This window comes from Pecten maximus, chromosome 5 (genome assembly GCF_902652985.1).
Source record: "Pecten maximus chromosome 5, xPecMax1.1, whole genome shotgun sequence".
Taxonomy (NCBI): domain Eukaryota; kingdom Metazoa; phylum Mollusca; class Bivalvia; order Pectinida; family Pectinidae; genus Pecten; species Pecten maximus.
The window spans coordinates 16,478,452-16,607,047 of NC_047019.1; the positions used below are offsets into that span (position 1 = coordinate 16,478,452).

A 128,596-nucleotide genomic window follows, 5' to 3' on the forward strand; every position below is an offset into this window, starting at 1 on the left:
GGAGGTTTGATATCAATCAAGCCTTCAAGGAATTGGTTGCGATTGTCTAATCTAAGTTACCACAATGTTTGCCTTTCCAACAGAATATTTTGTTTCTTTTTACCACATGTCGAAAACAACGCTTGCTTATTGTTCATTGTATGCATTCCTTGCACAGCTTACCCGCTGAACTGCTCGACCTGGACATGAGTTTTTCAGATTGCGGTTCATGTTCGGTTTGGTTTTGAGACTTCATTGCTCTCGCTAAAGACCATAGTCTATTTTGGTGAGCATTGTCTATTTGTCAGATCTTAGATTCGGGGACATACAGTCTGCACCTCCGGGCTCTATCAGATCTAGACAGAAACTGATGATAGAATGGAATGATCATCTTGGATACAGAGCTGAGTAGCTACATAGTTTAGATTGGAATCGAAAGTTGTCATCCATGTTTCTTATATACACCGCTGCGCGTCTAATCGTGCAATCGTTATATTTCTTGTAAGAGTTGTGTCCCTTGTGCCATGTGACAAGTGCTGTGTCAGCCTCAGCAGCCATACGAGTTGTCGCGCCACACGTGCTCATTGTAGCCAGAAGCTGTCTATGTGGGTCTCATATATTGCAATTTGTCTACGTCACGTTACCATGGCAACCAACGTGCTTTACTAACTACCAGTGGCGCACAGGCTATTGTGTGTTGTACGAGGCCCGTCCGTCGCTACTACTCGTATACATATACCACACACTGGTACAGCACGGCCACCGTATACCGGCTGATCGATCTCTCCACACGACTGCCAATGTAAATCCCCGTAAAATATCATGTAATTTTACACCTATTAATACGACACTGTGTCAGATCGCGGGGTTGTGGATCGGTGTGACTGGCGAGATGTGAGACGAAGGACCAGAGCCGTTATTGCGAAGGAACGTCGTCTAAACGTGTGCGATGAATAGTGAGAACGCGTGTGTGATAGATACTCCCCGTCATCATTACTATCATCGTCATCTTCATTACAAAGCATTGGCGGCAGTGTATTAAAGTGTCGTATGGATTTTCCAGCATCGCTACCAACACCACCGGCTGTATCCATGATTGTATGTCGTCTGAAGAGGAAACATTGGGTGTTTGTGAGAGATAGGTTATATAATGCAAGCTAGCACACCAGGCGAGCCACAATCAGCCGATATAACAAGGGTGTCATCTTCTTTATATCGCCATAGCAGCAGCGAAAGCGGCACCAGTAGCGAAGGGGTCAAATGCATCCCTTTTAACCCTGTCACGAGGGAAAGCATCAGTGGCGTATCTATAACCATGAAAACCCAGCCCCGGAAAGACGGCTTCGACCCCGACCACAAAACAACGACCAGGATAGATTTTGGGGATTTCTTTCCTGACGGCGGTTGGGGCTGGGTGGTGACAGGGGCCGCAACTCTAGTAAACATTTTGTGCAATGGATTCCATTACGCCTTCGGGACACTGTACCTCTGTATACTGGAACAAAAGGAACTGAAACATCGAGCAGACGCCATTAACACGGGTGAGGCTATTGTTTAACAACATCTTAGTAAACTATATCAAAGATATATCTATAAATGCATGCATGACCCTATAGCACATAGATAACGACGTGTATATAACTTTGACCCCATTTATAAAGACAAAATCACCGTGACACCAGGTGGAGCTTAAAGTGACTTTAGTATATGTACCTGGTGTCACAGCGACAAACATCTATACCTTGTGACACATTGACAAACACGTGTCTAAAGTGACATACACGTACATCTGCTGTCACAATGACACATGTTTATACATTGTGTGCAAATCCACGTGTGTATACCCCTTTGAACCGGTGAAATTCAAGTGTGTATGCCTTGTGTAATGCAGTGACATACACGTGTGCATACTTTTGTGACAATGACATACACGTGTATATACCTTGTGTGACAGTGACATACACATGTGCATACCTTGTGTGACAGTGACATATACGTGTGTATACCTTGTGTGACAAACCACGTGTGTTTACCTTGTGTGACAGTGACATACATGTATGTATACGTTGTGCGGCAGGCCACGTGTTTATGCCTCTTCTGGCAGTAACATACACGTGTGAATACCTTATGTGACTGTGACAGACATGTCTACATGTGTAAACTTTGCTTGGCAGTCCACGTTTGCATAATGCATACCTTGTGTAAAAGAGACATACACGTGTGTATACATTGTGTAAAAGAGACATACACGTGTGTATACCTTGTGTAACAGTGACATACACGTGTGTATACCTTGTGTGACAGTGACATACACGTGTGTATACCTTGTGTAAAAGAGACATACACGTGTGTATACATTGTGTAAAAGAGACATACACGTGTGTATACCTTGTGTAGCAATGACACACACGTGTGTATACCTTGTGTGACAGTGACATACACGTGTGTATACCTTGTGTGACAGTGACATACACGTGTGTATACCTTGTGTGACAGTGACATACACGTGTGTATACCTTGTGTAACAGTGACATACACGTGTGCATACCTTGTATAACAGTGACATACACGTGTGTATACCTTGTGTAACAGTGACATACACGTGTGTATACCTTGTGTGACAGTGACATACACGTGTGTATACCTTGTAAAAACAGTGACACACACGTGTGTATACCTTGTGTGACAGTGACATACACGTGTGTATACCTTGTGTGACAGTGACATACACGTTTGTATACCTTGTATAACAGTGATATAAACGTGTGTATACATTGTATAACAGTGACATACACGTGTGTATACCTTGTGTGACAGTGACATACACGTTTGTATACCTTGTATAACAGTGACATACACGTGTGTATACCTTGTGTAACGGTGACATATACGTTTGTATACCTTGTATAACAGTGACATACACGTTTGTAAACCTTGTATAACAGTGACATACACGTGTGTTTACATTGTGTAAAAGAGACATACACGTGTGTATACCTTGTGTGACAGTGACATACACGTGTGTATACCTTGTAAAAACAGTGACACAAACGTGTGTATACCTTGTGTGACAGTGACATACACGTGTGTATACCTTGTGTAACAGTGACATACATGTGTGTATACCTTGTGTGACAGTGACATACACGTGTGTATACCTTGTGTGACAGTGACATATACGTGTGCATACCTTATGTAACAGTGACATACACGTTTGTATACCTTGTGTAACAGTGACATACACGTGTGTATACCTTGTGTGACAGTGACATACACGTGTGTATACATTTTGTGATAGTGACACACACGTGTGTATACCTTGTGTGACAGTGACATACACGTGTGTATACCTTGTATAACAGTGACATACACGTGTGTAAACCTTGTATAACAGTGACATACACGTGTGTAAACCTTGTATAACAGTGGTATAAACGTGTGTATACATTGTGTGACAGTGACATACACGTGTGTATACCTTGTGTGACAGTGACATACACGTGTGTATACCTTGTATAACAGTGACATACACGTGTGCATACCTTGTATAACAGTGACATACACGTGTGTTTACCTTGTGTAACAGTGACATACACGTGTGTATACCTTGTGTGACAGTGACACACACGTGTGTATACCTTGTGTGACAGTGACATATACGTGTGCATACCTTATGTAACAGTGACATACACGTTTGTATACCTTGTGTGACAGTGACATACACGTGTGTATACCTTGTGTAACAATGACATATACGTGTGTATACCTTGTGTGACAGTGACATACACGTGTGTATACCTTGTATAACAGTGACATACACGTGTGTATACATTGTGTGACAGTGACACACACGTGTGTATACATTGTGTAACAGTGACATACACGTTTGTACACCTTGTGTAACAAGTGACATACACGTGTGTATACCATATGTGACAGTGACATACACGTGTATATACCTTTTGTAACAGTGACATACACGTTTGTACACCTTGTGTAACAAGTGACATACACGTGTGTATACCATATGTGACAGTGACACACACGTGTGTATACCTTGTATAACAGTGACATACACGTTTGTACACCTTGTGTAACAAGTGACATACACGTGTGTATACCTTGTGTGACAGTGACATACACGTGTGTATACCTTGTGTGACAGTGACATACACGTGTGTATACATTGTGTAACAGTGACATACACGTTTGTACACCTTGTGTAACAAGTGACATACACGTGTGTATACCATATGTGACAGTGACATACACGTGTGTATACCTTGTGTGACAGTGACATATACGTGTGTATACCTTGTTTGACAGTGACATACACGTGTATATACCTTTTGTAACAGTGACATACATGTCTGCATACCTTGTTTGTCAGTGACATACACTTCTGTCATGTTTCCTGGAGTGTTTCCTTAATTTTCATTGGCCAATTTCCTGTTGTCCTCACAAGGACCTATCAGTGAGTAGACCTATTCGTGCTTAAAATAGCTCAGCTGGGAAATTCCCCAGGCATTGCGGACCTTTTCGTCGTATTTATGACACGAACAGGTCGGCAATATTTGCCTCCAATCAGGCATGTTACTTTGGACAGCAGCCAATCAGAATGCTGGAAACAAACGGTTGTTCCGGCCATATCTAAGTTCCAAAGTTCAGTCTGCATGCCGACTTTGAAAACTTCAGTCAAAATGATTTGGATAGAAGCCTTAGGTTTTTTTTTATTCATTTGTTTTAGTTGGCCATATTACATAACCGTTATTGCCTTTTGTGTTCGGTGTAGACGAGATTATACGAACCTGGTCAAGAGCTCTTAACCAGGTTCGTATAGTCTCGTGTACACCTCCACAAAGGTCAATAATTGTATACTGTATACCTTGTGTAACAGTGACACCCGTCTGCATACCTTATGTGACAATGCCATGCACATGAATGTACCTTTTGTGTCACACACACGTTTGTAAACCTTGTGTGGCAACCCACGTGTGTACAACTTAGACATGTTGTTTTGGACGGAAAATAAAATTATCATCTTTCAGGAATATCGACAGACTTGTTCCTCAAATATGCAGCTAAGAACTGCAGATGACTAGTAGATTATCGATATTTTCCACAAGTACATATGTACCAGTTTCTCCAACCCAACCCTTCAGTCTATATACAAACAGACAGAATCCACAGAAAGACTATCTCATATTGTTAATGAAGTCGTCGCCAACGGTAAACTGCTGAAGCTACTTGTTAAGCCCACGTTTAGATCATTGATAAAAAAATAGATTACATGTTTAAAGATAATCTTAGGCTGGTTTGGTAAAGTTGTGCAATGGAACGTTAGACTGTGTGGTCTAGGGTGACCTTAGATTGTGGGGTCAAATATGACCTTAGACTTTGTGTTCTAGGGTGACATTATATTGTGGGGTCAAGGATGACCTTAGAGTGTGTGGTCTAGAGTGACCTGAGATTGTGTGGTCTAGGGTGACATTAGACTGTGTGGTCTAGGGCGACCTTAGACTGTGTGGTCTAGGGCGACCTTAGACTGTGTGGTTTAGAGTGACATTAGACTGTGTGGTCTAGGGTGACCTTAGACTGTGTGGTCTAGAGTGACCTGAGATTGTGTGGTCTAGGGTGACATTAGACTGTGTGGTCTAGGGCGACCTTAGACTGTGTGGTCTAGGGCGACCTTAGACTGTGTGGTTTAGAGTGACCTTAGACTGTGTGGTTTAGGGTGACCTTAGACTGTGTGGTTTAGGGTGACCTTAGACTGTGTGGTCTAGGGTGACCTTAGAGTGTGTGGTCTAGGGTGACCTTAGACTGTGTGGTCTAGGGCGACCTTAGAGTGTGTGGTCTAGGGTGACCTTAGACTGTGTGGTTTAGAGTGACATTAGACTGTGTGGTCTAGGGTGACCTTAGAGTGTGTGGTCTAGAGTGACCTGCGATTGTGTGGTCTAGGGTGACATTAGACTGTGTGGTCTAGGGCGACCTTAGACTGTGTGGTCTAGGGCGACCTTAGACTGTGTGGTTTAGAGTGACCTTAGACTGTGTGGTTTAGGGTGACCTTAGACTGGGTGGTTTAGGGTGACCTTAGACTATATGGTCTAGGGTGACCTTAGACTGTGTGGTCTATGGCGAGCTTAGACTTTGTGGTCTAGAGTGACCTGAGATTGTGTGGTCTAGGGTGACATTAGACTGTATGGTCTAGGGTGACCTTAGACTGTGTGGTTTAGGGTGACATTAGACTGTGTGGTCTAGGGTGACATTATATTGTGTGGTCTAGGGTGACCTTAGACAGTATGGTCTAGGGTGACCTGAGATTGTGTGGTCTAGGGTGACCTTAGACTGTGTGGTCTAGAGTGACCTGAGATTGTGTGGTCTAGGGTGACCTTAGACTGTATGGTCTAGGGTGACCTTAGACTGTGTGGTCTAGGGTGACATTAGACTGTGTGGTTTAGGGTGACCTTAGATTGTATGGTCTAGGGTGACCTTAGACTGTGTGGTTTAGGGTGACCTTAGACTGTGTGGTCTAGGGTGACCTTAGATTGTGTGGTCTAGGGTGACCTTAGATTGTGTGGTTTAGGGTGACCTTAGATTGTGTGGTCTAGGGTGACCTTAGATTGTGTGGTCTAGGGTAACATTAGACTGTGTGGTTTAGGGTGACCTTAGATTGTATGGTCTAGGGTGACCTTAGACTGTGTGGTTTAGGGTGACCTTAGACTGTGTGGTCTAGGGTGACCTTAGATTGTGTGGTCTAGGGTGACCTTAGATTGTATGGTTTAGGGTGACCTTAGACTGTGTGGTCTAGGGTGACCTTAGACTGTGTGGTCTAGGGTGACCTTAGATTGTATGGTCTAGGGTGACCTTAGACTGTGTGGTTTAGGGTGACCTTAGACTGTGTGGTCTAGGGTGACCATAGACTGTGTGGTTTAGGGTGACATTAGACTGTGTGGTCTAGGGTGACTTTAGATTGTATGGTCTAGGGTGACCTTAGACTGTGTGGTTTAGAGTGACCTTAGACTGTGTGGTTTAGGGTGACCTTAGACTGTGTGGTTTAGGGTGACATTAGACTGTGTGGTTTAGGGTGACCTTAGACTGTCTGGTCTAGGGTGACCTTAGACTGGGTGGTCTAGGGCGACCTTAGAGTGTGTGGTCTAGAGTGACCTGAGATTGTGTGGTCTAGGGTGACATTAGACTGTGTGGTCTAGGGCGACCTTAGACTGTGTGGTCTAGGGCGACCTTAGACTGTGTGGTTTAGAGTGACCTTAGACTGTGTGGTTTAGGGTGACCTTAGACTGGGTGGTTTAGGGTGACCTTAGACTGTGTGGTCTAGGGTGACCTTAGAGTGTGTGGTCTAGGGTGACCTTAGACTGTGTGGTCTAGGGCGACCTTAGAGTGTGTGGTCTAGGGTGACCTTAGACTGTGTGGTTTAGAGTGACATTAGACTGTGTGGTCTAGGGTGACCTTAGAGTGTGTGGTCTAGAGTGACCTGAGATTGTGTGGTCTAGGGTGACATTAGACTGTGTGGTCTAGGGCGACCTTAGACTGTGTGGTCTAGGGCGACCTTAGACTGTGTGGTTTAGAGTGACCTTAGACTGTGTGGTTTAGGGTGACCTTAGACTGGGTGGTTTAGGGTGACCTTAGACTATATGGTCTAGGGTGACCTTAGACTGTGTGGTCTATGGCGAGCTTAGACTTTGTGGTCTAGAGTGACCTGAGATTGTGTGGTCTAGGGTGACATTAGACTGTATGGTCTAGGGTGACCTTAGACTGTGTGGTTTAGGGTGACATTAGACTGTGTGGTCTAGGGTGACATTATATTGTGTGGTCTAGGGTGACCTTAGACTGTATGGTCTAGGGTGACCTGAGATTGTGTGGTCTAGGGTGACCTTAGACTGTGTGGTCTAGAGTGACCTGAGATTGTGTGGTCTAGGGTGACCTTAGACTGTATGGTCTAGGGTGACCTTAGACTGTGTGGTCTAGGGTGACATTAGACTGTGTGGTTTAGGGTGACCTTAGATTGTATGGTCTAGGGTGACCTTAGACTGTGTGGTTTAGGGTGACCTTAGACTGTGTGGTCTAGGGTGACCTTAGATTGTGTGGTCTAGGGTGACCTTAGATTGTGTGGTTTAGGGTGACCTTAGACTGTGTGGTCTAGGGTGACCTTAGATTGTGTGGTCTAGGGTAACATTAGACTGTGTGGTTTAGGGTGACCTTAGATTGTATGGTCTAGGGTGACCTTAGACTGTGTGGTTTAGGGTGACCTTAGACTGTGTGGTCTAGGGTGACCTTAGATTGTGTGGTCTAGGGTGACCTTAGATTGTATGGTTTAGGGTGACCTTAGACTGTGTGGTCTAGGGTGACCTTAGACTGTGTGGTCTAGGGTGACCTTAGATTGTATGGTCTAGGGTGACCTTAGACTGTGTGGTTTAGGGTGACCTTAGACTGTGTGGTCTAGGGTGACCATAGACTGTGTGGTTTAGGGTGACATTAGACTGTGTGGTCTAGGGTGACTTTAGATTGTATGGTCTAGGGTGACCTTAGACTGTGTGGTTTAGGGTGACCTTAGACTGTGTGGTTTAGGGTGACCTTAGACTGTGTGGTTTAGGGTGACATTAGACTGTGTGGTTTAGGGTGACCTTAGACTGTCTGGTCTAGGGTGACCTTAGACTGGGTGGTCTAGGGCGACCTTAGATTGTGTGGTCTAGGGCGACCTTAGACTGTGTGGTCTAGGGCGACCTTAGACTGTGAGGTCTAGGGTGACATTAGACTGTGTGGTTTAGGGTGACATTATATTGTGTAGTCTAGGGTGACATTATACTGTGTGGTCTAGGGTGACCTTAGACTGTGTGGTTTAGGGTGACCTTAGACTGTGTGGTCTAGGGTGACATTAGACTGTGTGGTCTAGGATGACCTTAGACTGTGTGGTCTAGGGTGACATTAGACTGTGGTCTAGGGCGACCTTAGATTGTGTGGGCTAGGGTGACATTAGACTGTGTGGTCTAGGGTGACCTTAGACTGTATGGTCTAGGGTGACCTTAGACTGTGTGGTCTAGGGTGACATTAGACTGTGTGGTCTAGGGTGACCTTAGACTGTATGGTCTAGGACTGTGTGGTCACTAGGGTGACCTTAGACTGTGTGGTCTAGGGTGACATTAGACTGTGTGGTCTAGGGTGACCTTAGACTGTGTGGTCTAGGGTGACATTAGACTGTGTGGTCTAGGGTGACATTATATTGTGTGGTCTAGGGTGACATTATATTGTGTGGTCTAGGGTAACCTTTGATTTTGTGGTCAACGGTAACATTAGTCTATGTAGTCTAGGGTAGAGATTTTGTATGATTTTAGTTGTAATTTGTTGGCCAAGCTAAAGTTTATTTTGATGGCCTTTGAGAGAGACAAGTTTTTGTATTTGGTTGGAATTTTCATTCTGTATTGACATTCGAATGCTGTTTTTTTTTTTTTTTTTTTTGCATGCGAAATTCATGTTTTTTACTAATTTTCTCTCAGTGACTTTCATCGTTTGAATGCCAAACAAGACGATACTATACATTAAGTAACGTTTAGTTATTACATACACAAATAAATACAATGTGTATAAATGTCTTTTATATGCAGACCGTCAGATCTCTCTGGTTTTTCCACCTTCGGCCGTACCGAGAAATGAAAGCGTCCCAACTGTCGGCGTATCACTCATTAAGTGAGAATAAAGAATGTTATTTAAATTTAACAATATAGATTTCTAATATGGTCCGTTTGTAACACAAGTTTTGATTGGATACCGTTTATTTCCCCATAGTTCAATCGTGTGAAATGCCACCATCACACTTAAACCACGCACATTTACATATAGAAAAAAGATAATGAAATTAAAAAACATACACAATCACTATGCTGTGTTGAACTTATATATATGCTTCAGTAACACGTGCGCGTATGGTGGACAGTGTAGTTTACTAGGAAAATGGATGACGATTTGAGTATGTTGGCTAAAATCTAAACGTTTTCGTAAATCTAAGACCACAGATGAAACATTTCGCAACAATAGACATGTATGGTGGCTCTTTAGGGCCAAGTATCAAATCTCGCACTCTCGCTTCCTCGCACATATATATATATATATAACCAACGTAATGTATATCCCTATGTATGTTCCTTACGCGAGGGAGCGAGAGTGCGAGGGCGAACGTTAAGGCATAATCTCGGATTCTCGCACTCTCCACCTTAGGTTGAAAACGCGAGAATGCAAAAATTCAACGGCGAGGGAGCGAAATTGCGATGGCGAGAGTGCGAGATTAATCTCGCGTTTTCGCCTTCGCGTTTTCGCATTCTCGCGTTTTCGCTCCCTCGCCGTCGCGTTTTCGCATTCTCGCGTTTTCGACGTAAGGTCGAGAGTGCGAGAATGTGAGATTTGATACTTGGCCCTAACGAGCCACCATAGACATGGCATGTGGATTTTACTTTTGTTAGAATCAATGATGTTGTCGCGTTTTGTCGAATGAAACTGTCGATATGAGGGGAGTGACGAGGCGGAACCCTCCTGTACCAAGTACGGTTTTATTTTGGATGCGCAAATGGCGGATTTAAGACGATTGTGTAGTCTACATTTATGATATAATGGATTCAGCGGAAACGATAAGTTTGATGACAATACGTCGTAGGTGAAAATGATGTATTCCAGGGATAAATAAATCAATACATTGTAAATATAAAAAAAAGTCAAAAGAGCTAATAAGAACACCAAGTCGCAAAATTAAATATTTCAGATGTCATTCCTTAATCCTCTCAGAAAGTGTTTTTCTAGAAGGACAGTCTATCCTGTATTATCAGGACGATATTAACATTTATTTGGAGATATCAATGGGGCAAAAGAGGAATTCTACAGAGATGATACAAACATCTCGGCTTAATTACTCTATACAGAACTTGTATTTCAATGGATCAAGTGGTTTGTGGTTTCGTATTTGTGTCGTTTTACGACCCATCGATAGTTGTTGGAGTCATTTGGGACCAATAGAACTAGTGGACACTATCCATATTTTAAGTCCAAGAGTTACATTCTGGAAAAGTTATCTCCCCTTCATAACAGAGATCGTACGCGCTCCATATCCTGGAACTCTCTCCGGATGTTGGGTCAGCAGGGGTGCTCAGACCCTACTCTCCGAAGATTGGCTTCCGGTTAAGAAACAACATATTCCGACTAGTATTGTTCCGTATGAAAAATAACGATAGGTTTGAATTAGTGTTCGGTTCAGTTTTATTGGTTTTTAACAACATTGATTTTAATGTCACTGTAAAGACGTTTTTCTGTTTATATTAAAATATTTTACGTTATAAGTGCTTTAAACATAATCAGGCTAGTGGTACAGCTTTTAACGGACTATATCTGGGTTATCTAAATGTTTGCTTTCTACGATAATATTCGAGGCGCCTGTCAAAATGACGCCGACCCACAATGAACCTCTGTAGATCCTACATATATGTAGATATATCAACTCGTGCAGCAGAAACAAATGATTATAAATTCGCCAGTCTGGCATTGCTAATGTGTTGTCAATCCCATTTTTAAAAAATGCGTCATTTAATGTACCAAAGTAATTCAATTGGCAATAAAGTTATTTGTAGTTTAGCTTTTAAAAACACATTTATTGCCTAGTAACAAAGGGATTGGAGTGAGGTGATTGAACTTGCGTATAAATAAGATAAGAGTAGGATACTGGATTGCTAAAAACAGAATAGAATTTATTTCTGATCTATATGTAGGACAATGGGGTCTACTTAATCGGAGCTTGCCCTGTACTCAGTAAGTGAACTGCCATACTCCTTACTCCTTTCAAAGCGTTCATTGGAATTCTTAATAAAATCGAATTGCAGTGACAAGCAAAATTAAGAGACAAGTTGTCTGTAATCCAATTTAATGTGCGTTCATGTGCAGCAATAGTGTAGATCGTTGTTAGGTCGTTGCCCTCCGCCGTTGAGCAAAGGAATCGCTGCACTGCAAACTTTGCACACTGAAATGTTTATCCTAAATAACCCTTCCTCTGTAATGGTGGGTATATTGAGAAATAAATGCCTTGTAAATGTGTTGCTGTTATAGGAACGTTGAACGAAGTAAATACAGTGTATTAGACTGGGTTGTCTGTCGTAGATTTTCTACTCTCTGCTTGACTTTCGCAACAAGTGAAGCCTATCGGAAAGAAATGGTACTAAGGCCACCAAGTTATTGTCTTGTGAGATGCAATGCAACTTTGGAGCCGGTGAACATGTCGCTAACATTAATGTTATAGTAAGGTGTGATTGAGTTTGTAAACTCGATCTGTTGGCCGTTTCCGATATATCCCTGTGTACCCGTTACAGGCCTGTATTTATTTGTGTCTGAATTTAAGCCCCATTCCCAATAGTACGTTGTTTATTTTTCCTAACGATGCCATAACATCCCAAAATCTTTAAATCTTGTCTTTATGTGAGGATACAAATCCAGCTAACTATGTTCTCCATTCCCCCGACCCCAATGACTTGACGCTTTGTTCAGATCATTCCACATCTCCACCAGGGCCCAGTTCATATTATGCTAATCACATTTTAACAACATTTTTTAAATCCTGATAAAATAATTTTCTGGTCGAACTAGCTTGACAAAACTTCATGAAATTCTGTAATTCTTAATTCTCTTCCAACTGGCATAATTTAAAGATGATATACTCACGGGTTTTGCAACAAATGAGAAATGAACTTTTCACTAATCAAGTGATTAAGCTAATTATACTCCTTTGAACAACTTGGCCCAGGTAACCACTTTTCGAAGAATACAGGAAAATACTGCGTTATGTGTGTTTGGTCTTGACTTATATCAAAATGTGTTAAATGCTTTGGTGTTTCAGTAAATGCCTACAACACCATACAAAACAAAATGTTGCGACCAATAGTCAGCCATCATGTAATTTCGAACTGCAGCTCTATGAAGATTGCCTCACATTTATTGACTTACTAACGACTCTGCTCCCTTCGTTGAAGGCGACCAGTGAACGTCAAGTATTGTAACACAAAAATGGCATTAGACCGACCAATGGGAGTGATGAAGGCGTCCACTAAGGAAACTTTCAGCGCTGTTTGTGAATCTGATTTAGCCTGTTCACGAAGTCGCAGTCTTCATTTTAACTTTTTTTTCTGTTACGAAGGCGAAATTCACTAAAACCAAACCGAATGTTTACAGTTGCAAACAGAAAACTATGTAGAGTGGCCACAAGTACAAGAACATACTACACAAGAACATTCTACAACAAACTACAGACAAGGACATTCTACAACAAACTACAGACAAGGACATTCTACAACAAACTACAGACAAGGACATTCTACAACAAACTACAGACAAGGACATTCTACAACAAACTACAGACAAGGACATTCTACAACAAACTACAGACAAGGACATTCTACAACAAACTACAGACAAGAACATTCTACAACAAACTACAGACAAGGACATACTACAACAAACTACAGACAAGGACATACTACAACAAACTACAGACAAGGACATACTACAACAAACTACAGACAAGGACATACTACAACAAACTACAGACAAGGACATACTACAACAAACTACAGACAAGGACATTCTACAACAAACTACAGACAAGAACATTCTACAACAAACTACAGACAAGGACATTCTACAACAAACTACAGACAAGAACATTCTACAACAAACTACAGACAAGGACATTCTACAACAAACTACAGACAAGAACATTCTACAACAAACTACAGACAAGAACATTCTACAACAAACTACAGACAAGGACATTCTACAACAAACTACAGACAGGACATTCTAAAAACAAACTACAGACAAAGACATTCTACCACCAACTACAGACAAGGACATTCTACAACAAACTACAGACAAGGACATTCTACAACAAACTACAGACAAGGACATTCTACAACAAACTACAGACAAGGACATTCTACAACAAACTACAGACAAGAACATTCTACAACAAACTACAGACAAGAACATTCTACAACAAACTACAGACAAGAACATTCTACAACAAACTACAGACAAGAACATTCTACAACAAACTACAGACAAGGACAACATTCAAAACCACAACAATATACAACCCGGGCAACCTGCAACACCACAAATTACAACAATCTGAAAACAGGACAACATACAACACAACAACAATCTACAGCCAGGACAACCTTTAATAGCACAACAATATACAACCAGGATAATTCAAAACAATCAACAACCTGGGCCACTCACGATACCACAAAAATCTGCAACCAGGACAACATACAACATTAAAACAGTCAACAACCTGGACCACTCACGGCACCACAAAAATCTACAACCAGGACAACATTCAACATCAAAACAATCAACAACCTGAGCAACTCAAGGCACCACAAAAAACCTACAACATCAAAACAGTCAACAACCTGGAGCCACTTACGGCACCACAAAAACTACAACCCGGACAGCCTACAACGCCAGCAAACTGCAATGAAAACTGGAAGGCGTAAATCGAATGAAATACTTTAAAATTGTGGTACCAATAATTCAGCGCTATCGTTGTTGTGGCCATTGGCTGATTTGATATGGCATTAAATTATGTTTAATTACCTTGCTGTTGTGGTATTGATTAAGGCGTTTAGTATTACATTGGAATCGCTGAAAGCTTCAGTCACAACTATATAGCATCCCTCTGTTGATCCAAACGTGCCTTTGTCTAGCAGTATATGTGATATACATATAATTCGTATTCATGTACATAGCGGTCCATGTACAGACGATTCATATGCAAAATGGAACAAATTTCATATATTTGGCCCATATGCATCCATTGTATTACTTTGCGATTTACGATGTGATAAGCTGGATTGGTATGAAGACTAATGTACTAAATCAGGTACTATTGAAATAGTCTGAGGAATTTTAACTTAATCCTAAATTACATGGATATAAAACTTATTCTCATGGATGCGAGGACATCCGAGTTGTTTTGTGCTGGTTGATGAAGTGGAAGACGCTTACTCTCACGAAATACCTGGTCTTATGATCCTCGTACTGTTTCTCATTTTTGTCTTTCATTTTGAGTTACTTTAGTATATGTCCGAATTTGTTTATCTGTCAGTATTCTATTTGTCATCAATAACAAAATTTGCAAAAGCCTAACACACGCGCGCGCACACACCTATCACACACACACATATATATTGTTGTACTTGATGTGAACGACCCTACATAGTTCTTATGGCCGCACTGTTTACACAGTTCACGTTGTTCCTTTCTCGGTGTTATTGAAGATCATGACAGGATTGCTCTTGAGAAATAAGAGAGCCGTCGGCGTCCAGTAGAACGCGTTGTCACTTGTAATTAATTGGTGCCGATTCTTGGCACTGTCGTACGTTCCTTTGATAACATTGGTTCATCGCCCTTAGTTGTTTACACGCGGATCACCAGATTTTGCCTGATGCAGCTTTATCGAGAAGTGTCGTCAAGGCTGCTTCCAAGATATCTATTTTCAAACAATATACGAGTCTTTCTAGGTTCATAAAAAGGCAATTCAGACAAAAGTGATATCAAATTCATACTAATGCCTATTTCAAGGTAAATTTCAATAATTATCTTCGACTAGCCTTTTTACTGCTGAAATGATTCGGGCTGTAAAGTCAGATCCTTTGTGGTATAGTATCATGTTGCATTCCTTAGCGCTGACGATCCAAGTTTCAACTTAATGCACTTCTTTGGTACAGGTCAATATACGCTTGCACGATAAATCAATGGTTTTGCTGCATATTTGATATGGCCCTTTTTATCTCATAATTTCAGTACGTCACTTGGTTGCAGGGGATCTTTACTGTTATCTCTCCTTTATCAACTCTGTCATTCTGTTCTTTGTTTCTTACTTTAGCTGTCTTCTCGACACCTGTCATCATATGACCCTAGCTGTTGCGAGGTCGTTAAACTACTTTTGGCTGATATGGAATCCGGTTTATCGTTGCTGCTTGATAGTCTTGTAAGCTGTCAACGCCATGCTTTGTTTACCAATGCCGGCTTGGAAGACGAAACTCCATGTAAATAACTCTCGTTCTCGTTTAACACGAATTCTGTAAAAGGTGTAACAGAAAGTGCCCGAATTGTTTATTATTATTATTTTTCATTTTTCAATGGTTGTTTGAAGTTTTTAAAATGATATGTCATTTGGATAATCTAAACCCTTATGTCAACAATAACAATTAATTACGATGATGGAATTTCTCCATATTTACATATAATGTAACTAATTTTGTCCTATTGTTAATTTAAAGGCGGTACGAATTTGCCTAAATATCTATGTGGCAATGATGAAGATTTGATAAGACAGTCACGGTCGGTAGCCATGCCGAGTGTACGTCGCTTGGTGCTTCAGAACTCACGGATCAATATTGTTGTGACACCATGGAATGACGTCATTGATGTGACTTACTCCCTTGTTTATACACGAGAGATCATACGCTTACTTAGTAAATAATCCTGAGTACGTGTCTCTACAGCAACTACGATTTTGATATATTTCATCAAAATAAGACAAACACGATTGTTAGGTCATGTGACCCGAAGGGTCAGGATTAACTATAGCCATCGTGCTTCAAACACGATGTTGATAAATATGTCTCATTAAAATAACGTAAAACACGTTTTTCACTGATATAGTGTATCTGTGGGTAAATGATACTCCATGTAAATATGACGTCACTATTTTTGTTGTTCATTTTTGTGTCGCCTGCACAAAGCTGGCGACTTGCAGGTATCACTATGTCGGTGTCGGCGGCGTCCTCACAACAGAGGTCACTATGTCGGTGTCGGCGGCGTCCTCACAACAGAGGTTTCCGTGCGACAACAAGTTCCCTTTGGCCGATCAAACGTAATGCAGATCTTTCTTATCAAAAGTGTTTGTTTGGGATTGCTTTTAAGGTCCGAAGGTCAAAGGTCAAGGTCACTGTTACAAAAAAATTGAAAATTCGTTTCCATGCTGTAAATTCAAGTTCCCTTCGGGCGATCAAACTCAATCAAACTTCATGAAGGCATTTCCTACCAAAAGTAAGTGCTTGGGATTGCTTTTCATATCCAAAGGTAAAGGTCAAGGTCACTGTTACTAGAAATAGAAAATTTGTTACTTTGTGATAACGCGTGTTCCTTTGTGCCCATCAAACTTAATTTTCATGCAGTTTTTTCTTACGACAAATGCTTCCATGTGATTGTTTTTTACTAATCCAAAGGTCAAGGTCACTGTTACTATGAATAGAAAATCTGTTTCCATGCAATAACTCCAGTTCTCTTGGGCCAATCAAGCTCAAACTGCTTGATGTGCTTATTTACCGAAAGTTCCTGCTCTATATTGCTGAATTTCGAGCTTAATTGAGCGATGCTGGTTTTTCCTTTAACATTATTTCTTAAAGTGAATATTTCTTCGTAATCACCAGACTTGCTGCGTAGATGGCATATCCATTTCTGAGGAATTCTTGTTTGAAAGGTTATACGATATTACCCGGGCCTCTTGGTTTATAAGTTATCTGACCCAAAGGGTCAGGATGACCTATAATCATCGCGCTTTGTCCTTCGTCGTCCGCCGTGCGCCGCGCGTAAACTGTTCACATTTCAAACTTCTTCTCAAGTTTCACTTGTGGGATTCAGCTTTAACTTACCTGAAATGATCCTGAGATGGTCCGGACCAAGTGTTGTTATTTTTCAGGTCGGTTCGAAATTCAAGATGGCCGCCATGACAGCCATTTTTAAAACCATATTTCAAACTTCTTCTGCAGTTCCATTGGTGCCATTGTGCTGGAAATTTATGAGGATTTTATGGAAGGAGATTCAACAAAGTGTTGTTATTTTTCGGCCTCGTAAAAACATTGACGCAGCCACATCGGCCATTTTGTAACATGGTTGCACAATCATGGTTTTCCTGAACACCTATTTCAAACTTCAAGTTCACCTAGTGGGATTCAGCTCTAATTTACCAGGAATGATCCTGAGATGGTCCTGATGATCTTGTTTTTTTTCGTCGAAAATGAGGATTTATTACAATGCCAGTTGTAAACATATAAATAATCTTTTATCTTCAATTACAGATTTGAAGCATCTCATGCATTCCAAACAACACATCAATCCAGACATTACAATACATGAATACTTATTTACATATGACCAGCTACAATAAATCAACCCTGAACTATAGGTTCAATTTCTTCTCTTCAAAACGTATTTGATATTTTAGAATGTCCGTTGTGTAGTTACGAGTCTTATGTATGGAGAGCGATTTTTAATTACAGAAAAGAAGTAGATTGTTGGTAGATATTATATCATGATAACTTACAAAACACGTGTTTTACATGTACGTTTAGAGTCCAAATTTATACTGACTGACATGTTTACCCCTCAACCAAATATGGCAGCTGATAATGTCATGACGTCATTATACACGGGTAAGCCAATTGGTGACGTCAGTACACGTTCTTCTCGGGTTTACATGGCCGGTTGATACTCTATTGAACCCAGATATAGTGTTAGGCTTGACCAGTTCGTACATGTAGTTAGCGGTCAGTATTGCTTAATGAGCATGGGCGTATTGACCCCGATGACCAGGTCAATGCATGATCTATTGAATCGGCCATCGCCAAATGATCAATAATCTCGGGCTTGACACAGAGAAACCCCGGTGTTATATCCACAGCATGTGTTTGTTTCTTTTAAAATACAAATGTATATTCATTTTGAATTGGATTCAATCTATTTTTTTTTGCTCCAACATATATTACCGTTTTGATCAAAGTCGACAAGGATAAACATCTTATGATTTTTGTGAGATAGCGATCGGAAAATATGACTCATTTTGGGTTTAGTAATCTAATGCAATCTAACGTCGGTCTTTATCGGACCAGATCAACAAACCTCTTTTGGTTGTTTGTGGTCGGGATAACTTAGCTAATTCCTATCCGTCGTAGTATTTCTTTTGCATGAAGAAACTAAAATCTAATCTGCAATTCCCACACCCCCGCCGTCGTCATTACACAACTTGAAAACATCATTTTTTCCTGTCTTTCCCATTTAAACTTTCATTCTGCACTTTTGTTTTCTTCTGTCGGGGTCTCCAAAGACACCTGTCCTCAAATGACCCCTGGTGTTGAGACGATATTCAACCTAAAACAAAATCTCTGACGTATTACACCAGACTTTTTTTGTTAATCAACGACGGAGATATGGGGCATGACGTCACAGTTGTACTATATCAGATATCATGTTGGCTGTAACGCTGTGCAACACCTACACAAATCGTTTGCGGTCTACCAGTTACGGCTTGATTTCGCATGATGGCTATTATAATCATATGATTAGTCCTATAGAGGATATAAATCTATTCATATTTCAAGATAACTGGTAAGAAGATAATTCTTATTTTTGCACTCATGTTTGTACATACACCTGGAAGGAAGAGTGAATTGATTTTCTCTTTTCAATTTAATAAATTTCAAGACATCCATAATGCTTTTATTTCCAAGGAATCTTTATTTATTTATTGGTTTTTTTTTTTTTTTTTTTTAAACAGTTCAAAAACAACGAAGACGTCACATGGTATACATTATTTTGAGTTTTAAACAAACGAAAATGGACACTTTTGAAAATTTGAAAAAACACCAACAAAATATCATTTCTAAACAGTTTATGCACTAATAATGATTTTTCCGTATATCACATGTTACATCACGTGACTTTGTGGGTAGACAGGATTACCGGCCTTTGTACCATTTCTCTCCGCTGCGCTGTAGGCCTATTTCCGGAGCGAAACCAAGCGGGAAAATATAAAAAAAAAAAAAACAAAAACACGGCAGGCAATCAAGTCTATTTTGAGGGCCGTGGTCTGGGTTTTTATTGCTAATAAACATGGGTGACAGTTTGCAGTATTCAATATTGAATTGGTTATTTCGGATACATTCGACACATATGTCTATGTTAACGTTATGCAAAACCAGCTATTTTTTTTTAAATTTTCATAATGATTAGATAACCATAAAAACTCTAAAGCAGAAGCTGAAACTTTTCCCGCGCTTAAGATAAGTTGTTACATATCGTTTTTCTTCGTCAAATGTTGCGTTCATCGATACACAAACAGCTAAAACATACTGTTTGGAGACTTTTAAACTTTTGACGTGAAACCATGCGAGAGTATAACAGTGCCGCCATCTTGATTCTTCTCACACCACCTCTAAACTTGGAACCGTAAAACGGTGCCGGAATCTAATTCCGGAACACTCGTTTGCATGTTCTATGAATTCGCACAGTTAGAGTTACCAAACGAGCGACCCCACAAATACATTCTCGGATCCCTGTGATGCGTATATGACACCGGATGTCGCGAGGACAATTCGCATATGAAAATATTTCTTTTTAGGAATTAATGTCAGATGTTTTTTGGGGGGGATTTGTTGACATGTTACAAAAGTTGTTCTTTGTGTCAAGATGTACATATATGAATACGTTTTGTTATGACACTACCCCTCTCTCTACCCTCATCAACAAAGGCGTTTATTTGTAAGATTATCAGACATGTCTCAACAGTGATATATACTAGGGCGTTAAAAATTCTGTATCTTCTGGAAATATCGATTTATTTCGTGACCAAGTAACCTAGATATCATCAACGTTAAGTCGCCGTTGAAGATGCTTCAGTCTCCGGGGTCGTGCGTCACAGTTTCATCGTATCGACTCGAGCACGCCTGGCACGGCTGGGTGCAGGTGTAACTAAAAGGGGAAGGTCGGAGTGCTGTGTTTATTATAACGGGGGAAAAGACAAGATGGGGAACAGCAACGGGAGAGGGAATAGTGACAGGGGAGAGAGGGCGAGGAAGGGGGATAGTGACAGGGGATGGAGGGCGAGGAAGGGGGATAGTGACGGACGAGGAAGGGGAATAGTGACAGACGAGGAAGGGGGATAGTGACAGGAGAGGAAATACTGACAGGGGAGGGAGGGCGAGGGAGGAGGATAGTGACAGGGGAGGGAGGGCGAGGAAGGGGGATAGTGACAGGGAAGGGAGGGCGAGGAAGGGGGATAGTGACAGGGGAGGGAGGGCGAGGAAGGGGGATAGTGACAGGAGAGGAAAAACTGACAGGGGAGATAGGGCGAGGATGGAGGATAGTGACAGGGGAGGAGGCGAGGATGGAGGATAGTGACAGGGGATGGAGGGCGAGGAAGGGGGATAGTGACAGGGAAGGGAGGGCGAGGAAGGGGGATAGTGACAGGGGAGGGAGGGCGAGGAAGGGGGATAGTGACAGGGGAGGGAGGGCGAGGAAGAGGGATAGTGACAGGGGAGAGAGGGCGAGGAAGGGGGATAGTGACAGGGGAGGGAGGGCGAGGAAGGGGGATAGTGACAGGAGAGGAAATACTGACAGGGGAGATAGGGCGAGGAAGGGGGAAAGTGACAGGGGAGATAGGGCGAGGAAGGGGGAAAGTGACAGGGGAGATTGGCGAGGAAGGAGGATAGTGGCAGGGGATGGAGGGCGAGGAAGGGGGATAGTGACGGGGAGATAGGGCGAGGAAGGGGGAAAGTCACAGGAGAGGAAATACTGACAGGGGAGATAGGGCGAGGAAGGAGGAAAGTGACAGGGGAGGAGGCGAGGATGGAGGATAGTGACTGGGGATGGAGGGCGAGGAAGGGGGGATAGTGACAGGGAAGGGACGGCGAGGAAGGGGTATAGTGACAGGGGAGGGAGGGCGAGGAAGGAGGATAGTGACAGGGGAGGGGAGGGCGAGGAAGAGGGATAGTGACAGGGGAGGGAGGGCGAGGAAGGGGGATAATGACAGGGGAGGGAGGGGCGAGGAAGGGTGATAGTGACAGGGGAGGGAGGGCGAGGAAGGGGGAAAGTCACAGGAGAGGATGGGGGATAGTGACAGGAGAGGAAGGGGGATAGTGACAGGGGAGGGAGGGCGAGGAAGGGGGATAGTGACAGGGAAGGGACGGCGAGGAAGGGGGATAGTGACAGGTGAGGGAGGGCGAGGAAGGGGGAAAGTCACAGGAGAGGAAATACTGACAGGGGAGATGGGGCGAGGAAGGGGGATAGGGACAGGAGAGTGGGAGGTAGGGGGATAGCGACAGGAGGGGGGGGGGGGAGGAGGAAGGGGGATAGCGACATGAGAGGGGGAGGAGGGGATAGCGATAAGAGAGGATGGGGAGGAAGGGGGATAGCGATAGGAGAGGGATTCGAGGGAGTAAAGTGTCGAGGAACTGGACATGGAGACGAAGAAGGATGATAAGATTTTGAGAACGAGGATGGTGACCGGAAAGGGAGAACAATAGAGGGGATAGTGACAGGAGAGAGAACAATTGTGGGGATAGTGACAGGAGAGGGAGAACAATGGAGGGGGTAGTGACAGGAGAGAGAGAGAACAATGGAGGGGTAGTGACAGGAGAGGGAGAACAATGGAGGGGGTAGTGACAGGAGAGAGAGAACAATGGAGGGGGTAGTGACAGGAGAGAGAGAGAACAATGGAGGGGGTAGTGACAGGAGAGAGAACAATGGAGGGGGTAGTGACATGGGGGAAAGAGAACAATGGAGGGGGTAGTGACAGGAGAGAGAACAATAGAGGGGATAGTGACAGGAGAGGGAGAACAATGGAGGGGGTAATGACAGGAGAGGGAGAACAATGGAGGGGGTAGTGACAGGAGAGAGAGAACAATGGAGGGGGTAGTGACAGGAGAGAGAGAACAATGGACGAGGAAGGGGGATAGCGACAGAGCGACAGGAGAGGGGGAGAAAGGGGGATAGGGACAGGAGAGGGGGGGAGAAAGGGGGATAGAGATAGGAGAGGGGGAGGAAGGGGATAGCGATAGGAGAGTGAGGGCGAGGAAGGGGATAGAGACAGGAGAGGGGGAGAAAGGGGGATAGAGATAGGAGAGGGGGAGAGAAAGGGGGGGGTAGGGACAGGAGAGGGGGAGGAAGGGGGATAGGGACAGGAGAGGGCGAGGAAGGGGGATAGGGATAGGAGAGGGGAGGAAGGGGGATAGCGACAGGAGAGGGGGAGGAAGGGGGGTATCGACAGGAGAGGGGAGGAAGGGGGATAGGGATAGGAGAGGGGGAGGTAGGGGGATAGGGACAGGAGAGGGGAGGAAGGGGGATAGGGACAGGAGAGGGGGAGGAAGGGGGATAGGGATAGGAGAGGGGAAGGTAGGGGGATAGGGACAGGAGAGGGGAGGAAGGGGGATAGGGATAGGAGAGGGGGAGGAAGGGGGATAGGAAAGGGATAGGAGAGGGGGAGGTAGGGGGATAGGGACAGGAGAGGGGGAGGAAGGGGGATAGGGATAGGAGAGGGGAGGTAGGGGGATAGGGATAGGAGAGGGGAAGGTAGGGGGATAGGGACAGGAGAGGGGGAGGAAGGGGGGATAGGGATAGGAGAGGGGGAGGAAGGGGGATAGGAACAGGAGAGGGGGAGGTAGGGGGATAGTGACAGGAGAGGGGAGGAAAGGGGGATAGGGATAGGAGAGGGGGAGGTAGGGGGATAGGGATAGGAGAGGGGGAGGAAGGGGGATAGGGACATGAGAGGGGGAGGAAGGGGGATAGGGATAGGAGAGGGGGAGGAAGGGGGATAGGAACAGGAGAGGGGGAGGGTAGGGGGATAGTGACAGGAGAGGGGGAGGAAGGGGGATAGGGATAGGAGAGGGGGAGGTAGGGGGATAGGGATAGGAGAGGGGGAGGAAGGGGGATAGGGACATGAGAGGGGAGGAAGGGGGATAGGGATAGGAGAGGGGAGGAAGGGGGATAGGGATAGGAGAGGGGAGGAAGGGGGTAGGGACAGGAGAGTGGGAGGAAGGGGGATAGGGATAGGAGAGGGGGAGGGTGGGATAGCGACATGAGAGGGGGAGGGTGGGATAGCGACATGAGAGGGGAGGAAGGGGGATAGGGATAGGAGAGGGGGAGGGTGGGATAGCGACATGAGAGGGGAGGAAGGGGGATAGGGATAGGAGAGGGGGAGGTAGGGGGATAGGGATAGGAGAGGGGGAGGAAGGGGGATAGGGACATGAGAGGGGAGGAAGGGGGATAGGGACAGGAGAGGGGGAGGAAGGGGGATAGGGATAGGAGAGGGGGAGGAAGGGGGATAGGGATAGGAGAGGGGGAGGAAGGGGGATAGGGATAGGAGAGGGGAGGGAGGGGGGATAGGGATAGGAGAGGGGGAGGTAGGGGGATAGGGACAGGAGAAGGGGAGGAAGGGGGATAGCGATAGGAGAGGGGGAGGTAGGGGGATAGTGACAGGAGAGGGGGAGGAAGGGGGATAGCGACAGGAGAGGGGGAGGAAGGGGGATAGGGACAGGAGGGGGGAGAAAGGGGGATAGGGACAGGAGAGGGGGAGGAAGGGGATAGGGATAGGAGAGGGATTCGAGGGAGTAACATGTCGAGGAACTGGACATGGGGACGAAGAAGGATGATAAGAGTTTGAGAACGAGGATGGTGACCGGAAAGGGAGAACAATGGAGGGGATAGTGACAGGAGAGAGAACAATGGAGGGGGTAGTGACAGGAGAGAGAGAGAACAATGGAGGGGGTAGTGACAGGAGAGAGAGAACAATGGAGGGGGTAGTGACAGGATAGAGATCAATGGAGGGGGTAGTGACATGGGGAAAGAGAACAATGGAGGGGGTAATGACAGGAGAGAGAGAACAATGGAGGGGATAGTGACAGGAGAGAGAGAACAATGGAGGGAAAGAGGTGATTGGGTATTCAATCTAATTAGAATTAGACTTATTTTGTTATTGGAAAGGAGGTCAACAGCGGGGAGCAGTTGTTTGGTTTACAGGAGCGTGATGATATGTTTAATAACAAGGGATATGGGATTTTCATTGATTTTCATCTGCTGCAAAGTGACAAGGGGAAACATGTATCACTTGTTTGGAATGAGAACTTAAATAGTTACGTATCATTTCGACCTTAGCCAGGTCAATATTCGTAAGGTTAAATCCTCCTTGTCAGGTGATCCGGAACTCAATTTCAACCAGTCAGTTGCCGGTAGGCGAAGCCTAACCAGTCTTGTTGTTGGGGTATTGGAAATTAAAACCCCCCTATTCAGGTGATCTGGAGATCTATTTAGTATGGTTAGGTGTTTGGGAGGTCAAGCCAACCCGGTCAGATGATCAGAAGGCTAAACCAACCCGGTTACGTCTTTATATGGTCAAAAACCCTAGTTTAGATATCTGGAACTCAAAATCGCCCAGTAAAGTGATGAAAAAGTCAAACCAGTGCAGTCAAAGTGACTGGGATGTCAATCCCGTTCAGTTAGGTCATAATGTAGGGAAAACAACTACAGATCTAGAGAAATGTATTTGTTAGCTGGTAGGAAGATACCAAAGAAATTTCGTACTTAATTATACTTTTAAAACGATACTTTAACTCAGATATGTTTCAAACTCCACGCTTTAGTGAAGATGAGTACCAGGCCATGGGCCACAGAAACGGGAGGCGGTTTCTATTGATTTGTCGTCTGCATGCTCGGTAAGCGCGCGAGCGACCTTTTCGTACCAAGACATCGACATCTTGTGACAGACGTTTGGACTATTCACGGTGCGGTTATATACCTTTGAATATCTGCCAACAGTTCAGCTTCTCCAACCAGTACACTCACCTTTGACGGGTCGGCACTTAAACATGCGCATTATGCGTTGTATCTCTTTTCGACATAGCCGTATAATAGTCTTTTGGCCCCGGATATGACGCGACAGGTGGAGATGAAGTGTGTGATTGGTCAATGTAGCGGTAAACGCAAAATGCAGATATGCAGTTAAAAACGAAACAAAGTTAAGATTGAATGCAAGCTGAATAAGTGGATGTATCTTTTCAAACGACACATTAATAAAATTATATTCCTGATTCGAATGCAGTCCCATTATCACCAAACATGATTCAAACTGATGTGATTTTCTTATCCGTGCTGAAACGCATTTGTTCATTTTAAAATTTATTTCACCAGCAGTTTTACATTATAACAACAAGCATTAAAACTATGCCGTTTATCTTTTTTAAAGATATTTCTTGTTTCAGATATAACATATTTCAATTCGTTTTTAAACATATTTTAGGTTAAGGTAAATAGCAAGTCCAGTGCCATTTTACAAGCCTAGACACGTATGAGCATAACGGCTTGGTTACTATAGTATTTGGAGCTGTATGTCTGATCTACATGAACTTTATTTGTTTTCCTCAAACTTGCATTTTACGCATGTTTTGTCTAAATATGCAGGTAGCTTAACAAATGAATTGATAGCCATGACACATATTAACAATTGATCAAGTTTCTTCTGTTTAATTTCACCAGAACAGTGATTTATATGCCTGCATCACTGGATTTGCTATTCATATGAACTTCCGTACAAGTATTAACCTTGCTTTGGGAAGATACGAGTATTTGTACACTCGAGGCTTGTCATGTTTACCCTGAGGCCGAAGCTCGAAGCCATGATGACGATGAACAAACAATCATGTCTACACAAAGCAAGGACAATACACTTTTCATTACATCTATACCGAAAAAATCCCACAAAATTTTAATAAAATTCCCGTTCGGCACTGTCCACTTCCTTTCGTTAAAATTGTTTTAATTTTACATTTTTCGAAACCACTTTCCTTCAAAGCGGTTTCTGTAAAACATTTCGTAGCCGACTTTGTTGACGTATTTTGATTATTAACATTTAAAAAATCGAATGTTCTTGGCCGTTGGAGTATTTCGATGATAGTTGTCTGTGTCAATGCTCGCGCTGTTTAATTTGGCAGCAAGGATGGCGCAATAATGGAAGGTAAAATAACAATAATGATGATAATAAAAGAAAAAAACAAAAACAAAAAAAACAAAAAAACAAAACACACAGACAAAAAATCACACATATTGAAACAATACACCAACAAAAATTTTAAAAAATCAAAAGAAAGACAAAAATGGTCTCTCGGCTTTAAATTCGTTATACTTATACCTGTACTCTCCGACGCAGTCAACGTGTGAATAGCTGTAGGCATCATTTTAAACTTTTGCATATTAACATATTATACTTCCAGTGACAAAGACTCTACAGCGCCGACAGTCTATACACTGCCTGTCACAAAGACGCTACACCGCCGACAGCCTATACACTGTCTGTCACAAAGACACTACAGCGCCGACAGCATATACACTGTCTGTCACAAAGATACAAAGATATAAGTCTTATATACGATCATTATTAGGAAACTATTATCTCTAAAAGAAATAGTTTTCATACCGTAGATGCAATTCTATTTATTTTTGTGACAGCTAGTGTATAGACTGTCGGCGCTGTAGTGTCTTTGTGACAGACAGTGTATAGGCTGTCGGCGGTGTAGCGTCTTTGGGACAGACAGTGTATAGGCTGTCGGTGCTGAGCGTCTTTGTGACAGACAGTGTATATGCTGTGGGCGCTGTGGCGTCTTTGTGACAGACAGTGTATAGGCTGTCGGCGCTGTAGTATCTTTGTGACAGGCAGTGTGTAAACTGTGGGCGCTGTAGCGTCTTTGTGACAGACAGTGTATAGACTGTCGGCGCTGTAGCGTCTTTGTGACAGGCAGTGTATAGACTGTCGGCGCTGTAGCGTCTTTGTGACAGACAGTGTATAGGCTGTCGGCGCTGTAGCGTCTTTGTGACAGACAGTGTATATGCTGTCGGTGCTGAGCGTCTTTGTGACAGACAGTGTATAGGCTGTCGGTGCTGAGCGTCTTTGTGACAGACAGTGTATAGGCTGTCGGTGCTGAGCGTCTTTGTGACAGACAGTGTATAGGCTGTCGGTGCTGAGCGTCTTTGTGACAGACAGTGTATAGGCTGTCGGTGCTGTAGTGTCTTTGTGACAGGCAGTGTATAGACTGTCGGCGCTGTAGTGTCTTTGTGACAGGCAGTGTATAGACTGTCGGCGCTGTAGCGTCTTTGTGACAGACAGTGTATAGGCTGTCGGCGCTGTAGCGTCTTTGTGACAGACAGTGTATATGCTGTCGGTGCTGAGCGTCTTTGTGACAGACAGTGTATAGGCTGTCGGTGCTGAGCGTCTTTGTGACAGACAGTGTATAGGCTGTCGGTGCTGAGCGTCTTTGTGACAGACAGTGTATAGGCTGTCGGTGCTGTAGTGTCTTTGTGACAGGCAGTGTATAGACTGTCGGCGCTGTAGCGTCTTTGTGACAGGCAGTGTATAGACTGTCGGCGCTGTAGCGTCTTTGTGACAGACAGTGTATAGGCTGTCGGCGCTGTAGCGTCTTTGTGACAGACAGTGTATATGCTGTCGGTGCTGAGCGTCTTTGTGACAGACAGTGTATAGGCTGTCGGTGCTGAGCGTCTTTGTGACAGACAGTGTATAGGCTGTCGGTGCTGAGCGTCTTTGTGACAGACAGTGTATAGGCTGTCGGTGCTGAGCGTCTTTGTGACAGACAGTGTATAGGCTGTCGGTGCTGTAGTGTCTTTGTGACAGGCAGTGTATATGCTGTCGGCGCTGTAGTGTCTTTGTGACAGGCAGTGTATAGGCTGTCGGCGGTGTAGCGTCTTTGGGACAGACAGTGTATAGGCTGTCGGTGCTGAGCGTCTTTGTGACAGACAGTGTATAGGCTGTCGGCGCTGTAGCGTTTTTGTGACGGGCAGTGTTTCTTTCATGTTATGATAGGTTGGATTTGTCAACCGCAGTGCAATTGTAACAGACAGTTAAGTATAGGATATGATGGGGACAAGTTCGCAATTAAAGAATTTCATATACGAGTACAATACCAGGTAATGTAGATATACTATGGGGCATGTAGATATATATGGGACAAAGCTAGAACAAAGTGATAATATCCAGGCCAAACAACAGCCAATAAGTGATACATATCAGGGTAACACAGCGACAAATAGTATAGTTGATACCCGGGTCAAACTGCCAACAATATGTGTTAAACATCCGGGTCAAACAGTGAAAAGTCGGATACTGTTCATGGGAGAAATTGACAACTCTAGGTTAACCTCCAAGGTCAGGGGCGCCCTCCAGCACTGCACCAGACAGCTAAATTAAGTTACCACGAGTCAGTCCTGGTGTGGCCTTGGAAAGGGTAAGGTGACGTCGCTCAGGCTATACATGCTACCAAATGTATCAATGTCTGTAAACTGCTAATACTCAAATTTATAGTGAATATCATTTTTTTGCTGGTGTGTTGTTAGTTAATAACAGTACCTAGGGTAACAGATACACAACGAGGTCACACGGGGACCATATCTGATACACTTCCGGGTCAGACAGCGCCAAATAGTTTATATACATCCGGGTCGTACAACGACTAACAGGAAATGAACAGAGTTGCCATCACGGGCTACTTAGTTGTAAAAAACATATTTTGTCAAACACTGGAAACAAGGTACGGGACACGCGTATGGGGTACACACACGGATAAGGCACGGACAGCATTGAATGCGCAAATGCACATGCGCATGCGGAATACAAACCAGAAACGCCCCTGCTCAAACAAGATCATCACATAATGTATATTTTTTGTAAATTTGAATTTCGCGATTAAAGCAGCAGTAAAGATATTTAATTGAAAGCAGGAATTTTAAAATGAAATGATTAACAACAAGAGGCATAATGGGTCGGTATTTATTATTTGTGTTAAAAAAAATCATTTGTACAGAGACGACATGGGTCAGACGATTCAGCTCATCGTATTAGACTTATACGTCATTGATTTTGTATACATATAATTACGTCATACACTTTGTATACATATAAATACGTCATACACTTTGTATACATACACGTCATATACTTTGTATACATATACGTCATAGATTTTGTATACATATACAACATAGACTTTGTATACATATACGTCATAAACTTTGTTTGCATATACGTCATATACTTTGTATACATATACGTCATAGAATTCGTATACATATACAACATAGACTTTGTATACATATACGTCATAGACTTTGTATACATATACGTGATAGACTTTGTATACATATACAACACATACTTTGTATACATATACAACATATACTTTGTATATATATATATATATATATATATATATATGTTTTCTCGCCTTTATAGACTTTGTATATATATATGTCATAGAATTCGTATACATATACGTCATAGACTTTGTATATATGCCATATTCTTAAATTTGGAGGAGCCGACCACACAGAGTGATTGCGATATGCGCACATTTACACAGAGCGTATACCAGTACAAAGTCGAGTAAACTAAGGCACCGTGTTGTTGTTGTTGTTGTTGTTTGGATGAACATTACCAAATTAGATTTGACGTACGCCTGACAGTTACTTCCGTGTGGGCTGTTAATGATGGCGGACAGACCCAGTATCGTTGTACATTTCGCCTGCCTTTAGGAAGTATGGGACTGACCAGGGAATAACTAGTCCCCGATGTTTATCAGTTTGTGATTGTGTGGTGTGAATCTCTATTGTTATTCTATTGAGGATGATTTCTCGTGAAATCGGCGTGTCATATTATCGTGTATTCGGTTTGTCAAATTCCCGTATAATCGGTACACGTGTACTGAAGTGTCGGGTATATTGGTACACGTGTACTGTAGTGTCGGGTATATTGGTACACGTGTACTACAGTGTCGGGTATATTGGTACACGTGTACTACAGTGTGGGGTATATTGGTACACGTGTACTGTAGTGTCGGGTATTTTGGTACACGTGTACTATAGTGTCGGGTATATTGGTACACGTGTACTATAGTGTCGGGTATATTGGTACACGTGTACTACAGTGTGGGGTATATTGGTACACGTGTACTACAGTGTGGGGTATATTGGTACACGTGTACTACAGTGTCGGGTATATTGGTACACGTGTACTACAGTGTGGGGTATATTGGTACACGTGTACTGTAGTGTCGGGTATTTTGGTACACGTGTACCATAGTGTCGGGTATATTGGTACACGTGTACCATAGTGTCGGGTATATTGGTACACGTGTACTATAGTGTCGGGTATATTGGTACACGTGTACTACAGTGTGGGGTATATTGGTACACGTGTACTGTAGTGTCGGGTATTTTGGTACACGTGTACCATAGTGTCGGGTATATTGGTACACGTGTACTGTAGTGTCGGGTATTTTGGTACACGTGTACCATAGTGTCGGGTATATTGGTACACTTGTAATGTGGGGTATTATTACCATGATGAGGTGCTGTCCATCTTTTCACCATACGTATGAATGTTAACATACGCCCTTGAGAGACGATGATATTTTGAGGAAAGCCATACCGTTGAGATATCCGCCGTATACCAACCTGATGTGACTATCGATCGCGGGTATTGTTTGGTTTTCTCGCCTTTATTACCATCAGTGTGCTCTTTAATATCCGCTTCCTCACATTGTTTACTCGGTTTGTATGCGGGTTTTACTTTATTTCCGCCATATGTAAGGGTGTCGCAAAACTCTCGTCACTTTAATGGTATTGTTGCACTTGCTTCTCCTTTGACTTCGGGTGTTCATTTCCATAAAACGTATCATATAATAAAACATAATCCTAAACTTTCCAACAGACACTGTACACACCAAATACATTGTACACAAACACACACTTTGAAATGCGTGCAAATATGTGGGAATGCATTTTGATAATTAAAATATCATTGGATAATAAAGCTTTCTATTTTTGCTAGAGTTGTACTCAAAAACAAAATATTGCAAATAAGCAAATAAGTATATGACATTCTGTATTTTAAAAGGATGATACACGTTCGAGGATGCTTGCCTTTGTTTATAAATTATTCCTGGTGGTAAGGGCATTTAAAACTATACCCATCTTCGGGAAGAGGTTTTTGAATACCTAACTTCTAGCTTGAAGCAAGCCTCGAATAAGACGTCTAATATTATCATAGTCCTCCTTTGTCATCATTGTCTTCCTTTGTCATCACTGTCCCAATCTAAGGATTTTTTACACCTTTGTCTATCATGGTATATATCGGTGTTGATACATTTACTAATGTCAATATTTGTCAATATGTGTTTTTAATTGTTTAATATTTTTATCTATTTCAGCATGGCTCGGGAGTGTCGGTGTTAGCATCACGCTCTTCCTTTCGCCTGTCATTGCCACTATCTGTCAACGAAAAAGCCCGAGACTGTATGCTGTCATTGGGGGCCTTATCTGTTCCCTTGGGTGCTTGTTTTTAGCCTTCTCAACCGAAATGGATCAGTTATTTATCAGCCATTGTGTCGTGCTTTCATTGGGAAGTGGAATAACTCTTACTTCTGCCAATATTATTGTTGGACGTTACTTCCGCCGGAAGCGACAGATCGCGGAAATGATAATGATTTCCGGTACAGGTCTTGGCGCTGCTGTAATGTCCGTTTTATTTAGGAATCTGTACAAGTAAGTAAATATTTTATTGCATGTTTGTATTTTAGTACTGTGCAAATAGAAGGACAAATTATGTTTTTCAAGGACTACCAACATGCATATGTTAACACGTGCTTTTCATACCACGACCGTCTGACGGTAAACAGGATGGAACATATTGGCTGCTTAGTTAATCATTATCAACCTGTTATGTACAATTGTAGATATAAAAGTTTCACATCCGAAATCCCTGCGATGGTTATAAATCTCTTTGATATCAAGTCTATCACACATGTCTTGATTAGAACATTGTAGTCATTCGATCAGGCATCAGCTTGGCGAAATAGTTGTGTGCACCTCACATTGCTTGTTGGTTTGGATATCATTAATCGGTATGATAACGAGAGAACATTACTACTTGATGATTGCGCGTGCAGGTCTTGAACTGACATTTGTTACGGACTGTGTAATTTTGCGACATGTAGCGGTCGGTTAAAGTCTGCCAGGGTTGTGAACCATCTAGTCCCTCTTTGCGTTCCCGTTTAAATAGATATGATGCAGAAAGGTTTTCATACTGCTCAGCCAGTAAAAAAATTAAGGTGCGGGGTTCAGTTACTGCACTTCAAAAATAATCAATAGATAAATATATAAAAACAATGAAGACCAGAAGGCCGTGAAGATTTGAATTGAGAAGACAAGGTATTGCTCTGATTTTGAAAGGTCAATCACGTGACCTTCAACTATGACCCGTGTAGTCAGTCGCCCCCGATGTACGAGACGATCAACATTAGAGGACAAACGACAAAGTCTTTGTATTGGTATTCCTGGACACTCGGATGACGAAGTCTCTGTATTGGTATTCCTGGGCACTGAGACGACAAAGTCTCTGTATTGGTATTCCTGGACACTGAGACGACAAAGTCTTTGTATTGGTATTCCTGGACACTGAGACGACAAAGTCTCTGTATTGGTATTCCTGGACACTAAGACGACAAAGTCTTTGTATTGGTATTCCTGGACACTGAGACGACAAAGTCTTTGTATTGGTATTCCTGGACACTGAGACGACAAAGTCTTTGTATTGGTATTCCTGGACACTGAGACGACAAAGTCTTTGTATTGGTAATCCTGGACACTGAGACGACAAAGTCTTTGTATTGGTATTCCTGGACACTGAGACGACAAAGTCTTTGTATTGGTATTCCTGGACACTCAGACGACAAAGTCTTTGTATTGGTATTCCTGGACACTCAGACGACAAAGTCTTTGTATTGGTATTCCTGGACACTCAGACGACAAAGTCTTTGTATTGGTGTTCCTGGACATTGAGACGACAAAGTCTTTGTATTGGTATTCCTGGACACTCAGACGACAAAGTCTTTGTATTGGTGTTCCTGGACACTAAGACGACAAAGTCTTTGTATTGGTATTCCTGGACACTCAGACGACAAAGTCTTTGTATTGGTATTCCTGGACACTCAGACGACAAAGTCTTTGTATTGGTAATCCTGGACACTGAGACGACAAAGTCTTTGTATTGGTATTCCTGGACACTGAGACGACAAAGTCTTTGCATTGGTATTCCTGGACATTGAGACGACAAAGTCTTTGTATTGGTATTCCTGGACACTGAGACGACAAAGTCTTTGTATTGGTATTCCTGGACTCTCAGACGACAAAGTCTTTGTATTGGTATTCCTGGACACTCAGACGACAAAGTCTTTGTATTGGTATTCCTGGACACTCAGACGACAAAGTCTTTGTATTGGTATTCCTGGACTCTCAGACGACAAAGTCTTTGTATTGGTATTCCTGGACACTGAGACGACAAAGTCTTTGTATTGGTATTCCTGGGCACTCAGACGACAAAGTCTTTGTATTGGTATTCCTGGACACTGAGACGACAAAGTCTTTGTCTTGGTGTTCCTGGACACTAAGACGACAAAGTCTTTGTATTGGTACTCCTGGACACTGAGACGACAAAGTCTTTGCATTGGTATTCCTGGACACTCAGACGACAAAGTCTTTGTATTGGTATTCCTGGACACTCAGACGACAAAGTCTTTGTATTGGTATTCCTGGACACTCAGACGACAAAGTCTTTGTATTGGTGTTCCTGGACAATAAGACGACAAAGTCTTTGTATTGGTGTTCCTGGACAATAAGACGACAAAGTCTTTGTATTGGTGTTCCTGGACACTCAGACGACAAAGTCTTTGTATTGGTGTTCCTGGACACTGAGACGACAAAGTCTTTGTATTGGTATTCCTGGACACTGAGACGACAAAGTCTTTGTATTGGTATTCCTGGACACTGAGACGACAAAGTCTTTGTATTGGTATTCCTGGACACTGAGACGACAAATTCTTTGTATTGGTATTCCTGGACACTCAGACGACAAAGTCTTTGTATTGGTATTCCTGGACACTCAGACGACAAAGTCTTTGTATTGGTATTCCTGGACACTGAGACGACAAAGTCTTTGTATTGGTATTCCTGGACACTGAGACGACAAAGTCTTTGCATTGGTGTTCCTGGACACTCAGACGACTAAGTCTTTGTATTGGTATTCCTGGACACTGAGACGACAAAGTCTTTGTATTGGTATTCCTGGACACTGAGACGACAAAGTCTTTGTATTGGTATTCCTGGACACTGAGACGACAAAGTCTTTGTATTGGTATTCCTGGACACTGAGACGACAAAGTCTTTGTATTGGTATTCCTGGACACTGAGACGACAAAGTCTTTGCATTGGTGTTCCTGGACACTGAGACGACAAAGTCTTTGTATTGGAATTCCTGGACACTGAGACGACAAAGTCTTTGTATTGGTATTCCTGGACACTGAGACGACAAAGTCTTTGTATTGGTATTCCTGGACACTGAGACAAAGTCTTTGTATTGGTATTCCTGGACACTGAGACGACAAAGTCTTTGTATTGGTATTCCTGGACACTGAGACGACAAAGTCTTTGTATTGGTATTCCTGGACACTGAGACGACAAAGTCTTTGTATTGGTATTCCTGGACACTGAGACGACAAAGTCTTTGTATTGGTATTCCTGGACACTGAGACGACAAAGTCTTTGTATTGGTATTCCTGGACACTGAGACGACAAAGTCTTTGTATTGGTATTCCTGGACACTGAGACGACAAAGTCTTTGTATTGGTATTCCTGGACACTCAGACGACAAAGTCTTTGTATTGGTATTCCTGGACACTCGGACGACAAAGTCTTTGTATTGGTATTCCTGGACACTGCGACGACAAAGTCTTTGTATTGGTATTCCTGGACGCTGAGACGACAAAGTCTTTGTATTGGTATTCCTGGACACTCGGACGACAAAGTCTTTGTATTGGTATTCCTGGACACTCGGACGACAAAGTCTTTGTATTGGTATTCCTGGACGGAGTTCCTGACTTCAGTCAGAAACCAATTGTACTGTTGGGTTCACTTACTGACTATTGTAAAATGAAGTTTTTAATAATTTAATATGTATCTAATTCCCCCCGTTCAGAAAAAAATGACCAAACTAGGGAAGGGAATTTAGAGATTACTTTCATGATTTATCTCACAGTCATAATTCTTCGTTTTGCATTTCCCTCTAAAACGGCATTGGTTTAGCCATTCATGGAAATAAAGACAAAACACATAAAACACAGTTTATCAGGCAACTTTTGCTTCTTGTTTCACTTCTGTCCTAATGTCACTCTCCTCATCATTTGATGGTGTAGTGTTCCACACATTCAACATGACATTGGCCTTAACTTTACACTCTGAAGAAATCAAAAATGAGATAACAAACTATATGTCGAAAGATAATCTGCCAAGAGGGGATATCGTCAAACAATACACCACCACTTATTGATGGTCTCTATTGTAAAACTTTCGTCGTGAAAAACTGAAACGCAACACAAACAAGTGTATAGAAGATCTTTAACGAGTTAAATTTCATATTAGATTGTATGAAACGAGTTTAAGAAATGTATATTTTTAATAGCCTTAATTTAAGGTAATTCTGATCAAACAACTCAGAAAACTTCCATTTTGAGGGGGTTTTTTGGTCAAAATGTGGAGGTCTTAAAATCAAACGCGGAAAGACATTTTGTTGCGCCATTCACTATTTATGACGTCACGTCATTGTCATTATCACAGTTTATTTCTGACTCGAACAACCACTTCCACGCTGCCTTTCGCTTCTGTTTCAGACTTCATGAACGTTACAAATTTTGGCCCATTTAATGAAATTGACGTATATAATTGTTGTTTTATGGAGCCAAAACAAAAACAAAATTGAATTTAAATACCCTAGTAATATGATATCGATACTTACAACCAATACAACCGTTAAAGTTATCTAACACCTCTGTCCAAGTATTAACCCATAACTACCTACCGTACCGTCCACACAGTTACCTATCACTCCCGTCCATTATTGACCCCCGAAACTACCTACAGTTATACTTATCGAACAAATCCGTCCAAGTATTAACTCGTAACTACCTAGACCGTACCGTCCACACAATTATCTATTACTCTAGTCCAGTATTACCCCACAACTACCTACATCCGGTACCGTGCACGTATGCAAGAGAGATCATGGAAAATATCCCTTGATGCTGACTGATATCGACCTAGCGACGTCACCGAGTTTAAACATCGTGATAAAATAGAAGCTCGGATCTATTTATAGTTAACGCTAGCCTGTGTGTACCCCAGATATCGATTCAAGATTTGTCGTGTTGATAAAAAACACAGAGAGAAAAATGACAACAAAAGAACTGTGATTTTTGAAATAATGATAAGAACGACAGAGGAATCTTGCATTCAACCGAAGAAATGAAATGTTGTGATTAGCGTGTCAGATGTGTCCTGCTTGATGACCGATTATACTGCAGCCACGTACATATGAATAGTTTTGACATTGCATAATGCATCTCAATTATTGAAATTACACTCAGATTTCCCACTAGCACTGCTTTTGTTAGTTTACTTTTGTATATATACATGTACTTGTGTGATGGGGTCTTGTCTGCATTCATTGACATCTAGCAGGTTTTGTAGAAGCTAGACGCTTACTCTAGTGGAACACCTGGGCTTATAAGTTCCCGACAGGTGAAATCGTGGTAACTATAGATTTCCTCTCCATCCGTCATGTACGCATGTACATATGATAAAGGACAAATTATCTCGGTCATGTTTGAGTTTCAGGGATTTTGGGTCAGGGTCAAGGTCCCCTGCATAGAAAATGACATTTCAGTACCTTGTGTGGGCATGGATTTCTGCACGGATTACCGTATGCACTGAATTCATTAGAATGTGAATTCGCGTTAAGGGAATAATGTTGTTCCATGTTGTAATATCTCCTCGGAAAATCAAAAACTGACCCTGTAGCACGAAAACGTGTACAAACGATAAATTGTGCACTAGGCAACACAACATTGCCATGCGACAGCAGTTTGGATATGGTCATCCATTATCGCAATTGTTCTACTCATTTGGATTTGTGTTAGCGTGGCATCTTAGATCAAATTGTCCGGGTTGAAAATTAATGTGGCTTAACCTAAAGTCTCAATTGGTATGATTGTTTGAAAAAAATCCGATCCAAATAAAGAAGTTACAAAGTCAATGACTTCGTCACGTTTGACTGGTTTGCGGGTAGAGTGTAGAAAGTGGTTCATCCATGCAGTATTACTTGGGCTAATATTGTGTTCTTCTCTTTTTAAATCACATGCTTAGGTGTTCTTCCTCTTTTTTTTTCCTTCGCGTATATACATATTCTGATTTCTTTTCCAGAAAATTAGAATGGCGGGTCGCCCTTCAGTGCCTAGCTGGTATCCTGGTGTTAACTATCTTCGCAGGATCTCTATATCGCTCCGCGTCCATGTATCACCCCCGGCGGAAGGTTATTGTACACATAAAGTCCCAGAAAAAAGGTCGTAGGGATCAAGAAGACAGCCACACCGTGTCCTACTTTGACTTTTCTGCACTTAGGATGCGCTCGCTCCAGGCCCTGATGTTCATCACAGGAATCGTGGGTCTGGGGATTTACGTCCCATTCGTTGTCATGGTAAATATTGTTATGTCAAAATATAATAATGACAATATGATTGTGTCAAGCAACAGCTTTGTATGTTGAACGAAATAACGGGTTGCCGATACAGGTAGTTTGGAGAGATTATATTCTGTCAAACTACACTATACATTTACTGTACCATAGCAAATATCTCACCTTCGCCAATTTATCCTAAACATGTTTGGCATTATTGGGGGATTTCGTTTTTGTTAAAGGTAAGTTATTGGTATATTTTAGAAATAATACATTTGTAATGATGGATAAGTAATAAAACAAAACAAAACAAAATAACTCAGCAGTTAGTTCTAAGAGGAGCTGTTAATAGAACCAAAGACAATCATATTGATGAAAGATGGAAGTATGACTTGTTGAAATGACACTCCATGAAAATGTTCATCTGTCTTTTCAGATAAAGACGGGATCAGAGCATTATGACAAGGATATGTTGCTGCTGTACAACGTTTACCTGGGTCTGGGATTTCTCCTCGGATGTCTTATACACGGATACATCGTAATCCGGGAAAGTAAGGAGTGTGTTATATCCACTCACCACCTGTGCCAGTCCTCCTGTATAGCTTGTGGAGTGCTCACTCTTCTCCTCATCATGGCTAAAGACTTCAATGCCTTCGCCCTGTATGCCTGGGCGTTCGGTATCTTCTGTGGAGGTTATCATTACACACTAAAAATGTACACGTACGAACTGGTCAAGCTCAAAATCATGGAGAGGGCGTGGTCATTTGTAGCTGTGGGACAGTGTATCCCGGTGTTAATAGGGTCTCCAATCTCGTGTAAGTATTAGGGGAAGGTTATCTTCTCGTAAAGTTACGTCTGATCTTATTTCGAATACGTGGGAGTGAAGGTCATCGGTCTTTTGGGGTTACAGGTGACCTTGTTCGAACACAAGCGACTAAGTTGATGATTATTTAAAATTTATGAATGTGAGAGGCAAAGGTCACCAATAAATGTTGCCAAGATACATGGCACAATATAGTTTGATCATGTGTGGTAAACAGAGGTTTCTTTCAGCAAGCCCTAAGCCTAATAAAATTACAACACAGGAACATTTCAAAAATACGTTGTCGTCAAAATAACTGAAATATAGTAATACTTTGACGTGGATTTTGTCTGTTTCAGTATACCTCAATAGGACGTACGACACGCCGAAAGCTGGCTACATTTTCTCTGGAGTGTCAATGCTGTTAGGCGGACTACTTTTCTTCTTCATGCCAATGTTTGAAAAGCATAAATCAAACCAGGAAATTATCCAAATCGCGAAAAACACGTGTAGCAAGAACAGTGCTGAGGCGGCCGCTCTGCTCGACCTTGACCTCACTGAAGCTATGATTACGAAGCCTCTAAACAATGTACAGTTCATTGTGTCGCCTTCGCGTCTAAAACAGAACGGTAAAGATACAGGACGCATTCAGATGCAGTGTTTCATACACCACAAAGAGAAAGAGAGACCAAGACAGATACTGTTATCTAAGATCACTGAGGAGAAAGAAGGTTTACGTCTCGACTTCAACGAAGTGTCACACGCCTCGCTCTCCTCCAAGGCAACTGACAGCTCCTCGTCCAACTCCCACAGAAGGGACAGGTTTGAGCGGTCAGAACTCTCCCATAGTTGTGCACACACATCGGAGTACCCGAGCGACAGTACACATTCAAACCACACGGGTAAGTCTGCCCAATCAGAGAGCAATTCATCTCGTTCCGGCGAACAGCGTGGTGAGCACCGCAGCGAACATAGAAAATTCAAAAAGAGCATGGACAATGTCCGGATAGAGTTATTTGATCCGCCGAGCCAGGAGAAAGAGTCGACAGCCACCGTTTCGTACGATAGTGATTTGTACATAAACTTGTGCGAGGCTCAGGTTTAACGTTATATGTTAATATTATATACATACATACTATTTTTCAGTTATATAACTTGTATGACTATATTGTTAAGATAATTCGGCTTTCATCAGTTTTAATAATAAAGTTGGTGTTTCCTTCGCTGCTCAGGTCTAGGAGTGAAACACATGAAGGCAGCACTGTGGTACACTTTCTGGACGCGTGCCCATTTTATGGCTCGGACTGTCTTTGGGTTTGAGGTTGCTATGTATTTTGACTATTCGGGACTGTCACAGGGGAAGATGTTTTGATGTTTCGTGGACTAGTTAACGCCCCGTGTTATGGCTGGTTTCTGGACGGGTAACTACACCAGCCTTGTCGGTTGATCACTATCTCGGGCAGATTTCAAGAAACTACATTGTTCTAGATTGCATTGGTGTCTGATTTGGAGAAGATATGGATTTCTATTAACAGGATATGTGGGGAGGAGTGACTTTACGGGGGTATTATTGGCGTAGTAGAGTTATGTATTACATGGAAGACAAAGTAGATTAGCTCCATTTTTTCATGGACTTTTACGTGAGCTTATTGGATATTAAAATAATATTGAAACATAATTTAACGAGGCCAAAAAACTTGTAGGCTTTTAGCTTATGACTGCCAGAATCCTTTCCAAACTATGAGAGAATTTAATGTGTGGAAGCGGTGCGGAAAAGCATATTGTTTTTCATCGATGCATGTAGAGAGTAGATGTTGGTCGGGATCGGGGTTAGGGTTAGGGTCGCGGGGTCGGGGTTTTAGGGGAAGGGGTCGAGACTGACCTGAATGGCTGCCTCTATTCCTGGCGTGTGCCTGGATATAAACTGTTTATATAAATTATATACATATATGTGTGTTATATGTTTGTGTCAATCTTAACAATTCCAGTCTTTAATTATAAGACATGTCTCTTTACAGAATATAATTTAACTTATTTTATATTCACAATAAATGAAAAAAAAAAGATGTCATTAAAGAAACAACACATTCCCATATGCTATTCCAGTAGGAATCATATTGGTTTTCCAATTGTTCCTAACAAGCTCACTACCACACAATATAGAATGCATGTGTGTTGAGATTTTCAAATTTTGTACAGACCCATCTTACAATTAAAGACAACTGTAAAGATGACCATAAATAAGTATTATGATATATCTTTGTCATTTTATTTGTGTCATTTGCTCATGGGAAGTCGTGCTTGGACTTGTATACAGATTATATAATTGTGAATAAGTGAATTTAAACTGAAATTGGACTAGTTCTCCATCACTTGTTGTAATGTGGTACTGACTCATTGTCGCATAATGAATTTACTTAACCAGAGAAAGAGAGAGTGGGGAGGGGATGAACCAGAGAGAGAGAGAGAGAGAGAGAGAGAGAGTGAGAGAGTGGGGAGAGGATGGACCAGAGAAAGAGAGAGTTGGGAGGGGATGAACCAGAGAAAGAAAGAGTTGGGAGGAGATGAACCAGAGAAAGAGAGAGTTGGGAGGGGATGAACCAGAGAAAGAGAGAGTGGGGAGGGGATGAACCAGAGAAAGAAAGAGTTGGGAGGGAATGAACCAGAGAAAGAAAGAGTTGGGAAGGAATGAACCAGAGAAAGAAAGAGTTGGGAGGGAATGAACCAGAGAAAGAAAGGGTTGGGAGGAGATGAACCAGAGAAAGAGAGAGTTGGGAGGGGATGAACGAGAGAAAGAAAGAGTTGGGAGGAAATGAAACAGAGAAAGAGAGAGTTGTGAGGAGATGAACCAGAGAAAGAAGGAGTTGGGAGTCGATAACCAGGGAGAGGAGTTGAGGTGATAGTGTGGAGGGCAGTATGAGAGGGGATGAGAGGGAAAGAGAGGAGGGGGTACGCAAGATTGGGAGATAAAACTAGAGGGAAAAGAGGGTAATGATGAGAGGGCGAGGAGGAAATAGTTGGAGAACTAGGCCCAGTATATCTGAGTGTATGACTGATGATCTGTGAAATATAGTACGAGTTCATGAATCAGTAAATGTTGAATATTGTAGAGATGTTTGAGGATGGCTAGACAAATAAGGTTTGTAATGGAACAAATAGCTATAAAACTACAACAGTACAATTTATAGCAGGACTATTTCAACGAACGATGTAATATTGGATATGTTCCGACATACCTCAATTCCTACAGTGATCCTTTGCCGATGTCAAGGACATTGTCAGTTAATATTGGTGAGGTTTTGATACAGATGTGGAGTTAGTAGTACATTTCCATCGGCGGAGTTAATAATCTTTGTTATGTATCGGATAGAATCTTTGATGTCAATTGTTCAAACAGAAACAAAACACCCAGCATCGTTAGTGCAATTGTTCTAAATGTTTTAGATGGAACAAATGTAAGATTCCAGCATAGTTTTACTGTGGAAATATTCAACATTTATTGACCCATAACTTGGACACTCCATGTCGCAATTTTGAGTGCTTCTGTGACATAAAATATATAAAAACCAACCTGGTTATGACTTGTTTTTCATATCGTAAACAAGTACATTGTTTTGTACTACGAAGTTTTGAACTTCCTGTTACGTAACATCGATTTCATTTATTTGGATTTAATATGAAAAACATTTACAACAGTGTTTGTGAAGATGAATTACCTCGATCATGATTTTACTGAATGTTTACAGCGCGAAAAACGCTAAAATCAGATTACCGCTACAATTTTTTAATTCACAGTAAACAAACATGATTTTGAATTTTTTGGGGGTCGAATTACAAACGTACTCGTGGCCATGATTGCGTCAAAAGGTTTTTATTTGTATTATAACGTAAGTAATTGGGAGAACAGTATGAACTATTTGTGTATATGATAAAACCGACATGAAATAAGCCCTATGAAGCAGAGAAATTGCGATCCCAGCAGAAATCATAACGGAACAGCGTACATACTTATGTGTTCACCCAATACTTGCATAAATATACCTACACTGCCGGATTCCGGAACGCGCTATATTAAGTCGATTTATATATATATTGGCCTGGGTTACTTCCACTTATTTTTTCTTGTTCAAACTGACCACAGAAGAGATATTTTCAATCTGACAATTATTTCTAAAGTCATAAAAAAGTACCTCAAATGGTAAAGAACAACCAGAAATTAACTAAATATCCCTTTAACTTTTGACTCACTATTGTGACTAGGAACTTTAACTCTGCAGAGAAAAGAAAGTAGAAATTAGACAATTCGACATTAAGCTACAGAAATATCTTTAAAAAGATAAACGGCATACTTCTAATGCTGGTGGTTATAATATAAAACTGCTGGTGAAATAAATCAACGAACTAATGCGTTTCAGCACGGATAACGAAATTATATCAGTTTGAATCATTTTTGGTGATAATAAGACTGCATTTGAATCGGGAATATAATTTCATCAATGTGTCATTTGAAAAGATACCTCCACTTATTCAGCTTGCATTCAATCTTAACTTGTTTCGTTGTTAACTGCTTTTCTGCATTTTGCATTTACCACTACATTGACCAATGAAATATTTCATCTTGACCAGTAACGCCACCTGTCGCGTCATATCCGGGGCAAAAAGAATATTATACGGCTATGCCGAAAAACTGATGCTTTGGATGAACGTAGATATATATTCCAAGACTAGGGTTTGTTTGGTTGTATACAACATCTCTAGCATTGTCCGCCGAGTCGGTTGTCCGTGGAGTCGGTCATCAGTGTCACTTTTAGTCGACATTCAATAAACTCAGATCTCAGGTCATTTGTTCCATAAATAGAAGGATGCGACTGTCACGCGTGACAGTATATTCTAAAGCCGTATATAAGGTATTGACCTCAGGTCATCCCTCGGTTGTGTTTTGTTGCTCTATAAGTAGTAACATAGTTTAAAACAGTGTTATACATTATGTGACCAAACCATACACACAAGGAATTGTTGATCTTGACAAAAACAAACCCACTCATTGGCATAATACAGTTTGGTCAAAAACTATTTTTCACAGAAATAGCCTCGTTGATTGACTCAGTAGTGTATGCAGTTGTTCTAGCGGTAAACAAAATATAATAGAAGGGAAATAACTAATTTACAAACAATTCGAAGCAATTTGCCGAAATGATATCGCAATATATAATTAGACCGGCTTTGGAGTGTATACAATTGCTGGCGGGTTGACGAAGGGCAAAAAGCCACGCAGAGACGACCTCGTATGACGTTTGAGGACGTAAACTATAGCTTGACGACAGGACAGCAAGTCGATGTCCTATTATTTTATGATGTCGCTCATTCCACTGTTCCATGCAAGAGGACAGAGATCAATACCTTGTATGACGTAGATGGTTTTGCCCTGAACCACCATTCCCCCTTCTCAGACAAGACTGTTTCTCTGACCTATTTCCTTCGCCAAGACCTGGTTTTCTCCTATGTTAGACATACACAATTTATGCGGACTTAAAAAAAAAACTGCCAGTAAAAATCAATACAGCTGGGTCCTAGCCGACACCAGCCTTGTAAGCGAGAGCTTCTGTCTTGTGCGTTCTCCGCTCCAAGCAGACGACAAGTGCGTCACAATAACGCTTACCAGACACTGTTAGTAAATTTGGATATTCATACCACAATTGATCAAATATAAGACGGCAACTGCGCGGTGACTCAAGGTGGCCAGAGACGAACGGACAACAGAATAGCTTTCTGACTGTTGCTTAGTCGATGCATGATGTTTTATTTACGCGAAAGAAAATAAATTATATAACAAACTTATGGAATAACTCCAATTTGACAATGAATTATATTGGATCAATATTTTGGCTGCGATTGTTAATCAATTTCGCTTCCGACCTAACTATGAGCTACATCATGGCCATATAGCGATGGTGAGTAATACTAAGAAACGAAGCAACTTTCGGAAATCATATTTTAATCAGCCTTTAATTGGGTATGGCCTTGACTGTTGACATTTTGTCACGTAGTCTTCTCGTTATCAACACGTGGTGAACGTTCTGAGCGTCGCGAACAAAAGGGCACTAGACTTCACTCGGTACATGCATATTATGTAAAGAGGAGTTTATAATTTCGTTGTCGTGACTTATAAACAGCATATCACTGGATATTTCAAACACCCCAGACCTCGGTCACAGATGAATAAAAGCTATTGAACGAATTTGTTACAAATAGATTAGACAAAATTTCCAATTTCAAATATGTAGGGTAAATCTGTGATGGCTCAGTCAAAAACTATAAAAGATTTGTTTTGGCACTCCAACAAATTCAGAGACTGCTTCACGAAGTAATCTACCAGATAACCAACGAATTTATGCTATGAGTGACTAAACAGTATGCACTGCTAACAATCTCCACAGAGTTATCGTTCCTTACATGTGCATCTCCGTCTCAACGGCTAAACCAGCTAGGTAAACATGGAGTTCGATGTCAAGTCATTTCGTTGCATTAGAGGTTTCTTTACGCTTAGGGGGCCGCGGTGGCCGAGTGGTTAAGGTGTCCCTACACTTTAACACTAGCCCTCCACCACTAGGTTGCGAGTTCGAAACCCACATGGGGCAGTTGCCAGGTACTGACCGTAGGCCGGTGGTTTTTCTCCGGGTACTCCGGCTTTCCTCCACCTCCAAAACCTGGCACGTCCTGGCTGTTAATAGGACGTTAAACAAAAACAAACAAACCAAAATCTTTACGCTTACAGATCTACACATACAATATAAATGCCATGCTGTTTTAGAAAAAAAAATCCGATCGTTTATATATTTCTGTAATTCACAGGTAATTCACAGAATAAAAAAATGTTTACAAGATAAGAACATTTTGTCATCGGAATACAATCATAATGATGGTCAATATGAATCGTTAGTGTCAGTTGTGGCCATGACAGCACGCACAACTCCATGCTATGTTGGCTCTCAAACTAACTTTTATTGCTAAAGAGTTATTCCGACTTGTACAAATTCTATCACACAAAGACTGGCGTGTTTAAGACTGACATTTGATCACAAACACCTTTTCCTTTAAAAGAAGATAATTAATCAACACTTTACTCAAACTGAAAATTCTGATAATTTTACGTTTGTGATTGCCTTTATTAAAACATCATTGTTTAAGGGGCATCTAAACAGCAAATCCAATCAAAACATTAATATTTTACAGGCCTATAAATTCCTACCATGGTGCAATTTCACAGAAGTAGCATTAAGAACTTTTAGTATGTATCATGGCAAACCGTTGGACTTGCTGTTGACATATACTTTAAGCTGTTTGTAAATTTCAACAAAACGTAAGAAAAATGCATGTTTCAGGGGGACATAATTAACTCATTTGTATCCCATATATTACACAAACTTGCCATGTCGTTTTGCTCACAAGTGTCTAAAGCACAAAATAGGAGCATTGGTTTGACCAGATTTGACGTTATTGTATGTATAAACGCTGTTTTTATTTTGACCTTGAATTGCAAATGGCGGTCGTGAATGATATCACACAAATATCGCATATTAGGAGGTATTCAAAATATAAAAAATGCTCTTATTAGACAATATAAAGAATTCTTGAAATGGCAAGAAGACTGCTTTTAGAAAAAAATTTTCAACCGTTGAGTTCGGAGTAAAATATGCCTATTTTTGAAAAAGGTCACAAACTCACCAGTTTAACAATTTTACTTTAAAAGATCCTTCTTTATATGATGAGATGTCTTAAAAGTACGATATAGGAGTATTGTTATTAACTGAAATGCATCCCTTTAAGCCATATTTGTGTAATATTATTCACAGCCGCCATTTGCATTTCAAAGTCAAAACAAAATAAGTGTTTATACGTAAATACAGTAAAATCCGGTCAAACAAATGCTCCTACCCTGTGCTATAGACACTTGTGAACATAACAGCTTGGCTATTTTTCAGGTTTGGTCATTTTCGAGACTTAGAATTATTTCATGCTACATCTTACCACAAAGTTACTCTATGGAAGACACTGATAGCATCTACAGCAAATTATTGGTACTTGTAAGAAGCTACATGTCCAAACAAGCATTTTGGTATATAACATGACTATTTTTGTGCAAATTTTTAGATATTTATTCGTGTTTGAAATTCAACATAATTCTGCTATATAGACTTAATGACTAGAAAATTATTATTTCTAGGAGTAGCGAAGATAGGATTACCTTTGCAGTCATTTTCAGACAAATCCGTAACCAAAAGGCATCTTCTTTTTGAAGCCAGTCCGTAACACTTTCGGCTGTATTTGCTGTAAGAAGACCAATCTGTAACGAAAACAACATCGTTTTCCTTTGTTCTTGTATATATATATCATAGGGCTGTGCACGTAAAAATCATATTGCTTAAGCGTCAATGAAAATAAACATTCGGCTGTTTGGATAATAAGATATGAGTAAATCGTGCTTTTCTTAATGTTGGTCATTTAAAAAAAAATCTTTCTTGTGGTATTACTAACAACAGATCTCAAGTGTTTATGTCTGTATGAACCAGTCTCAAGATAACGGGCCAAATACATGTGACTATTACCTTGACTCACCGTATAATAATACCACTATCACTTCTCCGAGAAAACACTGAATACTTTATCATGTTTCGACTTAGCATTTTGCACAAACAGAGCGTTGAATCATGTACACTTACTGTGATAAGTATTCCCATTTTTTCAAAGGTGCACATCAGACAAAACTGACATGTTCCTAATCTTTTGCGAGCATAAATAATTTTTATTTTTATTTGCTCAAGCACGATGATAAATGCACTTGCTTTGTATCGCTACATAGCACACAATTCACCTTTTATAAGCAAGATGTTTTCAGAATGATCAGTTTCCTCTCCGACAATATGTGACCCTTAACTCTTCTATATCAACGTTAGTTATTTCCTGGTTCAATTATGAAGAGCACTATATGACTATATGGAGAAGCTTCCCTCCCAACTGAACTCTATCAGCTGTCCCCGAAAACAGATAGATAATATCCACAGCATGAAGACGAATCGAAATTCTAACACCAACTCAATAACAGGACAGCAAATTATAAACAAAATATAAATAGAAGTATATCAATGTCATACAGTTTAATTATAGGCTGTCCGTGCTGGTCGTGATGCAAGTAGAAGTGGCTTTATATGTCTTTGATTTCAAGTCTTCAAAGAAGACACAAAGTAATGATGCAGAATCAGTATGTTTAGCTCTGCCATCTAGCTCTCTTTTTCGTTTTGAATTGTGGTAATATATTGTGTGCCTTTCGCAGAATCCTAGCTCTTCAGGGTATATCTGATGGACTTGGTGAATACACAGTGTCAGTACTACTATAGTATGCGTTACATTTCGCATTAAGTTACTCGATGGAACCAGATTGGTGTAAAACCCAAGAACAAGTCTGTCCAGAGAGTTTCACCATTTGTTCGCATGGATATGCCACTAATTTGAAGGCAGATCTTTCAACAAACAAGATTGAGACAGAACTACGTAATCCTACGCCAACAAATTTCATATACTGACGAGGAAAATGTTTATATCTAAAATCTATAATACTGTAGAACATCAAAAATTCATATTTCATTTTTAATAATTGCAGTAAACACGGGAACCATCAGTTAAATCGTGTCAATAATTGCTGGTAAAATAGGAACTATATTAGGCTGCGGATGTATAGCAATTATATTACAGAAAAGAGAAGTTGTTAGACGGAAACAAATGTGTGACTAACAAAATTACCCACCACGACTAAAACGGCAGGTACCAAAGGTATCCGTGACGTTAAAAATCCTATCATTCTCACGATTTCCTACAGGGATTTTTCCTCGGGGCTCTTACATTTTTTTTCACGGTTTTCGTGAACGGATGTTCAAGATTGATTAAACATCATATACCTATGTACACGACGGATTGAATGCTATCGCAATCATTCCCGTCAACCAAATATTAAAAGATAAAAAAAGCCAACGGTAAAGTGACTCAAATAAAAACACGCCAAGAAAGCTTGTTAACCACAAGTTTGAAACATATATAAAACGTAGACTGGTAAGGCTTTCTACAACCTAAATTCACTCTTTACAAACACAGCATTGCGGTTCACTCTGAGAGCACTTCAACTATAAGCGGCAAAGTAAAACCTATATACAAATTCATTATGTTGCCCCAGTTTCATCAATAATCCTTAACTTGAAGAAAAGACTTCACTTCATTTTTCCCATATGAATGTATGACAGAATTTAAGGAACTTTAATCATATAGGGTGTTCTGTGTATGTTGGCAATACATACCCCAGAGTACGATATAGCGGTGTATAATTAACTCTTTTTTAAAGCCGTACCTTTTGGCCAAATAGAAACATTAAAGCTGAACTTTGGACTGGATGACTAGGTCTCGCAACAAGTTTTAAAGAAGCCTCTTGGTGACAGGTTTATAAAGCGGGATTTACAGTCAACGTTACTCAACAAAACGTTTTAGGGATGACACAAACAACAGTTCCAAGCTGGACGGATCCGTATTTTTAGACCTTCAACATTGTACGTCATTGAGTTTGGAAATAGTTTAAGCTACTTATATAAGGATTTTAAGTACTTACTGCTAACATCCACACCTATTCGACGGCAGGCAGGAACTAGAACGAATATTCATACCCTGCCTACACTTCTCTCCGGCAGACGACCATCTGTCAAAAATTGTCCGTCCGTCGTCCAGAGCTACGTTATCGAGCTAGCCAGGAACCAACGAGCGTCAGAAAGCAATGTTTGTAGAACTCATGGGGTTGGTGAACAATGTCAAAGGTTCAATATTATAAGGCGAGAAAGTTTTGCCGTCGTAGTCAGATTATCTGATAATTAATATCTACGCACTGGTTCTGCCTTTATTAAATACTAAATGGAGGAAACTGTTGCAACGCATTATTTTTTACTCTTATACCGCTACTTCCCATTTATCGATATGGTCGGAAGTACATTTAACGCATCCAGGATTCTTTGACTGGTAACGGATTATTCTGAGATTATGTGGAAGTTTCAAACATTCAAAGACCATCCTCGTATACACGTACCTTTGACGATTTTTTTCGTGAGAACAAACACCTAAAAGTGTAGCAATAATCCACACAGAAATACCATTAATAACATTTGCCGTTTTTCAACCCAAACTGTTGTAATTGTAAATAGGGGGATCTGTAATTATGTACAATGTATAGATATTTCCAATACATTAATGTCATGTATAAATGTCCATCAATAATACCATTAAAACAATTGTTTTTACATAAAATTTATTTTATCTCTTTACAAAATAATAACAATTTACTTACCGCAAGGCCATCATCACCAGTAGTATATTATTGGTGTTAATCTCAGTACAACCTTTCATTAACATTATTCATATGCGTGTACAGCCTTAAACTACTCAGGGTTACTGTTATTGTAACATTTTTAGTTCAAAAATAATTTGCCTGAATCATATTTATTCTGATCATGATTTCTGGTTCTGTACTGCTTTCTATCAAACATTCTAAGACTTTTTACCCAGTAATCAAACTGTATGCTAATCTGTTCAACATCAATAATGCATTAAAATTTAATAGCATGACAAGTTAAGTACAAATTATCCCCATATATCACAGTCAAGTGTTATTATGAATTTAATGGTGTTGTAGAGGAGGGCATTATATATGTATTCAAATGTACAAAATGTAACAGGTCAAATAAAGCAGCTATAAAATATGGAATTGTTTATTGTCTTTAACACTTTTATACTTCAGTCATTATATGGTGATTGATTCCCTGCATTCATTGTTTATATACAAATTGGGGCTTCCCCTTTGAGGGTAAAATATGATTTCTCAAAATTAGATTTTAGCTTTCAAGGAAAATCAACTTTTGAAATCGCTAAGATTGAGAATGATGTGTTGATGTAAGATCTAGTGAGAAATGAATGTCTTCTATGGTTCAATGTCATAAATGTAGCGACACGAGAAAAACAGTTTAGAATACAGTGCTTGACAGGACTGTTACATGTAGAACATCAGACTTGCTCTAAAAACCTTTACTGAACACTTCAGAAGAGGACCCTTTTAAAAAGATACGTTCACCTACATCATATAGGATTGTTAGAAGTTTCATGACAATTTGAAGAGATAAAGTCAGTACTGGTCGAGTGATGACAGTAAAATCCTCTGGACTTTACCGGTAAGCTTTTTTGACCCTAAATGTTGGAAATGTGTGAAGGTGTTTTGGACAACCAGATAAGAAACAATTTAAAGATGCAAAAAATTCAGGTACCCATGTAATTTTATAAAGATAATGCTTCCCCAACAATTGCTTGCAGTTTGTGTGTTGTCCCCTGCACTTTTTACAGGATAATTACAGCAAGCTTTAAGGCAGTTAATACTGCTGTAAATCTAACAAAATCTGCACAAATTAAATCAAACAAAAGGTATTCTGCACAACTTGCATCTTATATCAATGATAGTTATCCACAAGTATTATTTCAATTTAGTGATAAAAAGTTTTTGTTAATATCAGATCTAGGACTAATGGTATAATCATATTGTCACAGATGATTTTGATATTTGCTGTGTGAAGCGGTCTCCAGCCCTGACATGGCATGATATTCCTAATCTTCGTTATTGAAGTTCAACTGACAACATATATAGATATATTTTTTTAAAAACAAATATGTCTAAAGTTCTTGTCAACATACTGACACAAGACATTAAGATACTTCGATTCTAATTCACTCTGTTACCAACCTTATAAGGTATTTAGATTTGTTAGTGGTCATTCCACTATAAGTGAGCGATAAGTGAGCTTTCTATTAAGTTTCCCGAATCCCATCAGTGATGTTGCTACAAATTTAAATATACATGTACATTTACCAAAACATTAATATTAAAGTTCATTTTCAACTCACAAATAGATACCTGTATCATTAATATCTGGTACATGTACAGGATATATTATTCATATCTGGTACACAATCTAAATCATGTCACAGTATCAAAATTGACCATGCTGACCTCTGACCTATTAAAAATTATTCATTTGCTAATGCTTGTTATATGCACGTTTTGTTGAACTGATACTAAATATATATGTACAAGCAGATATAGGAATAAAAAAGTTTTGTGAAGCAAATAATTTGTTTCTGACAGATATAGTGTGGCTATATTGCCGCATATGTTCATTTTGTTAAGCCAAAACAGTTTACGAGTGAATTAAAATAAGTAAATCTAGTACATTTGTACATGCATATGAACACCATATATGCCCTGATCATGGTAACTTAAGACAGAAAAATATAAATCTAAAAATGAATAAAGTACTATAAAGTTGAATAGCAGTATTTTGAGACCTTTTTTTTTTGTATGAAATGTGTTATGATTATGATATGATGTCCTGATTCAAGTATCCGAACCCGATCCAGACTCCTGATCAGCTAATTCAGATGTGTCGGTCTTTTCATGAAGTAAAACGTACTCTCTGGAGCTGAACCCAAACTTCAGCATGTCTTTCTCAAATAATTCCACATATCTCTGAGGATCTATCCTTTGATTATTCACATAGGTGCCATTGGAGGAGTCAAGATCTATGATATAGGGAGCAACCTTACGACCTGTTGTACCGTCTTCACGTTCAAAGTTCACAAGTCTGTACTGAAGGACAGCATGCTGTTTGGAGCAGGAAGGATGATCTGTGGGAATGTCTACAACCAGTCTGTCTCTTCCCATTAAATAGGCACTCATTCTATGAATGTGTAACACAGGCAGGGCTTCATCCCCCTTAAAGGGATACAATCTCCATCGTTTCTTTGGCTTTCTGGCCTCAGGAGGTTGGTTATACTTTATAACTACACCACGATATGTATTAGTGTCCTCTGTTAGTTTCCCTGAGAGTTTAAAGTCTGGTTGATCTTTGTTGTTTGGCTCTTTATCCTGTGCATCATTATTAGCTGCTTGTTCTTGCTGCTGCCCATACTCAAAACCATCATCTTCTGTTCTAAATGGATTATTACCCCTTTGTCTCCTAGCCTCACGTCTCCTGTCATCATTTCTCTCTCTCTCTTGTCTTTGCTCTCTCATACGATCATGATCTCTTCTGTGTCCTCTTGCATCCTCGTCAGGTTCTTGTTTTATTCGACGGTGAATTTTTTCTTCTTTTCTGTGTCTGTGTTCCTCTTTTCTTCTCTCTCGATCCTCCCTATGTCTGTGATGCTTCCTGCTATGAGTTCTCTCCCCTTGATCATACTCTGGAGATTCTGGTTCCGTTTTTATTTTCCTTTTTGGAGGTGGACTTCCACTCATTGATCTCGACTCATCAAATCTTGATTTCTTTTTCTTTTTTCCATGCTTAGATTCCTGAAACAGACAAAGGAAATGCTATTTTGAAAATCTGCTAAGCTTGTTAATCATATAAATACATATACAATACAAGTATTTATGTGAATTTAATCATTTATTCCAGTGATTTTTTTTATGTAGTATATTGTTTTGGAAATAACTGTCTCAATATTGAGACATGAAGTAGACATACTTTGTCCCTATAAGTAGGTCAAGTGATAGCCAAGTTTAGAGGAAGGGAAGTCAAGATAGATCTAAACCCTGCCAACAAAAACTGTCTCTTTAATTACTTCCAGACCTTTGAACCATATGCATAGACATGTTCCTAAGTTGAACCAGCATGGGTATTTACTGTATTAATCATTTAGTAAATTTCAACAAGAGCACTAATGCATGTTAATAACAGTTTCCATAAATATAGGAGACTGGTATTTATACACATACTTTCCTTCACATGTTTACAACACATATTTATAATTATATAATTGAAGTTTATTTCTGCATGTATCTTATCTATGTTGCATATAGTCTTCTTTTACATAAGTTTGTTGAAATACAAAGTATACAGAGTTTATGTTAATCCTGAGGAGGTCAAAATATGTAAAATACAGTGGAACATCTATAAACCGAACATGCATTGGCCATGGCTATTTGTTCGGTTTACAGAGGGTTCAGTTTGGAGAAGTTGATCGAAAATGACTGGTCGAATTCCGGATATAATTGGTCGGACAATGTTTTGTTAGAATGTACCCGATTACGTACATGCATGCCGGTTTGCATGTAATTGATTACATGCAAACCGGCATGTATGTACGTAGACAATTTGGTTTGTCTGCATAATATGCATATTATGAAAGTTAATCAATATATATATCGTAGATTATATAAGAAAGGCAAATGACCATAACTGTAGTTTTAAACAGTATTTTTACATGCATACAACTGCACTTTACAATCAACCTACATTTTGTTATATCTGTTGAAGCTTCGTCATGTGGATGGGGCTGATACAGAATATTTTACACATCGAATAATATGAAAGGTTGTGAAGATGTTTTGTTTCAATATAAATTACAATTGATCAATTGATACTGGTCGTAATTCCGTCATCAGTATTGTCTAAAAAAACATCACTAGCTTCATTTACGAAAACAACCCCCTTTGGGCCCTATATTTAAATTAGATGGGAAACTCAGGCTTCTAGCTCTACTGGCATTGAGAAGATAAACGAACCTCCGTGCTTCAATAAAGTGTGGCATTGTTTCATAATTGTCATGTTGATTATACACAAGGCCTACCGTTATAAAAATAAATGCCCCTTGGGGTATATATTGGATACCTGTACAAATCACCTACATGTATACGTAGGTCCCGAGACAATTAGGCTCCACACAATACCCATCACAGTTGTTGTTTCACAGTTGACTGGCATGACCTCGTGTCATGATCGTTTAAGGTAAGGCCGGTTTTCAGAAGTAAATTTTGGTATATTTTAACAGGAACCAGACACAAAATCGCTCTGGTGTTCGGAATTCAGAGGGATCAGTATTTGGAAGTTTTTTAATACTATAATAAAGAAGGACCAATTCCATACAATTACAATTCATTCGGTATTCAGAGGTGTTCGGTTTTTAGAAGGTTCGGTTTTCGGAAGTTGCACTGTAGATATATGTTTTAGACTTTGCAAATATACTAGAGTCTAGATCAGACAAAACTGATTCTTGGGGACAATATATTCCTCTAAAAGATCTACTATCTGTCAAATGTACTTTCGATCAAATGGGTCCATTTTCAGTTCGAATTCATCGGTGTGGAATTATTCATTTATTGTAATTCTTAACAACTGTAAGTATAAATCTGTATTATCAAGTTCTTTTACTGAAGAGTTAAGCCTACATTACTGGTATCAAATGCAAAAAGAATATCTATATGTATGCTTAAAGCAGACTGACGGTGTTTATCCACATGGGCGTGTCTACTGTAGCCAGAAATATCTGGTTATTTTTTTATATAACACCACTGTAGACACACTGTACGTGTATCATAAACATTTGCATATTTGATACTTTGTTAATTAATTTTATCGCGGTCAGGGAACGGGCTGTTTCATTTTAATATCGCCCCAATTCAGAATTTGTATTAAATGTTGTGAACTGAGAGGATTTTTCTTCTCTAGGCTGGTGTGTTTCAGAATACCTGTTCAGCTGTTGTATATATAATTCAGTCAGAACAATAGTTACCCTTTTAGGACTCCTCGAGTAAGACCGTTTTTGGTGTTTTCGTTTCGTTCTGATTTCATCTTCATCATCACTTGAAGTGAAACTTCTTACCATTCTGAATTCAGAGTGAATGTATACAAGGTACGTATGACTAGCGTTGCTTTTTCACAGATCTAAACACTGTTTCGAAATCCACCTGAAAAGAACCGGAAGTAAATTGCGATCGTAGCGCCACCACATAATGCATTCTAATTTCAAACTGTCAGATCATATTTTCCGGAATGTTATACATACATTGAATAAATGGTGCTGACAGACATTTCGTCTGCTAAAATATATCACTGTATTTTGTTCACAACATAAATGTAGATATAATCACATGTTACCGGTAAATCGTTTAAAAACTGATATATATATATGTCGAAGCCAGGGTTGCACGAGTTATCTCTCTTGACTCTAAATCATATTGCACAAGTATTTAACATGAATAATAACTCCGTGACATTATTAATTAGGATATTCATGTTGTATGCAACATTTCATTGTTTTCTAATACTGAAAAAGCACACATTTGAGGGAAATTTAATGGAGAGTTGAAAAAAATTAATTAAGATGGCTGGGTGAGCCGTTTTAAATCTGGATGAGTTAAAAACTTGCCCATCATTTAGGTACCCTAACTTGCTCATTTTTTTCATATCGAAAGCGAAACATCCTGAACGGTTTATCATTTGGTTTACGGCATAATCTGTTCATCAGAACGAGAGTTTTGGAGTATGCAGGCACTTGCAAATGCCAACTCGCATCATCAGATGGTGTGCTGTTCATCCAACATACGGTCCGTGGGAAAGTCTATGTGGTTAACGTTCAAATGTATCATATCGTCTTTCTCCCGTAGTTCGCCCCAAACAGTGTATGTTGGCGCTATTTCTCAGAAATTATTGAAGAAATCCTACTGCTTGTCTTACATAGTTCAAAAATAAAACATTTTTGGACTGATATAGTTTACGTTTGTCTGACCAATTTTCATAATTCGTGAAGATATCTCTGTAAAAAAGCGTGCGTTTCTCGTGATGAGTATTTTATGGCGGCTGATTTCGGCCAGGTCGCACTGTCGGGATGACGTCCCGCCAACGCGACATTACAACAATACGCCATACTGACAAGGAGTTCCGCCAACGCGACAGGGCGATATTCTCCCGTCGCACAGTCGCTTAAGGGTCATCTATATAGCAGAATAATGTTGAATTTCAAACACGAATAAATACCTAAAGATTTGCACAAAAAATGGCATGTAATATACCAAAATGTTTGTTTGGACATGTAGCTTCTTACAATCACCAATAAATTGCTATATATGCTACCAGTTTCTTATATAGAGTAACTTTGTGGTAAGATGTAGCATGGAATAATTCTAAGTCACGCAAATGACCAAACCTGAAAAATAGCCAAGCTGTTATGTTCACAAGTGTCTATAGCACAGGATAGGAGCATTTGTTTGACCGGATTTAACTGTATGTACGTATAAACACTTATTTTGTTTTGACCTTGGAATGCAAATGGCGGCTGTGAATAATTTTACACAAATATGGCTTAAAGGGGGGCATTTCAGTTAATAACAATACTCCTATATATCAAACATTTAAGACATCTCATCATAGTAAGAAGAACATTTTAAAGTCAATTTGTTAAACTGGTGAGTTTGCAGCCTTTTTCAGAAATAGGCATTTTTTACCCCAAACTCAACGGTTGAACATTTTTTCATAAAAGTAGTCTTCTTGCCACTTCAAGAATACTTTATATTGTCTAATAAGAGCATTTTTGATGTTTTAAATACCTCCTTATATGCCGTATTTGTGTGATATCATTCACGACCGCCATTTGCAATTCAAGGTCAAAATAAAAACAGCGTTTATACATATAATAACGTCAAAGCTGGTCAAACCAATGCTCCTATTTTGTGCTTTAGACACTTGTGAGCGAAACGACATGGCAAGTTTGTGTAATATATGGGATACAAATGAGTTAATTATGTCCCCCTGAAACATGCATTTTTCTTACGTTTTGTTGAAATTTACAAACAGCTTAACAAATAACATGTCAACAGCAAATCCCACGGTTTGCCATGATACATACTAAAAGTTCATCATGTTACTTCTGGGACATTGCACCATAATAGGGATTTATAGGCCTGTAAAATATCAATGTTTTTACTGGATTTGCTGTTTAGATGCCCCGATGCATAAACTCCACAATGATTTAACTCCTTCCTATTTCAGCAATCTTCTTCCTCCAAGAGTAGGTGAACGTAATTCGTATAATGTTAGAAATAAAGAAAACTATACCGTTCCAAATTTTCGATTGTCTACTTCTTATGAATCCTTTATCCCATCTTCTGTTAGGTTATGGAATAATTTACCTATTGATGTCAGAGAACAGCCACCCATTAGTAGTTTTAAATCCAAAATAGAAAACAATCGTGATATATTACCTATTTATTATCTAACTGGAAATAGAAAATTAGATGTTTTACACACAAGGTTAAGACATGTTTGTAGTAGCTTAAACTATGATTTGTTTAGAGTAAATATAATTAATGATACAACCTGTGCATGTGGTAATGAGTGTGAAAACGTGTATCATTATTTTTTTGATTGTATATTGTACAGAAGAGAGCGTGAAACTTTATTTGATAATCTCTCCCGCTATTGTAATGTGACTCTTAATGTTATTCTCTGGGGTTCTCCTAAACTATCTGATGAACAAAATGGCTGTATTTTTCAATATGTTCAAAATTTTATTAAATCCAGTAATCGATTTTAGGTCATCTCTCTCTCTCTCTCTCTCTCTCTCTCTCTCTCTCTCTAAATTAACTGGCATTAACATATTTACTTTTCATTCTGTCCCTCATCTCTGTCTTTTCTTACATCATATACAAATTTTATATACTGTATTATATTGTAAATTCATATTATGTACATAATGATTATTGGAAGAAGGCGTTTTAAGTTGCGATAACTTGTGTCCTATTCCTGTTGTTATATTTAACAATAAAATATGTTTAAATCAATTTGTCTCATTTGCGCATTGGCCTTCGTCCCATATTGTCGCATTTCGAACACGGTACTACAATGTTGCGTTGGCATTTTTATACATGTTCTATGACCGAGACACTACTGGCACTTGATATCTCAGAATCAAGAAATCTCTCTGGAATATCACATTTGGTGTGTTCACATTGCTTAGTTATACTTTATGTATAGAATAGTCTTTGGGGGTTTATTTTTGAAAATGAAGTGATGAATTAGCCAAAATTGCAAGTTTTTATTTTTTTACATTTGATATACTTGTATATTTCACAACACAATCGATCAATGTTTCGTTCCTAGTATACCATATTACATTCCTTGCACGATGACCGTCTTTGTAAGATAAGGCGGATGTGCAGTGAGAACAATATTACCCATTAACAGCTAGCTTACTTATTTGACCTACATTATATTACTATAGTGCGGAATTTAAACATTATCGGCCTAATAATAAGTTTGTTTTTCACTGTTGTTTCTTTTGTTCAATTCTTTGGTATACACGTATGTTTATGGTGATATGACCTTACTACTGATAATTGTGTATATGTGAAACGTTTAACTTACAAAAATGTATGTATTTTACTAACAAGAGAACAATGTGGAAGATTGGCCTTTGACTAATCATGTTTTCTATATTTAGAAAATAAAGACCATTGTATTTTATTATTATTATCTGGAAGTTTAAAATGAGATGTTACTTGCGAAAATTCGAGAAATGAAGTCATTTTGGACAAGTCGAAACATACCAGATAACATTTAAGGATTGAATAAAGTTATGTTGAGGTGTATGGGGGTATAAACCTCAATAGGTCTTGAGACAATTTTTATGAACTGCGAAGCAGTTCATGATGAATTTGTCTCAAGACCTATTGAGTTTTATACCCCCATACACCTCAACATAACTTTATTTAATCCTTATATTTATATGTTTTGATATTTTGTATATATTTTGTCCTTGACAAATGGGGACTTGTGCAAGTCTACCACGGAACTTACCGAAATGTACGTCATCACTCTTCGTCTACATATGGCTATTACTTTCAGGATTTCTTTCGTGAACAAACTTAATAACGAATTAAAACAAATATCATTTTTAATGGAATTTATTTCATATAAATATGATCACTTTTGAAAATGATATAGCCCCAGCTCGATAAATGTATTCCTACACCAGACTTTATATAGTTCATTGAAAAATGACTTGAGTTAACTGTGGTAGGTTCATGGAGTCTGAATTAAGTGGAAATATAAATATGTATTACATTATAGTAAACGTCGTGCTGCCAATGGTTATAACGAAGTCGATATACGTGTTGTACATTAACAAGTGGTAAAGTATCAAATACAGACACAGTAAAACACGAAATTAAAAATATATGTTTATTGAAATAAACCGGTATATAATGTAATGTATCAGACAGTTATGACAATTTGTATATAAAAAATAATTTTGGTTTGAAAATATTAGTGATATGATTATGATAAGTCATTTTCTTTGTTCTCAAATAAAACGTCGGATAAATTAGCTCCAGATGCTTCGGCCTGGTCGCCGCTAGCAGGGTTAGATTTCGCCTGTAGTATCTCGAGCACACTTTGGACATGTTCTCTGAAAAACAAAAACAGGACCAAATGTTGAGCGATTCCTTTTTGATGAGACACATAAATAGAGATTTAAGACTGAACAAAAAGAAAAAAAAAATTCTCAGTGATGAATACAAGTCGATCCTACAGCTTCTTAGCTCTTTCAGTTAATGATATATATGGACTGAAGATACGGAGATACAGAAGAAATTTTACATATGTAAATTATTTGTGCTTATAACTTCACAAGAGCGAATCAGACAAATGAGGATATATCACTTGAAGGAGATGGTTCAGGACCAAATGGACCAGATGACTCACTGTAATTTGATGAGGGCTGTTTCCTGTCGCGCTAGTCGGTTGTGGACGGTGAGTACGTTGAGTTTGTGTGACTGAAGCGAATCCCAGATATCCTGAATGTTTTTGTTCATCTCGTTTAGTGGCGGGGTCTCCCATCGCTCCAGCACGTGTTTGATGTCACAGATATCCTCGTACTCTTTGTAGTAGTTGGTGCGGTGATCCTGAACAAGTTAAAGTAATAATATGTTTAATGAAGAAATAAGAAGACGCTTATCCTTGCGGAACAATTAAACATATAGTATTATCATATTTAGTGCTTCTTCAGCGCCGCTGTGTAAATCTATACCATGATATGAAAACCGAGCTGACGCTGAACATAACTAATCAAAGCCATTTGAAACCCTATAACGCCGTTACCTTTCCCACCATGAAGCTGTTGAGCTCCACACGAGCTACAATCCACGCCCTATTGACCTCTAATCCCCTCTGCGCGTCCTGTTGCACGTGCTGGTACGTGTCACTGAGCTGAGCAATAAGGATGCTGAGCAAGACCACACAGCACGTGAACAGAAACAATACCATCAAGATGCAACTCATCGGCCTGAAAAAGACAAGAATGAATGAATGAATGAATGAATACACGAAAAGAGCAGAGAATGCATGGCTCATGAGAATTAAGGTATGTTAAGGAAACTAATCTGAGACTGGAGTCATTGTAGAATGTAGTTCGGGTTTGAAATAAAAGTAAAACAAACTCAGTTGTGGATCAATATCTACTGGACTAGATAAGGCCATTGTCACCACATTCAGCAATTCGTTAGAATATGTTCAATGGAAATATTAACTCAAATTATTATTAAAGTCAATAAAAAAATATAAAAGATTATTTTTTCCAAAAACATGAACATCTGCCTCAGCACATAAAGTCATATGCAATATAAATCTTTTTGAATGTGCCATGTTCTATAATTCATATACAATATAAATCTTTTTGAATGTGCCATGTTCTATAATTCATATACAATATAAATCTTTTTGAATGTGCCATGATCTATCAGTCATATACAATATAAATCTTTTTGAATGTGCCATGTTCTATAATTCATATACAATATAAATCTTTTTGAATGTGCCATGATCTATCAGTCATATACAATATAAATCCTTTTGAATGTGCCATGTTCTATAATTCATATACAATATAAATCTTTTTGAATGTGCCAGGTTCTATAATTCATATACAATATAAATTCTTTTGAATCTGCCATGTTCTATAATTCATATACAATATAAATTCTTTTGAATCTGCCATGTTCTATAATTCTTATACAATATAAATCCTTTTGAATGTGCCTTATTTATAATAAACAAACTTACGATAGCTCATTGTATTCAATGATTCTTTCCGCTTCGATGAGAATACGGACTCCAAGGAAGAGAATTTTCCAAAAGGAACTGTAAATAAACCAACGATGAACGTGAGAGAATTCCAAATATGTAACGAGAAGGTCATACAGTTAATGAAGTTAACCAAAGTGACAGTATGCTAGAATTGAATCTAACATACATGAATGTTGATGTGCATTCCCGTTTGATTGCAAATAATTTGCATCAGACCACTTCGACATCCCTGGCTTCCCTTATTGCTTTCCACGCTTTGTACCCCTAGCATCACGAACACTTAGAATATCAAAACATCTGTTTGACGCAGATCTACAATGTACATTAAGTAATGCATCTGTTTGACGTAGATTTACATTAAGTAATGCATCTGTCTGATGTAGATGTACATTAAGTAATGCATCTGTTTCACGTAGATCTACATTAGTTATTCGCCACATGAAATCTACTGTATTTATAGCTAAAATTAAACATAGGATACTAACTACTTGTATGTCATTTGTACAGTCTTTTGAGGTTACCACCTGAAGTAGTACCATGTACAGGGATCACTTACTTGGTGTCCTCATATGTGTTGAGCGAATCTTCACCACGGAGCGACAATATAAACGAACCGCTGAACGCTAGGAGGATCACCGTGAACACAATGGTGAACTGAATGAAGTCATGGACTAAGATTCTCCATAGGATCTGAGCGTAAGCACCTGTCTGTCTGCAAGAGATGCAGAAAGTTCTTGTAATATAGTTATTTTTTCCATTTATTGTGAATACATATCAAGGAACTATTTTTTCCTTAAACGATATACATTTAGACGTGCTGATCTTCATGCTTGGATCTAGATTATCATAGTGTATGTCGTCGATGAACGCTTACCCTTCGGAACACACACATATATAGTCTTATTCTTGTTGTACATTTTGTAAGGAACCACCCTTCGGAACACATCTTCTTATCCTTTTTTGTACATTTTTAACGTATCCTCATTCAAATGTATATTTTGATAATATTTTGCCAATGTTTTATCGATTTCAAATAGAAATATGATTTCGTTAATATGTCTTTATTCTTTCCTTGTCTTTACTTTGTCAAGGCAGAGATTGTTCAAGTACAATACTTTAAAAATACATTCCATTAGGTTTTCCTACGATGGCCTGAATTCTACTACTCACCTGAATACAGCCGCGTATTTGAAGATGCGGAGCGTCCAAAGCAGGAACCCTATGGAGAAGACCGGCCATTGTTCGGACCTGTCCGTAATTCTGAGAGGTACCACAGTGGCAAGTAGAAGAGCAGACGACATGTCTATCCAGTTAAAGGCGTCTGACCAGTACTCTAGGCGCTGTCTGCAACCAATTCATGTAACTGTACCTAAGACTCGGAATGTCTTTGATCACATTATAATGATTAATTATGTATATTTGTAATACCTATATAAAAGTAAATGTTGCACACTAAATAACTACACACTCATATATGTATATATGTATTAATACATACTGATGAAAATATTATTTATTTTGCCCTGCAAGTAGGGCGTTAGAATTGTATTTGCTGCCCCATTGCATGATTGTAAGAGGCGATTCGGGATCGAAGAACGCCCTTTCTGTAGAAAAATAACAACTCTACAGTCATTGGAAAAGTGTCAACTTTGTTTGGAACTAAAAACAACAATTGGTAACCATTTCATCATATCCTTACCAAACACAATATGACATACTTTCGGAATTGGTTTGACTCCTGGAAGAGCGTCATAAGTATAATGATAATAGTCCACGCCTCGCACACACCTCGACCGATTTGGAGAGGCATGTCGTACTTCAGAGGATCCGGGCTCATGGCAGCAACGATCGCCGAGAACGTCATCGTGACCAGCGTCAAACAATAGATTAGAGAGTTCACCCTGGAATAAAGTTATGCATAGTATTAACATTAATAATTGGAATATATAAGGCCAGTAAAAACAATTAGTCTTTTCGAATTGGGCACATATAACAGCATGGTTAAAGTGAAGATGAAGGTGTTGTCTGGTTAGTTTGAAGAATGACAATACCAATTCATATACACGGGTTAAGCTGTTAAAAATCAGTTAGTAAAAGTCTGTTAAAAGAAACTGATCTGACAACTGGAATCAATTTAAAAATTTTACGATAAAAACGATAAAAAAGGTTATTGACTCACTCGAAGCGTAATCTAGCATACTCCTTCCACTTGCGTCTGATCAGGAGACGAACCACGTCATGGTACACAATATTCTTAAAGATACAATCATCGAAACAAGGATATATGTCTAGTAATGTTTGTAAACTGAATTTCATATAACGAACTTTTCAATGGATTGTTCAAAAGACACAAATGTTATTTACAGCGTTCGAAACAGATCTATACTTAGATACGATACGGTAGAGCTAGTTTCCTAAATAGTTTTGATAGCTTGGAGTCGACCGAAACTTATAAAGAGGTAAAAAAAAAAAATAATGTCAAAATCGGGAAGGAGAGGTGCAAATGACCCACAATTTAATAAATAAACATTTTTTCCTTTAAATATTAGATTTTAAAAGAATCTGTGTTCTGAACCGTGTCATAATTGAAATGAATAATACGTGATGTCCATTAAAAAGTCCGCAAATTCTGATAGATAATGATAGCTGACACTTCTTACCTTATTACCTCCCTTTGCTAGAACCTGAAGGGGTGACTTGGTTTTATTGTTAAAACCTTCTTGTAAAGGTGATCTCCCCTCCTCGTCCCCATCCAGCACCTGATAGTACACACGCATGTGACCACTCGGACTGCGGTGATCGATCATGCAATCTAATACTGCTAATACAGTTTTCTGCAAAAATATGACAAAATCTAATATAAATGTACTATATTATTACAAATACACAAAACAAATCTTAACGTTTGACTTAGTAATATGAAGAGTTGATGACTCCTAACATCAAGATAAACTCTGGAATCTTACTTGCATATTTTTCTGTAGCAGAATGTGAAAACTGAACTCTGAAGCCTTGTGTCCATCACTGATATATAATTGTCTCACCCTGAAATATAGTTAATGAAAATGAAAGGTGATTTAAAATTTGATAAAAATCATCTGTTCATGGCTTCGTTACTGTGATCAAGCGTAGTAGCCCTGATCAGATGATTTTAATCAGATGGGGTAACTTCCTATTGATCTGTCCACCGTGAATGGAACCATCTACATGTATTAGCATGTGCATGCAAACGAAGTACCCGAATATTTGAACATCACATATTAAAAATTAAATTGTCTTTCTGGTGGTTTTATCAATATACAAATTTCGTATTGCATGGCGGATCATTTCACGAGAAAAATGCGCATAGCATACTGAACTATATTCTTTTATGAAGCATAATGTAACACTATCTTTCAATTTTATTTGTATGTGGATTTCTAGTTTTCTTTTTGTGTGTTTACGACCAAAGCTTATGTCAGCTAGGTAGTGAACTGAACTACTCTCGTTTGATTTCCTTGAGTATTATTATCACATTATAAAGGATACTGGTATAAATACACATGTTAACAAATACACAAATTGAATGTACTCACTCAATATTTGGCATATATAGTACCAACAAAGATGCTACATCGTCGTTGCTGTTGTCGTAAGCTATCGTATATGGCATAACGTTGTCATGGTCACGCGCGTTCGGCCATGCGTCATGCTCCAGTAATTTAATGCACACACCCTTAAAGTTTTTCTCCACGGCATAGTGAAGGGGTGTCCGAAGATGTTGGTCACTAGCCGAGGGGTTGGCACCCCTATGAAGGAGGGTGTTGACTAGCATTTGCACCTAGTAAATAATCATGGTGCTATATGTTAGGTTACTAGTATCTAGTATCATTTCATGCCCATGGTGACAATATACTTCAGACATTCATAAAGCTAATGCTAAGTTTCTAGGAATATTTCCTGCTGAAATAGCTCGTAATTCAGTTGTTGAAAATTGTTATTGTAAGTATTCTAAGTCTAACTCAGAATCTTTATAACGAGTGCAAAACAAGAACAAAATATAGACTTTCATGGAAACAATTGAAAAAAAAGTACGAAGAGAATAAGGCCAGTTACTCAGAATGTGATTTAGTCTATGTTTGGTATAATTGGTTTGGTCATATTGTTTTGATACCCACTCTTGGTTCATTCTCTATAGTGGAGACCACGTGCAGCAATGCTCTGTCTTTGTTGCCTTCCCGGGCTATGATCCTATCGATGTAAACCTCTATTTCCGCCTCCTGCTTTCCTATGAAAAAGAGTTTGGTCTTCTCTGCCACCTGTATTGACATAGCAATATTTGTAAGCATTAGCTAAAATGATATTATTTGATATAATCTAATAGATGATGATGTTGATGTCACACGAGTATTTTAATATGTGGGCATTTCTTGCAATATGCACAAACAATGATGATGGTGATGATGATGATGATGATGATGATGATGATGGTGATGATGATGATGATAATGATGATGATCGCAAAACATATCGTATGAAAGTGGTGTATGTTTGTTTATGTGGTGTTATGTATTTATGCAACACAAATGTCTTTGAAAATAAAAAAAAATATCTATTCCAAAGGAAGGCGAATCAGCTGGCATGGATTGTGATCCAACACAACCGTAAACGTACCCCTCAGCATTACGAAGTACAATAAATCCACACACTATTGTCATTGACATATCTCCAGTAAGATCGCACCCAGTGATTACCTCAATGGAAACCGTCCAATTACCTACATTTATTGGGATGAGGCCAGTGACCTACCAACCATTAGAACGTTTCCCAAGATACACTTCTCTTTGGAATGAGACCTGACACCTTATTTCTTTAGTAACGATTCCTAAGATAAGATGGTGCCTTTAGAAGGAGACCATAGGCTTTCTTCCCAATGCAACAATTTGTGATATTTGCCTCCTTTAGGATTATACCATGTCATTTTCTCCACTGTAACAGTTCCTGAGATTTAGCTCCCTTTTGAATGAGACCACGGACCTACTTCCTATTGTAAGGATTCCTTTATTTGAATGAGGTCAATAACTTACCTCTCGTTGAAACGAGTCATCCAAAGCCACATCACCAAGGTCTGCCGACATGGATGCTTGGGAGGGACTGGGATGGAACCGACCACCGTCCAGCAAACCTCCGTCGTCATTGAGGACTGGAAGAACAGTAACCACATGGTTACTTATCTAGTATATGAAAACAGTATGACAATGTTACCTCAAGTTGAATAAGCCTATTTATCTACAACACATTTAATAGTAATTTATAGTTATGTTTTAATGTAGAACTCAAAAGTAATGCACTAACGGTAAAGCGTTGCCCTCTTTCGTATTTAAAATAGCTTTCTACCAATATGATAAAAATCAATACAATGTATTTCAAAATTTCTTGAAATATGCTATCTGTTATTTCGACTTGAAGCCAAATTGAAGGTCATGGGGAAGTTTTCCGGAAAAACATACCATCCCAAAAATTATGTGACTTATATTGAGTACATCCTCATACCAATTTCATTGGTTTATAACTATGGCGTAATTGTGAAAGGAAATTGACGAGGTTTATGTAACGATTTTCCTAATAACGAATGGAGTTTATACGTGACATTTTTATCACTATTACGGTATGTACACTGTCATCTACATCAGACAACATGTATTGGCGGGGTTACATCAACCATACTTTCCAACCTGAAGAAAGGAAAAAAATAGGAATGGTTTTGTCTCTACTTGTGCTTTGGGTATACATTTGCTCTGCTGTGTATGGGGTATACATTTGCTATCCTTTGTATGGGGTATGTATTTGCTATCCTGTGTAGGGGGTATATATTTGCTATCATGTGTATGGGGTATACATTTGCTATGCTGTGTATGGGGTATATATTTACTATCATGTGTAGGGGGTATATATTTGCTATCCTGTGTAGGGGGTATATATTTGCTATCCTTTGTATGGGGTATGTATTTGCTATGCTGTGTATGGGGTATATATTTGCTATGCTGTGTATGGGGTATATATTTGCTATCCTGTCTATGCGATTTACTATGTTATCCTGACAGCTTGGAGTTCCTCAGCACGTTCACTGCGAGAAGAAAATACCATAAACTTTCAACAAAAGTTATTACCACATTGGTTATGTTATAAGCACCGAATTATGAGTAAAAATACGCCCTATTCTGTTGTTCTCTATTATCTGTACCTATGGAGTCGAACTGTTGTAGGGGTATGCTGAGAGGACGTCTATGTTTCCGACAGTTTATCCTCATCCTGACGTCTTGACCATCACTTTGTGTTCGGCGATGACGTCTTTTTTGCGACCCAATCGTCATGATCTGTAGATAAACGAGGTTACTTAAAAAGTCACGAATTTTACTTTTTATATTACATTTAAACCACCGTGTACAAATTGTACGAATTATGAGTAAAAATACGTCATATAGTTACATTATTTGTATTTATCAAACGTGTGGAAACCCAGAAGAATTACTGAATGGTCCTTAACAAACTCAAAATTACAGAAAACGGGGAAAGACTACTTCCATGATATTATATAAAATTATAATAATATTCATTTAGACACTGGGTAAACCAAAATATAACAGTTCATAAGAGTTTAAACGCGCCATACAAAGTTAATGAAATCCTCTGCGAGTGAAAATAAATCAACCAGCCAGCTATCTCAAGTTTGTACATAAAGTCAAGTAACATTTCAAAAAATTGGGTATAGTAATAGATAAAGAAATGTCGCATGATGCTTGGCATGAGAAGTTCATAGATATTAATTCGTTCCATTTTTATAAACCTGATTCTGGACAAGACTAGTGATTGCAATTGGTAATAAAAAATGTATTTAATTATGGTTCCCATAACTGCCAGCAGTAAAATTATGGAATCCTTTCGCCTTCGACACGAAATAACACACCTGTATCAGATCGCAATCTGACACATAACAATCTAGAGCATTGCCATGACGACCTTTCCCATTAACAACAACTAAAGCAAGATGGTTCGAATTACATTGTTCTAATATAGTCTTCGTTAGAAATGTTCAGGCTATTATTTGCGCCCTCACTCCACCTAGCTACCAGTGAATAATTTAATTGATATAGTTTTAATCATAATAGATATACATGCGTTGTACATATCATTTTCTGTCATAGCAAGACAAAATATCATCTTTGGTATTGAAAAGTAGCATACGATAACCGCCGACAATATTTATTTATTATCTATGGTGGTTTCGTTGTATCTTGATTAGATATACCAGATATTAAAGGCGTTGGCTGTGAATCCCGTGTAATGAAAACAAATTCCTTTTAAAAGCAAATGAGGTCAGACATCCAATGCATGTAAGGATATATTTCTAATTTTGTACATTGAGGATTTTCTGATGCAGGTATACATATCAATGCCTGGCAAGAAATTCCATATCTACTAGAAATTTTAATATGATTGTAGCCGAAAGCACAATGTAGGTGGAATAAAGAGAAATTGAAGAAAAGACTTCACCTAAACAAGCTATCAGCAAAATACCATAAATACAATATGGGTTATATAATTATTCGTATCATTATAACCATTAGTGAATGCAATGCAACTAAATACAGTTGAAGAAAGAAGTTTTCAATAAGAAAAATCACCCAGTGTTCGATTCAATTCTTGTCCATGTTTATGTCTGGATTTTAAATTCCTCACTTGCGATGACTCATAACTGTACACTGAATTTCACTACGAATCTTTATATTGATGAAGATTACACACGACAGGCGGTCTCGGTCTTGACAAGTTAACAGCCTAATGGTACCCGTTATCCTGTACGATGGTGGTCATCTTAGCATGATAAAGAGGTCATTACCTCATGTACCAGCCTTAAATGTTTATAACGCATACAATACTGCCTGAGAAATATTCAAATAATCGTATGCAAACTCCATTTTAATACTTCATTCTCTGTCCGAGTTTACCTTGATATGGTATATCGTCTTCGAGGACATTTTGTCATTATTAACTTAAATCACAATGATAATGTAATGTTCATTAAGCATAATTAAATGTTTAAAATCTGATTTTGCTTTTAAAATCACTCAGACATTTTGAAATGTGATACGTACCTTAGCTTTAGGTTGGACCAGCCGTCTGTACGGAATGTGTGTGAACTCGCGGCTACATGTGTGTATCTGATGCACTGCCTTGTACCAAAGTGTCAGTAAGACCTGGGTTAGCTTCCTCCACAACCTTATATATAACCTACAACGACAATAACTAAACGCGTGTGACAGTCATTGGGCCGTGTATCTATGTAATAGGTTAGAACACAACTTTGTTGGATTTCCACGTCTGTTGGTATAATTTGTGTATAACTAGGCTAGAAGCTAAATAATGATCATAAGTACTTGCAACGCGATCTTAAAGCATTATATATATATACACACATTAATATCAGGACACTAGACTGTTACTTCCTGCACTTTCTTCACAAGCTGTATAATTGTAAGGACATAGAAATAAACCTAATATAAATATACATGGATTGTTGATCTCATACGCACTCCAATATACTCAAACCATAGACTCCGAATATCGACTCCTCCCTTTTATAATTAACATCACCCTGTCAGCCTTATGATAGAAAAAAGTTGATCCGTCATTGTCATCCCAACATTGTGTGAACTGTTCCGTGACTTAAAACAAAACTGTATTACTTGTGAAGCATGTACTTATGTAAATCATGTGTATCTACTGTACCGTGACTTAAAAACAAAACAGTATTACCTGTGAAGCATGTATACTTATGTAAATCATGTGTATCTATATAACGGTGATCATTCACATATAGCTATAGCGTTAGCGAGTCTATACTGCTGTAGGTTAATGCTGGTAAATGTGTTGAATATCATGTTTCGGAGAATCAATCTGCTCTCTTATTCATAAACTGCTGTCATCCATTCCATGGTATATCAGAGACCAATAGATAATAAATTACCGTCCTAAGGATATATATATAGGATTGCTATTCAATGATTTTATTTACACTCATTTCACGTGTATCAGCAACACGACATATAGAACACAGGCGTCTGCTTCTTATATCTCCTACTCCTACTATAGGAGTTAATATTTTGTTCTTTAAATACTAACCAGAAGCAGACGCCTGTGCATAGTCATATAAATGTATGGATTCAACGTACCCTATATTGTTAGGATCAGCCGTGCGAGTAATACAATTGTTTATAAATACAACCTCTATACTGCAGGGGGGCTATTTTCACTTTGCTCCATACTGAATGATAACCCATGGAGAATCGAGGATGATATCAACAATATTCCTATTGAGAACATATAATGAAATATAAATGGATTAATTAAGATTTAAAAACCACTCAAGTCTTTTGAATTTAAAATCTTTGGTTGATATGTATTGATAAAACACCCTGTCTTCAAGCATTCATCTAATGTCTGCTAAAGTTTGAGGAAATAAAAATCGGATTCAGAAAATGTTAAGAACGGAAGGTCAGACACATTGATTCCATGATGTAATAAATTTTGTGAGGTTCTATATAATTTTGAAATAACATCAAATGCAGGAATATAAAAAATGAAAATATTACAAAATATTGAAAGATGTCTATATTTCTCTAAATCTAACCACTTACGACTATTGGCTATAACCTATAATTCATTTTAATCTACCATAATATATGACAGTATACTTCAAAAACAACACAACTGTCACAATGGTTACAAAAATAAATGGGACCAAGATGATATTACTGATATAAGGGTAACAACAAGTATTGATAGTAGGTTTAGAAACTGAAAGTGAAACCAAAGATAATTTACTGTGACATTACATATACTGCCTCTTCCCATAGTGCATTGTGTGCAAGAGTGCATCGTAAATGGAAAACCAAAAGCAGACAGATATATATTCCTGGAACTTTAGGAATTACCCAAAACGTCCATTATTGGTTGTGCTGTATAGATGTAAGTAATTCTTACCTTTAACAGTGTATACGTTTACTTATGCTTTTTGATATTAATGATATAATTGGTTCACATAAAACTATTGCTTAACATTGTTTTAACTACTACGCAAATGTTTATGGGGCGCCGTTTTACTATTTATTCCCATTTGGTGATATCACCTATTCAATCAGTGATATCACCTATTCGAATAGGTGATATCACCCATTCGAATAGGTGATATCACTTAATGAAACGAATTGGTGATATCACTTATTCGAATAGGTGATATCACTCATTTCGAAATTTGGAAAACTATATGCTTCCCAATTCCATCATGTGTAACATGTTGCAGTGAATATTAGGGATAACTATAGGCACTCAAAATGGAAAATCGAGCCATTTTCAAAAAAATATGACATTTTTTTGTAGATATATGCATATTAATTGATACGTTTTATTTTTATAAAAAAAATCCAACATCTACTGTACCATTATACTTATTTGGGAACAGTCGTTTGTATTGATTCTAAAGTGATATCACTTATTCGAATAGGTGATATCACTTATGAAATTTTATCAGTGATATTCGAATTGGTGATATAACCGATTCGTTTCAATAAGTGATATAACCTATTCGAATGGGTGATATCACTTAATGAAACGAATAGGTGATATCACTTATTCGAATAGGTGATATCACTCATTCGAAAAGGTGATATCACCTATTCGAATAGGTGATATCACTCATTTGAATAGGTGATATCACCTATTTGAATAAATAGTAAAACAGCGCCCCATAAATGTTGACCTTGCATATATCTACCATAAAAGTGATATTTCTCACTACTGGGGACATTGGGGAAGATATGCCTATAGCCTAGCTCTCCGTCTTGTTATATGACGTCATAATGCAAGACAGAATACATAACGTCACGATTTGCCGACATTTATGAGCCGGTGACAGGGGACCGCAGTGAATTCTTGGAGAGATTGAACTGCCTCTGTGTATTTGGCTGTAAAATGTAATAAATAGAATATCTCACAGTATATTCAGTAATACCAAATATATATATTTTTCTCGTGTGGCTAATATTAGCCATACTCGTGAAATAGGCTTATATTTGGTATAACTGAAGACACAATGTTATATATCTTATATCTGTTCAACCAGAGACGTATATAGTCTCTGGTTCAACACAGTACAACTTCGACAGGAAGATTTGTGTTTATTATCATGTCGGGGTATCGGACCGACAATCAATGTGCCGTTGAAACGTTATCTTTAAGAGCTCCAGGTATTTCATGCTCTCAAAAAAATTGTTCTTTCAACTTAGTTGGTCTGGATCGCATATTTAAGTGCAACGCACAACTTGCTCTCGTGTACGTACAGCTTCCTATATTGTACGTACAACTTACTGTTATATACCTAATTACAATTTACTATATTATACGCACATCTTACTATCTTGTACGTACAAAATGACATGTTGTACGTTCAAAAGACAAATAGATTTTGATAGTGACCTTAATACACCGTCGTAGGTATCATTCCCTTTATAATGTTATACTGTAGAATCCTCTGTAAAATATCTAATATGAAAACCGAAAGTAGGCATTTCCAATTCCTGAAATAGGAATGAAAGATTTTCAAAAAATCATTAGGCCTACATTGCGGTTTCGTTATTGGCTTGATAGTGTGGCGTTAGTTGTTTCTAAAAATAACACTAAAGCTTAATTTAGATATTTCATTTTGTGTTAATCGATATTTCAGAAACCGGTCCTGATCTATCAACATGATACGTAATAATGAGGGATATGTTTATTCCTTAAATACAAAAGAGCTCAATAATAATGTGGCTTGTAAAAATTAAAACGAAATATTTTGACGTAACCGTCGGTTATTACCTTATCTTACAAAACAAAGGCACAGACAAAGTGAATGGACTATATCTTTGTTTACGTAATCATTGTTCTTGAGGTGCTCGACCATAATTCTAACGGTTTAATGCTGAACTTTTCTAGATGGCTTCAACACAAAAGGTACTGGTGGTGGCAATAGACTTTGGGACGACATACTCTGGTTATGCCTTCTCTTTCAAATCTAACAAGAACGACGTGAAAACGCACCTTTGGGAGACTGGAATAGGACAAGAACAGTCTACCAAGGCGCCTACCTCCATACTATTTGACCATTTGAAGCGATATCATTCATTCGGGTACGACGCTGAGAATCAGTATAGCAGGTTGTCGGATGAACAACAAAAGCAATACTACTATTTTAAAAGGTTTAAAATGACCCTTTTCAATAACCAGGTGAGTAGTATTTTTGAGTACATAACTACGTAGTAATGAACGCTCGTAAGAGTTGACGACTTATCGATTATAGTAACTTTTTACCAAGGATATTTGAGAAGAAAAAGAAAGATTTCCAACTTACTAGGAAATGTCCATTTTTTTCTACTGAATATATTTTGTAAGGTTTATTCATTTTTCTACTTTGCGAACGATTGTGCAAAAGACACACAAAAAATTAACACCTTTTAATACAAATTGAGATTCAGTTTATAAAGCTAAAAATGAACTGTATCAAACAATTGTTTCGTCTTAACGACTCATCAGAGATTCTAAGGGCCTAAAGTTGTATACCCAAAACCTCTAAACAGGCCGAACGACATATCAGTATCTGCATGGAGCCCATCTATTAATAATTTCATATATCCAATATTGGATTAAAAAAGTATTAACTTATAATGTATTTTTATGTTAAGGGACAATAGTAAAAAAAACGGCTGTCACTCTCAATTTAGAGCAATACTAAAAGCCTTTATTTATTTTTTGTTACATAAGGTACAATTGTATATTGAAAATGTACATTATATACAGCAAACTTTTGTGTTTGTGTTATGGGTCAATAACATAAAAGATACATTTAAGTTAATCCTTTAGAGAAAATAAAGAAATATTGCAACTGCAATTTAACTGATTTTGCCACTAGGCATAGAAGTGTAGAAAATAAATGTATTCTACCTGCAAGGAACAACAACAGGCATACATTCATATTCTCTTCTTGAGTGAAAATATCATTAATATCCTTTTTTAGGATCTGAACGAGAGGACCATGATCAAAGATGTATCAGGAAGAGAAATGCGTGCTATGGATGTATTTGCAGCCGGGATCAAGTACCTTCGGGATCATTTCCACACGGTATTAAGGGGACAGTTTAGATCAGGACTCGTCGGCTCAAGTGAGATACAGTGGGTCCTGACTGTGCCCGCAATCTGGAACGAGGCAGCCAAACAATTCATGAGAATGGCCGCCGTAAAGGTAAAGTTGTATAGTGTTTGTTGTATTTGGTGAGTGGGAACGTCAGTCTTCTTTGGGGGATGTTTTGGTTTCTATACTTGTCGGAAATATCTAAATAAAAGAAAGAAGAAGAAAAGAAAAACCATCAATGTTTTCTACGTGTAGCATTGCATTAATGCATCAACTAATCGAAGGAAATTGTTTGGACCTACTGTAGCATTAAATGATCATGGAATGGTGCTGGTATACTTTTCTAGTAAAAGGCTGTAAAAAACTGTTCGGCTTCTTTTTCTAATTTGTCCATTTGCTCATTTATAAATCAGGGTGATACATACACGATGATTGGCATTCCCCTTACTAGTTACGATACTATAACAAACACGTTTAGATTCACAAGACTTATAGTAAATGACAACATGAACGGGCATGGCAACTTTACGCTATATATTTTACGTCTAATGTATTTGAATACATTTTCAATTAAATTGTACCATGCTTAAATTTCTTCATTAGTTTGTTGTTTTATTGAATGTTATAATAATCAGCTTGTTCCATGTAGCTACAATAGTTCAGACTAAGGGCAGAAATCAACAACCACTACCGATGTACCTGGTATTGAAAATGAATCTTAGACTTTTCTGTTTTATCTATATTTTATTGTCCCGGTAAATAGAGGATATCTAACAGCGTCTTCATTATAATGTCAGTGCACTCGTGAAAAATATAGAAAAAAACATCTACCCCGATCATGAAATATATTTGGTATTATTGAAGATACTGTTCCTCCATCGCTTTTATAGAATGAATAATTTTCGATGGTTCACTCTTTAAAATGTAATAATTGATACTATATGTTGGATCAATTAATAATGCAATCAAGCAAAACACTGACAGTAATTCTCTTCACATTCTTTTCTATAGTCCCTGTTATTAATCTTGATTCAAGACAAAAATTATCAGATGACCAGGTGTTATGTCAAACCGTGTTGACCCCAGCTTACTTGAAGTAAAATGGATTAATCCAACGTTTATCTTACTAGTAGATAGTACATGTAGCTCGTTGTTATGTTTTATATGCAGGCTGGGATAAGTGGTGATTGCCTCACCTTGGCTCTTGAGCCGGAAGCCGCTGCCTTATACTGCCAATCTCATTCGGGAAGTTTCCAACTCGGCAATACGTTCATGATTGTGGATGCTGGAGGTAGATAAATATTTGGAAATTAATTAATATATAAATCAACAATGTTTATGTGACCTGATTATTTCCTGGTTATTCGACATCTCACCTTTCAAATTGGAACTTCCGGAACAGTTGGTTTTACAAATTTACATTTAAGAGTCCCAGAAGTGCAAAACAACACTATGCTTATGGTGTAACTACATGTATATTCAGTACTAGCCGTATAATCATTTATTAGTAACTTCATATTTACATATAATACTCACACGTGTGAGGCTATCGAAGTCCGTCATCCGTCCTTGTCATCGTTTTTGCTACAGAAATACTAGAGGGATTTCACATTTGAGTTCCCTTTTGCCCCTAGTTGTTCCCATTTGATTTATTTTGAGTCGGACCCAGAAAATCACGTGGCTGCCAACCGGCCATCTTCCATTTTGACATTTGGATATTGTTGTTATGCAGAAGTACCTGGGGAAATCACAAATTTCAAAGTTTTTTTTCCCTTCGGTCCTTGCTGTGCCAATTTGATTTTGAATCAGACCGGGAAACAAATTGGCCGACAGTCGGCCATCTTCAATTTTGACAATTGAAGATTTTAGTTGCTATCCCTTGTGAAGTTCCTCAAAAGGCACCCATCTTTGATTTTGATAATTGTAGTTTTCTTGAAAAATACTGGAGGGTCATTTTGGAAATTTAGAAATGTAGATTCAGCCTGATCGGAGAAACAAAATGGCCGACAGGTAACCATCTTGGATTTTGACAGACGTGGAGGAAACCTATAGCCTCCCCCTCTCCCCTCATCATTAGGGGACTAATACACGTTTTTTATGAAACTATTAAAATAAGTTGTTCAGAATTAAACAAGGGATCGTCTGACCAAAAGTTAATGTCATGGTGTTAAAAGTCAATGTCATATTTTGAATCCTTTCGCTGATTTACATTTTGTTATGACATTATGAAGAAAATTTGATCAGCATTTTAAAAGACGTCAGCTGACTAAAGGTCAAAGATTTTTTTTTATCTGTTTGGTAATGAGTGTTTTATCCTGACATGAGAACGTTTTTCAGAAAATTTGCTTCCAAATTTCAAGGCAATGGCGTAGAGGTCAAGTTCATTGGGTCAGTGGCTAAGGCCACATTGTTATTTTATCACTGATCAACGTTTTTGTTATAAGTCTATGAATCAAAGTTGTTTGGAATTTAAATAGGGGGTCAACTTGTCAAATGTCAAAATCACTAGGTCAAAGTCCAATTGTGTATCTTTAACATTTCGTTGAGACAATATTGGGCAAAGTTGGTCGGAAACCAACTGTCCGAATAAAATAACTTAGTCAAAAGTAAAGAGGGTTTGATTCAAAAGGTCAGGGACAACGTGGATTTCTGAAGATGACCCTGGTTCTTACAGGGTGATGTATTAAGGAAGTAAATGAAATAAATCAAATCTAACGAAGGACCGATATTTTTTTTGTTAGTCCAACAGATATGGCAGCTGATGTGTATGATGTAATTTTTGCTCCCTTGCCATATGACGGGCCCCGACTGACCTGTCACTGCTCTAGATTGCAAAATCATACATAGAACAAATAAAGAGCATTCAATAATGGGAGTCAAGATCCCTCTTGGATCTGATGTTAGACTGAATACATGTCCAAGATTTTGCAGTTTGAATCTCGAAATCTATAATTAGACAGAGCTCTTTTTATTTGCAATTTTAACATACAAGATATGGGCAAAACTAATGTATTTGTGTGCTATTATTCTAGTGTTCTATTACATAACTTTCATTTAGCATGTTCTCATACTGGTACATGTATTTCTAGGTGGTACAGTAGACGTAACTGTCCACAAGGTCCGCCTTTCCGGTAAGCTGCAGGAAGTTGTTCCTCCATCAGGAGGGCCATGGGGAGGGATAAAGGTAGATGACGCATTCCAAACATTCCTTATGAAAATTTTTGGACTCGCCGCAATCAGGAAATTGTCTAAATCTGAAATCCTGCAAATAGAGAGGGAATTCGAGATCGTCAAACGGTCTTTTAGCCAGAACTCCACAATGTCAGCAATGGATATCCGGGTTCCTTACTGCCTGATCGGACACCTTAATCGGTCAAACGCAAGTATGCATTCCATCAGAATTAGAGGCGACAAGATGAATATCCCATACCATACACTGCAAGAGTTCTTCAAAGGCCCAGTCCAAAAGATTGTAAAACATGTTAGGGAGCTGATGGACAAACCAGAATTGACCTATACCAATGGTATCTATTTGGTAGGAGGATTCTCAAAGAGCAGGCTACTGCAGGACGAAATGAAGCAAGCATTTCCCTACATCCAGATTCATACACCACAGGAAGCAAACGCCGCTATTATCAAAGGAGCGGTTATTTTTGGTCATGATCCAAACATCATTGGGTGGAGAAAAACTACACGGACATACGGTATAGACTGTGTTTCTGAATTTGATCATGACATACATCTTCGACAAAAATATACTCTGATCGAAGGAAGAGAATATTGCTCAGATATCTTCACGAAGTTTATAACAGTTGGTACAACCATGGAGAATGGCCAAGCAACGCCCTATCAATCTTTCTGTCCAGTTTATAGCAACCAAGCATCAGTGCCTCTGAAAATTGTAACATCTCCCTCTGAAAGTCCAACTTACACAACGGACCCAGGGTGTCGTGTCATCGGCACTATCAACGTAAAGATGCCCGATCTCACAGGAGGAACTGACAGAGAGGTCAAGGTCAGGATGATAATGGGAGGCACAGAGTTAAAGGTGGAAGCTGTGGACGGAAACACTGGGATGTCATACTCGGCAAAATTTGATTTCTTATAACCGACCTATAGACGGTTACTACATCCGAGGACCTACACAAACAATATCCGAGGACCTGTGCTGCATATTTGTATACTTATGTATTAAAAACGCACAGGTACTCGACGCACACCCAAGATTATATCTTGGGTGCCTTGACAGACGAGGCGAATACCTATGATATACCGCTCTACTTCTAATCCAACGTATTTCATTGTCTTCCCTTGCTATCTTCATTTTATTGATATTTCGATATACCGCGCTAGACACTAACGTTTAGGTTAGCCGATGGCGGTACAGTGTAATACACCAATTGTTATCCTATCCCAATTAAGGTAGAAGTATAATATGTATATTTGTTGTTAACAATATAACAAGGTTTTCATCTCCTTCGATACAATCTAACATTTTATTGTCATGGCAGAAATGCGTGACTTAGTTTATTCAGTGTATTTTTTTTAATTATTATTATTTAATGCATCAATATTTGGCATGAGTCATTAAATAATCAATATCACAATGGCGCCAGTATATGGCATAAGTTATTAGTTATAGTACATGTATATTGTTTTTATGGAATGACACTATTGTATGGCGGATATTTGTTGTAGTATAATAATGTTTTAATGGAATAACACCATTTTATGACTGATTAATTTGTTGTAGTATGATAATGTTTGAATGGAACGACATCATTTAATGACCGATTAATTTGTTGTAGTATAATAATGTTTGAATGGAACGACGTCATTTTATGACTGATTAATTTGTTGTAGTATGATAAAGTTTGAACGGAATAAAACTGTTGTGTGGCTGATAATATTGGTTGTAGCACAGACGTCTGCTTCTGGTTATTATTAATGAAAAATATACCCTACTCGTATCATCTCAACATGGTGTAACACTTGAAAATCTGTTACACCTTGTTGATTATAGTAAGAGTAGGGCTAATATTTCTTTTTTTATTAATACTAACCAGAAGAAGACGCCTATGGTTGTAGTATAAAAATGTTTTAATGGAATGACACTATTGTATGGCTGATTATTATTATTATTTTTTTTTTAATGGGTGGTTATCCATTAAAATTTAATGCATAAATTTTGGAAATTGATAGAATGTTATCAGAGCTGGATGTTCAGGGGATAATTCCGTTCTATTATCATCTATGCATTTTTTCGCACCAATGTTAGTAATGAAATGCAAGGAAAGAATTACCACTAAGGAACTTAAATATTTTTAGGCTTATTACATGAGGAATTAGGAGCTCAATTTTAGGAGAATAAAAACTATTTTGAAATATTAGCAATTGTTTTGCAAAAAGCAGTTTTAAAAAATCATACTTAGTACAAATATGATGTTTGGTTTTTTTAAGTGTGTAATTTCTATGAAACTGTAATACCAAATGCATTATGCAATGTTTATTCTTATAATATGATACAATATAAATTTACTGCTGTTAATTATGCATTTTTTCAACATTATGTACCGAGGAGAGGACGTCACCATAAAGTTGGCAAGCTTCTGCCAAGCATAATTTCTTGCTTATGATGATAAACACAAGTTTAAATTAAAATGTTAGATTCTATAAAACTGTAATGCCAAATGTTTGGTTCTATAAGATTGTTATGTCAAATGTTTGATTCTATAAGATATGTCAAATGTTTGATTCTATAAGGTTGTAATGTCAAATGTTTGATTCTATAAGATATGTCAAATGTTTGATTCTATAAGGTTGTTATGTCAAATGTTTGATTCTATAAGATATGTCAAATGTTTGATTCTATAAGGTTGTAATGTCAAATGTTTGATTATATAAGGTTGTAATACCAAATGTTTGATTCTATAAGATTGTAATACCAAATGTTTGATTATATAAGATTGTAATACCAAATGTTTGATTATATAAGGTTGTGATGTCAAATGTTTGGTTGTATAAGATTGTAATGTCAAATGTTTGATTCTATAAGATTGTAATGTCAAATGTTTGATTATATAAGGTTGTAATACCAAATGTTTGATTCTATAATTAGGTTGTAATGCCAAATGTTTGGTTCTATAAGATTGTGATGTCAAATGTTTGATTCTATAAGGTTGTAATGTCAAATGTTTGATTATATAAGGTTGTAATACCAAATGTTTGATTCTATAATTAGGTTGTAATGCCAAATGTTTGATTCTATAAGATTGTAATACCAAATGTTTGATTCTAAAATTAGGTTGTAATGCCAAATGTTTGATTATATAAGATTGTGATGTCAAATGTTTGATTCTATAAGGTTGTAATACCAAATGTTTGATTATATAAGATTGTAATGTCAAATGTTTGATTATATAAGGTTGTAATACCAAATGTTTGATTCTATAAGATTGTAATGCCAAATGTTTGGTTGTATAAGATTGTAATGTCAAATGTTTGGTTGTATAAGATTGTAATACCAAATGTTTGGTTGTATAAGATTGTAATGTCAAATGTTTGGTTGTATAAGATTGTTATGTCAAATGTTTGGTTGTATAAGATTGTAATACCAAATGTTTGGTTGTATAAGATTGTAATGTCAAATGTTTGATTTTATAAGATTGTAATGTCAAATGTTTGATTTTATAAGATTGTAATGTCAAATGTTTGATTTTATAAGGTTGTAATGTCAAATGTTTGATTCTATAAGGTTGTAATGTCAAATGTTTGATTCTATAAGATTGTAATACCAAATGTTTGGTTGTATAAGATTGTAATACCAAATGTTTGGTTGTATAAGATTGTTATGTCAAATGTTTGATTCTATAAGGTTGTAATACCAAATGTTTGGTTGTATAAGATTGTAATGTCAAATGTTTGGTTGTATAAGGTTGTAATGTCAAATGTTTGATTCTATAAGGTTGTAATGTCAAATGTTTGATTCTATAAGATTGTAATGTCAAATGTTTGGTTGTATAAGGTTGTAATGCCAAATGTTTGATTCTATAAGGTTGTAATGTCAAATGTTTGATTCTATAAGATTGTAATGTCAAATGTTTGATTATATAAGGTTGTAATACCAAATGTTTGATTATATAAGGTTGTAATACCAAATGTTTGGTTCTATAAGGTTGTAATGTCAAATGTTTGATTATATAAGGTTGTAATACCAAATGTTTGGTTCTATAAGGTTGTAATGTCAAATGTTTGATTATATAAGGTTGTAATACCAAATGTTTGATTATATAAGGTTGTAATACCAAATGTTTGATTCTATAAGATTGTAATACCAAATGTTTGATTCTATAAGATTGTAATGTCAAATGTTTGGTTGTATAAGGTTGTAATGTCAAATGTTTGATTCTATAAGATTGTAATACCAAATGTTTGATTATATAAGGTTGTAATGTCAAATGTTTGATTCTATAAGATTGTAATGCCAAATGTTTGATTCTATAAGATTGTAATACCAAATGTTTGATTCTATAAGTAAGGTTGTACATGTAGTGCCTAATGTTTGATTTCATAAGATTGTAATACCAAATGTTTGATTATATAAGGTTGTAATGTCAAATGTTTGATTCTATAAGATTGTAATGCCAAATGTTTGATTCTATAAGATTGTAATACCAAATGTTTGATTCTATAAGTAAGGTTGTACATGTAGTGCCTAATGTTTGATTTCATAAGATTGTAATACCAAATGTTTGATTCTATAAGGTTGTAATGTCAAATGTTTGATTCTATAAGATTGTAATGCCAAATGTTTGATTCTATAAGATTGTAATACCAAATGTTTGATTCTATAAGTAAGGTTGTACATGTAGTGCCTAATGTTTGATTTCATAAGATTGTAATACCAAATGTTTGATTCTATAAGGTTGTAATGTCAAATGTTTGATTCTATAAGATTGTAATGCCAAATGTTTGATTCTATAAGATTGTAATACCAAATGTTTGATTCTATAAGTAAGGTTGTACATGTAGTGCCTAATGTTTGATTTCATAAGATTGTAATACCAAATGTTTGATTATATAAGGTTGTAATGTCAAATGTTTGATTCTATAAGATTGTAATGCCAAATGTTTGATTCTATAAGATTGTAATACCAAATGTTTGATTCTATAAGTAAGGTTGTACATGTAGTGCCTAATGTTTGATTTCATAAGATTGTAATACCAAATGTTTGATTCTATAAGGTTGTAATGTCAAATGTTTGATTATATAAGATTGTCATGCCAAATGTTTGATTATATAAGATTGTAATACCAAATGTTTGATTCTATAAGGTTGTAATACCAAATGTTTGATTATATAAGATTGTAATACCAAATGTTTGATTCTATAAGGTTGTAATGTCAAATGTTTGATTCTATAAGATTGTAATACCAAATGTTTGATTCTATAAGATTGTAATGTCAAATGTCTAAAAAGAGTGTGATACCAAAGTTTTGGTTCTATGATCATGAGTTTGGTTTGGTTTGTTTTTGTTTAACGTCCTATTAACAGCCAGGGTCATTTAAGGACGTGCCAGGTTTTGGAGGTGGAGGAAAGCCGGAGTACCCGGAGAAAAACCACCGGCCTACCGTCAGTACCTGGCAACTGTCCCACGTAGGTTTCGAACTCGCAACCCAGTGGTGGAGGGCTAGTGATAAAGTGTCGGGACACCTTAACCACTCGGCCACCGCGGCCCCATGATCATGAGAGTATTATACAAAATGTTTGGTTATACACTTGTATGAGGTTGTAATGCCAAATGTTTGGTTATATAAGAGTATGATACCAAATGTTTGGTTATGTAAGAGTATGATACCATAGAGTTGATTCTGTGATACAAAATGTTTGGTTATATGAGGTTGTAATGCCAAATGTTTGGTTATATGAGGTTGTAATGCCAAATGTTTGATTCTATAATGTTGTAATGCCAAATGTTTGGTTATATGAGGCTGTAATGCCAAATGTTTTGTTCTATAAGAGTATGATACCATATAATTGATTCTGTGATACCAAATGTTCAGTTCTACGAGACTGTGAAACCAAATGTTTGGTTCAATGAAACTGTGATATACCACGTTTGGTTCTAGGAGTCGATGACCAAATAATTGGTTTTATGAGACTATAATGCATAATGTGTGGTTCTATGAAACTGTGATTCTAAATCTTTCTTATATGAGAATGTTATATCAAATTTACGTTTCTGTTTTGCTTGTATTTATTATTAGTCTTCCAATGTTGTTATATCCTGATCATTTACTGTAAATAACTGTCAGTCTTGTGTAGTAAATGCGAAAATGATCAGGAAAACAATATTCCATATACTGTATATCAAAATTAACATGAGATTACTAAGATCCAGTTAGAACTGCTCACTGCTTGTGTGAATATTTTACAATAAAATATCTTGATAGTTCACACACCAACTTTATTCCTTTTCACACAGAATTTTATAAAATGTCTTTGTCAAAAACATTTTTCCATTCATCAACAGATTGACAGAAATGGTAACACTGCAATATTCATCCAATCTTACAAATAAACTGGTGATGACTCATGTAGTACTTGAATATCTGTAAGTAATATAGTGGTTTAAGTTGACAAATATGAATAGTGCATGATGACTTCCTTACAAGACTCATTGGTTTGACATGCCATTGCCTCACAAACTTGTATCCCAGTTCCAACATTTCAGTCGACTCTTGACAACCAATGTCTCAATTTACAATTTGGAATACATTGCTCCAATTTTGAAATGTAACATGACTATGACGCACATAACAAAAATTCTTTACATGAAAAATGTGGATGAAATGTTCCCTAGAAAGTCACATTTCATCATTTGAAGTGAAGGCAAAAATATAACCATAACAATATTCCTAATATGGTATGTAACATCGTATAATACCAGTATATTTACCTAATCTGAGGTACTGTAGATATGTGACCAGAAACTGAGATTGTTAACATTACAATAACCTATGAATGTTGTTATTGTTATAAGGTACTTAAGACTTCAAATTCAATAATAATACCTACGTACGGTATGTAATAAACAAAATGTCTTTCACTTGTAAGTTTCTACCACACATTCACTTCAGTAGCACATTTATCACTGATAGACATGTAATTGGTATCTATAGTTTCTCAGCTCTTTCTTGTCCGTTTTAAATCCTTATACAGATTTGCTTTCTTAAGAGCTTTAGTCCTCCATGTCATGCGTTCTCCAACTAAAGAGATATCTTCACCAAACTGGCACTCTATTCCTCTCATACATGGACGCTCCTCCTCCTCCGCTACTGTAAAAATGGTTGGACGAACTACTTCACTATCCTGGCGAAATCTGTTTTCGATTGCTTCCATAGCAATTGTGCTAGAATCAAACTTCATCACAAAGTAGCTGAAAAGTCAAAATAACAATTTCATCAGAACTTAGGGTTTTTTTTTGGTTTTTTTTTTTACATTATCATTACAAACATAAATAAAGCTAATGTAACTAATAATTCTATTGTGTAAATAATTTCTTCTGACTCTAAAATCATTAAATTTTCAATCAGAATGATATCGATACATCTTCACTAGAAATTTTGGGACCAGAGTTAAAAAAAAAACGTTTTGAGAATAAAACATTGATCAAAGTCTTCTTACTGACAGTTTATAAAAATAGAAACATTTGAATCAAATTGGAATCTAAGTAAAGTGACTTTAGTGTATGTGTATAAAATGTTGAGCTAGTCACCACATCTTTGAAATTACAGGGGTTGGGTTCCTGCACGATTATCAAAAATCGATGAAACTCTTGGATATCAAAGATGAGTCACCACAGAATGATGAATGAAATGCAATTATCATGGCCATTTTTTTTATAGCATCACAAATAGTTGGTCCAGTTGGACCATTTTTTTTTTAATAGGAAATAAGGATGGACCTGGTGATTTTATATTTTTTTTCCAGGCGAGTCTTGACGAAGACTAAAGACATGCATTCTGTAGGTCTGTAAAGATACCGGGTACATGCCTGAAATATTGCATAAAACGACAGATGAACCAGTTTGACCACATAAATGAACAGGCCCTAGGAGACTTTCAGATTGATTAGACATCAATTTTATTATCATATTTTATCATTTACGTTTATATTGTTCTTTTGTTTACCTTCCTGTGATGTTTTTTGAACCATGTACATGCATTCTGTATGGCAATGGTTTTGTTCCTAAGTTTTCTATCTTTCTGACAACACCTTGTTCATTCCATACATGTTGACAGCTTCTCTTCAAAGCATTAGCAAGAGCTGCCTGTAACAGGAAAAGGGAGACAACTACAGACATATGGAAATTATAAAATGGAGAATCCCTGGGCCAACATTAATCATTCTGTTGATCATTTGTCTGAGGTATTGCATGAATCATGCTTCCATTTTTATGTCCATCTTGTGAAAGATTTTTTGAGAAAATATGGATCCTAAAACAATAAATGTACTCTAAATGATGTGCACTGAACAGGAATACTATACATTAACTACCAATTGTATAGACAGGTATATACAATGTATATGTTTTGGCCAGGTGACAGCACTGAATGCCTTCTTCACATGGAAGGTGGTATGTTCATGCAACTTAATTACCTTTTAGGACAAATAACATATTTCAGAAAGAAGAGAAAAACAGGATCCAAAATTTATAGTCAACTCTTACATATCAACCAATGAGGGCAGGTATATGTTTTACTGTTGTAATTATATATTGATATCTATGTTAATAGCTGATACAATGTTGACACCTAAACTCAGCTCAATTTACTACTTCTACTGGTGCATTTGAATAAAATGACTTCAACTTGAAAGCTGTCACGTGCACCAACATTTTGCTTGGACCCCAGAAGCATTAGTTTTGTTGATGCTCGTCTGGCACTATTTACATGAAGAGTGGACATATATATATACACTAGGCAATACAAGACCATCCACTGACATGTTTCTGTTGGGAGTTTTATTGATCTCGGATGTTATATAACCCATTTTATCAATCAGGTCAGGAACTCCCTTGGAAAGTTGTAATTGTCTCAATTTTGTGAGATGTCTTAATTTGTATTTTATGATTGAATGCACCCTATATGAAATATCAGTGATAAAAGGACACCTAGATGAGACTAAATTGGTGTTCTGGGGTAAATATATATCTCATTTATCCATTTATGTAAGGTAGGTGTTATGTCACACCCGATTTTATTGTATTTGCACCAAAATCTAAGCGACATCAAACAGTGTTGGAGATCAATTCCATGTTTTCATATAGTATTGCGCTCTGGCTCCAGAGACATGTCAGGGCCAGAGGAAACTCTAGCTTACATCTAGGTATGTCCCTGCATACATTAGCCCGAGTTTTCTCTGGCCCTGTCACCATGTCTGGTGTAGGGCCAGAGTGCACTACTATATGAAAACGTGGAATCTGATGAAAATACAATAAAATTTGATGTGACATACATGTAACACCTACCTAATAATTACATAAATGGATATATGAGATATTTATTTACCCCAGAACACCCAGTTAGTCCCACCTAGGTGTTTTATTCTTTCCCGTATAGACCCTCGCTTTACGCTAGTTAAAATTTCATTCTTCACTCGACGCCATATCGCTAACTATGTATATGTAGGTCGCGGGCAGCCTAATTACCCTAATCAGCGCGCGATGGAGCGAAAAGAAAAAAAATACAAGATTTATTTCTGTATATTTTACTGCTTATAATTTATAAATAATGAATTTTTGAATTAAATATAACAGGTTTTGGGAAATAATAAGCTTAGTTTTCTTTATTTAAAACCATGTATGAATAAAAAATACAATAAATGCTATGTGGTCTAGCTTTTTGGTCCATTGCGTTCCAATTCGGTTGGTTATAGTTGTACTGTCACTTACAAAATGGCGGGTTAACAGTATGAAATTTTGACTAGCGTAGAGTGAGGGTCTATATATATACAGACAGAATAAAACACCTAGATGGGACTAAATGGGTGTTGTAACGTGCACCGGGGGAACAATGGAGCGGTCACCCATCCAAGAGCTGACCTCGCTCGACGATGCTTAACTTCAGTACATAGACAAGACACTCAACCGCACAGCCACAAAAGCTAGCTATAGCTTTGGACTATGCAGCTGAAATGTCCATATCCATGAACCATCACATTACCCCCTTCGGCCAATAAGCTTCGTCCCGAAGATTCAATGAACCTGGCATCCTCAGCAAACACAACTGTCCCTCTTGTTGTTATAGCGGTGGCGCCTCATGACCAGACCCCCTAGTCACCAAAGTCTCCAGGAACATTGTGCTTCCTATGCTGTATGCGGGCACCCTACAGGATACCAGGCCTGTTCGCTGCCACCAAATGTAACGTGCACCAGGGGAACAAAAGCTAGCTATTGGACTATGCAGCTGAAATGCCCATATCCATGAACCATCACAGTGTTCTGGGGTAAATAAATATCTCATCTATCCATATATATGTAAGGTAGGTGTTTTGTCACATCCGATTTTATTGTACTATTTGCACTAAATTCTTAGCAACACCAAACGGTATTGGAAAATTCCACGTTTTCATATAGTAGTGTGCTCTGGTCCTACACCAGACATGGTGTACATGCATGCATTCTTGACTAACGTACACACTGTCACTGATCTAGATTTCAGTGGATCATGAATTACATTCAGGAACTTGATACAAAAACAAAGACAAGTACATACAGTAAGTGTCTCATCGTGATCGGTGTGCATTAACAAAAATACATGTATTATATATATGATAAATCTACATGCACTACCACCGACTGAAGTTTAGACGATTCGTCCCAATTTAAAATGCATTAAAAATCACGACAGAAAATAGGTCGAGGTGACGTTTTTCTAGTTAGCAAGTGATTCATTGCATGGTCTGCATTTCCTTAAAGAAATCGAGTGTGTCTCTATAGTTGCTTTTCTAATTTGTATTCTCACCCTTGGCAGATCTTTTAAAATCAGAGCTAATTCGTATCGCGGCATTTCTGTATCTTTTTCAGTAATCTGACGTCCTATCCATGCTTCGACCGAACGGCTCGACCGTCCTTCACATTCAGTATCACCCAGACGCTTATCCTTCTCATTTGTGTCGACTTGAATTTAAACGTTTATATGAGTCAGTCCACCGGCCTCTATCAACATGGCTTCGTTAAAATTTGGACAAGGGGTAAGTATTTTCTCATTTTTCCTACTTACTACGTTTTGTTATTGTAAAAATACCTTATACAAAGCTTAACTATTTTATTCGGTTTTCAGCTTTGCTATATTTTGAATGTTTCAGTCTCATGCTAGTTCGCAATTATGCTGCTGAAAGTTTGACCTTGCACAAACATGTACACATGCACTGTTCAAGTCTGTTCAAAACGAAATTTACTCTATAGGTCTAGACCTTGATCTGCAGAATTTGAGGCTCAGTATATAGGAAAAAAACTATTAGATTTACAAGTAGTATTACTAATTAATGTATTAACCTTTGAAATGCATAATATTTTACAATATAATGCTTCACAGTAGTGTACTTGACAAAATCAGCTAGACTTCTCACATTGAATAGATTAGATACCCATTGAATATTGAGAACATATAATGAAGCGAAGTAATTGTGTACATTGATAATTATAGCGATAAGATTTTGAATAAAGTAACTAAAAATGATAAGTGTTTTAGATAAATGGACTGTTAAAACATAAAAGGATTTAAAATTTTTTAACTAACTCCATATAAGTCAACTTATAAATTTGTTATCGACTGGTTCGGAATTGTTAAATGTCCTATAAACAATTAAACTGTTGATAACCCTGTCTTGGCCTATGGCAAGCCATTTGGGTTTTTACCTATTGAAATGAAGATATCTCTATCTAATTAAAGATATCTCTATTTAATTAGAGATATCTGTAATTTAAATAAAGATATCTCTATTTAAATAAAGATATGTCTAATTTAAATACAGATATCTCTATTTCTACTGAAAATAGAGATATCTTCTTTTAAATTACAGATATCTCTATTTCAAATTCAGATATCTCTTTGCGTCACTACTGCTTTACTTCCGTCATGCGCAAAAGGGAGAATCAAGGGAGCAGTCGTTTTTCCTATTTGATGGTTAAATACAGATATCTCTATTTCATGTCAAATAAAGATATCTTTAATTCAAATAGAGATATATCTGTATTTAAAATAAAGATATCTGTATTTGAAATAGAGATATCTTTAATTGAATTAGAGATATCTGTATTTGAATTAAAGATATCTGTATTTGAATTAAAGATATCTTTATTTTAAATACAGATATCTTTATTTACAATGAAATGCAGATATCTCTAATTGAAATAAAGATATCTTTAATTGAATTAGAGATATCTGTATTTGAATTAGAGATATCTCTATTTCGTGTTTAATTAGAGATATCTGTATTTTAAATAGAGATATCTTTAATTCAAATACAGATATATCTATTTCAATTAAAGATATCTCTATTTGAATTAAAGATATCTTTAATTTTTATATTAATAATGATATCTTTATTTTGAATACAGATATCTGTATTTAATAGGTACATGTAAAAACCCAAACGGCTTGCCATATTGGCCAGGAGACAGAACCCAAAACCTTCGTCACAGGTGTGAACACATATGATCAACTATTTAGGCCAAAAATGAGGCATGTAGGGTAGTCCCGAGAGGAAAAATTTGCCAGTAATAATATAGAAAGAAAGAAAAGCCACCAGATTTAGAGCTGTTACAAATTAAATCTTGCAATGAATGCCGATAAAACATGTACACTTACCGGTACATATATATGTTTACTAAAGTTAGTGAGACAAAACCTAGGAGTAATATAAAGGGTATAACTAACTAATTATATAATTCAACTATCTTGCAGTATATTGATCATGAATTGTACAAACAATATCATGTACATGTGAGGTTATCTTGCATTTAAGCCTGGGATATATATAGCATTGCGACAAATGGGCAACTTTTCCTTGTCACAAGTTAACATTGCAGGGGTTAGTCAAGTATTTGGGAAATGCTACCCATTATGAAATTTAGGGGAAATGAAGTAATATTAGGGCTGCTTTGTCTTGAATTGTTCTTTAAATTTTAACATTTTATAACTTTTCTTTAATTTGCTACAATAAACTTTACATTTTTTTTGGAGAATTTTTCCCCTTTTTTGGGGATTTTTCTTAATGGGGAATTGGTTTTTATTCAAAAGAGAAAACATCATCAGTGGGGAATACTACCTAATTTTGGTAGTAATATCGGTCTAGATTAACCTCATGAGTTGTCATTTTAAATCAGTGAAATTCTTGTGAAAAAAAATGCAAAAGCAAAAAATTAAATGGTGGTGATATTTTAATGATGTAGTATTTATGTAGAAAAATGTGCAGTTGACCCTTTGATTTAGGCAATATCATGAGTCAAATACTTATTTCTTAAGAAATCTGTAGGTTCAAGACTATGTCAGATAGATCCAGACCATGTCCCTTCAATTTCAAGCGGCAAATCTCATTTTGGGACAAGGAGTTAAAAAACATTAAGAGTCTATATGGAAGCCCTGATGGAGGAAAGGGATCTGACTTAATACCTGGCAATAGACAATTTAGAAATGCTTGGTATCACTATAAATTTTTACTGCTGATCATGATCATGGCCTCATTGGCCTGTATGATTATTGTAAATAAGTTATATACTGTTAATGGTTAAAGAACTTAAAATGGTTTTAAATCTTAGTAATTTAATTTGTCTCATTATATGTTACTTAGTAATTCCAATTTTTACATGTATTTGAATTTTTTAACTTTCAACTTTTTTTTTATAGGTGAGGCGATTTAGTACAACAGTAATGAAACATCAGATGGTAAAGGTAGGTACAAATGTAATAATATATATACGGTACAATATGAATATGACATGTAAAATTTATATATAAATGAAAGCTTTATGATTCTCCAAGGGGTTATTCATGACAGCTGTTGATTATGCTGACAAGCTAATTGATATTGTAAATCATATAAAATTGTAACAGGAATCTGTTTATCTTGATTGTAATATGAAACAAAAGAAAGTACATTTATATGTACTGTATATATATCACATATAGGATTATTTACTAAAGTATATATATATGTATGGGTAAGTGAGTGTTTTTTACTTTCCAATAGTGCCAATGTTTTTTCATTAGGAATTTTATTAATTTAAAATTAGAAATTTGGGATTTTATGATATAACGACACATGAACCTTGTGTGATTCAACATTTCAATATTACCCGGGTATGCTAATAGCCTATTGTCAGAGTGATAAAATTTATAAATTAAAGAAGAAATGGATTCGATGAAAGTTTGTGATGGGATTCATATCTATTTTTATTGCTGTTGGGGAAAAATGTGGGTCAAGATAATAAAAAAAAACTGATTTGAAAAGCTTTGTAAGAGGAAAGTACCTTAGTTTAAAGTCGACAGGAAAAAAAATCACTGATGTTCATATATCATTTCATATATATATATGTCGAGTAGTAATAACGACAGTACAGACAAGTAAATTGTAAAATATCAATTCATATATATATATATAATATATGGGTCAAAGAAGTAATATGAACAGTAATTGCTGTACTTTTTGGGGCATCTATTCATTGTTGCTCTTTGAGACTCACATTTAGTCGCCTCCCGCCATCATGCAACAGCATCTTGGTCCGAGTTGGCCCGAATCGTCTGTTTCCCGTAGCGTCCTGTAGGGACACTTCGGCATTCGTATTTTTTATATTTTCAGTCTTGATAAATATTTGTAGTAGTTTTTTCACACCACTCTCTATAATTCTAATGATCTAAAACATATTTTTCTAAAGTTTTACAGACTTGTACACGATATTTAATCAATCACTGAAGAGACGATAATGCAACATTTTTTATTCTGAAATCTGATATCAATGCAATGTCATCCACTAGCAGTATTTAGGGACGAATCGTCTTTGAACTCTTCGATATACTTTCACGTGCGGGGGAATTCAAGTATCTCTGCCGTTGGTCGCATAGCGTTCTAGTGTTGAACATGATGCAGTCACGCTAGTATCCGCCTTTGGCCCACATTTGCCGAAGGGTTCATTGTGGTTTCTCCAGTTACTAAAACATTATTCTTATTGTATTTTATTGTATTTCCAGTACTTCTTATATATATTATGTGATTGTATTTGTAATTTTTTGTGTTTTGATAAAGGGGCGGATTGCCTCGAAAATTTAACAAGCCTTATTGTTCACACTGTTTGAATAACTTCTTTGCCCCATATATATACATTTGTATATATATATATAATGATATATTTATCAATGTTTTAATTGATTTTTAATAGCCTCCAGTCCAGGTGTATGGTGTTGAGGGAAGATATGCTTCAGCTCTTTACTCTGCAGCTTCCAAAAAGAAGGCACTTGATGCTGTAGAAAAAGACCTCAGCTCTCTTTCTGTAAGTAAAGCAATGTAACAGTAAGGCTTTTGATAACTTGAACAAGATCTCTACTTTACGATTGGTTTTCAGAGTTGATGTGCTGTAACATACATAAATATTACTAGGTAATAAATTTCCTGTGATGACTTAACATTCTTACAAAGGATCTCTGATGTTCATTATAATAAAACTTTGATATCATGTAAATCATTTTCATTCTTCAATATGATCTGTAAACTATTTTAAGACACAATTGACTTTATTTGATTTATATTTTTAAGGAAAATCCAATTTTATGAATTTTATTATTTGTGTATTTTTCAGAATGAAATTTTACATAAATTAATTTATTAGGTCTGACAACAGTTTTGTAACCTTATTGTCAGTTTTAAAGGAAGGGTGTATTGTCATTGTAGTCAGTATATATGTCTCTTTATTTTTGCTTTAGTCTTAAAACACACTGTCTTGTTCGCATTTGCAGAAGGCACTGTCTACAGACATCAAACTTAAAGATTTCCTCTATGATCCAACTCAGAAAGTTCAGGACAAAAAAGGTAATGGCTGAAAGATTATTGATTCCAGTAAAACTGAACTCCAAATATAAAGACATTTGAGCCTACACATTATGGGCTTTAGAGACAATAAAATATACAGGTCATAATTTATAGTTCTGTTTAAATATAAATTCTTCTCAGTCATACCTTTTAAACAAACTATGAAACATGAAGTTTTCTATAAAGGAAATGAAAATTGAATGGAAATGCCATGACTTTTTTTCATCGCACAAAATGTATATGTATATATACATAGGCAGACATATCTGACTATGAAAATTGTTACCATATCAAGCATCTAATACATGCATGGGCAAAAGGTAGCCATCTTTGCAAACTTTAACAAATAGAACATTACCAAAATTGGTTACACTTTTTAGAACAGTGTAATTAATGAACAATATATATAATTAATGATTAATTTATATAATTAATGATTAATTAAGTTGTTTCGATTCATTGTATATATACATTATTTTTGCTTTTCAGTTATCCTCAAAACAGTAGCAGATAAGGGAAAGTACTCTGAAATGACTACAAATCTATTTGGTATGTACAACACAATTTCTTTTTGCAATTTTCTTGTAATCATTATGTACTTTTGATACTTGTTTGAGGAAGCTTTAATCTCAAAAAAGAAGGATGTCTTTTAAAAACTGGTTAAGTTGGGTACTTAATGGAATTTTTTATTAAATTTATGTAAAGCTTTCCGTCTGTGTTTTGATATGATTACCAGTGTGTATTCATGTGTTAAGATAAAAGTCAGCATCCATCATATATTAATTTTTTTTAAAGCAACAAACAACAACAAATGGGTAATTTATGATAAGCATGTACATAAAAAAAGACAGTTCACATATTATATAAGATGAGAATATTCTACTGAAAATCCCCCCCCCCCCCCCCCCCCAAAAAAAAAAAAAAACCTCAACAAAAAAAAAATGTACACGTTGGTACAGTTAAGGATATGATTATTACTTTTAAGTAATCTTGACGTTATGAAGTTGGTGATATGGTAAATCTTGAATATATTTAATAAACCTGAAATTATTTCATCAGTAGTCATCCCTGTCATCTTGACGTTAAAAGACTGTAGGTTCATTCTCAGTTTTGTAGACAATCTACTGGTAGGATTTGAGCATGAGAATTTGGACAAAAGGAAGGGAATTTACTCTGTTTTCTTTCCTTGGTTTTTAGGAGCTATGGCAGATAATGGACGACTTAACAAACTCGGTGCTGTTGCCGACTCCTTTAGCACCATCATGGCAGCCGAACGAGGATTAGTGTCATGTACCGTAACTGTAGCCAAGGTCAGTACATACTTATCATTGTATATCTCAATTACGAATACTACCAGTAGACTACCTACATTATGACTACTGTGTAATAGATGATGTAATAAACTTATGTGATAGAATTCTATACGACGTATTCTTGGTATCTCCAGACTCTGGATGCTGCTACTCAGAAAGAACTTACAAAAATCCTGTCTGGGTTCCTGAAGAAGGGTGAAAGCTTACAGCTATCCATGAAGGTAAGTGTACAGTGCTGTGGACCACCAACTTACAATCTAGTCGTAGAGAGACATTTCAGGACATATATACTAGTACATAGCCCAGTGTTTAAAATCTGGCTATTCGAAAATATTTTACTGTCTTAATACAAATAAATGAGTTTTTAGAAAGGCAGGAAACAAACTGACTATACCCTTGTCAGCTGATTGAGGAGATTTTAGACAGAACTCAACCATACAGCAAGGCAGTAGAGCCCCAGCATTTAGAATGTGTACTAAATGGGAGATAGAAACTGGAGAGATCTGCCAAAATTTAGTGACAGACATGTCATAGTTCCATCCTTTAACCACTGTGTTTATGCTGCATGTCTTTTGTTTTAATAAATAAGGTATTTTGTATTGCTTCAATGGATTAGTACTGGCTCTTCTGTTGATTCCGGCTTCCTTTCTTGGCTATAAATATACCTTGATGAAGTAGACATATCTGCATTACCACAATGTTATTATGTCACCGTAACCTCTTCAAAAACAAAGGTTAAATAAGTATACAATCAGTCTTTTGTTTAGATCTCAGATTTTAATCCTCCGTAGATAAATGGAGAAAAATGATGTACATCTAGATACTATACATTGTCAATCATAATTGTATCATTTGGAATATTAAAATGTAAACTTGATTCACAGGTGAAGTACTTTGGCACTCATGAAATCATATTACCCTTTTTACCCAAGGTTGTTGTTTCAAGCTACATGTGTTAGTATCAGTGGCCCTCTTTGTATCTATTCACAGTAGCCGTTAAAATGATTTGTAAACATTTGACACATTTTGTTTTTCTCTTGCCAGGTTGACCCTGCTGTGATCGGAGGTATGCGGGTAGATTTTGCCGACAAATCTGTTGACATGGCAATGTCCTCCAAGCTGGGGAAGTATGCCACTATCATCAGTGAGGCATTGTAACACAGGCATCTATAGACTTTTTTCCAGTGTGTTGTATGCTTGTTGAACTAAGAAAAATAATGTTTGAAGATTCACAGTGCTAATGGGAAAAGTGTACATTTTTAGATTACAAATGATTAAACATTATTATTAGAAATATTGTGTTTGTGTTATTTGAAGAGACAAAACAACTGATAGGTATGTAATCAGTTCTATATTGTGTCTGGTAAACCATCTGTTAAGCTGGTCGAGTTTCATGCGGGGATGAAAGGCTACCAAGCTGGTTCAAAAAAATTGCCTTGGTCTAACGTTTCAAAATATTTTTACAATTCTACACATAAGTCAAACGACCCAGGGTCTATGACTCGTGAGGTACCATGTTAGTTCCATTGAACAACATTGACTTACTTTCAAGTTTGTATGGCTTAAATATTTTAAAATCAAATTTAGATTTATGTATCATCATTCTGTCAGTATTAGGCTGTGATAAAAGGCTATGGCTTTGTTAAAATGAATGACCTTAACAATTCTAAAGTCATGGTCAAAGTGTTACAATGTTTAAACAACTTCTTTTTATTACACAAAACTCTGAGCAATGGTATTGAGCAAGTAGCATGTTGAATAAAGCTATCAAGATTGTTTAAATGTGTTAATTAGATTACTTTTGAATATGTGCAGACAACTCGGGATAAGATTTTTCTGAAAGCTATTAATGCAAGCTGAGTGAATTTAGGTCCATCAAATGTATTCAAATAAATGACCTTGATGAACTTTAATCGTCACAGGGACCAACTGCTATCTGACATATTGTTATAATAAAAAAAAAATCCAAAGGTTTAAAAATTACATTGTATTTGACATGTTTCATGGAAGAGAAAAATGAATTTGATTTCGAAGTAGTCTTCACTTTACAAGCTGCTGAATAGGTGAACGATACAAGCCTATTGGACCTATTGTAACTATATTGTCAAGAAATATTGGTCAATTTGGTCCCTAGTTGTATGTGTGTGTTTTACTATTGATGATTATGCGAGTGACAAAGTTGAGACCATGTTTGTTTTTGCAAAATATTTTTACTGCTTCAGATGGTCTGTTTCTGCTTGTTTGAAGATTGCTATTGGTACATCTCTGATCAAAATTAGATATTGGTTTTTCTCAGACACAGGATTTTCCGTCTCGTTGCCATATTTTGCAGTATTCGGGCCAAGAACACATGCATGCTACATCCTACTCCAATAATATTAGAGCTTAACAAGACGGGAAACATTTGACAGGCTGTTGTAATATCCACTAATGTAATCAGGTGGAATAAGACCTTGTATACATATAGGAGTAGGTACATGTACATCCTAAACAAACATTGGTACAATAACCGCACATCCAGCGTATCAGAAATGTTGGACCACCTGAAATTGCGCCCCTTAGCAGACAGACAAAGAGATGCTCCTCAGACCATGCTATATAACATCGTCAACAACAAAGTTGCTATAACGAAATCTGTTAGACAAAATCCTCTTACTAGGTACTCCAGGCATAGTCACCAGCTTTTTTTCACAATTACACCATTCCACCATTCCGAAACCCTGGCTAGAAAAACTACGTTTGAGTGGAACAAATTACCACCAGGCATCGTCTCCTGTCCCACCACAGACTCGACAGACATTGTCTCCTGTCCCACCACAGACTCACCAGACATTGTCTCCTGTCCCACCAGACATCGTCTCCTGTCCCACCACAGACTCACCAAACATCGTCTCCTGTCCCACCACTGACTCACCAGACATCGTCGCCTGTCCCACCACAGACTCACCAGACATCGTCACCTGTCCCACCACAGACTCAACAGACATCTTCTCCTGTCCCACCACAGACTCACCAGACATCGTCTCCTGTCCCACCAAACATCGTCTCCTGTCCCACCACAGACTCACCAGACATCGTCTCCTGTCCCACCACAGACTCGCCAGAAATCGTCTACTGTCCCACTACAGACTCAACAGACATTGTCTCCTGTCCCACTACAGACTCACCAGACATCGTCTCCTGTCCCAACAGACTCACCAGACACCGTCTACTGTCCCACCACAGACTCACCAGACATCGTCTCCTGTCCCACCAGACTCAACAGACATCGTCTCCTGTCCCACAACAGACTCACCAGACATCGTCTCCTGTCCAACCACAGACTCACCAGACATCGTCGCCTGTCCCACCACAGACTCAACAGACATCTTCTCCTGTCCCACCACAGACTCACCAGACATCGTCTCCTGTCCCACCAAACATCGTCTCCTGTCCCACCACAGACTCACCAGACATCGTCTCCTGTCCCAACAGACTCACCAGACACCGTCTACTGTCCCACCACAGACTCACCAGACATCGTCTCCTGTCCCACCACAGACTCGCCAGACATCGTCTCCTGTCCCACCACAGACTCACCAGACATCGTCTCCTGTCCCACCACAGACTCACCAGACATCGTCTCCTGTCCCACCACAGACTCACCAGACATCGTCTCCTGTCCCACCAAACATCGTCTCCTGTCCCACCACAGACTCACCAGACATTGTCTCCTGTTCCACCACAGACTCAACAGACATCTTCTCCTGTCCCACCACAGACTCACCAGACATCGTCTCCTGTCCCACCAGACTCACCAGACATCGTCTCCTGTCCCACCACAGACTCACCAGACATCGTCTCCTGTCCCACCAAACATCGTCTCCTGTCCCACCACAGACTCACCAGACATCGTCTCCTGTCCCACCACAGACTCACCAAACATCGTCTCCTGTCCCACCACAGACACACCAGACATCGTCTCCTGTCCCACCACAGACACACCAGACATCGTCTCCTGTCCCACCACAGACACACCAGACATCGTCTCCTGTCCCACCACAGACTCACCAGACATCGTCTCCTGTCCCACCACAGACTCACCAGACATCGTCTCCTGTCCCACCAAACATCGTCTCCTGTCCCACCAGACATCGTCTCCTGTCCCACCAGACTCACCAGACATCGTCTCCTGTCCCACCACAGACTCACCAGACATCGTCTCCTGTCCCACCAAACATCGTCTCCTGTCCCACCACAGACTCACCAGACATCGTCTCCTGTCCCACCACAGACACACCAGACATCGTCTCCTGTCCCACCACAGACTCAACAGACATCTTCTCCTGTCCCACCACAGACTCACCAGACATCGTCTCCTGTCCCACCACAGACTCACCAGACATCGTCTCCTGTCCCACCACAGACTAACCAGACATCGTCTCCTGTCCCACCACAGACACACCAGACATCGTCTCCTGTCCCACCACAGACTCACCAGACATTGTCTCCTGTTCCACCACAGACTCAACAGACATCTTCTCCTGTCCCACCACAGACTCACCAGACATCGTCTCCTGTCCCACCACAGACTCAACAGACATCTTCTCCTGTCCCACCACAGACTCACCAGACATCGTCTCCTGTCCCACCACAGACCCACCAGACATTGTCTCCTGTCCCACCAAACATCGTCTCCTGTCCCACCACAGACTCAACAGACATCTTCTCCTGTCCCACCACTGACTCACCAGACATCGTCGCCTGTCCCACCACAGACTCACCAGACATCGTCTCCTATCCCACCTGACTCAACATACATAGGCCATCTTTCGTCATTTTACCATCACCAAGTAGAGCCAAATATACACAGAAAATGTCTGTTTTTTATGAAATCACCATTTCCACTCCCCTCTGGCATTTCTCCTTCAAATTGTTGAAGTTGGCCAGTACCATATAGATGTGGTAGCTGGAATAGTAAATGTTACGTGGTCTTGAAGTAGGGTTCTTATGACTTAGGGAATAAAAGTGAAATGTTTAGAAATTTGCACATGACAGTATCATTCGGATGTACCTATAGATAATTGAGGAGCCTCGCGCTTTTGTCAAAACAGAAATTATGGCCAGTTTCCAAGTTTCGCATCAAGTGTGGGTGTTGTCGATGTAGTAAAAGTTCGTAAATCTACGTGTTTGTATATATACATATATTGCCTTCGTTTGGGGTAGAATTTTGATTTCATTACGTCAGTTTTTAAATCCCAATCTTAGAACAAATAAGATCAGCAAAACATCTGGATGATTTGTCGTTGAACAGAAAATACGAAGACGAATAGCATGTTTCAGGGATTTGGGTTAAATGTAATGGTTAAATATGGTCATTGAATGTAAATGTGAAACTGGTCACGACTTAGGGTAAAATAGGCACGCTTCAAGATCTAAGCGGCATTTCCTGAAGGAGTGGATCGATGTTATGCTGACATAAAGAATGAATGCAGTTGACAACAAATTTTCCATATGACTTGCTCAATCGATGTCTCTGGTGGTAATTGCAATGGTCATGAGTGGGAACTCGAGAATAAAGACTCTGTCCACATTCTCGTGGTCATGGGTGCCGTTTAACTTTAAATTTATATTTAAGTGATATAACAAAGCGATTAGGTGACACCAAAATGGAGTTGTATTACGTAATCGTTTACTGGTAACTGTTTAGATGTGCGGTAATATATTCAGACGGAATACCTGACGTCACTATAAAGATGAGGGTAATATATATCACCAATGGATTTAGATCATTATCTATTCCGTTTGAATGGGTGATATAATCATGATTAGCTTTACAACAACCTGGAAATTACTACAGTCTCTACTACAGGGATGTGATAATTTGATACAGTTTACGTGTATTTGGACCTTAGCACATTTTCAGACGTTTTGTGGGCTAGATTAAATTCGGTAAAAATAACAACCCCGTGTTCCATCTGTATATATGTCTCTGGTTCCATATAATGAACCAAGGGGGTTGTCATATTTACCGAATTTAATCTAGCCCCCCCCCCAAAAAAAAAACCCTCTAAAAATGTGCTATATACACAAGTGAACACCTCGGCCGATTCTCTATGGTCACCTAGACATGAACGTCAGAAACAAGTATCATAATCCATACATCTTTAATGGATGTATAATATATTTGTGATGTATTAGGCTTCAGTTTGTGTTCGTTATGTTTGACTTTAGACTCCGTCTTATGCTTTCGTCTGTTACCTATATGTAACCTGGAAATATATGACCATGATGTTTATGATTATCAAAAGCCAAACAGATTCGGAAAGCATATCATTGATTGATAGATTGATTGGTTAATATATAATATTTTTATCGGGTTAAAATTCGATGGCAAAGTAATGGATGCAGGCTGAAAACCTCTAACATCCATATCACTATAATACTTCGGTTTGCAGTAACCAAACCCATCCATCATTATCACGGTCAGTTATGTATAACAATTTAAATTTAATAAAATGCAGTATTGGAAATTAATGAAGAAGCAATCCATAAGCTGTCGAAACTTTATAATGGATTGAATACTGCGAGGGGGAGTAACTCTAGAATCTATCAATGCAAGGGAGGTAATAGCGACTTTTCAAAGATGGCTGTCACTCGCAGGAGACACTGCACGCTTACTGTTTACCGAGGTTCTTGCGTCTTCCTGACGGCTACTAATTAATGTACCTGTTGCAATGAGGTAACAATTGAGATACTTTTGATTCTGAGATAAAAATATTGACTTTCTTAAACCAGAGATGGTAGACGAGCAACGCAAAAGTAGAAATTGTAGTATGCCAGGTGGCTGTAATATAAGCTGTTTATCAGTTTGTGCGTTTATTTGCAGTCACACACTATTTAAAGTTAGTTATGCTCAAGATAAACCATGACCAATTACCTAAAATGGATACACTGATAAAGATGCGATATCGCAGAGTTTTTTCTGACCCCAACACCAATGTTATTTATTGGTCTAATATATTATATAACACAGATCTAGTCTAGAGACACGTTCGCGTCTAGTCTTATATTTAGGCCTAACGTTAGCTAGCTTATATAGGTGTTTCCGGCTGATTTTATCATGTATACGACGTCTAGACATGTTCCTGTAGTTATACTGTATCCTTATAAATTACTATACATAGATTACGCCAGACTATTGTTACCACTATAGCTACATATAATCTAGCTACACTTTTTTACTAGTACAGAATAGTTATAATTACATAATATCAAGCAGACATATATTATGTAATTTTACATCAGGTCACCAAAATACATTGTGTTCAGACACAGCAACATGTTAAAATATGAGAATTGAATGGGGCATATATTATTCCTAATATATTATATTAACAGTTTTTATGAGTTCTTTAATAATGTTTTATGTTTATGCCAAAATTATGGTTATGATTTATATATAATTATGGCATTAAGAGGTGAGTTTTGTAGCTCAGTTGAATTTATAAAGACTTAAAGCCAGGAACCAATCAGTGCTGCCAAAAGTCAGTGGTGTCTGGTTTTCTTTGGTGACAGAACATGAGTGGGTTGGAGAGTCTTAATTGTCCTGTTTATCAAGTACAGTCCATGACATGTTTGACTCCAAAGACACGCATTGCGACAGCTATATCACCTTCTGTGGATTTTTTTGAGTTTGAAAAAAAAGCACCAATATTGTAATAGGAGACACTCGGCCACCGCGGCCCCTTGTTGTGCTACAGACACAGAACATGTACAATGTAATCACCTTAACTAGCATGCTAGGGTGAAGGGCTACCAAGTCTGTTCAAATGAATTACCTTTACAGACATTTAAGTTCACAGGGGTCAAATGGGCTTAAATCTTATAACAATAATATCTTGATAGCCAAGAGACTCCGAGACCTGATATTAGGCCAATAGTATGCTGGAATGAAGTACACTGTACTAGAAAATTTATTGACATACTTAGTAAGTAAATCTAGTTTTCTCTGATATTTGAATAAAGTGGTCATCAGCATAGTATCTGCAAAAATGACTGAGATCAACTTCGAAGTTGCTGTAGAGCCAGGTGATTGATGCGGGCTCATTGTGCCTCTTGTTTTGTGTAGATTCTCAACGTTATAAATGATTAAAAGGAAAAAAAGGAAAGAAGAGAAAAGTACAGAAAAGCATATTCAGGTTTTTTCTGAGTGCTTTTTGGGCTGTTAATTGCTTGGGTCCTTATATTACAGAAGGGAAATATTCTTAGATATCATATGCATAGTGATACTCTTTGAAATACAAATGTGCAGTAGGTATTTTAAAAAGTTGCTAATGTTATGGTCAATTAAGGTCATAGTGTAATTGTTTGCAGCACATACGTAGTAATTCTATGTCAGTGTATGATTTGGGTTATAAGTTCAGGTATAGACTCGTACACATTGCACTGCCCTCACTGACATGTCAGCCATCTTGAGTTTTTACAGTTGAAGCTTGTTATCGCTTTTTCTTGAGAAATAATAGCATGATATTTCTCAAACTTCATATGTCTGTTCCCCTTGGTTCCTAGTTTTACCCATTAAATGTTGAGCCTGATAAGGAAAACAAAAAGCCTGTAGGCAGCAATTTTGGATTATGACAGTTAAAATTTGTTATTGTTATTTTTTCAAATGATGGGATAGATGATGATGAGAAAGTAGAGAAAAGATCAATCTTATAATAGACTCAATAAAGATAATTCAATGGTGGATGTCAAGATCCCTCTGCGCTTTCTACTTCTATGTAAACTAGTGATATGATATTTATGGTATGCTGATGATGTACTGTACTTATTTGGTCATTTCTGTTTTCAGTAATACTGATCTTTGGATGTTTGGAGATGATGGATGTCTTCACAAGTTTGATGAAGGATGTCATTTAGCTGACAGAAACAGACCATGTCACTCAAAGAAAAAAATCCAGGACATCACTAATTTGCATTGTGATTACTTGGATCTACATGACAAAGGACACATTCAGCAAGGACAAAATGATGTAATCAAGCGTATTGAGGATTCTAAATCTCCCACCATGTTCAGGAATGGTTTTGGCATTTTGAGTGTAAGACCAGTTAAAAAATCACAACGGAAAAGAGAATCCCTGGATTCCAATGTCAAGATTGAGAATTTGTCAGATGTGTCTCATGAGAATTCTCAACCTGCCGTTACTTCAGAAAACATACAAAACATTGGTGCTGTGATAAAAATGTTACCAGAGAAATCCATTACTTCACAACAAGAAAATGTGAAATATCTTGACATGCCGATCACAACTAAAAACACTGTGTCATCTACAGACTGTTTAGTAAACCCAACAACGTTAACAGAAACAGATGACACACCTGACACATCTAATCCGAGAAAAGTGTCACCCCATGGCTCGGAGAACTCTTTATCTTCAAAATGTGGTGACATGGCTTTTAAATATGATAATTCCTGTTTTGTAGACCAGTCAATGCTTAATGTTTTAGAGTGTGAAGGAAATTTGTTACCAAAGAGTAGTTTACCTGATAACAGCCATGCCAAGCCTTCCATGCCTGAAAAGAATGGACAATCTTGTCTGGGATTAGTTGTTTCTGAACCTCAGATGTTCGTTGCGATTCCCATTGAACTACAAGAGACATCCATTTCTACATCATCTGGATCTGACATTAAAAACACAAAATCTTCTATTGAATTCCAAGCAACACCCATTCCTCAATCAACTGTTTCTGGATCTGACAAGAAAATGGAGACACCACAGCAGATAGTTGTTGAAAAGTCAGTGACATCTGAATTGAACAATCCAAACAACATAATGCATGTATCTGATATACCTAAAATTGACTCATCCACAAGTGAAGTTTCCACATCTGTTTACAATCAAGATACATCAAGTCATCAAATCACTGTCAGTGAAGCAAACAGACAAGGTACTAATGAGATTGTCCACCAATCTTGTGGTCCTGGAGAAAGTTCAGAAGTCCAAACAACCACTGACGAAGACCTCCCTATGTTGATGGGATCAAATCTTAGGAGACAGCCCATTGGTGTTTCAGATCCGAAGTGTTTGTCACATTGTGATATAACCTCTGTCGATGGATTGCCTGTAACATGCTCACAGATGTCATTACTAGCAAATGAGGACAGCCTTATAAAGTACTTGATTGATCATGACAACACTCCCTCAATGCCAGAATGGACAGAGACAGATGTTGGTTCTACATCAAATGATCAAACTGCAGTGAATGATACAGACATTTCTCTGCCAAAAGTTAAAAGAACAGTGAAAGGTAGAGGATGTTCTTCATTAAAGGTTCAAACTGCAGTGAAGGATACCAAAATATTGAAACAGGGAAGTATTCCAAAAAAAGTAAAAAGGACATGCAAGAAATCGAAGCGGCACATGAAAAAAGTACCAATGATGACAACACCATCTCTAATTACTGAGACAGGCCTTGATTGTATCCCGTCTTCATCACAAAACCAATCTTCAGAATCTATGCATACCATTAAAACGGTGATAAAAACTGAGCAGTCGAATGAAGCTGATTATAATCATGAACATCCTCGAAATCAAGTCCATATCAAAACTGAGCCATTTAGCAGCAACGATGAACTTGCTTCTGCAGTAGTTGGAAATACATGTACAGTCAGGATAAAATCGGAACCAGTAGATGATGCTGTGTGTACTTCTACGGAGTCTCAAATCAAAGATCACTTGACCAATCCAATGGAATTCCAAAATCATTGTCCACAGTCACTGAGCAGGACTACAACAGGGACAATGTACTTGACAGATGGTGCTTCTAGAAAGCGTAAACACTCATTTGGGACGTTCACGGACATGGCTACCTCAAACGAGTATGATGTAAATTCTGTTGATTCACAGCAATTGCATCAGCCTCATCAACTACCTGGGCCCTTGTCAACTGCGGTTCCCACTCAGCAGAATGAGTCATTTTTACCCTTCAAAATTCAATCTGTTTTCTCTCTTAAATCACATAGTCATAACATGTCCATTCAAGATATTGTCAACATCCATGAGAAAGATACAGCAGACAAGCTTAAGGCTTTCAATTATTCTGAATGGAAGAAATCAAAAATCAGTTGTCCAGCTGATAATTCAAATCAGAAGATACCAAATACAGTCATATTGTCAAAAGAGGTGAAATCTGATCCACGTCTTCGTTCCTCTTGTTATGTTGTGATAAATAGATTACGTTGGAGAAATGGACATATAGAAGACCCAGAATGCTCGCAAAGTTGTAAACACAGATTTTTATCAGAAAACAATTTGAATGAGGATGCTTCTTACCCTCCGTATATACCCAATATTAGGACAAAAACAGGATCAGGTAGTGCAAGTGTGAATTCTTCTGGCACTCGATATGCTTCATCTACCTTCCTTAAGGTACCTACTGCTCCGTCGTTGAATCAGCCTAAGGTATATGTTACATCTACAGTATTGCCACGTAAAACACACACACAGACATTGACAGATCCTTCAAAAGAGGCCAAAAAATACTGCACCATCAATGTTCAAGGAAAGAACTTACTAATGCCATCTGTAAAATTGAAAACCCCTCTTAACAGACAGAAGCTTAAGGTAAACACATTCCCAGGAATGCAGTTGCCAAAGGTTTCTTCCAGACATTGTTCTAATGGACTGAAAAGTCTATCAAGCGCGACTGATCCAACACATAGTGTTCTGAACTCTTCAACCAGTATTGGCAGTAAAAGCATTGTGGATTTTGAATTTATTGCATCAAAAGAGTTAAACCGAAACATGCGTGCTTTCAAGAAAATTACAAACCGTCGGAATCTGTTGTATGGTATTGCAGCCAGGAACTATGGTATGTTAGATAGCTAAAAGTCAGATTTGTAAGTGGTGTAGTGGTTAAGGATATATATTGAAGTTAGCTATATAGTCTCCTTGGGAAACTCGTGTGACTGTTAAGACCTGTGGGTCTCTTATACCAATACCATAGACAGTTATAAACCATGATCACCTCACTGAATTTTACTCAAGTGATCCTTTAAAAGTCTCTGGCAGTTTGTGTACAGTGTACATGTATTCATCAAATTAAACAGGTTCACCTGGAACATGCGGCAAGGCAAAGTAAGATAAGGTATAATCCTGAACCACACAATAAATGTGAGATGTAGGAGACAAAAAAAATCACCGCTTAGAAGTACATTGTAGAAACTGATAAATCTTGTGATATTTGTGCAGAAGCTAAGTGAAAGCCACCAAGAAACATGATTGCTTTCAACCAGACATAAAGGTATTGAAGCAATCTCCAACAGATTTGCTCAAGTAACCATGCATCTGAATGCATGCCCTATAGAATGTTTTTGATTCCAACCTTTGGTGCCAGATCAGACCATTTTTCTATTTTTCAATATGACCCTGAAATTGACTTCTTACTACTCATCAGTTACCAGCTCAAGTTATGGTTATTAGAGGACAAGCTTTGATACTGCAAATATTACTTTCATTTTCTTTGGCTGATCTTGAATTTTCTGTTTAGTAGAACTTGCTAAGGATTACAGTAGGATTTGAAGAAACACTTGGATCAAGTGTTACAGACAGGCACAAATTGTATTTTAAAAACTTTAAATGATGCATACACATTTTGGCCTCACTTTGAAAACAGTGTTCTCTATATATAGGCTGTTTTACCATGGTGATGGTACAATAACACGTGATTATTGTACTGAGCGTCATTGCCACGATCACCACCATTGCTAGCTGTTGGGTACAACTTTTATGCCTGGGCACTGTATATTGCAATTATGCATATAGAGAAGTAAGGATTTAACCATATCTTTGCAGGCTAGGGAAATCCTGGGACAAATGCATAGTATACATGTAGATGTATTTAGTGAAAAGCATGGATGCTCAGTGTTGGGTTGGCTAATCCGAACCCTTTAATGATTTTTAGGTCACACGAGACGAAAACTTGAGAATGAATCAAATACTGAAATTTTACACTGGTCGAAGGGACTTGTTTTTAAGATAAATATGGTACTAGAAAGATTAAAATGGAGATTACTGCATATTTTATATTTTAGTGTGCTCAAAGTTGTGAGTATATCCGAATTTTAAACAAATTAGCTTTATGATGAATTATCACACCCAAAAAGCTTGCATAGAAAAGCAACATAGATATGTAATTGTACACAGTCATAAATTAGTACAATGCTTTAAGTATGAAAAACACTTAAAGGGGCATTCCTTCGTTCGAACATCAGAAACATGCACAATTTCTATTGATCAAATCTATGTCCGAACGATAATTATATGAGTGTTTGTGTCTACAAGTAATGAAATAAACACCGAAATGTACAGGAAAATGTGTAGCCTATACAAAACCATATGTCTTTGCGGTAAATAGTGATACTTGGGGCGAATTAAAACATTTCAAGACTTAATACTCGAAGAACTTTGGTTTATCTTGAGAGTAAAACTATCCTATTAATGTAAAGATTATGACTTTAACTACTTGGAAAATATACATATTTTCCAGTAAGTTAAATTTTGACAACATTAACTTTATTCAAATGAAGGAACCCTCCTTTAAATTAGATAACTGCTAAAGTTTTTATGTTTACTGTCTCGTGGTTGTCGTGGTGGTGATGGCTGATCGTGATACTAATCTAAACCCTTTAATGATTTTTAGGTCACACGAGATGAAAACTTGAGAATGAATCAAATACTGAAATTTTACACTGGTCGAAGGGACTTCGAATATAGAATATAGAATATTTGCTGGTACATTTGCAATAATAGCAGGATCTATATATTTTGCTTGTGATTCTCACTGTCCATCTTTGACTGGTAGCAAAATTTATATTTATTGGGTCTCATGCAGGTTCAATTTAGATGTAAATGTTTTATATATCTGATATTTGAACTGCATTGCATAGATAATTCTTTTGAACATACCATATATATTTGTTCCCCAAATAAGCCCAGGCCACACCCCTAATTTTAAGTGATAAAACATATGGATAGGGCTTATTTGTAGTATACCAGTAGTATTAGACTACTATTGACATTCCTGCAGATACATGAATGGGTATAAATGTTTGTGTAATCTCTAAACTTGGCTTTTACTAGAATATTTGCTAGTACATTTGATAACTATCTCATAACCAAGGGAGATAACTCCTCTAGTCCTGATAGTTGTATGGTGCTAGTCTGGCAGATATGTTACATGTGGATGAATGGTATCATTTGTTTTTATTTTTAGCCCACCATCATCAGATGGTGGGCTATTCAAATCGCCCTGCGTCCGTGGTCCGTCGTCCGTCCGTCCGTCCGTCCGTAAACAATTCTTGTTATCGCTAATCCTCCGAAAGTACTGAAGGGATCTTTCTCAAATTTCATATGTGGGTTCCCCTTGGTGCCTAGTTATGCATATTGCATTTTGAGACCAATCGGAAAACAACATGGCCGACAGGTAGCCATCTTGGATTTTGACAATTGAAGTTTGTTATCGCTATTTCTGAGAAAGTACTGTAGGGATCTTTCTCAAATTTCATATGTATGTTCCACTTGGTGCCTAGTTATGCATATTGCATTTTGAGACCAATCGGAAAACAACATGGCCGACAGGCAGCCATCTTGGATTTTGATAATTGAAGTTTGTTATCGCTATTTCTGAGAAAGTACTGAAGGGATCTTTCTCAGATTTCATATGTAGGCTCCCCTTGGTACTTAGTTATAAATGCATATTGCATGTTGAGACCAATCAGAAGACAACATGGCCGACAGGCAGCCATCTTGGATTTTGATAATTGAAGTTTGTTTTCGCTATTTCTGAGAAAGTACTCAAGGGATCTTTCTCAGATTTCATATATAGGCTCCCCTTGGTACTTAGTTATGCATATTGCATTTTGAGACCAATCGGAAGACAACATGGCCGACAGGCAGCCATCTTGGATTTTGATAATTGAAGTTTGTTATCGCTATTTCTGAGAAAGTACTGAAGGGTTCTTTCTCAAATTTCATATGTAGGTTCCACTTGGTGCCTAGTTATGCATATTGCATTTTGAGACCAATCGGAAAACAACATGGCCGACAGGCAGCCATCTTGGATTTTGATAATTAGCCCACCATCATCAGATGGTGGGCTATTCAAATCGCCCTGCGTCCGTGGTCCGTCGTCCGTCCGTCCGTCCGTCCGTCCGTCCCTCCGTCCCTCCGTCCGTCCGTCCCTCCGTCCGTAAACAATTCTTGTTATCGCTAATCCTCAGAAAGTACTGAAGGGATCTTTCTCAAATTTCATATGTGCGTTCCCCTTGGTGCCTAGTTATGCATATTGCATTTTGAGACCAATCGGAAAACAACATGGCCGACAGGCAGCCATCTTGGATTTTGACAATTGAAGTTTGTTATCGCTATTTCTGAGAAAGTACTGAAGGGATCTTTCTCAAATTTCATATGTAAGCTCCCCTTGGTGTCTAGTTATGCATATTGCATTTTGAGACCAATCGGAAAACAACATGGCCGACAAGCAGCCATCTTGGATTTTGACAATTGAAGTTTGTTATCGCTATTTCTGAGAAAGTGCTGAAGGGATCTTTCTCAAATTTCACATGTAAGTTCCCCTTGGTGCCTAATTATGCATATTGCATTTTGAGACTAATCGGAATTCAACATGGCCGACAGGCAGCCATCTTGGATTTTGATAATTGAAGTTTGTTATCACTATTTCTGAGAAAGTGCTGAAGGGATCTTTCTCAAATTTCATATGTAGGTTCCCCTTGGTGCCTAGTTATGCATATTGCATTTTGAGACCAATCGGAAAACAACATGGCCGACAGGCAGCCATCTTGGATTTTGATAATTGAAGTTTGTTATCGCTATTTCTGAGAAAGTACTGAAGGGATCTTTCTCAAATTTCATATGTAAGCTCCCCTTGGTGTCTAGTTATGCATATTGCATTTTGAGACCAATCAGAAAACAACATGGCCGACAGGCAGCCATCTTGGATTTTGACAATTGAAGTTTGTTATCGCTATTTCTGAGAAAGTACTGAAGGGATCTTTCTCAAATTTCATATGTAAGCTCCCCTTGGTGCCTTGTTATGCATATTGCATTTTGAGACCAATCGGAAAACAACATGGCCGACAGGCAGCCATCTTGGATTTTGACAATTGAAGTTTGTTATCGCTATTTCTGAGAAAGTGCTGAAGGGATCTTTCTCAAATTTCACATGTAGGTTCCCCTTGGTGCCTTGTTATGCATATTGCATTTTGAGACCAATCGGAAAACAACATGGCCGACAGGCAGCCATCTTGGATTTTGATAATTGAAGTTTGTTATCGCTATTTCTGAGAAAGTGCTGAAGGGATCTTTCTCAAATTTCACATGTAGGTTCCCCTTGGTGCCTAGTTATGCATATTGCTTTTTGAGACCTATCGGAAAACAACATGGCCGACAGGCAGCCATCTTGGATTTTGACAATTGATGTTTGTTATCGCTATTTCTGAGAAAGTACTGAAGGGATCTTTCTCAAATTTCATATGTGGGTTCCCCTTGGTGCCTAGTTATGCATATTGCATTTTGAGACCAATCGGAAAACAACATGGCCGACAGGCAGCCATCTTGGATTTTGACATTTGAAGTTTGTTATCACTATTTCTGAGAAAGTACTGAAGGGATCTTTCTCAAATTTCATATGTAGGCTCCCCTTGGTGCCTAGTTATGCATATTGCATTTTGAGACCAATCGGAAAACAACATGGCCGACAGGCAGCCATCTTGGATTTTGACAATTGAAGTTTGTTATCGCTAATTCTGAGAAAGTATTTAAGGGATCTTTCTCAAATTCCATATGTAGGTTTCCCTTGGTGCCTAGTTATGCATATTGCATTTTGAGACCAATCTGAAAACAACATGGCCGACAGGCAGCCATCTTGGATTTTGACAATTGAAGTTTGTTATCACTATTTCTGAGAAAGCATTTAAGGGATCTTTCTCAAATTTCATATGTAAGTTTCCCTTGGTGCCTTGTTATGCATATTGCATTTTGAGACCAATCTGAAAATAACATGGCCGACAGGCAGCCATCTTGGATTTTGACAATTGAAGTTTGTTATCGCTATTTTTGAGAAAGTACTGAAGGGATCTTTCTCAAATTTCATATGGAGGTTCCCCTTGGTGCCTCGTTATGCTTATTGCATTTTGAGATCAATTGGAAAACAATATGGCCGACAGACCGCCATCTTGGATTTTGACAATTGAAGTTTGTTATCTCTATTTCTCAAAGTACTGAATGGATCTTTCTCAAATTTCATAAGTAGGTTCCCCTTGGTCCCTTGTATTGCATTTTTGGACCAGTCTGTCCTGAAAACAACCTGGCAAACAAACAGCCATTATCGTTAAATCTCAAATTTCTTATATAGCTAGGATTCTCTTGTTTGAAAAGTACTGGAGGGATGTCTCAATTTGCACAGATTAGTAAAATGAAGGGAAAAGTAGAGAAAAGATCAATCTGACATGGAACCTATGAAGATCATTCAATGGTGGGCGCCAAGATCCCTCTGGGATCTCTTGTTGAAGTTTGTTATCGCTATTTCTGAGAAAGTACTGAAGGGATCTTTCTCAGATTTCATATGTAGGCTCCCCTTGGTACTTAGTTATGCATATTGCATGTTGAGACCAATCAGAAGACAACATGGCCGACAGGCAGCCATCTTGGATTTTGATAATTGAAGTTTGTTTTCGCTATTTCTGAGAAAGTACTCAAGGGATCTTTCTCAAATTTCATATGTAGGTTCCCCTTGGTGCCTAGTTATGCATATTGCATTTTGAGACCTATCGGCGGAAAACAACATGGCCGACAGGCAGCCATCTTGGATTTTGACAATTGAAGTTTGTTATCGCTATTTCTCAGAAATTGCTGAAGGGATCTTTCTGAAATTTCATTTGTAGGTTGCCCTCTGTGCCTAGTTATGCATATTGGATTTTGAGACCAGTCAGAAAACAACCTGCCCGACAGGCAGCCATCTTGGATTTTGACAATTGAAGTTTGTTATCGCTATTTTACAGAAGGTACTGAAGGGATCTTCCTGAAATTTCATATGTAGGTTCCCCTTGGTCCCTGGTGTTGCATTTTGGGACCAATCCGAAAACAACAGACAGCCATTATTGCCAAATCTTAAATTTTATATATAGGATAATTACCCTTGTTTGAAAAGTACTAGAGGGCTGTTTCTGAATTTACACAGATTAGTAAGACTTAGAGGAAGGGAAAAGTAGAGAAAAGATCAATCTGACATGGAACCTTTAAAGATCATTCAATGGTGGGCGCCAAGATCCCTCTGGGATCTCTTGTTTTTGTAACTTTTTATTCTCAAATCTGAATGGAATCAAGGTTTTTGATGGTATTAGTACCTGTATACAATGCACATGCATACTAGGTAAATAAATACTTTTCAGCGATAAGTTCAGATGATTTTAATTCGGGCTATGCTATTTCCATTGAAATTTTAAATTGGGGTGATTTAGACTTTAGTAGTGATGTTGCAATTGATTATCAGCACACACATGTTCATAAGTATTGACTTCAGTAATAGGTATCAGATTATATAAAGGATGCTGTATTGTAAACTGATATATTTTTCTTCATTTCTGAATATTGTAATTAGTTATGGTACAAGACAGTTTGTAAGTAGCCATTTATAGACATTGAAAAAATATCAAACATTTTATATTAATTTTGATACAAGATAAACTGGATAAGGAAAATATTAACATGTAATTGGGTTTTGTGTAAGTAGAAAGTAAACCTTTATAAAAAAGGGCATGGATAAGTTTATTGTGATTTATATATTATATCATTGAAACAAAAACAATGGCATATGATAACTATTTCCATGTTACACCCTGTAGAAAAAAAAACTAAACAAAATAAACAGAAGTGTTTGATCAGAGGACAGGCTAGCTAGATCAGCAGTTGGAATGCCGAAGTTGAATTCAAATTATGTTCACTACGAGATATTTTGAGATATTTTAAAAAAGTGTGTGATCAATTAATAATGTCATTTGATTGAAACAAATATTAATATCCTAACTGGTAACAAGCTTCATGTATAGATGATCAACTAGTCAAAGGAAAAAATAAAATTTTCTAGTTCATGTATCTGTCGAAGGGATGTTGAGCTTATCCAAAGGCATGGTGTCTTTTCCTTGGAATTGCTCCTAGTCATAAATGATTGAAAGGCTTTTGACCATTTAGTCAGAATCTCAAGCATTCTTTTACGAAGGGAAACAAATTTTTTTTTGTCCGGCTAAAGTTAAAAGATTATAAAACAATATCAAACTATACATCTGCAGCTACACAATCTGGTCTATACCTCGAGCTCGAGCTCTAGATCTGTTTGCGCCAAAATTAAAAATATAAAATGCCAAACAATATGAATGGCTGTAAAATCTTGGCATACCACATGATGAAAGTGGCAGCCGTTTATTATTAACAATAATATTTCATATATTTTAGAATTAAAACATATTTTTTAGCAAAGGTGAGCGAGAACTACGCCTATGCCTTTAAAACTATATACGATAGTGAAAACTAACCGCTCTTTTTATGGATCATCAAGCACTTCAGGGAAAACCTTTAAAAAGGAAACCTGCGCCCAGCAGTGTGAAGAGAAGCACCGGGACTCCGCTTACAAGTGTTATACAAATAAATCAAACTTATATCAGACAACAAAATATAAATAACTAAGACAGCATTAATAAAATTATAAATACTAAAATACTAAAGAAGAGCACAAAATAATAGTTTGAAAATTAAGATCCACATATAAAAGGGGGAATGCAGGGGTGATTGGAGGGATGTCCTTTTTAGCTCACCTGGTCCGAAGGACCAAGGTGAGCTTATGCCATACCGTTGCGTCCGTCGTCCGTCGTCCGTCCGGCCGTCCGTCTGTCGTCCGTCGTCCGTCCGTCCGTCAACAATTGACTTCTTCTTCATAACCACACATCAGAATTTGACCAAATTTGGTCAGAAGCATCCCTATGGGTAGGGGACTCAGAATTGTACAAATGATGGGGCTGACCCCATGGGGGCCTCTGGGGCGGGGCCAAAAGGGGTCATTTTTGCGCTATTGATATAAACGACTTCTTCTCTGAAACCAAGCAATGGCTATCACTCATATTTGCCTGGTAGCATCACTATGGGGTGGGGATTCAAAATTGTACAAATGATGGGGCTGACCCCCCAGGGGCCTGAGGGACGGGGCCAAATGTGGTCAATCTGGCTATATTGATATAAACGACTTCTTCTCTGAAACCAAGCAATGGCTATCACTCATATTTGCCTGGTAGCATCACTATGGGGTGGGGATTCAAAATTGTACAAATGATGGGGCTGACCCCCCCGGGGCCTGAGGGGCGGGGCCAAATGTGGTCAATCTGGCTATATTGATATAAACGACTTCTTCTCTGAAACCAAGCAATGGCTATCGCTCATATTTGGCTGGTAGCATCATTATGGGGTGGGGATTCAAAATTGTACAAATGATGGGACTGACCCCCCCAAGGGCGTGAGGGGCGGGGCCAAATGTGGTCTATCGGGCTATATTCATATAATTGACTTCTTCTCTGGAACCAAGCAATGGATATCTCTCATATTTTACTGGTAGCATCACCTTGGGGTAGGAATTTGAAATTGTACAAATGACGGGGCTGACCCCCTGGGGTCTGAGGGGCGGGGCCAAAAGGGGTCAGTTTTACAGAATTGATATAAACGACTTCTGCTCTGAAACTAAGCAATGGATATCACTCATATTTACCTGGTAGCATCCCTATGGAGTGGGGATTCAAAACTGTACAAATGGTGGGGCTGACCCCCAAGGGGTCTGAGGGGCGGGGCCAAAAGGGGTCAATTTGGCTCTCTTAATATAAATGACTTCTTCTCTGAAACCAAGCGATGGATATCGCTCATATTTGCCTGGTAGCATCACTATGGGGTGGGGATTAAAAATTGTACGAATGATGGAAGGAACTGACCCTCACTCCCCCCGGGGTTCAGAAGGCGGGGTCAAAAGGGGTCAATTGGTTTAAACAACTTCTTTTCTGAAACTAAGCAATGGATATCACTCACATTTGAGTGGTACAATAATGTAGCATCCCTATGGGGTTGTGCCAAAAGTTAATTTTATTTAATGGATTAATGCATTTTTTGACATCAAATCCTTACGTACCCATATACAATGCCTATGATATATTGACATAGCAATACCAGTGACAAATATACTTAATCATCATTCTTGTTTCATATCTCATGAAATCCAGGTGAGCGATACAGGCCCTCTGGGCCTTTTGTTTAAAATAATTCTAAAACTGAATTCTTCTCAATAAAAAAAACAAAATTGATTTTACCTATTTAGAAACTTTCCAAGATGGCATCATAAACTTACGGGGATTAACTCTATAGTGGGGATAACTTTGGTGTTGCAGGGGCTGGGCTGAGCCCTTGACCAATCAAAAGCGATGAATTTTGCATGGAGGTCACTTAGGCCCCACAGTGGCAATAATGACCCTTGACCAATGGGGAGACAATAATTAGCATTTTATAATTAATATTCATACTAACCAATTTATGTTAAGCTTAAGCTTTATTGTACAAAAATATGTCTATAAATAGACATCTGTTTTGCATAAATGGTGACTATATATGGTCCCTGGGGCGGGGTCCAATAGGGGGAATAGATGCAAGTCCTTTTCAATCGCTACTAGTCATGAATGAGTGAAAAGGTTTTGACCAAATGTAGTCAGAAGTATCCTTGGGATATTGCACTATTGCATCAACTGTATACATGTATATGTTGTGAACTATTTTACCAATAAGATACTATTAATTAAATGAAACATTTGATACTTGAAAAGGATCTTGAATACAACTCAAGTTTCTTTTCAAAATTTGAATATTTTTTATATCCAAATAATATCTGCCTTTTGATTTTTGTACAATAAGCCCACGAGAACAACAAACATGACTTTGGATAGAATTGAGAACTTTATTTACAAAAAACTTATCTTTGGTTATTTCTTCAACAAATAACTAAATTTGCAGCTTAAAAACTTAGTTTGAAGGTCACCTTGTTCATTTGTTTTCTTGTGTTCATACTAGAATTCAATTAATAAACTGCATAAATACAAATTTTGAAATTGTTATTATTTTCTTGATATTTTTCTGCAATGCTATATAAGATCAGTCTGCAAAATCTACACTAAACACTATATGCAGTAATTTTAACTCGCCTGGCTGAAAGGCAAGTGAGCTTATGCCGTGGCACATGGTGTCTGTCATCCAGTCATCCGACGTCATCCGGTGTCCACTTTTCCATTCAAACAACTTCTCAATAATCACAGGAAACCCAAAGACCTATTAATGGGTCTGTAGCATGCTGGGATGAAGGGCTACCGAGTTTGTTCAAACAAATGTCCTTTATCTACATTCATGGTCACAGGCGTCAAATAGGCTAAAACATTTTAAACAACTTCTTCTCATTAACCAAAAGGCCCAGAGAGTTGATATTGGGTCTGTAGCATGCATGTGTAAAGGGCTAAAAAATTAAATTTATTCAAATGAATGACCTTGAGTGACATTCAAGGTCACAGGGGTCAAATAGGATAAATTATGTAAATGGCTTGTTCGTAATAACAAAGAGGCATAGGGTTTAAATAAATGACTTTGACATATATTCAAGATCACGGGTCGAAATTGCTGAAATCTTAACTACTGCTCCTCAATAACCGAGTTGCCCAATGACATGTTGGGTTTGTAGCATGCTGGGACAAAGGGCTACCAAGTTTGTTCAAATGAATGTCCTTGATCTACATTCAAGATCACATGGCTACCAAATTTGTTCAAATGAATGACCTTGAGTGACATTCAAGGTCACTGGGGTCAAATAGGCTAAAATATTTAAACGGCTTCTTCTCAATAACAAAGAGGTCTAGGAACTTTATATGGGGCCTGTAGCATGCTGGGGTAAAGAGCTACCAAGTTTCCAATAGATGAACTTGACCCGCATTAAAGGTCACATGGGTTAAATGGGCTGAAATCGTTGTAGGACTTCTCAATAACCAAGATGCCCCAGGAGTCGATATTGCGTCTGTAATATGCTGGGGTGAAGGGGAACCTAGTTTGTTCAAATTGAATGACCTTGACTAACATTTAATTAAAAAAAATAGGTCACAGTGGTCAAAATACTATAACCAAGAGGCCAAGGGACTTGATATTGGGTCTGTAGCATTCTGGAGAAAAGGGCTACCAAGTTTGTTTAAATCAATTACGTCAGAGGGGTTGAATAGGCTGAAATCTTTCAAAATAAACAACAATGTCAATTTTGCTGGTTATCTTTTTAAATGATATTTCTTGTTTTTCAGGCATATTGATATATTGTACTCAAAAGATTAGTATACCAGTGACTGTTCCAATAATAATACAAACAGCAGATATCACAGTTATTATAATCCAGTAACCACGATTTAGTTGATTAATGTGTAAATAAACCTTTGTCAATAATCCATAGCAACGGTGACGTCATTCTGGCATATTTATAGAAAAGAAAACCAAGCAGTTCAAGCTGCTATTCAAAAAGCCATAGACCTGGGTATCGGATGATGTAAATTAACAGTAAAACTTGAGCTATAAAGGCGATTATCTTTGTGAGTGATCGTATAGGTATCCCTATAACATAGCTGTAATATAAAGAGAACTGTTATTGTATCACCTGCCCAAGGTACTGTTATCTGTCTCGTGTGTGACATAACACCTAGACATGCATGGAGACTAATGTCAGTCGTAGATCAAAAGCATATCATATAAATATATACTTACACAAAAATGACGATAAGGAAATCGTAATCAATTAATCGTACATTTAATGAAATGAGCGACTTTAATTCATTCAACATTTAACATTGCCACAATCGCCTAATTACAAATAACTACCACCAGGTCCTGTATTAAAATGTAAGTGTTGAATGAATTAAGAGTTTTTAGTTTTACCCTGGGACAGGATTCATCAAAGAGTCACTTTCCTATAGTCTGTTTCTGAGTTTTCTTAAAGTTGAGGTAATTGCCAGTTCTCAGCTTGAAGTTAAGGACATTAATGATTCTCCTAAAGCAGTCACTATCTCGATCTCAATGTACAAATGATAGCCTTTCAGAGAGTTACCAAAACAACAGTAAATACCGATCATACGAAACCATAACTGTAAATCAAAATCGATTAAACTGGGACAAGATATAGATGTGCCTGGAAATCTCTGAAAAAAGTACAAGGGAATAAGATCCGGTATGTTCCGGAATGGCGAGCGTCTTCTGCTTCATCGACGACACCTGCCATACAAATCTAGGTCACGGCGACACCCGCATTACAAATCTAGGTCAAAGGTTAAGTCACATTCTCAAGCGTGGAGACAACAGACACACCAGACATACCAACACGAATCTAACTTCATATCGTACAAGGAAATACAATATTTCCAAACGAGACCACGATGTCGATCATAAGATATCTCTACGGTTATTTTTAACCGGCATCTCTCGATGCCAAGTGATTATTCCGATAATGTACTTTTCCTTTCTTGATAGTTATATATTACTGCTTCCCGTACCAGAGGTAGATATTTATCTGTAGGGATGTAACGATTTCTATGGCAGATGTTAAACGCTGATCTTCAGGAACATCCTCCTCCCGGGAAATCCACCGACTGCAATGACCACAGCTGGTCTGAGGCACCCGATATAGGACCAGACAGCAACGCATTTGTCTGATATTCTTCCTGTTGATGGACACTGTAAACATATGATATATCTATTATAATAAGTTAGTGGTAGGTGTTATTCGCGTGTGTGACTTGTTTTGTACATTTGATGCACAAACAATATAATGATACATTGATGTAGAAATGTACTAATTTGAGATTCGTAGGTCTAATAATGTGTAAATCGTGATTAGTTATACCCACGCTAGTGTCAGGCGTGTCGATTTATTGTAGTGTACACAGTGAACAAGCTAGTACACTAGACTAAACATTGTAGTACACATAGTGAACAAGGTAGTACACTAGACTTAACATTGTAGTGTACACAGTGAACAAGGTAGTACACTAGACTAAATATTGTAGTGTACACAGTGAACAAGCTAGTACACTAGACTAAACATTGTAGTGTACACAGGGAACAAGCTAGTACACTAGACTAAACATTGTAGTGTACACAGTGAACAAGGTAGTACACTAGACTAAACATTGTAGTGTACATAGTGAACAAGGTAGTACACTAGACTAAACATTGTAGTGTACATAGTGAACAAGGTAGTGAACTAGACTAAACATTGTAGTACACATAGTGAACAAGGTAGTGAACTAGACTAAACATTGTAGTGTACATAGTGAACAAGCTAGTACACTAGACTAAACATTGTAGTGTACACAGGGAACAAGCTAGTACACTAGACTAAACATTGTAGTGTACATAGTGAACAAGGTAGTACACTAGACTAAACATTGTAGTGTACACAGTGAACAAGGTAGTGAACTAGACTAAATATTGTAGTGTACATAGTGAACAAGGTAGTGAACTAGACTAAACATTGTAGTGTACATAGTGAACAAGGTAGTGAACTAGACTAAACATTGTAGTGTACATAGTGAACAAGGTAGTGAACTAGACTAAACATTGTAGTGTACATAGTGAACAAGGTAGTACACTAGACTAAACATTGTAGTGTACACATAGTGAACAAGGTAGTGAACTAGATTAAACATTGAACAGAACAAGGTAGTGAACTAGATTAAACATTGAACAGAACAAGGTAGTGAACTAGACTAAACATTAAACAGAACAAGGTAGTGAACTAGACTAAACATTGAACAGAACAAGGTAGTGAACTAGACTAAACATTGAACAGAACAAGGTAGTGAACTAGACTAAACATTAAACAGAACAAGGTAGTGAACTAGACTAAACATTGCAGTTGACACATAGTGAACAATTTAGTTCACTAGACTATACATTGTAGTGTACATAGTGAACAAGGTAGTACACTAGACTAAACATTGTAGTGTACACATAGTGAACAAGGTAGTGAACTAGATTAAACATTGAACAGAACAAGGTAGTGAACTAGACTAAACATTAAACAGAACAAGGTAGTGAACTAGACTAAACATTGAACAGAACAAGGTAGTGAACTAGACTAAACATTAAACAGAACAAGGTAGTGAACTAGACTAAACATTAAACAGAACAAGGTAGTGAACTAGACTAAACATTGAACAGAACAAGGTAGTGAACTAGACTAAACATTGAACAGAACAAGGTAGTGAACTAGACTAAACATTGAACAGAACAAGGTAGTGAACTAGACTAAACATTGAACAGAACAAGGTAGTGAACTAGACTAAACATTAAACAGAACAAGGTAGTGAACTAGACTAAACATTGCAGTTGACACATAGTGAACAATGAAGTTCACTAGACTATACATTGTAGTGCACTAAAGTTTAGTTTGTTCTAAACTGTAACTCACAAACATAATTATCTTGATATTACCGTGGGTTCTTTTGTCTTTAGAAGAGTAAGCATCTATCTGTTTTGTGCAATAGTTTCTTCACTAAACTTACTACCGTTTATTTAAAGATGTCGTTCAACTGTGTGTCATCTATACAATCAATTTAGATTACTGGCTGGTAAGCTCTGCTCGTAAACTTAAGTCCTCAAGGTTTGCCGTTACAATGCACACCAGATTTGAATTCCTAGGGGTGATGGCAATTGTTCAGAATTTTGAATAATCGAACGTCCAACAATGGTAAGAAATTGATTCAATTATTGGCTTAAAGTTGCTTTGCTATGTTGCAACATTTATTCAAGCTCATTGCGATCTTTTGGCTCTTAGTAAGTAATATGGGGCTTGACACGTTCCTTTGACCATGAATAATAAAAAAAATAATAATAATAACCCCAGGGTCCGACCCAGCATTGTCTTCCAAATTGCAATGCCTGTTTTTTCGATTCTCACCACAAGTGAAGTCTGATTTCCCGCTATCGGTTGAAGAGAATACTCGAACCTTTCCAGTTGTACTAAATATAACGTATTTTGAGTCAGAGATTTAAAATTAACGCAAGCGAGGTGATATTTGTTTGTCAATATGATGAGTAATCTATGATGAGTGATCTAGTGGTCGGACACTGGGGTCAAGTTTTTATTCATACGAGGGATGATTGATAAGTTGTGAGCCTCGTATTGAAGGAGGCACTCAGTGATGTTCTTTTAAGTCCTACTATTCTCTGACTATATAGGGCCGTTTACCCAAGGACTGGTCTCATTTGGTTAGTTTATACCGACGAGGTAGCACTCTAAAGTAAACAAGACAAGCGGCTTTTGCAAAATGGACAAAATTGGTGAAAGAGCAGTGATCCAATATTTGCATAAAAAGGGTTTAACACATTAGGATATCCAGAATGATATGATAGCAACACTAGGGAAAGATGTTCCTTCATATGCTACAGTGAAAAAGGTGGGTGGCAGAATTTGAGCGCGGCCGACAGAGCATTGAGAATGATCCCTGTCCTGGAAGGCCTGTCAATGTTGCAACCCCAGAAATGGTCAATAAAGTTTATTATATTGTTATGACTGATAGACGAGTCACAGAAAGTTATATAGCCAGTAGATTTGGCATTTCGCAGAAAGAGTACGTTCTATTCTGACCGAGGATCTTGCAATGAGAAAGCTTTCGGTCCGATTGGTACCAAGACTTCTGACAGTTGATCAGAAGCACACCAGGCGCACATCATCGCATGCTCCTGCCAAATTTCTTCAGAGATTTGTCACTATGGATGAAACATGGGTCCATCATTTTACCCCAGAGGCCAAACAACAATCGAAACAATGGAAGCACCCCGCCCTTCCTCCGCCAAAGAAGACAAAGACTGTTCCATTAGCTGGGCAGGTTATGGCCTCAGATTTTTGGGGATGCAGATGGTATTCTGCTGACAGATTATCTCCAAAAGAGACAAACAATCAATGGCACATACTATGCGTCACTTCTGATGCAGTTTTGAGAAAAATAAACTTAAGCGCCGCGGAAAGCTCACTAAAGGTGTGCTATTCCTTCAGGACAATGTTCCTGTTCACATGTCTGTTATTACCATGGCCTCCACTCACGGTTGTGGCTTTAAATTGATTGAGCATTCGTCTTATTCACCTGATCTCGTTCCATCTTCTATTTCTTAAACTGAAATCAGCTATTTTAGGCACCCAATTTAAGTCGGATGATGGCGTCATACATGCAGTGGATGACTTTCTGAACAGCCTAGAAAAGGAGTTCTATAAAAGTGGCATTGAGGCCCTTAAACACTACTGGCAAAAGTGTACAGATATTGAAGGGGATTATGTTGAAAAATGATGTCCGGCAAAAATTCAGATCCTTCAATATGAGGCTCACAACATATCAATCAGCCCTCGAAGGTTCATATATGTTCATACAAGTCCAGCGTGTACTAGCATCACTCACTTGTACAGTTGTACGGTGTAGTTTTGTGTTACGCTTATGGTGTAGGCCTATACTGTATCGTAATAAGCTCAAAGGTAAAGCTGCTATTTACCTGTCTGTCTTCTGCAGAATGTTTGATGAATTACACTTAAAGTTCGTTAAGAAAATATGAATATTTATTTAAAAAAAGAAGATTTTAATTAAATATGCAATCAATTTATTCTCGAAGTCAACCATTCACAGAGAGACATACCCCAGGCCAAATTATCAACGTTCTCATTTCGGGTTGTACTGTTACTACCTTGTATCACTGAACTATATCTGGTAGGATGTGACTGTATAGCTAAAATGAATCTCGGGTGAAACCGACACCGTGTACAAGAGCGCATCAGCATTAGTGATTGCTTTGATGATTTTTATCGTAAATTGATCATCAATACACAATGTCTGTATGCTTTATTAACTTTGTCCAACGTTATTGACACAGTGTCATATAAAACACGATTCATGTTACCCGTACTTGTATGTCCCCTACAGAGCTATTTTAACTTTCACGACCAATTACGACTAAATATATCACATTCTTTTTGAAAATTCTGTATGGACACGATCGTATTAAGATATATAGCGATACTACTTCTTCCGGTATCAGTCGTTAAATGAAATCACTGGCTTGTACTGGCCTTGTTATGTAAAATTCTATAGAAAATATCGTCATTGACGTATACCACTGACAAGTTCTCTTCCGCTGTGACGTATGGACGATATGAACTGTTCACGGTGTGAAGGAAATACTATTGGAAAGCAAAGCTATGATAACAATCGATATAAATATTTTAATGGCATACACATCGTGGCACAAATGGCTTGTTTGTATTGGTAAAAGTCTGTCAAGCTTTGCTTACCTAAATCTGAATCGAGTTTTTGGAAAGTGTCTCTGAAGTATAGTTGGTATGTAAGATTTTGATGATAATTTTGTGCTTAACAAGACAAATAGTTGTTGATTTCAATCGTAATAAGATAAAATAGGAATTAAACATGTCTTATGTTTAAGTCGATATTTTTGTTGGGGTAAGCTAATTACCTTAGATAACTGGGTTCTGTCAGTTAATGGAGAATAAAGAATGTTTCTTACATGACACAGTCTCTTTGTGTAGGCTTCGGCACCACATAAACTCAAGTCTATAGAGGTCCACATCCCTACAGAATATAATTGGCACGTGTTGGTGACAGAACTCGTGGAAATCGTGACAAAATACATTCTAGGTATCAGTAACAGATTTTTTTTAGACTACTGTAACTTTTACTAGTGAACTCAGATTTCCACAGGGACCGGGCCTCTCCCACGTTGATATGGTACATCCTTAGTCATCAGGAAATGTCTCTCGATAACATCTGTTTGATATGTGCCACTGGATGTTGTGTCACGGTAGATACTTATATGGATATATTGATAGTACTGTATATATGTTTGCTACACAGATGACTGTTTTAATAGAATATGTCGGCCATAGGCGAAGAAACATGGTAAAATCCATTAGTATTTGATCACAGTCAGACAGTGATTTTTATAGGTTTTGTTCAGGCGAGTCCAAAACATCATTTCCAAAATATAGCTGGTACTACAAATTAGGACGAGTCCCACAGGGAAAGCACGACTCCGGATCCCGAAATGATGTACATATATCTTTAAAAAAATGATAGCAACATCATTTTATGTTTGATTAAATATTGATATACACAGTCTTCAATCATAACGCCGCAATTTATAACGATTTGTAAAGGGACATATTTGTTATCTAAGTTATAATTCTACTAGTATTGTATACAATATTGTCATTGAAAAGTTAAAGGAATGATATCTACAAAAGATATTAACAGCAACGACAATTAACACGAAGTTATTTATTAAGGTTTGATACACAGGACATTCACCATTTAACATAGAATATTACACATTTTCCTGTAAATAGTGGCAATTATCAGTCTGATAAAAAAATCTTCCATCCGCTGACGTCACTAGTGACGATATACCTTTTGGACCAATCAGAGCGATTTTTAATCACAGCTTCGTTCTGCATCGACTTTCCTGGTTGGATGTAAATGTAGGTACACGTGAATACAGTTTACAAGAAAATTAATCTTCACCGGACGTGTTTTGATCAAACACACATTTTACAAACTATGAAATCGTTAAAGATTACGGTACTTGCATCCGACTTTTTTTTATTTGATTTTTAAAAAATCGTCTTTAAAACGCAGTAAATAGAAAACTGAATCGTTTCTCAATTAATTTTCGTTTCTGAAATGTAGTAAATAGAAAACTATATTGTTTCCCGATGAAGGTCATAAATATATCATTCTGCGTCGTGAACATATCGATATTCTGTCGTAGTCAGGAAATATGATATTTAACGGGAAACCATTGAATGTTCCATCTATATTAAATATTTATAGTTCGTCCTAAATTGTATCCATTATTAAACTCTTCAAACGCGTTATTATGTTTGTGTATCTTGTACGATACTAAGGACACTATATATCGGGCAGAGTTAAGTTGAGAGAAGTAAAGTACACGTACTATGTAAGATACAGAGTATAGAGATATGATAGAATACCATGTATCAAATGGAAGGGGAAAATGTTAGAATTGATATTTTAATATAGGAAACTTTTTTTAGATTATAGAACAAACAAACAACAACAACAACAACAAAAAAACAAAACAATCTTTTTTTTAATACAGAAACTAAAAACTCAAAATCGAACAAGTGAGAGCAACATTTAATAAAATAAGATAAAAATTCGTGTAGATCGTTGTAAAAGCACATGAAGAATAAAACCAGGTGTTTCGGGAGGTTAATCGTCTTCTGTTTCAGTTCCTGGGATAATAAAATGTATAGAATGAAAGAGAGATTTAAGTTTCATGATCTTACAGTCCGATGAATTGTAACACTATTGGTTAGAACAATGTTTTACGGGTTCCCATGCCATTTCTCCCACCATACATCTTGCTGCCATATCGACAATAACAACATTAAAACCACCGTTCATTGTTTAAATGTTTTCATGTCCATATATGTGTTTTGTGTTGATCTACATGTTTATATTAATCGATGATTAGTTTTGGCAATAGTCACAGTAATTTAGCATTTGAAATTGATCAAATTACCACTACATGTAATTTAATTCATGATATAATATTATTATGATGTTTTATATTACAATAGTACGTGGATCACTCTCCTTTTACCTGGATTCGTATGATGTATTGATGCATAATCCCATGCTGTTATTTTCACCTATAGGCCTAAAAGCCTACAGAATAAATAAATGGGGAAAAAAGTCGAAATTATTAAACATGCACGAGATGAGAAATGAAGGTATGCCAATGCTGTGGGTGTATTAATTGATTCAGGTAAATTTCTGTTCAGTCAAGCGAGACGGAGATACAAAGAAAACGCTTAGTTGTCGCGATTCTGAAAACAATAAATAATTTACCCCCAAAACATTAAATCATCATTCCTTTGTAACGAAAAACTGATTTAAGCAACATATAGCTGACGTCAACAATGATGCGTTCTGTATGTCGACAGCAAAAAAAACTTGGTACGGGATTTTTAAAGAAGCAAACTAGCACGGATCATATACAGTAGAGGGACGAAATTCGATATCAGCATAAAATCAGAAATACAACAGAATTGACATACAAGGATAGATGAAAAACTGAATGGTGGTAACTAAAAGCATTGAAACCGAGAAAATCCGACAGAAACAAGCAACATAAATACGAATTCAACAAAAACCGAGAAAATCCGACAGAAACAGCAATTTAAATATGAATTCAACAAAAACCGAGAAACACCGAAAGTAGCAGCAATTTTAAAATATAATGAAGTAAACAAAAGCCAAGAAACTCCGAAAGTAATTGTCACCGGGAATACAATATCGATATGCCATTCAGATAATTAAGTCCCGGCGAAGACCCACAGTAAAATGTTGAATCGTCGAGGTACGTTGGTGTCATAGCGATGTGTTATGGTAATGTCACAATCGAAAGAGACCTTACCTAACGATGACGAAATACAAAAGAGGATTGTAAGTTTTCTCCTGTTCTCTTCGTTATCATAACTCAGAAAGGCCAAGCGTACTATTTAATTGTTTGGATACACAGTTATTACGTGCAGGATTTTATTGTTTTCATCGTTCGTATTCCACCATTGAACAGTTGAAATGTATT

The 128,596-nt window shown here is 37.8% G+C and overlaps 7 protein-coding genes across 9 annotated transcripts; 4 read left to right on the top strand and 3 right to left on the bottom strand.

The window, feature by feature from the left end:
- The first annotated feature begins 637 nt into the window (after positions 1-637).
- LOC117327321 (monocarboxylate transporter 2-like) lies at positions 638-42,797 on the top strand. Its single transcript, XM_033884250.1, has 5 exons — positions 638-1,520; positions 32,073-32,406; positions 38,173-38,446; positions 38,862-39,240; positions 39,587-42,797. Exons 1-5 carry the CDS (start codon positions 1,130-1,132, stop codon positions 40,330-40,332), a joined length of 2,124 nt encoding a protein of 707 aa, XP_033740141.1. The 5' UTR covers positions 638-1,129; the 3' UTR covers positions 40,333-42,797.
- Positions 42,798-50,548: 7,751 nt separating this feature from the next.
- On the bottom strand, positions 50,549-56,100 carry LOC117327322 (smad nuclear interacting protein 1-like). The gene is made up of 2 exons (XM_033884251.1): positions 55,872-56,100; positions 50,549-53,649 (listed from the first exon to the last, which is right to left on the bottom strand). Exons 1-2 carry the CDS (start codon positions 55,962-55,964, stop codon positions 52,696-52,698), a joined length of 1,047 nt encoding a protein of 348 aa, XP_033740142.1. The 5' UTR covers positions 55,965-56,100; the 3' UTR covers positions 50,549-52,695.
- A 4,202-nt stretch (positions 56,101-60,302) lies between these two features.
- LOC117327323 lies at positions 60,303-70,968 on the bottom strand. 3 transcript variants are annotated; one of them, XM_033884253.1, is made up of 16 exons: positions 70,792-70,968; positions 70,354-70,489; positions 68,442-68,574; positions 67,285-67,400; positions 66,376-66,516; positions 65,794-66,038; positions 65,185-65,263; positions 64,879-65,052; positions 64,398-64,471; positions 63,937-64,119; positions 63,389-63,562; positions 62,775-62,930; positions 62,195-62,272; positions 61,235-61,418; positions 60,839-61,038; positions 60,303-60,542 (listed from the first exon to the last, which is right to left on the bottom strand). In XM_033884253.1, the coding sequence occupies exons 3-16, from the start codon at positions 68,569-68,571 to the stop codon at positions 60,413-60,415; spliced, it is 2,064 nt and encodes a 687-aa protein (XP_033740144.1). In that variant the 5' UTR covers positions 68,572-68,574; positions 70,354-70,489; positions 70,792-70,968; the 3' UTR covers positions 60,303-60,412. The 3 variants fall into 3 exon arrangements, with proteins under 3 accessions (XP_033740144.1, XP_033740143.1, XP_033740145.1); XM_033884252.1 differs by lacking the exon at positions 70,792-70,968 and having other exon boundaries at positions 70,354-70,700; XM_033884254.1 differs by lacking the exons at positions 70,354-70,489; positions 70,792-70,968 and having other exon boundaries at positions 67,285-67,431; positions 68,442-68,533.
- Positions 70,969-74,230: 3,262 nt separating this feature from the next.
- Positions 74,231-81,265, top strand: LOC117327325 (heat shock 70 kDa protein 12B-like). Its single transcript, XM_033884255.1, has 4 exons — positions 74,231-74,521; positions 75,309-75,533; positions 76,593-76,713; positions 78,512-81,265. Exons 1-4 carry the CDS (start codon positions 74,231-74,233, stop codon positions 79,528-79,530), a joined length of 1,656 nt encoding a protein of 551 aa, XP_033740146.1. The 3' UTR covers positions 79,531-81,265.
- A 3,603-nt stretch (positions 81,266-84,868) lies between these two features.
- LOC117327327 (28S ribosomal protein S6, mitochondrial-like) lies at positions 84,869-89,582 on the bottom strand. The gene is made up of 3 exons (XM_033884257.1): positions 89,451-89,582; positions 86,616-86,755; positions 84,869-85,861 (listed from the first exon to the last, which is right to left on the bottom strand). Exons 1-3 carry the CDS (start codon positions 89,493-89,495, stop codon positions 85,609-85,611), a joined length of 438 nt encoding a protein of 145 aa, XP_033740148.1. The 5' UTR covers positions 89,496-89,582; the 3' UTR covers positions 84,869-85,608.
- A 5-nt stretch (positions 89,583-89,587) lies between these two features.
- Positions 89,588-97,119, top strand: LOC117327326 (ATP synthase subunit O, mitochondrial-like). Its single transcript, XM_033884256.1, has 8 exons — positions 89,588-89,679; positions 92,337-92,381; positions 93,866-93,976; positions 94,440-94,512; positions 95,002-95,061; positions 95,710-95,822; positions 95,960-96,046; positions 96,870-97,119. The coding sequence occupies exons 1-8, from the start codon at positions 89,653-89,655 to the stop codon at positions 96,981-96,983; spliced, it is 630 nt and encodes a 209-aa protein (XP_033740147.1). The 5' UTR covers positions 89,588-89,652; the 3' UTR covers positions 96,984-97,119.
- A 5,326-nt stretch (positions 97,120-102,445) lies between these two features.
- LOC117327328 lies at positions 102,446-109,260 on the top strand. Its single transcript, XM_033884258.1, has 2 exons — positions 102,446-102,546; positions 104,659-109,260. The coding sequence occupies exons 1-2, from the start codon at positions 102,542-102,544 to the stop codon at positions 107,693-107,695; spliced, it is 3,042 nt and encodes a 1,013-aa protein (XP_033740149.1). The 5' UTR covers positions 102,446-102,541; the 3' UTR covers positions 107,696-109,260.
- Positions 109,261-128,596: the final 19,336 nt, after the last annotated feature.

Coding starts and splice junctions, on each gene's coding strand:
- LOC117327327 (XM_033884257.1), bottom strand. CDS start 89,495: ATGCCGCGATACGAATTAGCTCTGATTTTAAAAGATCTGCCAAGG. Junction 86,756..89,450: donor TTTTAAAAGATCTGCCAAGG/GTGAGAATACAA, acceptor TTCCTGTTACAG/GCAGCTCTTGCTAATGCTTT. Junction 85,862..86,615: donor TCAAAAAACATCACAGGAAG/GTAAACAAAAGA, acceptor TTGACTTTTCAG/CTACTTTGTGATGAAGTTTG.
- LOC117327325 (XM_033884255.1), top strand. CDS start 74,231: ATGGCTTCAACACAAAAGGTACTGGTGGTGGCAATAGACTTTGGGACG. Junction 74,522..75,308: donor TGACCCTTTTCAATAACCAG/GTGAGTAGTATT, acceptor ATCCTTTTTTAG/GATCTGAACGAGAGGACCAT. Junction 76,714..78,511: donor CATGATTGTGGATGCTGGAG/GTAGATAAATAT, acceptor ATGTATTTCTAG/GTGGTACAGTAGACGTAACT.
- LOC117327326 (XM_033884256.1), top strand. CDS start 89,653: ATGGCTTCGTTAAAATTTGGACAAGGG. Junction 92,382..93,865: donor TGAAACATCAGATGGTAAAG/GTAGGTACAAAT, acceptor GATTTTTAATAG/CCTCCAGTCCAGGTGTATGG. Junction 93,977..94,439: donor AAGACCTCAGCTCTCTTTCT/GTAAGTAAAGCA, acceptor TCGCATTTGCAG/AAGGCACTGTCTACAGACAT.
- LOC117327321 (XM_033884250.1), top strand. CDS start 1,130: ATGCAAGCTAGCACACCAGGCGAGCCACAATCAGCCGATATAACAAGG. Junction 1,521..32,072: donor AGCAGACGCCATTAACACGG/GTGAGGCTATTG, acceptor TATCTATTTCAG/CATGGCTCGGGAGTGTCGGT. Junction 38,447..38,861: donor ACGTCCCATTCGTTGTCATG/GTAAATATTGTT, acceptor CTGTCTTTTCAG/ATAAAGACGGGATCAGAGCA.
- LOC117327322 (XM_033884251.1), bottom strand. CDS start 55,964: ATGGTAAGAAGTTTCACTTCAAGTGATGATGAAGATGAAATCAGAACG. Junction 53,650..55,871: donor ACTCGAGGAGTCCTAAAAGG/GTAACTATTGTT, acceptor TGTCTGTTTCAG/GAATCTAAGCATGGAAAAAA.
- LOC117327323 (XM_033884253.1), bottom strand. CDS start 68,571: ATGACGATTGGGTCGCAAAAAAGACGTCATCGCCGAACACAAAGTGAT. Junction 61,419..62,194: donor ATTGAATACAATGAGCTATC/GTAAGTTTGTTT, acceptor TGTCTTTTTCAG/GCCGATGAGTTGCATCTTGA. Junction 60,543..60,838: donor ACAGCCCTCATCAAATTACA/GTGAGTCATCTG, acceptor TTTGTTTTTCAG/AGAACATGTCCAAAGTGTGC.